The 141,989-nt window shown below is 37.8% G+C and overlaps 15 protein-coding genes across 24 annotated transcripts in view; 13 read left to right on the plus strand and 2 right to left on the minus strand.

Annotated features, from left to right (window-relative positions):
- Positions 1–1,198: 1,198 nt before the first annotated feature.
- Positions 1,199–10,443, plus strand: LOC106152517 (beta,beta-carotene 15,15'-dioxygenase-like). 2 transcript variants are annotated; one of them, XM_086995976.1, is made up of 12 exons: positions 1,199–1,373; positions 1,733–1,784; positions 3,775–4,033; positions 4,290–4,437; positions 5,426–5,567; positions 5,885–6,096; positions 6,247–6,358; positions 6,953–7,098; positions 7,392–7,494; positions 7,786–7,886; positions 8,477–8,588; positions 9,143–10,443. In XM_086995976.1, exons 3-12 carry the CDS (start codon positions 3,957–3,959, stop codon positions 9,310–9,312), a joined length of 1,323 nt encoding a protein of 440 aa, XP_086852102.1. In that variant the 5' UTR covers positions 1,199–1,373; positions 1,733–1,784; positions 3,775–3,956; the 3' UTR covers positions 9,313–10,443. The 2 variants fall into 2 exon arrangements, with proteins under 2 accessions (XP_086852102.1, XP_086852101.1); XM_086995975.1 differs by lacking the exons at positions 1,199–1,373; positions 1,733–1,784 and adding an exon at positions 2,618–2,759.
- A 1,100-nt stretch (positions 10,444–11,543) lies between these two features.
- LOC106152516 (uncharacterized) lies at positions 11,544–18,297 on the plus strand. Its single transcript, XM_086995974.1, has 10 exons — positions 11,544–11,677; positions 12,176–12,656; positions 14,235–14,346; positions 14,635–14,900; positions 15,826–15,937; positions 16,195–16,559; positions 16,817–16,928; positions 17,106–17,362; positions 17,695–17,806; positions 17,998–18,297. The coding sequence occupies exons 1-10, from the start codon at positions 11,627–11,629 to the stop codon at positions 18,113–18,115; spliced, it is 1,986 nt and encodes a 661-aa protein (XP_086852100.1). The 5' UTR covers positions 11,544–11,626; the 3' UTR covers positions 18,116–18,297.
- A 1,514-nt stretch (positions 18,298–19,811) lies between these two features.
- Positions 19,812–27,310, plus strand: LOC106152515 (uncharacterized). Its single transcript, XM_086995587.1, has 13 exons — positions 19,812–19,980; positions 20,438–20,471; positions 20,918–21,035; positions 21,576–21,847; positions 22,271–22,382; positions 22,660–22,919; positions 23,429–23,534; positions 23,861–24,132; positions 24,543–24,654; positions 24,932–25,191; positions 25,592–25,709; positions 25,896–26,493; positions 26,831–27,310. Exons 1-12 carry the CDS (start codon positions 19,936–19,938, stop codon positions 26,002–26,004), a joined length of 1,818 nt encoding a protein of 605 aa, XP_086851713.1. The 5' UTR covers positions 19,812–19,935; the 3' UTR covers positions 26,005–26,493; positions 26,831–27,310.
- Positions 27,311–28,953: 1,643 nt separating this feature from the next.
- Positions 28,954–47,278, plus strand: LOC106152526 (uncharacterized). Of its 4 annotated transcripts, none has more exons than XM_086995588.1 (17): positions 28,954–29,112; positions 29,605–30,085; positions 30,285–30,402; positions 30,873–31,165; positions 33,078–33,183; positions 33,528–33,799; positions 34,309–34,420; positions 42,513–42,784; positions 43,354–43,465; positions 43,762–44,021; positions 44,446–44,563; positions 44,712–44,956; positions 44,993–45,355; positions 45,702–45,813; positions 45,969–46,240; positions 46,609–46,720; positions 46,951–47,278. In XM_086995588.1, the coding sequence occupies exons 1-17, from the start codon at positions 29,068–29,070 to the stop codon at positions 47,057–47,059; spliced, it is 3,402 nt and encodes a 1,133-aa protein (XP_086851714.1). In that variant the 5' UTR covers positions 28,954–29,067; the 3' UTR covers positions 47,060–47,278. The 4 variants fall into 4 exon arrangements, with proteins under 4 accessions (XP_086851714.1, XP_086851715.1, XP_086851716.1 ...); XM_086995589.1 differs by having other exon boundaries at positions 44,712–44,893; positions 45,062–45,355; XM_086995590.1 differs by lacking the exons at positions 43,354–43,465; positions 43,762–44,021.
- LOC106152528 (uncharacterized) lies at positions 36,159–37,380 on the plus strand. Its single transcript, XM_013526140.2, has 2 exons — positions 36,159–36,768; positions 37,085–37,380. The coding sequence occupies exons 1-2, from the start codon at positions 36,402–36,404 to the stop codon at positions 37,147–37,149; spliced, it is 432 nt and encodes a 143-aa protein (XP_013381594.2). The 5' UTR covers positions 36,159–36,401; the 3' UTR covers positions 37,150–37,380.
- Positions 47,279–47,669: 391 nt separating the features above from the next.
- Positions 47,670–55,897, minus strand: LOC106152511 (beta,beta-carotene 15,15'-dioxygenase). Its single transcript, XM_086995592.1, has 11 exons — positions 55,684–55,897; positions 53,018–53,276; positions 52,575–52,725; positions 52,078–52,219; positions 51,427–51,638; positions 51,161–51,272; positions 50,721–50,878; positions 50,293–50,389; positions 49,886–49,986; positions 49,287–49,398; positions 47,670–48,819 (listed from the first exon to the last, which is right to left on the minus strand). Exons 1-11 carry the CDS (start codon positions 55,745–55,747, stop codon positions 48,647–48,649), a joined length of 1,581 nt encoding a protein of 526 aa, XP_086851718.1. The 5' UTR covers positions 55,748–55,897; the 3' UTR covers positions 47,670–48,646.
- Positions 55,898–57,210: 1,313 nt separating this feature from the next.
- On the plus strand, positions 57,211–61,099 carry LOC112041679 (baculoviral IAP repeat-containing protein 7-A-like). The gene is made up of 4 exons (XM_086996165.1): positions 57,211–57,602; positions 58,350–58,404; positions 59,044–59,157; positions 59,387–61,099. Exons 1-4 carry the CDS (start codon positions 57,255–57,257, stop codon positions 59,749–59,751), a joined length of 882 nt encoding a protein of 293 aa, XP_086852291.1. The 5' UTR covers positions 57,211–57,254; the 3' UTR covers positions 59,752–61,099.
- Positions 61,100–67,229: 6,130 nt separating this feature from the next.
- On the minus strand, positions 67,230–72,673 carry LOC147759893 (aerolysin-like protein). The gene is made up of 5 exons (XM_086996085.1): positions 72,506–72,673; positions 72,187–72,267; positions 69,843–70,084; positions 69,172–69,493; positions 67,230–68,452 (listed from the first exon to the last, which is right to left on the minus strand). Exons 3-5 carry the CDS (start codon positions 69,965–69,967, stop codon positions 68,195–68,197), a joined length of 705 nt encoding a protein of 234 aa, XP_086852211.1. The 5' UTR covers positions 69,968–70,084; positions 72,187–72,267; positions 72,506–72,673; the 3' UTR covers positions 67,230–68,194.
- Positions 72,674–81,414: 8,741 nt separating this feature from the next.
- LOC147759894 (uncharacterized) lies at positions 81,415–82,915 on the plus strand. The gene has a single exon (XM_086996009.1). The coding sequence runs from the start codon at positions 81,415–81,417 to the stop codon at positions 82,696–82,698; it is 1,284 nt and encodes a 427-aa protein (XP_086852135.1). The 3' UTR covers positions 82,699–82,915.
- A 1,521-nt stretch (positions 82,916–84,436) lies between these two features.
- LOC106160948 (uncharacterized) lies at positions 84,437–88,532 on the plus strand. The gene is made up of 2 exons (XM_013537762.2): positions 84,437–84,641; positions 86,516–88,532. Exon 2 carries the CDS (start codon positions 86,527–86,529, stop codon positions 87,820–87,822), a length of 1,296 nt encoding a protein of 431 aa, XP_013393216.2. The 5' UTR covers positions 84,437–84,641; positions 86,516–86,526; the 3' UTR covers positions 87,823–88,532.
- A 2,501-nt stretch (positions 88,533–91,033) lies between these two features.
- LOC147759895 (uncharacterized) lies at positions 91,034–93,439 on the plus strand. Its single transcript, XM_086995977.1, has 2 exons — positions 91,034–91,125; positions 91,727–93,439. Exon 2 carries the CDS (start codon positions 91,753–91,755, stop codon positions 92,230–92,232), a length of 480 nt encoding a protein of 159 aa, XP_086852103.1. The 5' UTR covers positions 91,034–91,125; positions 91,727–91,752; the 3' UTR covers positions 92,233–93,439.
- Positions 93,440–98,259: 4,820 nt separating this feature from the next.
- On the plus strand, positions 98,260–104,342 carry LOC106160947 (uncharacterized). 2 transcript variants are annotated; one of them, XM_086995978.1, is made up of 9 exons: positions 98,260–98,974; positions 99,187–100,164; positions 100,556–100,606; positions 101,214–101,261; positions 101,440–101,487; positions 101,782–101,901; positions 102,477–102,764; positions 102,974–103,069; positions 103,790–104,342. In XM_086995978.1, the coding sequence occupies exons 1-9, from the start codon at positions 98,521–98,523 to the stop codon at positions 104,065–104,067; spliced, it is 2,361 nt and encodes a 786-aa protein (XP_086852104.1). In that variant the 5' UTR covers positions 98,260–98,520; the 3' UTR covers positions 104,068–104,342. The 2 variants fall into 2 exon arrangements, with proteins under 2 accessions (XP_086852104.1, XP_086852105.1); XM_086995979.1 differs by having other exon boundaries at positions 98,261–98,974; positions 102,977–103,069.
- Positions 104,343–106,981: 2,639 nt separating this feature from the next.
- On the plus strand, positions 106,982–110,511 carry LOC106160949 (uncharacterized). The gene is made up of 3 exons (XM_013537763.2): positions 106,982–107,693; positions 108,134–108,218; positions 109,698–110,511. The coding sequence occupies exons 1-3, from the start codon at positions 107,151–107,153 to the stop codon at positions 110,180–110,182; spliced, it is 1,113 nt and encodes a 370-aa protein (XP_013393217.2). The 5' UTR covers positions 106,982–107,150; the 3' UTR covers positions 110,183–110,511.
- A 5,876-nt stretch (positions 110,512–116,387) lies between these two features.
- LOC106168180 (uncharacterized) lies at positions 116,388–140,571 on the plus strand. Of its 4 annotated transcripts, none has more exons than XM_086995467.1 (13): positions 116,388–116,410; positions 121,752–121,831; positions 124,366–124,426; positions 125,100–125,257; positions 130,569–130,731; positions 131,815–131,887; positions 132,829–133,028; positions 133,531–133,587; positions 134,124–134,273; positions 134,914–135,003; positions 135,896–135,985; positions 136,722–137,147; positions 137,595–140,571. In XM_086995467.1, exons 2-13 carry the CDS (start codon positions 121,814–121,816, stop codon positions 137,597–137,599), a joined length of 1,491 nt encoding a protein of 496 aa, XP_086851593.1. In that variant the 5' UTR covers positions 116,388–116,410; positions 121,752–121,813; the 3' UTR covers positions 137,600–140,571. The 4 variants fall into 4 exon arrangements, with proteins under 4 accessions (XP_086851593.1, XP_086851594.1, XP_086851595.1 ...); XM_086995468.1 differs by lacking the exon at positions 116,388–116,410 and adding an exon at positions 116,424–116,643 and having other exon boundaries at positions 134,124–134,226; positions 134,912–135,003; XM_086995466.1 differs by lacking the exon at positions 116,388–116,410 and adding an exon at positions 116,426–116,643.
- A 480-nt stretch (positions 140,572–141,051) lies between these two features.
- Positions 141,052–141,989, plus strand: part of LOC106160025 (uncharacterized) — a 9,841-nt gene continuing 8,903 nt past the window's right edge. For both annotated transcript variants that reach the window (XM_086996441.1, XM_086996440.1), the window contains exon 1: positions 141,052–141,175. The gene's annotated coding sequence lies outside the window, so the exon portion shown is untranslated. The remainder of the gene's footprint in view (positions 141,176–141,989) is intronic.

Consider the following 141,989-nt stretch of genomic DNA (forward strand, 5'->3'; position numbering starts at 1 on the left):
TCATAAGAAAGTCACGAGCTCACCTGTACAACTTTGTGCTTGATCGGAGCTCACGGCTTCATCAGAAAAGTGTATCCGATCTCAATGAAAGAACGATCCACATTTTAGTCCAGGAAAGTCACATTTGACTGCTGAGCATTTGGTAATCCTGTCGACTGCGCCATTTTTGTAACCGAGGCACGACAAAAAATGTATTGTCCTTTTAGAAAAATCTTTATTCGTGCTATCTACACAGCCGATCACTGGTGTATCTCACTTTGAATTACGCGCCAACCGCTTTTATAGTCCAGGGTCACATGACCCACGTGACATAAAAAGGGCGCTAACACCAGTATGCATATTCATATCACATATTTATATACAAGAGCTATTTATAATAAGGCACTTATATCAATGTACGCTACAATATACTATTACATATATATATATATTTATACCTGTGAATACATGAAATACATGTACCCTATTACATAAATATTCCATAAAGACCTTAAAAGGTTTCTTGGGATGGGGATTTGTATTCATTTTGACCTGCGCGTAGGGACTATTTATTAACATAAAGCGGGACGTAATAAGTCTGTGGTGCGTCAGTTCGTTTACCGGAGTCGATACCGTGTTAGTTATGTTGATTTTTTTCAAAAAGAGATCGTTTCAAATGACTTTTCATAATGTAAGTACCCAGTACGTTTAAATGAGCATTTTTTAAATCCATACATGGTATTTTAGAGAAATGAATAATTTACTATATTTATGTATTTATTCATTTATTCTGATAATGATAAATTAGCCTCTCTCTTTAGATGAAAAACAGGGGAACAGCAATATTCATCCAAACATAACATTCTAGGCCTACAGTACCCTTTCCACTGATTAACTTTTGCTCCTCGGCCTACAGTACCCTTTCCAATGATAACCTTTGCTCCTCGTAAAAGTTTCTCGCTTTTAAACAACCCGTCCGTCAACTGAGATTATCATAAGTATTTATTTGATTTCGTTTTAAGACCATTTTATCGTTACATTTTCTTTCATCTCTGTGTGTGTGTCAACAATTGATGTCAACAATTGATAATCGCTATTGATTTTCGTATTCATGCTACTAAGGCTTAATGCACCTCTGGCATAGTAACTATGGGGTGTATAAACATAGTATTTACACAGCCAAGTTCATGTGTTGTATTCAGACGCGTTAAATGCTGGCAGTTTACAGAAATGTCCGCTCAAGCCGATAGAGTGTACCGGTATGTTATGAAGGATTTAAAAAGAAACTGTTTACAAATGGACTCATCAACAGGCTTGTACAGCTGCTGCAAACGTCATCTAGATTTACTGTTGCTTCAAACTCTTTAACCAGAGGACAAAACTGCATGATGAAGGTATTCACGTTGAGGAGACATTTCAAAACAAATATGGATCCCCACGTAGCTACCGGTACATGTACTGGCAGGCCCGTAGCCAGGGAGGGGTTCGGGGGGGGGGGGGGGGTTCGAAAGAACCGCCCCTTTTGGTGGGAAGAGGTCCCCTCTGAGTGAACTTTGATCTAGGTACATGAACTTTTTATGGGTAAAGGTCCACTTTTTCAGAAAAAGAACTCCCCTTTTGAAATTACTGGCTACGGGGCTGTACTGGTGTTAAAAAGTTTAAAAGCGTAACAGTTTAACCCTGGTATTATAGTATATATATATATATATAGCGGTTTAAGTATATACTGAATATCGGTGCTATGTACTTGTAGGGAACTACGACTGTGGTAGGGTGGTAGAAAGCAGGGAGATCCAGTGTGAGAGGTTAGTTGAAAATGTTTGCCTTTTGTACGAGAGATAATTGAAAAGATTTCGAACTTAACCCCAGTAATCAGTAAGTGAGGAGAATATGATGGTTTTCTGTCTGGTCCCAAGATCTTCATGCCCAAATGTTCACATCCCTTTTCGTGGCATTTTCACCTTACATTTATTGCGTGACTATCCATTACATATGGCCTTTATTATGTCATTCTATATCTAACTTATTCTTATACCTCAATCAAAAGCTTAATTCTTATCATGAACCTACAACACCATAATCAACTTCATCCAACGTCCCACAAAGAAACAGCTTGTTGATACCAGCGTTAATGATAGAGTGACACATTTAAACAACAACGTACTGTATAATAAATAAATAAATAAATAAATAAATAAATAAGTAAACGCCTCTGAGATCGACACCGGCGTTTGATCCTTTTCAGGAGGGCGTGATTCATATAGGTGGATAGTCTGGCGTGAATGGTGGCAAAAACTGTGTGAGGTGCCCTTTCGTATACCACGGGGTTTTCGTCAAAAGTTGCATGGTAGGTCTCTTTGGAGGTGTGGTGGCTGATGCATTCGTGGTTAATATGGCGGGACTCCCCTATCATGAGGGGATTTGGTGCCATTTTTTTTTTTTTTTTTTTTGCATGTCTATCTAAAGCCTAGATACATTTGCACGGGCGCCGTGCGATTAAATTGTAGGTACGATTATTATTATTTTTTTTGAAAGAGTAAGGAGCTACGGGCTACGTGACCATGGCACTTTCAGAATGTGGCTTGATTATTTTTGTTGTGAGGTCGCAAGCGTACTAGTCGGAATTATCTTAGTGGGTCAAGGCTAATCAGAGCAACAATATAATTTAAATGGAGTTTTAAAGCCAAGTTGTTGTTAATGTAAATTGCGATTCAAGATGCATCCTACGTTTAAATCGTTGGAGAAGGAGCAGCTGAAGGCCATGGAAGGGCGTATAACAGGTACAGAGAGAGAGAGAGAGAGAGAGAGAGAGAGAGAGAGAGAGAGAGAGAGAGAGACTTTATTAAAAGTGGGGTAAACACGCTAAGCACTTTAACGCTTAGTGCCCAGCGAGGAGACGGCAGGTATCATTTCTATAATGGTATGGAGGGATGGAGAAATGGATGGCGAGAGGGAGATTAAGCACTGTCGTGCATGGTTTCAAGTTTTCATAAAGAGAGCAATCCGTTTTATATCAGTCAATTTTCATAAGCATCAAACACTGTGTCATAGATGTTGACCTTATCCCAAATACCAGTGCTTATGCTGTAGTTATCAAAATGTAAACGAGGCTAGACGTGTAATGTATAATTGGGTCAGTGTCCTCATGATAATGATGATGATGGGAGACCTAGGGACCCCTTTTTTCTTTTTTTTATTCGATCAGGTAGAGCACTGGACGAGTAGATCCAAGTTACAGTATTAAAATAGAACAGCTAATACCCGTCACATCAATCATTGAACCATGATAAGTTATTAGTATACTTGATTTATAGCCCTGAGTCAAACAATTTGTGAATTAAACAATAAAAAATAAAAACCAATCTCCCTATCCTGTCTTCATATGCAACAATCATTTTATATTGTTATTTTTTATACATTAATAATATAATAATAATTAAAGAATAAAGGAAGAAAACAGGAGTGTGTAGGAAAAGAACTCATACCCCCTTCTTATAATTAATTAGTACCAACGACGTCATCCACTGTGCCACCAGCTTTACAATTGTCTTTTGTGTTATTGGGAATATATGATACCGTCACACATGCCGAAACTTTACGGAAATTGCCGAAGAAATGCCTTCAAAGATAGAAAAATCCCTTTTAAGAGTTATAATCAAATTCAAACTATGGCCACTATCACCAAACTGTACGCCTAAGGCTTTGCTAACCCCTGTCCGTTGTCAACAGATCGCATACAGCTTGATCAGTTTGTCAAATATAAGTGTTTTTCCTTTGCTGTACATTTACTTCCAGGCACAATCCCATCATGGCTGCAAGGCAGTTTTTACCGAAACGGCCCAGGAAAATACGAAGTCGGTGACACAAAATATAACCACCTGTTCGATGGGCTGGCTCTCCTGCACAAGTACTCCATTCGTGACGGGAATGTCACCTACCAGAATAAGTTTCTGAAGAGCGATACCTACAAAAGGAACATGGAGGCCAATAGAATTGTCGTGGCGGGGTTAGGCACGGTTGCCCATCCAGACCCGTGCAAGACGTTGTTTCAGAGGTAAACCTGTGAGGAGTGAAAAATGTTTCGGTTCACGCTCGTTTTAGCCCTTTTCATAAATTGTTGTGATATAATTCGTTGTTAAATTGTTCGGTAAGTGCCCCAAGTTATATTTTTGTTGATAAACACCCATGTAAGCTATTTACTTGTAACTTTTCCCTAGTCAGGCTTAAGACCCCTCAAACAAAATTACCCTATGAGTCTATGACTATATTTCCTTTTGTATATTGTATCTTCTTTTCATCTTTTTTTAAAGGTTTTTGTCATATTTCACATTCAACGATGACGTGGTAAACGACAATTGCAACGTTAACATTTACCCGGTGGGGGACCAGCTGTTTGCCTGTACGGAAACTCATTGGTTGAGGAGAATCGACCCGGAGACGCTGGAGACTCCTGGGAGGGTAACCAACAAATTCTTAATTAAATAATAAAACAGAGAAAACATGTAAAGTGCATATTTATCTTTCACGTGACCCTCCAATAAATATACTCAGGCGCTCAGTAGAATTAGGAAAAGGGAACCAAATACTGCATTGAACTATTTTTATTTCCTGCGACAACTGTCCAAAGATGCAATTTCAGTGTGAGGTCTTTTAAAAGGCTCTGACACTGGACAGCTGACCATGAGAGTCATACTGATCACGTGCATCTGACTGCAAGGCATTTAAAGCCACATGATCGCCTACGAAGACGCACATGATTCGAGTGAGGTGACACTGTAAATCTGAACGAATCTGTACTTCAACGCCAACCTAGCCCTTTTCATCATTCTAACGCCAGAAGAGATCGTGTTTCACTTCACATTGCTAGAAAATGACTGACCAAATTTGCAAAATCCACACTTTCAGAACTACAGGACCAAGAGTATATACCGCTTTAATAAAATGAAATTCAATCAGATTTGAAATGCATATGATGTACTTGCACAGGTAGCTACATGTTCCAGGGCCGTAGCCTGAGCAAAATGCCAGGGGGGGCAGTAAGCGGATACGAGGGGGTGAAGCCCCTGAGGGGGGGAGGGGATGCCCCCCCTCCCACGGTGTGGAAAAAATTTAAAAACTGTATGTATAATACTGCATTCTGGTGCATTTTAATTGTTATTTATTGCTCAATCAGAAGTCAGAAATTGTGGGTTCATTTTGCATTTGCGATTATTTCTTTTGCACCTCAAATTCCAGGGGGGGCAGCTGGCCCCCCTGCCCCCCCGGAGGCTACGGCCCTGTGTTCCCTACAAATTGATACACAACAAACATTGCTGTTTACAAACTATGTAGATAATTTAAAATGTGAGCTATCGGAAAGTTATGCACCAGATTGTGGGTTATCTGGGGGTAATTCACCTATTACACATTCATTGATAGATATCTGATCATAGAATGCCTTTTGCAGGTCAATATTTCCCAAATCGTGGCCACCAACAACGCCACTGCCCACCCCCACTACGACAGAGATGGCAGTGTTTACAATATCGGAACCTGCTTCAGGGGAAGACCAAAGTTAACGGTGGTACGATGGAAACCAGACCCTCAAGGTTTGAACACTCTAAAAATGTTGCTCTAAATATGGATAATAAGCGAGAGCTTTTATGTCATACTTTGGTCCACAAGCCCGACCAGATTTCACCATAGCACAGATTTCAGAATAATTATGTTATGTTTACCGCCGTTCTGTGGTATTATGAAAATCTTATATTTCTCCGTGCTGTTTACAATGTTTTATTGCAGATCCTTGAATCTCATATTTTGAATTTCTCTATTGCACTCATGTATTGTAGAATATCACATGAAGAGGTGTTATCGCTTTTAGCACCATTTGGAATTTACTGCATAATCTCATGTTTACATGCAGGGAAGACCCATCAGATCCAGAATGCTGAGTTGGTGGCAATCATAGAAAACCCGTACTACGTGTCCTATACTTATTGCCACAGCTTCGGTCTCACGGAGAAGTACATAGTGGTCATAGAGCAACCGTTGTTCATCAACATTCTCTCCATACTGACCTCTAAGATACGGGGAGTTCCCTTCTCTGATTGTTTTTATTGGGACAAGAATTGCAAGGTAAAAAGAAAATATTACATACTATAATATGTACATGTGCCATGCTGTCAAATATGCCATCGGTCTGAATGATAGGTGTAATTTTTCTGCATTATTAAACATTACAACCAAATAAAAATAGCATAAATATATTAATTTTCACACTTTCAGACTGTGTTCCACATCATCAACAAGAAGACAGGAGAGACAATTAACCCTGGTTACCACTATGTTGGGGACCCACTTCTGGTCTTCCATCACATCAACGCTTATGAGGACAACGGTGCGTGAGTGTTGTTCCCCGCGTATGCGTGGATTAAATGTTACCCATGAAGCGAGCATGGATTCCGTATGACGCAGATAAACTACTTTTAGTAGTTTCTTTTATGACTCAAATAAAGTTGACATCCAAGGCATAAACCAAACTTTTACCTCGGTGAACCAAAAAAAGCTTTAAAAACGGTAGCAATTTCAAATTTCTGGTCGTTATTTTACCCTTATTGTCCGCCCCCAAAGTTTCTAAAAGCCAGTCGAACGACGTGGTAGTGTGTGGGACAATACTGCTGCGTGTGCAGTAGCATGAATATTCAAATAAGATGAGGGAAACAACCTAGAGCTATATACAGCACACAAAAATCAGAAAATATCTGTTCAAATGCCGTGTTTCAGGAAGTGCAGTGGCATTTCTCTAAATTTGGGTTGGGTTATGTTCGAGTGTTTTTCTACATATGTAACTTTAGGGGAGCTTTATTTGGTTAATTGTTAAACATAAACACGGGTGAATTTCGATCGTGAATACACATATAAGAAAAGTGGGACGTGATATTGGGTTAAAGCTAGTAGATCATTGCTCAACTGATTGAATTATTATTTCCAGGTCACGTGGTTCTTGACATATGCTCGGGGGAAGATGGTTCCGTTTTTCGAACCATAACACGAGATAATATCGACAAACAGAGATTTGGCGGGACTTCGGCAGTTCGACCAAGGCGCTTTGTGCTGCCTCTAAATATAAGGCAAGATGTAGGTTTCTTTTACCGTTTTTGCCAATTATTTATGAATAAATGTTAGAGAAAAAAGAAAGCGAATGGGCAGCAAAGAGTGACAGAATTACAGAGTTATCTTCGCTTTATACGAGAAAATGACTTTGTCCTTTTCACAATATTTTTGGTAAAACCAACTGCAGATATATTTGTATTACGTTCCTTGCATATGTGTTAATTTTAACTAAAAGGGGAAATATTGAAATTGATACTGATGCCATGTTGATTAAAAAACAGCATGCAGTGTTATTATAACAATTCCCTTTTTAAAAGGTGGTTGGCGGTAACCTAGTTACACTTTCTGGTACAACATCCACAGCCACCTTGTTGTCTAGCAACGAGATATATTGCAAGGAGGAACTTCTTGGAGACTTGTGTAAGTAAAATGCAATCGTGTCTAATGTATGACATGACAAACTAAACATTTTGTCCTGATAGCAGTTTGAGGAAATCCAAATTATGTCCCACTGGCAATGCGATTAACTTGACCTGGCAATATTCTCTGCTGTTGCCGCCCTTTGAAAGCATCATATACTAGCGACCGCTTTGCGAATGAATTTTAAGCTACTATTGCCGTTGATCGAAGCGAATCGCCTTGTTGTTGCAGTCTGATGTCTAAGTGAACTGTATTTTATCCAATCTACATTTATCATGATTTATGTTTCAGGCTCAGAATTCCCCACAGTAAACTATGACCAAATGAATGGTGTGAAATACCGGTACATGTACAGTGTAACTTTCAGCGACACTGGGGAGTTTGGCCATGGGGTAGGTCACTATTGAAACGGTTAAAACCTTAATGTATTATGACACAGACTTATAACTGTCACAGTATGACATGGAGCACACCTAACGCACTGTGAAACAAAACAACACAAAACACATTGGGACACGAATAACATGGCAAACTTTGTGGCACAGCGTCATGTATTAGAGATCATTCCCATAACATTATCATACCATCAGTATCGGTCTATGTCCATAGGGATTCTCGATAAATTCCATTCAGTTTAAGCGTGCTCGACAGTTAATTACCCCTAGCAGCTTTAGTCGGTATGACAGAATTTAAGCAGCTTAAACTGAATGCAATTTATAGCGAGAATCTCCTCGGAGTTAGGTCGATCATACTGGTACAATAGGTTTTATGGGGACCCAGTCTTACAAAGGACACTACTGACTCTCAATTACAGCTCTTCCTTAACATTTGAACGTACTTCAAACTGTGCTATATATTACACCATTCATTTTTTGTAATTTCATTATATATTATCCTCTATATAATTCCATTTAAAATTGTTTTAAAACTTTACATAGCCCAACACATCACCACATTGTATTTTTCTTGATTCACTTTTCAGTTGGTAAAGACAGATGTTCAAGCAAAGACAACCCAGGAGTGGACAGAGGAAGGCTGCTGCTTTACAGAACCCTGGTTTGTGCCTTCACCAAATAGTGACGGAGAAGATGATGGTAAGACAGCACGAACTCACTGGGCAACTGTCACACCAAATACTGAAACAAAATTCAAACTGTCACACCTTATCACAACCACACATTATCACAATTGTGCCAGGACTTACCACCTGTCACACCTACCACAATTGCAAAACCCAACTCGATGGGGTATTGATTCACGGGTCTTTAAATGTGCCATTGAAATATTATGAAACATTTAACTTATGGGTTGATTTGCGAGTTTCTGTGCCATTGAGATATTATTTAACCCAAGGGCATCTGTATTATAAATAGCATGCAACGCACGTTTGCAGTGGCATTACGCATGGTAACAGTATGCGAATGTACTAAGTATGCTAATGTACTAAGAATGGGAAATCAACTAACGTCAGTAACGTACAGGCGGTATGAGTATAACAATAATGATGTGGGCTTCTAAAGAGACCTTTAATATTCTGAGTGATTTTTGGGTATTAGAATAAATCATAGCAGAATAAAATATCTTAAAAAGTCGCTGTTACTATAGTTGGTGTAGCTCGACTTCAATGCATTCTTGCTTGTCTTTGTAGGTGTTATTTTATCGGCCGTCCACAATGCCCAGATGAAAACATACCTGCTTGTCTTGGACGCCAAAACCTTCACTGAGCTGGGACGAGCAGAGTTTGATGTGGCGCCACCTACAGGTTTTCATGGACGTTTTCTTGACAGTGACATGATTCGTGGTTTGGAAAAAGAGTGAAATGAACAATAGTGGCCATCGCGGCAATTTTGTTAAAGTAATTTGGACTTGATGAAAGGCTTCAAAAAGAACAAATTTAGTAAAAAGAAAACTGAGCTGATTATAAAATTCAAATTGAAGTTTTAGGGAAAAGAGCTAGAAGAAAATATTAAAAAAAAAGAAACCCAATTGGAACTTTCCAGGAATGCTTATCTACAAACCCTTTTTTATATTAAATAATGTTAATTACATGTTGGTAGGATCGAATATAATGGGCTTTGCTTAAATGGACCACTGCTCGATTCCTTGTAGTGAAGAGAGGAATTTTTTCAAAATTTCCCTTACTACTTTAAGGCTCTAATAGAAAACTGACCTCTTTATATTTTCGAGACACACTGTATACACAAACAAAGTAAAATCATCTAAATGATAGCAATCAGTTAAAACAGCAAACAGATAGTATGGGACCCTGGTTTTTGAATTTACGTTCAAAAGTATTTTGGCATACTGCCGTCGGCTATGAGGGAGACAAAAACACTTTTATATTGAAACGTCATTGTTCTCTCATATTTTAAAATATTTAATTTTATTTCATGTACTATATGTTTCTTTTAACTTTTTTTATAACATAAAGCATTTAAGTGATTTTTCATAGTACCATTTATTCCAGTTATGGTTATTTTGAAATGTACATTTTGCAACGTTCCATTTTCGCAACGAAGAAAAAAATAACAAATATGTTTCGGAAAAGTAAAAATGACCAAATACTTGCAAATATAATTATAATTACTTGGTTGGAATCTTTTGATCTCATATTAAACTAGAAAAAAATCAATAGTAGGTCAGTTGAAGTTGTCGTAATTGTTTGCTTATTCTTATTCTGTTACAGTTTTTTTCTATTCATAATACTAAGTGTCTGCAAGTTGTACTTTTTGATAAATTAAATGCACTCATAAAAATGTTTTTCTATTATTTGAATATTTATAAAAAAAATCAGAAGCAAACCCAGCGATGTGTTTCTTAGCAACAAAATTGAATAAACTATTTGAAGTGGAAAGTGGAATATCAGTACGTGTTCTAGTCCCTATATAGCGTTTTGTATCGTATTGTAATGTGTGAATAAACCCATAATAAAATTCATTGTGTGTTGTGCATGACGTTTATTGTTTTATTATTTTAATATATATATATATATATATATATATATATCTAGAATATTATTAATCCGTTTAATGGAAAATTGTAATAGTAATTTATCTAATGTGGCTATGTAATTATCTATACGTTTGTTTGAAATATTAGTATATCCAAATTTTGAAATGCTTTATCAAACAGGTAAATACATGATTTGACTATGTTGAAATGTCAACATAACTGTTTAACTTTACGAAAAGTATCACATTCTCTCTCTCTCTCTCTCTCTCTCTCTCTCTCAAACACACATACGGAACACACACATACTCCAGATTAGCCATTTCATATTATTAACTTTTAAGAAATAATCGAAATGAGACCAAAATTCACTAGTGCATAAAGGTAGGTGTGCTGTCTTGGTATACTGACCCCACGAACACGTATAGAAAATGTAATCAGTTGCTGCATGGCCTTATCATCTACAACCAAGGGTGAACCACCTGTCTTATTCCCTCCCGGTGGGGGTTAAAAAGGATAAGAAATATTTTGATTTTAAGGTATCAATAGTAGATGGGCCATTCACCACTGAAGCTATATATATAGTTAGTCTGAAACCAGGAAAGCCGCCGTGTTTGTGTGCCTCTACTTGTGCGGGTAAACTTTTCAACAAGGACGTGGGCAACTGTGCGTATGCATGCTAACAGCTCACAATTTTTTAAAGTAAAGGAATGTTCGATTATTTCAATTCCTGTTTAACTCTTTCTTAAATTTGTTTCAAAATAAGTTTTTTGTATCATCATAAAATCTAAAGAGAAGCGTTTCATTTCTGTTCCGTTTAGTAACCATCTACCCGGTAGCATCATGTATTGAAACCCTTTCTCTATCTGAAGAGGAACTAACAGCAGTACTGAAAAATTAATTACATAATTACTATACAGTAAACATACTCTTCAGATTATTCGACGAATGATTTTTTAAAATTATTTCTTCTAAAGAGTATGAAAGTCGAACCCCCTTCAGGACCCCCCCCCAACTCACACCCCTGACCTCGTGTCACCCGTGTTCAACATGTGTTACATTAAACTTTTATCTCAGCGCCGTGTCACCATTCGTGACTTACACAACTGGAATTCTCTCTATGGCAGACTTGTCTCTAAGGTTATAAGGATCTCAGTTCAACTGCCCCTACTGAGATTTCACGATGAAGACGTTGTTTTTATTGCTGACTGTGGGTATGACCGTATCCGCACTGGTAAGTTGCAGTTGTCTTTTAAGATTTTTATTTATTTTGGTTTTAAATTTATTCTTATTTCCTTATTTTGAATGTTTAGCAACTGAAATACTGTAGTTAACTGACTAAAGGCATCCTGTCCGACATTTTCAAGCAAAATCGAACTTCCATCTGAAAAGAAATTAATTTTTTTCCTGCCCACAAATAATTGTATGGTCAGTCCATGTACTTCGATTCAACATTTTACACCATTTTAATCAAATAATTTTATTGGTTCTCAATGAATGAACCGATGTTTAGATTACTATGTCTTAAAGTACATCTCAGAATGGAATATCGACGTCAGGTACCATAATAAGAGGGGTTTATCGTAATTAAATATGTATTATACACATAGTAAATGCATGTATGGTTTGGGAAGTTTCCAAACGCGTGTATTCTCTACGTGTTGATTTTTGAAACACTACAATATTTGAGATACTCATTTACATAATATGTCATGTTCTCTTCGAAATCCAGCAATTTGGTGACACAAAACAAGGCAAGCGACAGGGTAAAACGGTCGAAAGGTTCAATGACAGAAAGTGGAGCTTTGTTTGCAACTATGATAGCGACGGCGCGCTCCCAAGAGGGTCTAGAATACCGTGCAGATGGATAGATGTCACTAGAGGCAACTACGAGACCGCCATATACAACTCTGATAATATCGTGCAGCACAACCCAAAACATGGTCACAATAGGGGAAAGAAGACGCACAAACGAGAGAATCATATCATCCATTCTTCCTACATTGCCCTCGGAGATCCTGCGCCCAAGCAACGTGAAACTCGCCTCAAATCGCCCAAAGAACCAAAGAACTCAAAACCCGACCCAAACAAAACGGGAACTACTCAAGGGAATCCTTGCGACCCAAATCCGTGTCCTAAAGACGCCAAAGGCAAAGCAGTAAAATGTCAAGTAAATCTTAAAGAGAATACGTACAAATGTAAAATACCAAAAGGTAAGTTATTCTGGGAATTTCTTGTTTTTTTTTTTTTTTCGGGAAGGGGGGTGGGCTGGGAGATGTACATGCATGTACTTTATAATTTTACTTAGAAGCTAATCTGCTTTTATATTATGCACATGTTGCTTTATTAAAACAAGCTAGCTGGCATATCTAACGACAATCTCTTGTGTATTCTCACATCGGATTTTATATGCCAGTGTAAAGCGGTTTTAGGAAATGCATTATTATTATTATTATTATTATTATTATTATTATTATTAGACCGGTGCTATTATATAGATGCACCTACTGTAATAGGCATCTTGTAATGAAAAAGTGGCAGTGCTACCAACATATAAAATATATATTAAAATGACACCTGGCATACTATGAAGAAGCCACATGGGCTACCTACTGTAGACGAGGATAACTCTCAAAGAACCTGCTAACTGTAGGTTTACATATATGTCCAAAATGCCGCGTTATCATATCCCGCCCAGGGTTTATATGAAGTATTTAGTTCCTTGCGTATCCTTACATACGTAAGGCATGACCTTAAGTACGTAAAGCATAACTTTAGAAACATTACGGTCTCTATTTAGAAACGTTTACCCTTGGTCCTGCAAATTGTTAAAGATTGATAATTTTGCAAAATGTTAGATGATTGAAAAATGCTATTTATCGTTTTTTTGTCTTGTCATTTGCCACAGTGCATTTTTCATACCTTAGGAGATTTGGCTCTAACTTTAATTTAAATAATTATGGTTTTAACTGTATCTAATGCGTCATTCTTGTTGTCTAATAGTCTAGGTAGTCTTTCTGGTTGTTTTATATTCTGAAAGGAATTTAAATAAGTTGTGGACAGTGAGAGTGTCCATAATTCTAACACATGAAGTAATTGTATGGAAAAGCTTATTAGTTAATTCATTTAACATTGAAAGAAATATTGGTTTAAATACAAAATGAAGTCCGTCATCAACCCAGTCAGAAGTCACAGTTTCCTTTCGTACCTCTTGGTGCAGCGCGCAAAGGCTTTCTCTTTTCTGCCTTCAAATCAGAGAATGCAAAGACTCTTAGATAAACAGAGAATTATTATATTTCAGTCTTGAATTATCTTCGATCTTGCAACATAAAAGATGCACATGAAGTCATTTTTTTGCCACAAAAGTCAACCATATGCCAGCATTTGGTTTCAAGTAGTATAACTAAGAGAATTACCAAAATGCGTTGTTTAATTTTACCAAAAATGATATTCGAACGGATTTTTCTGCTAACATCCTATGCTGTATAACAATGGGGCAGAAAAGTAAATCACGAAAGTAGGTTAAATTTCTGACCAAAAATTCAAAGAAAGGAGCAGTCAAATTTTTTTTTTATTATTAATGTCTGATCAAGTGATTTATTCAGTTTATCCATTGGCATGTCGAATTTATTTTCGTCGTTGTAGAAACTTGTAAAAGTGGTTTATATATGTTACTGGGAAACCACACTCCACCGATTCTCGGTTCATATGTACCTTTAAATGATATATTATAGATACTAATATAGGTATTGGCATTGTCATTGAACACTGGGGCATTATGTTTCTTACAGACACGTGCGTTGTGGATGGAGAACTCTTGGCAAAAAACAATGAGAGAGTTATTGGGTGCAAGTCTTGTGTTTGCCACCTGCCAAAAATCAAAGAACCAGTCTGTAGTAGCATGTAAGTCAATTGTTATTCTCCCTCTCCCTCTCTCTTCAGAGCGGTCGTCACCCATATAAATTAACCAACACCAACTGGTAATTATTATAATAAAATAAGTACACTTTGTTTTTCCATCAGAAGTTGCTAATAAAAATGGGTGCGCATCCTCTTCCTTCTATAACAAACTCAAATAATTAAGATAAAACATCGACAAGGTAAGTTTTGGTATATGCGATATGCATACTGTAACTCGAGCTTCTGCAAGTAAATTCTAAATTTGAAAAATCATAACAATGCCTATTCCAGCTGTAAATCATGGAACCCTGCTCTGATACCATCTGCGTGTAAACTTATCACACCTCCTGGGAAATGCTGTCAGGAACTCGACTGTAGCGGGTCCGGGGCAGCCAATGCTGTCTCAACAAAGACTACAACGCCATCTATCGTCACGAGTACCGCTGCTCCCAAGAACCCGTGTGACCCAAACCCTTGTCCCAAAGACGCTAAAGGTAACCCGGTAAAATGTGAAGTGAGACCTAAAGAGGGGACATTCAAGTGTAAAATACCTAAGAGTAAGTGAGAACTGATTTACAAAAGTAATTGTTGCTTCTCTTTTAGAACATACAATTGTTTGACTTCATTGTCGGATTTTCTTTAATCATGTTTGTTATTGCCCACGTTACTTGCCGTTCTTTAAATTGTCTTAAAGGTTTTGAAATGTACACACTTTGTCGTTGTCGGTCGTACGGGCATTCAAAGTTGCAACGACCAAACTAAGGGAAATTCGTTGGGACATACGCATTTTATGAGCATGAACACGTGTACTTTCAACCTGACCACGTGTGCACGCCCGCACGAAAATGCAGTAGTATCGAAGTTGCAAAAAAGCATTAACGGAGCATGGTGTGGAGCATATTTGCAGTAGAAATGCAGCATAGCCTACTGCAATTCTACTCCAAAAAGTACATAGGTTTGTACAGAGAGGAGCATTAATGCAATAGATTAGCAGCATGATAGAAGCATGTTTCAAATATGCTAGTTAGCTCCCAATCGAAGCAGATTTGAAGCATGTTTGCTATAAGATTGAAGTAGTCTACTGCGGTTTGCAGTATGATTGCAGTAGTCTACTGCGCTGGAGTATCTACTTCGTTTTCTTGCGGGCCGCGTAGATGCTGTACCAATAACGTTTCAACTTTCAATAATGTCTTGCGAATGTCATGCAACAACCCCTCCCCTCCCCCCCCCCCCCCCCAAAAAAAAAAAAAAGACAGAAAGGCCTCCACGCAATAACTTTTCAACCAGTCTTGTCGGAGAAATGGCACTACTGTACCTAATGTTTTTTTTATAAATGCTAGCAATTCGACACTTACTATGTCATAAAATGGAAGATAATCGTGTGCGTTGCAGATGTAACCAAAATTTTAAGTTGTGGGGTTGTCATGATGCATTGGCACATGGTCGAATTCAAACCGATTAGCCCAGCTATATTTCTTACAGATACGTGCACTGTGGATGGAGAGGTCTTGGCACTGAATGAGAGGAGAGTAATTGGGTGCAAATCTTGTTTCTGTTTTTGGTTTCTTATTGTGACGTACCGTTGTGATGATACGTAAGTTCCTCTCTCTCTTTCTGTCTCTCTCTCACCACAGAGACTGGTATTAACACCCTCTCCCTTTTTTCCCCCCCCCCCCAACACACACACACACACCCACGCACACCCGCTCTCTTATTTTGACTCTCTCTCTCTCTCTCTCTCTCTCCGTTTATAATGATAACCTGTAAAATTTGTCAAGACAACCTGTCACTTTTTAAATGGATTGTTTTATATTTCGTGTTTGCAATTAAATCTAAATCCACTCATTCCAGTTGCTCATCATCCACCACCACAACCACCGAACCAACCACGACCACAGCGGTACCAACCACAACAACCACCGTGCCAACCACAACCACCACGACAACCACAACAACAACAACCGTACGAACAACTACCTTGAAGGAACCCACCACAAAAACCACCGAACCAACAACGACCACGATGAAACCGACCAAAGCAGCCACCGTACCAACCACTACCACAGCAAAACCCACAACCAAAATTATACCCACAACCACCCTGGCGCCCCTGACCCCCTGTGAACCAAACCCGTGTCCCAAAGACGCCCATGGTCAGCCTATTGCCTGTCAAACGAAACCTGCAGATGGCACACACGAGTGTATAAAACCAACAGGTCAGTAACTTTTGCAGCTGTTCCAGGTTTTACACTTCTAATGGACTATTCTGTTAAAATGAAATGATTTTATGGATACAACGGTTCTGATAACGTATTTGAGTCGTAAAGTTAGTCTGATTTTGAAATGATAGCTGCAAACAATTCCTCGAAAACAATGGCTTTTTCAGAGAAACAAGGGCTTCGTACTAAAATGTTGTTATTCATTTAGCACCTGTTTAATGATCAATAAAATGGGATTTAATTAATAATTCCAGATATGTGTATAGTGGATGACGAGCTGCTGGCTCGAGCAGAGAGAAGAATTATTGGCTGCAAGAACTGTATCTGTCTTAACCCTAGCGCAAACTTTGCGTTCTGTGAGTCAACGTAAGTCTCTCTCTCTCTCTCTCTCTCTCTCTCTCTCTCTCATACAGGTAGGTGCCCTAAAACGTTATTATCAACTATCGACTGTTGATACCAGTAAAAGACATTTAATATTAAGATACTTATCCAAGCCTTCACATTGTTCTATTGACTCTAGATTTGACACGTGTAATATTGTAGGTGTAAGCCGTGGACCCCTGATCAGATTCCACCTGGCTGTCAGCTTATAACGCCTCCTGGAAAATGTTGCCAAGAACTTGACTGTAGCGGGGTTGCAGTGAACAATACAGTGCCAACGAAAACCGTACCTGTAACAACGACCTCAATTCTCACGAACCCCTGTGAGCCAAACCCGTGCCCCAAAGATGCTAAAGGTCAGCCTGTTGCCTGTCAAGTGAAACCTGCAGACGGAAAACATGAGTGCGTTAAACCAGATGGTAAGTTCTCTCCGCACATAACTGTTTCTGTCAGACTGATTTTTAGGGATTTCTGTTTTATTTCATTTGTCTATTGGCTCACGTTTGAACGATATCTTAAAATTGCACTGATGCCATGGCTTTGATTTTACTTGAGTACGGTTCTGTATAAACTATATAAAAAGAATACACTAAAGTGACTATCACAAAATTTTAAATTGTCATATCTTTTAAAGCGTACATATGTAGATAAGATGAACAGTGTACAAACCGGAAGATATCACAAAGATAGATGTTCAGTGCATCTAGAAACCGAAACCCGTGAACCAGAGCCTGTGAACTGATTATTCCAGATATGTGTATGGTGGGTGACGAGCTGCTGGCCCGAGCAGAGAGAAGAGTTATTGGCTGCAAGAATTGTATCTGTCTTAACCCTAGCGCTAACTTTGCGTTCTGTGAGTCAACGTAAGTCTTTCTCCTTTCCTATCTCTGCTTCTCTCTCTCTCAAAAGCATACGCTTACAAGCATCCAATACTGTCAAATTAAAGACATCTTTGTTGCCATGAACAAGGGGGTAATATCATGATCTATCGTAATATGTGCATTGTGCGTTGACTCTCTTAACTTTGATTATACACTTTACTCTTTCACACTAGATGTAAACCGTGGACCCCGGATCAGATTCCACCTGGCTGCCAGCTAGTTACACCTCCTGGAAAATGTTGCCAAGAACTCGACTGTAGCGCGGTGGCAGCTGTTTCTTTGGGAAAATAAAATGCAGTGCCGCCATCTGCAGGGTATCAGACGAATAAGCAACAGCATGCAATAGACATTGAACATTTATTTGGGATAACGTTAAATAAGGTGACACAGTTATGTAAGTTATATAAGGCAAATGAATTATACTTTCCTCACCATGTCAAACTTAATAAAAACAGCAATTTGCGTGAGAAAAAGTCTTGAATGTTTATTTGACTGTACACATGTATATTCATATAAAGTCATTGTATTCATTGCTAATATACAGTCCTTGAGGTACAAATTCGAGTTATTAAATGCCAGTCTCTATAAGAATCAGAAAAATAATACTTGGCATTATGATATGACCCTGTAAGACTTGGCTTGTGTAGAACTATGTCTAAAACTTATAAATTAAACACTCAAAGTTGAATAATAATTAATTTATTTAAAAACAGAGTTTCACATTTGAATTCCCCATGCTTTATTGAAAGTTTAAGTAGCAGAATCTGGTGAGACTTCACCTACAAGTTTTCACAGTCGATTTTAGACAGTTATATTGATTATCGGGTTGGAAAAAAGGGAAATAAAAATTATGTAAATTTCGGTGATCTTGTTTAAGAGAACTTAAACTTATTAATAGCTCCAAAAAGAAGAGAATTCGACCAAAGACAAAATTTAGCTAATTATGAACTTCACTTGTGAAAGACAAGGAAGAGCCAAAAGGAAAAAAAAACTTATATTTTAAGCCAAGACATTTTTTATATAAATCATAAGATTTTCATATTTATGCTATGCCAATATGTACATGCTACTTACAAAACGCTTAAATACAGGAAAATAATGATTGACGATTTATTTTGAAATGCCGACTTGATTGTTTAACTTTAAAATCTACCGACAAAAAAAATGGATATCTTTCTCTCATCCTCTTTAAAACACATGTGCAGAACATACTCGGATCAGTAGTTTCATGTAAATAACGCAAAAAAAAAAAAAAATCGATATAAGACCAACGTGCAAAAATGTGCCATGCCAACGATAAATTTAGTTTGACCCCACGAACGAGTATTGTAAACATTACCAGCTGTTGGCCGTTATCAACGACAACGAAGTTTGGACCACCTGTTCGATTCCCAGCCCGGTGAGGGTTAAAAAGGATAGAAAAATAATTAGCTTTTTTAAAAAACAAATATGCCATCGACAATTAAACGCACGTGTTTCTAATCGTTTTAAAACCAGGTATGTCAATGCAATTGTGTCTGTGCTTGTGCAAGCGTACCTTTGATCAAATATGTCAGCGTGTATGCGTAGGCGTGTGCATGCTAACAATATCACAGACTTGCTTGAGGAGGACTTCTTGCTATTGTATTAAAGAACGTGAAGACCCACCTTTCAGCATTTGTGGAATTTATATCCTTACAGTGTTTTGGAAATAGCAGTCTTTAATAGTAATCAGTATAATCTAAAAAGAAATGTTTTATTTATGTTTCATCTAGATCTACTTTAATCTTTTGAAACCCTGGTATGGTCTAATGTCAACACAGAGTAATGAAAAATAAATGACCTTCTTGACTTTTTATCAGACTGATTTGTGTTAAACATCGCAACAGGCAAAACTTATCAAAATCATTTCTTCTAAAGAATAATAAAGTTAAAACCCCTCAGTCCCCTCCGCCTCCACCTATTTAAAACTGTGTCCCCGTTTCGAAGTAGTACGTATCACCTTAAATGTTAATCGGGACACTGTGTCTCCAGACGTTACTTACACAGCTAGAATCCTGTCTAGAGCAGACGTGCCACTGAGACGCTATAGTCTCAGTTCAACTTTCCCCTGCTGGGTGTACGCGGCGAAGATGTGGTTCTTATTGCTGACCGTGGGTATTACGGTATCCGCGCTGGTAAGCCACAATTATACATTTATTTTCTTCTAAGTAATGTGTCGTTTTCCCTTAAACTTTCTATGTACTAAACTCATTATTTTTCGAAAGTATCGTATCTGGGTTTTCGAGAATAATCCATCTTCCCTCTAGAAAAAAATTCCCTTCTCATGAATCATTACATAGACAGTCCTTGCACTTAGATATTTTACACCCATTTTTATGAAATATTGAATCTTTAAATAATTGAACCGACGTTTTGACCGCCATGCCTTCCTGTACGTTTCAGAACGAAATATTGACGTCAGTTACTGTTACTTGAGAGTTTGTTATCGTTTATAAGGTGTGAATGAAACACATAAATGTGCATGATATGACTTCGGCAAAATTTCAGAGGCGTATAGTAAAACGCAAAAGTGATCTGCCTACTAAGTTTTAAAATATTGCAATGTTTAAGAGACTTTTTTATATAATCCAGCAAATTGGTGACGCAAAACAAGGCACACGACAAGGTAAAATGGTCGTAAAAAAACCTGACCCATACAAAACCTAAAGAGCTACTCAGAACCCATGTGACCCAAACCCGTGTCCCAAAGACGCCAAAGGCAAACCGGTATATTGCCGTGCAAAACCTACCTGTAAAGAGGGGTCGTACGAGTGTAGAATACCAAAGGATAAGTGAAAACTGAGAACAACTCAGTTTACATATTTTATATTTTTATGAATATACGTATGTTGAAGTAACATGTCTACTTTTGTTCATTTTACCGTCTGTTGTTAGTTTTATTTACCATTTTTCGTTGTCTTAGAGATTTTGAATTGAACACACTTTATAGAATTCAGGTATTAAAGAGGGGTAATTAACTAAACAACAGGGGAGCATAATAACAGGCATGCTACGAGACACAGAATAAAAAATAAGCATGGATGTGAAAGAGAAAAGCCTTGTTTCTTACAGACACGTGCGCTATAGATGGAGAACTCTTGAAACTGAACGAGAAGAGAGTAATTGGGTGCAAAACTTGTATTTGTTTTGATCCGCGTACCAAAGTGCCGTTCTGTTATGATACGTACTCGTAAGTTCTCTCTCTCTCATCCAATTTCCTTCTACCTCTTTCTTTAAACCCCTACCTTTCTGTCTTGATCCGCATATGAAAGAGCCGTTCTGCATTAATACCCACTCGTAAGCGCTCTCTCTCTCTCTCTCTCTCTCTCTCTCTTACCCAATTTCCTTCTCCTCTTTCTTTTAAACCCTACCTTTTCTCTCTTTTTTTTCTCTCTCTCTCTGCCTCTTTCCCTCGCTGGGGAGATTTTGCTGCCCAGGAGAGAGATATTTTCTCTCTCTGAAGAGAGTAGTCGACATCTCTAAATATCATCAACACAGCTGTTAGGACAACCTCTTTGTGCTACTGTTTTTTGCATTAAAGTCCACGTGAAAACATTTTCAAAAAAGAAATAATAAGAAAATGTGCATGCATTGAGTTTTCAGTTAATTTCGCCACTCATCACTAAGAAAAGTGAATTGAAAATTTGACAAGGTGAGTTTTTATTTATCTTCTTTAGTTATATGCATACTGTGGCCACTCTCTATATGAAAATATAGAATACTATTCCAGCTGTCAGTCATGGACCCCGAATATGATTTCACCTGGCTGCAAACTTATAACACCTCCTGGGAAATGTTGTCAGGAACTAGACTGTAGCGGGTATGGGCCTGCAAGTGCTGTATCAACCACGACAGTCCCTACTACGCCCTCTATCGTCACGAGTACCATGGCTCCAAAGAATCCATGTGACCCAAACCCATGTCCCAGAGACGCCAAAGGAAACCCGGTATATTGTCATTTAAAACCTAAAGAGGGGACGTACGGGTGTAAAATACCAAAGGGTAAGCTAAGACAGAAAACAATATAGTTAACTTGTTTTTAGTCTTATGGATAAATATTTGTTTTGTACAATTTTTTGCTGTCAGTTTTATTAACCGTTTTTCACCGTTGGAAGAGTTTCAGTTGTTGATACTTTATAGATTTAGGTTAGAGAAATTTGCAATTTTGATGAAAACAAAATTAATGAATAAAACCACAAACACACTTAGGCATATGGAGTAAAATTAAGCATTTGTGTAAAAGTAAATACAACTTAATCTGTTTTGAATCCTGCAAGAGCCATATGACATTTAATTAAAATAAAAAATAATCCTTAAGGTATCAAACACGATACTTCTAATTGAGTTTTCTGCAATATAGTCGTAGATAATTCCTGTACGTAAACAAATCACATTGATGAACCCATGGAGTTTTATTTCTTACAGACACGTGTATTGTTGATGGATGGCTCTTGGCACGGGACAAAAAGATGGTGATTGGGTGCAAGTCTTGTGTTTGCCGTCTTCCACACATCAAAGAGCCAGTCTGTAGTAGCATGTAAATTACTTCTCTCTCTCTATCTCTGTCTGTCATTCAACCATAACCGTTCCTTCGTCATAACTGTCCATATTTTCTCTCTCTCTCTTGAAGTACGTAAAAATGAACCAACGCAGCTGTAACCAATATTAATAGAATGAAAACATTTTATTCGAAAGAATTATGAACTGTGACATGCACGCGGATCCACATCTCAGTTACTCAAAGAAGGCATACTGTGACACTTCCACATATGTTAGTAAATGTTATTAATACCAACACCCATGTTTTGTTTAAGATGTCAACCATGGTCTCCAGATATGATTCCACCGGGCTGTCAGCTTATCACACCTCCTGGGAAATGTTGTCAGGAACTCGACTGTAGCGGGTCTGCGGCAGCCAATGCTTTGTCAACCAGTGCAATTACTAAGGCGCCATCTACCGTAGCTCCCATTAATCCATGTGACCCAAACCCGTGTCCCAGAGACGACAAAGGCAAACCGGTACATTGTCATTTAAAACCTAAAGAGGGGACGTTCGAGTGTAGAATACCAAAGGGTAAGTGAACACTGAAAATAATATAGTTAACATAGATTTTATTCTTATATATAGACATTTGCTTGATTTGTCGCCTGCTGTATGTACAAGTGTTTTGTTAGTTTTACCATGTTTCATTGTTAAAAATATTTTGAATTGTAGCACCTTTTTATGGTAAGAAAGGGTAAGAAATAATTTGCAATTTCAATAAAAGCAAAAGAAAGAAAATAAGGGAATAAAATCACAAACACACTAGATAAAATTAAATAAAGACAGCAATTGGTGTAAAAGTAAATGTGACCCGATGTGCTTTCAAATAGCTGCAAGAGGAATATATATATATATATATATATATATATATATATATATATATATATATATATATATATATAGATACAAATTAACAACAATGCAAATGGTATCAAACATGACACTTTTTTCTGCTGTTTCTGCAATATAGTCAATGGATAATGCATGTACGTATACAAATTCCATTGCTGAGTTCATACAGGTTTTTTTTTCTCCTACAGACAAGTGTGTTGTGGATGGGGAACTCTTGGCACGAAACGAGAGCAGAGAAATTGGATGCATATCTTGTATCTGCCGTCTGCCAAAGCCAGTCTGTAGAAGCATTATGTAAATTATTATCTCTCTCTCTCTCTCTCTCTCTCTTCCGAAAAGTTGTCCGAAACGCCGTACAAATAAACCAACTCAGCTGTTAACTATAGTAGAATAAGTACTTTTTTGTTTTTCCATCAGAATTGGCATTTAATTGCATGCAGATCCAGATATCTGTAAATTCGTCTTCTTGCAAAAGGGCACTAAAAGAATTGAAATAAAACATCTACAAGGTAAGTTTCGTTAAGTGTGACATGCACATTATGACCCCTCTGTATGCACATTATGACCCCCCTGTAAGTAAATTCTAAATATAAAAAAACTAAAAAAGGAAATTATTACAGTTGTCAGTTATGGACCCCGGATATGATTCCACCTGGGTGTCAGCTTATAACACTTCCTGGGAAATGCTGTCAGGAACTTGACTGTAGCGGGTCTGTAGCAGCCAATGCTGTGTCAACCAGGACAGCCCTTACGATGCCATCTATAGTAACGACTTCCATGGCTCCTAAGAATCCATGTGACCCAAACCCATGCCCCAAGGACCCTAAAGGCAACCCGGTACAATGTCATTTAAAACCTAAAGAGGGGACGTACGAGTGTAAAATGCCTAATGGTAAGTGAAATCTGAGAACAAATTACAAGTAGTTTTCATAGTTTTCTTATGGATATACGTTTGTTTGAGTTAGTTGTCTACTTTTGTTCAATATTAGAGTCTATTGTCAGTTTTATTTACCATTTTTCGTTTTCTTGGAGATTTGGAATTGTGCACACTTCATAGAATTTAGGTATTAAAGAGTGTTAGTAAACTAGGGAAGATAATCATAGACATGCTGTAAAAGTAAATAGAACTTGATCTGTTTTGAATCCTGCAAGAGGCATATAATATTTAATTAAAATAAAAAAATAATCCCTAAGGTATCAAACACGATACTTTTAATTTAGTTTTTTTGCAATATAGTCGTAGATAATTCCTGTACGTAAACAAATCACATTGATGAACCCATGGAGTTTTATTTCTTACAGACACGTGTATTGTTGATGGATGGCTCTTGACACGGGACAAAAAGATGGTGATTGGGTGCAAGTCTTGTGTTTGCCGTCTTCCACACATTAAAGAGCCAGTCTGTAGTAGCATGTAAGTTGCTTCTCCCTCTCTCTATCTCTGTCTCTCATTCAACCATAACCGTTCCTTCGTCATAACTGTCCATATTTTCTCTCTCTCTTGAAGTACGTAAAAATGAACCAACACAGCTGTAACCAATATTAATAGAATGAAAACATTTTTTGCGAAAAAATTATGAACTGTGACATGCACGCGGATCCACATCTCAGTTACTCAAAGAAGGGATACTGTGACACTTCCACATATGTTAGTAAATGTTATTAATACCAACACCCATGTTCTGTTAAAGATGTCAACCATGGTCTACAGATATGATTCCACCGGGCTGTCAGTTTATCACACCTCCTGGGAAATGTTGTCAGGAACTCGACTGTAGCGGGTCCGGGGCAGTCAATGCTGTGTCAACCATGATCATTCCTACGGCACCATATACCTTGGCTCCCAAAAATCCATGTGACCCAAACCCGTGTCCCAGAGACGTCAAAGGAAACCCGGTACATTGTCATTTAAAACCTAAAGAGGGGACCTACGAGTGTAGAATACCAAAGGGTAAGTGAACACCGAAAACAGTATAGTTAAAATGTTTTTTTTTTTAATTATTCTTTTGGATAGACATTGACTTGATTTGGTGCGCGCTGTTTTCGCAAATATGTTTTTGTTGTCAGTTTTATTAACCTTTTTCACCATCGGAATAGTTTCAATTGATACTTTTTAAATTTAGGTAAGAAAAATTGCAATTTTGTTTAAAACAAAATAAAGAAAATAAGTGGATAAAGTCACAGAGACACAAGACATATGGAATCAAAACAAACATTGATGTAAAAGTAAATAAAAGTAAAAAGTTATCTAACATGACACTTCGTATGCGTTTTCTGCAATATAGTCAGTAGATAATGCATGTATCTATACAAATCACATTCTTGAACCCATAGAGTTTTGCCTTTTACAGACACGTGTGTTGTGGATGGGCAACTTTTGGCACGGAACGAGAGGAGAGTACTTGGGTGCAAGACATGTGTTTGTTTTGATCCGCGTACCAAAGAGCCGTTCTGTTATGAAACGTATTCGTAAGTTCTCTCTCTCTCTCCCTCTCTCTCTCTCTCTCTCTCTATATATATATATATATATATATATATATATGATTCTGTAACCGTCGCCTGTTCAAATATCCGACAGAACTTGAAACTTTAAGAAAGGATTATCTTAACTCTTCTGTCCAAGTTTGTATTTAAAACCGAATCCATTCATTCTAGTTGTCCTCTGTGGACACCTGATAAGATACCATCTGGCTGCCAACCTGTCAGACAACCAGGGAAATGTTGCCAAGAACTTTATTGTAACCAACCAACCACAACCACTTAACCAACCACAACAAAACCCATCACCACACCCACACCAACCATAAGCACAAGTAAACCCACCACCACACCCACAACGTCCACAACCATAACAGAGCCCACCACCACACCCACAACAAGCATTACCACAATGAAACTCACCACCACAACCACACCAACCACAACCACAATTAAAGCCACCACCACACCACACCAACCACAATGACAATCAAACCCACCACCTCACCTTCACCATCCACAACGACAACCAAACCCACCACTACATCTGCACCAACCACCTCCCCAATGAAATTCACCACTACAACATCATCGAAATCTTCCACACTTGCACCAACCACAACTACAATGAAACCCACATCAAAAATTCCCACAACCACCCCAGCCCCCCTGAACACCTGTGAGCCAAACCCGTGTCCTAAAGATGCCAAAGGTCAGCCTGTTGCCTGTCAAGTGGAACATGCAGACGGGAAACATAAGTGTGGCAAACCAGATGGTAAGTTCTTTCTGTGCACATTTTTCTACTTTATTTTGAGTTTCCATTTTTATTTATTAGCGTTTGCCCAATCCTTTTCTATAAACATACTATATAATGATTATGCATTTTGAAATGTGTTGAAGAACTTCATTTTTTTTTTTTTTTTTTTTGTATCTGGGCTTATACAGTGGAATATAGACAAAAACAATCAAAGTAAATCTAAAAGCTATCAAAGTATTATATAGTTTAATGTTTAATTAAGATAAATACATGCAAGAACTAATACATAGATACTGAATGTTATGCCATGTGGAAACAAACTACTGTGGTTTTAAATGTTGATGTATCACACTAGATGGACCCCTGATCAGATTCCACCTGGCTGCCGGCTTATCACCCCTCCTGTTGCCAAGAACTTGACTGTAGCTGGACAGCAGCGGTTCCTTTGGGGAAGTAAAATACAGTGCCGCACCTGCATCGTATCTGAGGGCAACAGCAAATGTTAGACATTGAACATTTATTTGGGAAAAAACGTTAAATGAGGTGACACAGTAACGTAACGTACAAACGTAATAAAAACAGCACTTTGCGTGAGAAAATGTTTTAGATTTTTATTTTAGCTGTGCATGTAGATTCATATAAAGTCACTGTATTCATTGCTAATATACGACGATTTGCGGTCGTCCTTGAGATAAGTCGTACAAATTCGAGCTATTAAATACCAGTCTCTATAAGAATCAGAAAAATTTGCACGTTATTATGACATGACCCTTTGAGATTTTGCTTGTGTAGAATTATACGCGTAAAACTAATAAATTAAACCCTCAAAGTTGAATATTGTCATTAATTAACTTTAAGAGAATTTATAACAGGGCTTGACATTTGAACTCCCCCATGTTTACTTTATTGAAAGTTCAGGTAGCAGAATCTGGTGAGACCTCACCAACAGGTTATCACTGACGATTGTTAGACAGTTATGTGATTTTCGAGTTGGAAAAAAAAGTAAATAAAAAATTATGGAAAATTATGTGATCTTGTTTAAGAGAACTTGGACTTACTGATAGCTTCAAATAGAGGGGAATTTGAAAAAAAAAGAAATTTAGCTAATTTTGAATTTCACTGATCTGAGGACCTATAATCTGGACCTAATATCTAGACTCCCACAAAAATCTAGATAGAATGGGACAATGTCGCACAAAACAGAAATGCTACTTTGTTAAAAGCAAGCAAGAAACAAAAAGGAAAACATAAAAAAACTTTTAAGCCAAACCATTGTATATATAAAACATAACAAATTCATATTGATGCCAGTACCGTATAAATGCTATTTAAGAAACGCTTCAAAGAAAACAGGAAAATGATGACCGGGGACTAAATTTGAAATGCCGACCTGTTTAAATTAAAGAACTCGTGAGAAAAAGGAATCCCTCTTTTTCTCTCTTTAAAACATACATGCAGAACATACATACTCAGGATCAGTCAGTTCATTTACTATCGTTAAAAGCCAATCGAACAATCGAAATAAGACCAAAATCCACTAGTGCATAAAGGCACCATGCCAACAACAGATTTACTTAGTGTGCTGTCCTTGTAGTCTGACACCACGAACGCGTGTAGAAAACGTAATCAGCTGTTGGCCGTTATCATCCACAACGAAGTTTCAACCACCTGTCTGATTCCTGTGCCGGTGAGGGTTAAAAAGGATAGAAAAATAATTGGGAAATTTAAATAACATATCTGCCATCGACAATTAAACGCACGTGTTTCTAATCGTTTTAAAACCAGGTATGTCAATGCGATTGTGTCTGTGCTTGTGCGAGCGTATCTTTGATCACAGATGTGCGTAGTCGTGCGCATGCTCAATATATCATAGACTTGCTTGAAGATGTCTTCTTGCTAATGTATTTAAGGACGTGAAGACTAACCATTCAACATTTATGGAATGTATGTCCTTATCTTGGTTTGGAAAAAGCAGGTTTTATCGTTATCGGTATAATTTCAAAAGAAATTATCTATTTCTGTCAGATTCAGCAACCAATCACTGTTACCTTCCCTTTCAACTTTCGTAGCATGATCAAAAACGAAAATAAATCAATGAGAAAAGTGATAGCCTTTATAATCACATTGATTTGCGTTAATCATATTCATTGCAACATACACGATAGGACAAAATTTGTGAAGAATTAAAAAGTTGAACACCCTCAGCCCCCTCCGCTTCTATCTACTTTAAGATCCCCGTCCCAGACTTTATCATACTAAATGTGAGTCGATTTATCCCCGAGGGGATTTTTCGCTAAATTGCAATCAACTTGAGCGGCTTAGATGCACGTCTGCCACATCTATTGAAGCTGCTAGGGGGTATTAAAGCAATTAAGGGAGAAACCCTTGATAGATCGATCTAGGTATGGGAACCCAGTCCCAATCTAACACTGTGTCCCCGTTTCGAGTTCAGTACGTGTCACCTTAAATGATAATCAGGACATCGTGTCACCTTTCGTGACTTACACAGCTAGAATCCTGTCTAGAGCAGACGTGCCACTGAGACGCTATAGTCTCAGTTCAATTTTCCCCTGCTAGGTGTACGCGGCGAAGATGTGGTTCTTATTGCTGACCGTGGGTATTACGGTATCCGCGCTGGTAAGCCACAATTATACATTTATTTTATTCAAAGTAATATGTAATTTCCCTTAAACTACTGTATTTAGGTCTTTTTATCAACTAAAATAATTATTTTTCACAAGTATCCTATCCGGGTTTTTGAGAATAATCGATCTTCCCTCTGAAAAGAGAAACAATTGTCCCTACTCATGAATCATTGCTCGGACAGTCCTTGCACTTAGATATTACACATATTCAAATGAAATATCTAAGCTCTTAATATATATAACTGAATCGACGTTTTGACCGCCATGTCTTCATGCGCGTTTCAGAGAGAAATATCGACGTCAGTTACTTTTATTTGAGAGTTTTTTTATCGTTTATAAGATTTGAATTATACACATACTTGTAGAAGATATGACTTCGGTAAATTTTCAAATGCGTATAGTAAAACGCAAAAGTGATCTGTCTACTAAGTTTTAAAATATGACAATGCCGAAGAAACTAACTTCTCTTATTTTTGTAATCCAGCAAATTGGTGCCGCAAAACACGGCACCCGACAAGGTAATATGGTCGTAATGTTCAATGACGGAAAGTGGAGTTATGTTTGTATGAATGACGTCGTTGGCGCTGACGCACTCCCAAGAGAGCCTAGGATACCGTGCAGATGGATAGATGTCACTAAAGGCAACTACGAGACCTCCGTATTCAACGCCGATGACATAGATGAGCATAGCTTCCAACATGTCTTTGGACACAAAGAAGGAAAGAATAAGCACAAACGCGACAACAATAACCCACACCTTGCCAGGGGATATCCTGCAACCCAGCAACGTAAAACTCGTCACAAGTCGCCAAAAGAGCCAAAACCAAACCCTGATCCAAACAAAACTCAAACAGTTCCCCAGAACCCCTGTGACCCAAACCCGTGTCCCAGAGACGCCAAAGGTAATCCGGTGTATTGTCGTGTGAAATCTAAAGAGGGGACGTACGAATGTAGATTACCAAAAGGTAAGTGAGTGTTGAAGATGTTTTCGTGTTCTCAGTTTAGGCTTTTTTCTTTTAGGATTGCACATATTTTAACATGTTTCATAGTACAAAAATGATACAGTTTCTTTATTATGTCCACTGTAAATTTGTAGGTCAATAGAAAGCAAAATCTTTGAATTGTTATTAACAATTTTAAAGCGCAACGCTTTGTTTCTTACAGACACGTGCGCTAAAGATGGAGAACTCTTGAAACTGAACGAGAAGAGAGTAATTGGGTGCAAAACTTGTACGTGTCTTAATCCGGATATGAAAGAGCCGTTCTGTATTAATACGCACTCGTAAGCTCTCTCTCTCTCTCTCTCTCTCTCTCTCTCATCCAATTTTCTTCTCCCTCATTCTTTAAACCCATACCTTTACTCTCTCTCTCTTTCCCCCCTCTTTCTCTCTGGTGAGATTTTGCTGCCCAGGAGAAAGATCTTTTTCTCTCTCTGAAGAGAATAATCGACATCCCTAAAAATCATCAACAGAGCTGTTAGGACAACCTCTTACTGTGTTATTGCTACTGGATTTTGCATTAAAGTCCACGTGAAAACATTTTGCAAAAAAAAAAAAAATAAATAATAAAAAAACATGCACACGCATTCAGTTCTCAGTTAATTACGCCACTCACCATTTAGAAATGTGAAATGAAACTTTGACAAATTTGACAAGGCGAGTTTCATTTAACTTCTTTAGTTATATGCATACTGTGGCCGCTCTCTATATGAAAGTATGCATGCATACTGTAAAGAAACGTACACTATTCCAGGTGTCAGATTTGGACCCTGGATATGATTCCACCTGGGTGTCAGCTTATCACACCTCCTGGGAAATGTTGTCAGGAACTCGACTGTAGCGGGTCTGGGGCAGCCACTGCTGTATCAACCACGACAGTCCCTACGACGCCATCTATCGTCACGAGTACAATGGCTACGGCGTTATCTACCCTGGCTCCCATTAATCCATGTGATCCAAACCCGTGTCCCAGAGACGCCAAAGGCAACCCGGTATATTGCCGTGCTAAACCTAAATATGGGACGTACGAGTGTAGAATACCAAAGGGTAAGTGAACACTGAAAACAATATAGTTAACATAGGTTTTATTCTTATGGATAGACATCTGCTTGATTTGTCACCTGCTGTATGTACAAGTGCTTAGTTTTCTTTACCATCTTTCATTGCTAAAAATATTTTGAATCGTAGCACCTTTTTTTATGGTAAGAAAGGGTAAGAAATAATTTGCAATTTCAATAAAAACAAAAGAAAGAAAATAAGGGAATAAAATCACAAACACACAAGATAAAATGAAATAAAGACAGCAATTGGTGTAAAAGTAATTGTGACCCGATGTGCTTTCAAATAGCTGCAAGAGAAATATATATATATATATATATATATATATATATATATATATATATATATATATATATATATATATATATATATACACACACTGGACAAAAGAAGTGTCACCCCCTAACTCAGAGTAATAAAAGTAGGCCGATCTTGGGTACTTATAATGCCTGGTCTACTTATAATGTGCCTAATGAGTATAAAAGCGCTATACCATGGAATTGTATTGTTGGTCTTGTACATGTACAGCAAATGTTATTCCCGTCTTCCTCCAATATGACAAGATACAGGCAATTATATAACGGTTATAGGTGCAAGTTATGAACCTGAAGAGGTGGAATATAAGCAATGTCAGAATATCGATACAATTGAATTGTTCAGTCAGAACCGTGCAGAGGGTCTGATCTCGGTATAGAAACACTGGATCAAGAGACAAATTGCCTCTGATGGGTTGTCCAAGAATAAATACTGGCCGTGAAGACCGACGACTGATTTTGATGTCCAGGTTGTCAAAGTTCGACACTGCTTGTCAGTTGACAACACAGTGGAACAATTTCACACATAAGAATGTGTCTGTGAAAATTGCTAGGCGTCGGTTACATGCTCAGAGAGTGTACAGCAGGGTAGCAAGACTGAAACCTCTTATATCGTTACAAAACAGGCAACGTAGAGTAAACTAGGGTCAACAGGATCTGGAACTGGACAGTTCATGACAATTAGTCCTATATATTTTTTTCTGATGAGTGTCGCTTTGGTCTGACCTCTGATGACAGACGGGTACTATGCTGGCAAAGTGCTGGTAAAGCATTTGAACCACGTGCACTTAATTTTCGAACCCGGAGCAGCATATTCGTCATGGTGTGGGGCTGCATCAGCATCCATGGCTTGGGCGAGTTGATAGTGGTTGATGGAAACATGAATCACTAGAAATATATCGATGTTTTGGAGTCAGGCTTGCTACCATCTACTACTAACATGTTTGGTGACAGGAATTATCCATTTGTTCACCAGGATGACAATGCTCCTTGCCACAGGCCCAGAGCAGTTGATGATTGGTTTGACAAACAGGACATTCGCAGGGTGATGTGGCCTGCCCAGAGTCCGGATGCAAACATAGTAGAAAATATGTGGAATGATATGTCAAAACTTTTTACAAATGCCCGTCTAACCGGCAGAGAAACTCTGTTATATTCAGTGTTTCATGCTTGGGCCAGCATTAGCCCTGAACGCATCAGACAATTATATGAAACCTTGCTTCGTAGACTGGCACCTATTATTAGGTCACGTGGCTATGCCACTAAGTACTAATTTTGGACTTGAAACTGCATATTTTGGTAGACTGTATATTTTGTTCTCATTTTGTGATTTTTTGTGAAATTTGATGTTAATAAAATGATACCAGGAGCATATCATTCCGCAGTCATTTATCTCCCCCATAGTATTGGCTCAGTAGGGATGACACTTCTTTTGTCCAGTGTGTGTATATAAATACAAATAAACAACAATGCTAACGGTATCAAACATGACACTTCTTTCTGCTGTTTCTGCAATATAGCCAATGGATAATGCATGTACGTATACAAATTCCATTGCTGAGTTCATAGAGTTTTTTCCTTCACAGACAAGTGTGTTGTGGATGGGGAACTCTTGGCACAAAACGAGAGCAGAGTAATTGGATGCATATCTTGTATCTGCCGTCTGCCAAAGCCAGTCTGTAGAAGCATTATGTAAATTATTCTCTCTCTCTCTCTCTCTCTCTTCCGAAAAGTTGTGACGCCGTACAAATAAACCAACTCAGCTGTTAACTATAATAGAATGAGTATTTTTTGTTTTTCCATCAGAATTGGCATTTAATTGCATGCAGATCCAGATATCTGTAAATTCGTCTTCTTGCAAAAGGGCACTAAAAGAATTGAAATAAAACATCTACAAGGTAACTTTCGTTAAGTGTGACATGCACATTATGACCCCTCTGTATGCACATTATGACCCCTCTGTATGCACATTATGACCCCCCTGTAAGTAAATTCTAAATATAAAAAAAAAAAACTAAAAAAGGAAATTATTCCAGTTGTCAGTTATGGACCCCGGATATGATTCCACCTGGGTGTCAGCTTATAACACTTCCTGGGAAATGCTGTCAGGAACTTGACTGTAGCGGGTCTGTTGCAGCCAATGCTGTGTCAACCAGGACAGCCCTTACGACGCCATCTATAGTGACGACTTCCATGGCTCCTAAGAATCCATGTGACCCAAACCCATGCCCCAAGGACCCTAAAGGCAACCCGGTACAATGTCATTTAAAACCTAAAGAGGGGACGTACCAGTGTAAAATGCCAAATGGTAAGTGAAATCTGAGAACAAATTACAGGTAGTTTCCATAGTTTTATTCTTATGGATATACGTTTGTTTGAGTTAGTTGTCTACTTTTGTTCAATATTAGAGTCTATTGTCAGTTTTATTTACCATTTTTCGTTTTCTTGGAGATTTTGAATTGTGAACACTTTATAGAATTTAGGTATTAAAGAGTGTTAGTGAACTAGGGAAGATAATCACAGACATGCTACGAGACACAGAATAAAAATAAACATGGTTGTGAAAGAAAAATAGCTGGGTATTCTGCTTCTGAATACAAAACACACACACAAACACACACACACACACACGTATATATATATATATATATATATATATATATATATATATATATATATATATATGATGTCAATATACATACATGCGTCAAGTATGGCAATTCCCATTGCAGTTCATGCAGTGCTAAACGTTACAGAATACATATACAAATCAGATTGTCGAAAATAAAGAAATCATTCCAGCTTCATTTCTTACAGACACATGTATTGTTGATGGGTGGCTCTTGGCACGGGACAAAAGGATGGTGATTGGGTGCAAGTCTTGTGTTTGCCGTCTTCCACACATCAAAGAGCCAGTCTGTAGTAGCATGTAAGTAACTTAACCCTCTCTATCTATGTCTCTCATTCAACCATAACCATTCCTTTCTCATAACTGTCTATTCTCTCTCTCTCTCTTGAAGCCCGTAAAAGTCAACCAACACAGCTGTAACTTAATAGAACGAAAATATTGTTATGCGAGCTTTCTATCAGTGTATTTAAAGGCCATGCGAAAGAATTATGAACATGCACGTGCATCCACATCTCAGTATCTCAAAGAAAGGATACTGAGACACTTCCAGAAATGTTAGTAAATGTTATAAATACCAACACCCATTTTCTGTTTAAGATGTAAGTCATGGACCCCAGACATGATCCCACCTGGGTGTCAGCTTATCACACCTCCTGGGAAATGTTGTCGGGAACTCGACTGTAGCGGGTCTGGGGCAGCCAATGCTGTGTCAACCAAGATAATCCCTATGGCGCCATCTATCGTCACGAGTACAATGGCTACGGCGCCATCTACCCTGGCTCCCATCAATCCATGTGACCCAAACCCGTGTCCCAGAGACGCCAAAGGCAAACCGGTATATTGCCGTGCGAAACCTAAAGATGGGACGTACGAGTGTAGAATAGGCCTACCAAAGGGTAAGTGAACACTGAAAACAATAAAGTTAACATAGGTTTTATTCTTATGGATAGACATCTGCTTGATTTGTCACCTGCTGTATGTACAAGTGCTTAGTTTTCTTTACCATATTTCATTGCTAAAAATATTTTGAATTGTAGCACCTTTTTTATGGTAAGAAAGGGTAAGAAATAATTTGCAATTTCAATAAAAACAAAAGAAAGAAAATAAGGGAATAAAATCAGAAACACACAATATAAAATGAAATAAAGACAGGCTGGGTATTCTGCTTCTGAATACAACACACACACACACACACACACACACACACACACACACGTATATATATATGATGTCGACATACATACATGCATCAAGTACGACAAGTGAATACAGAAAAAATATAGTCAACATGGATTTAATTCTTATGGATATATATTTAATGTGTTGTCTGGTTTTTGTACACGTGTTCATTTTTCTGTTAACCGTTTTGTAGACGCTTCTTAGAGTTCAGAAAAATGCAATTTTAATTAACACGAAATAAAGAAAATACGGGAAAAAACATCAAAGACATGCAAGGTATATGAAATAAATATATAAATTGGTGTAAAAATTAATATGACGTTATCTACTTTTAAATCATTGCAAAATGCAAATAAAGTCTAAATTAAAAGGATACATGACATTTTTCCTGCAATTTTGGCAACATAGTCAACAAATTATGCATGTATGTATACAAATCACATTGATGATCCCATAGAGTTTTGCCTTTTACAGACACGTGTGTTGTGGATGGGCAACCTTTGGCACGGAACGAGATGAGAGTAATTGGGTGCAAGACTTGTATTTGTTTTGATCCGCGTGCCAAAGAGCCGTTCTGTTATGAAACGTATTCGTAAGTTCTCTCTCTCTCTCCCTCTCTCTCTCTATATATATATATAATTCTGTAACCGTCGCCTGTTCAAATATCCGACAGAACTTGATACTATCAGAAAGGATAATATTAACTCTTCTGTCCAAGTTTGCATTTAAAACCAAATCCATTCATTCCAGTTGTCCTCTGTGGACACCTGATAAGATACCATCTGGCTGCCAACCTGTCAGACAACCAGGGAAATGTTGCCAAGAACTTTATTGTAACCAACCAACCACAACCACTTAACCAACCACAACAAAACCCACCACCACAACTACACCAACCACATCCACAACAGAACCCACCACCGCACCCACACTAGCCACATCCACAACAGAACCCACCACCGCACCCACACCATCCACAACCACAACAAAACCAATCACCACACCCACAGCAACCATAAGCACAAGTAAACCCACCACCACACCCACAACCACCACAACCATAACAAAGCCCACCACCACACCAACAACAACTATTACCACAATGAAACTCACCACCACAACCACACCAACCACAACCACAATTAAAGTCACCACCACACCCGAACCAACCACAATGACAATCAAACCCACCACCACACCTTCACCAACCACAACGACAACCAAACCCACCACTACATCTGCACCAACCACCTCCCCAATGAAATTTACTACTACAACATCATCGAAATCTACCACACTTGCACCAACCACAACTACAATGAAACCCACATGGAAAAGTATTCCCACAACCACCCCAGCCCTCCTGAACACCTGTGAGCCAAACCCGTGTCCTAAAGATGCTAAAAGTCAGCCTGTTGCCTGTCAAGTGGAACATGCAGACGGGAAACATGAGTGTGGCAAACCAGATGGTAAGTTCTTTCTGTGCACATGTTTCTACTTTATTTTGAGTTTCCATTTTTATTTATTAGCGTTTGCCCAATCCTTTCCAATAACCATACTGTATAATGATTATGTATTTTGAAATGTGTTGAGGAACTTCATTTTTTTTTGTATCTGGGCTTATACAATGGAATATAGACAGAAACAATCAAAGTAAATCAAAAAGCTTATATCGTTTAATGTTTAATTAAGATAAATACATGCAAGAACTAATACATAGATACTGAATGTTATGCCATGGGGAAACAAACTACTGTGGTTTGAAATGTTGATGTATCACACTAGATGGACCCCTGATCAGATTCCACCTGGCTGCCAGCTTATCACCCCTTCTGTTGCCAAGAACTTGACTGTAGCTGGACAGCAGCGGTTCCTTTGGGGAAGTAAAATGCAGTGCCACCATCTGCATCGTATCTGAGGGCAACAGCAAATGTTAGACATTGAACATTTATTTGGGAAAAACGTTAAATGAGGTGACACAGTAACGTAACTTACACAAGTCAAGTGAATTATACTTTCCTCGCCATGTCAAACGTAATAAAAACAGCACTTAATTTGCATGAGAAAATGTTTTAGATTTTTATTTTAGCTGTGCATGTAGATTCATATAAAATCACTGTATTCATTGCTAATATACAACGATTTGGGGTCGTCCTTGAGATAAATCGTACAAATTTGAGTTATTAAATACCAGTCTCTATAAGAATCAGAAAAATTGCACGTTATTATGAAATGACCCTTTAAGATTTTGCTTGTGTAGAATTATACGCCTAAAACTAATGAATTAAACCCTCAAAGTTGAATATTGTCATTAATTAATTTTAAGAGAATTTATAACAGGGCTTGAATTTTGAACTCCCCCAATGGTTTACTTTATGGAAAGTTCAGGTAGCAGAATCTGGTGAGACCTCACATACAGGTTATCACTGACGATTTTTAGACAGTTACGTGATTTTCGGGTTGGAAAAAAGGAAATAAAAATTATGGACATTTCTGTGATCTTGTTTAAGAGAACTTGGACTTATTGATAGCTTCAAACAGAGAGAAATTTGAACAAAAAGAAATTTAGCTTTTTTTTTAATTTGGCTTATCTGAGGACCTACCTGTATAATCTGGACCTAATATCTAGACTCCCACAAAAATCTGGATGGTATGGGACAATGTCGCACAAAACAGAAATGCTACTTTGTTAAAAGCAAGCAAGAAACAAAAAGGAAAACGTAAAAAAAATTTTAAGCCAAACCATTGTTTATATAAAACATAATAAATTCATACTAATGCCAGTACCGTATAAATGCTATTTACGAAACGTTTCAAAGTAAACAGGAAAATGATGACCGGGGATTAAATTTGAAATGCCGACCTGTTAAAATTAAAGAACTCGTGAGAAAAAGGAATCCCTCTTTTTCTCTCTTTAAAACATACATGCAGAACATACATACTCAGGATCAGTCAGTTCATTTACTATCGTTTAAAGCCAATCGAACAATCGAAATAAGACCAAAATCCACTAGTGCATAAAGGCACCATGCCAACAACAGATTTACTTAGTGTGCTGTCCTTGTAGTCTGACACCACGAACGCGTGTAGAAAACGTAATCAGCTGTTGGCCGTTATCATCCACAACGAAGTTTGAACCACCTGTCTGATTCCCGTCCCGGTGAGGGCTAAAAAGGATAGAAAAATAATTGGGATTTTTAAATAACATATCTGCCATCGACAATTAAACGTACGTGTTTCTAATCGTTTTAAAACCAGGTATGTCAATGCGATTGTGTCTGTGCTTGTGCTAGCCTATCTTTGATCACAGAAGTGCGTAGTTGTGTGCATGCTCAATATATCATAGGCTTGCTTGAAGATGTCTTCTTGCTAATGTATTTAAGGACGTGAAGACTAACCATTCGAAATTTATGGAATGTATATCCTTATCTCGGTATGGAAAAAGCAGGTTTTATTGTTATCGGTATAATTTCAAAAAAAAAATTATCTATTTCTGTAAGATTCAGCAACCAACCACTTTTACCTTCCCTTTCTACTTTCATAACATGATCTAAAACAAAAATAAGTCAATGGTAGAAGTGATAGCCTTTTTTATCACATTGATTTGCGTTAATCATATTCATCGCAACATACACGGTTGGACAAAAATTATTAAAATCATTTTTTCTAAAGAATTGAAAAGTTGAACACCCTCCCGCTTCTGTCTATTTATGGTCCCCATCCCAGACCTTATCGTACTAAATGTGAATCGATCTATCTCCTAGGGGTTTCTCGCTAAACTACAATCAAGTTGAGCGTTTTAGTTATACGTCTGTCACGCCTATTGAAGCTGCTAGAGGGTAATTAATTATCGTTTGGCAGCTTCAGTAGCTGTGCCAGACATCTAAGCCGCTTAAGCTGAAAGTAATTTAGCGATAAACCCCTCGGAGATGGATCGATCTTGATAGATCGATCTAGGTATGGGAACCCAGTCCTAGTCTAACACTGTGTCCCCGTTTCGAGTTCAGTACGTGTCACCTTAAATGATAATCAGGACATCGTGTCACCTTTCGTGACTTACACAGCTGGAATTCGGTCTAGAGCAGACGTGCCTCTGAGACGCTATAGTCTCAGTTCAACTCTTCCCTGCTGGGCGTACGCGGCGAATATGTGGTTTTTATTGCTGACCGTGGGTATTACGGTATCCACGCTGGTAAGTCACAATTATACATATATTTTTTTCAAAGTAATATGGCGTTTCCCCTTAAACCACTGTATTCATGGCTTTTTATCAACTGAAATAATTACTTTTCACAAGTATTCTATCCTTTTTTTTTTTTTTCTTTTTGAGGATCATTGATCTCCCCTCTCAAAAAAAAAAAAAAAAGAAAACCTTACTCGTGAATCATTGTACGGAAAGTTCTTGCACTAAGATATTAAGTACACCAATTCTAATGAAATATTTAAGCTCTAAATAACTGAACCGACTTTTTGGCGGCCTTGTCTTCCTGTACGTTTCAAATTGAAATATCGACATATCGAAATATTGTTTATAAGGTCTGCTTTATACACATATTGTATATAGAAGATATGACCTTGGTAAATTTTCAAACTTGTGAAGTAGAACGCAAAGGTGATCTGTCACTAAATTTTAAAGTATTACAATGTCGAAGAGACTAATTTCTCATATTTTTGTAATCCAGCAAATTGGTGCCGCAAAACAAGGTACGCGACAAGGTAAAATGATCGTAATGTTCAATGACGGAAAGTGGAGTTATGTCTGTATGAATGACGTCGATGGCGATGACGCACTTCCAAGAGAGCCTAGAATACCGTGCAGATGGATAGATGTCACTAGAGGAAACCACGAGACCTCCATATTCAACGCCGATTATGTAGATGAGCATAGCTTTCAACATGTGTTTGACCAAGAAGAAAAGAATAAGCACAAACGCGACAACAATAACCCACACCTTGCCAGGGGATATCCTGCAACCCAGCAACGTAAAACTCGTCACAAGTCGCCAAAAGAGCCAAAACCAAACCCTGATCCAAACAAAACTCAAACAGTTCCCCAGAACCCCTGTGACCCAAACCCGTGCCCAAGAGACGCCAAAGGTAATCCGGTGCATTGTCATGTGAAACCTAAAGAGGGGACTTACGAATGTAGATTACCAAAAGGTAAGTGAGTGTTGAAGATGTTTTCGTGTTCTCAGTTTAGCTTTTTTTCTTTTAGGATTGCAAATATTTTAATATGTTTCATAGTACAAAAATTTTACAGTTTCTTTATTATGTCCACTGTAAATTTGTAGGTCAATAGAAAGCAAAACCTTTGAATTATTATTAACAATTTTAAAGCGCAACGCTTGTTTCTTACAGACACGTGCGCTATAGATGGAGAACTCTTGAAACTGAACGAGAAGAGAGTAATTGGGTGCAAAACTTGTATATGTCTTAATCCGCATATGAAAGAGCCGTTCTGTATTAATACGCACTCGTAAGCTCTCCCTCTCTCTCTCTCTCTCTCTCTCTCTGTCATCCAATTTCCTTCCCCCTCTTTCTTTAAAACCCTACCTTTATTCTCTCTCTCTCCCTCCCCCTTTCTCTCTGGTGAGATTTTGCTGCCCAGGAGAAAGATCTTATTCTCTCTCTGAAGAGAGTAATCGACATCCCTAAAAATCATCAACAGAGCTGTTAGGACATTGCTACTGGATTTTGAATTAAAGTCCACGTGAATACATTTTGCAAAAAAAAAACATGCACACGCATTCAGTTCTCAATTAATAAGGCCACTCATCACTCAGAAATGTGAAATGAAATTTTGACAAATTTAACAAAGCGAGTTTTAATTTTACTTCTTTAGTTATATGCATACTGTGGCCGCTTTCTATATGAAAGTATGCATGCATACTGTAAAAAACGTACACTATTCCAGGTGTCAGTTTTGGACCCTAGATATGATTCCACCTGGGTGTCAGCTTATCACACCTCCTGGGAAATGTTGTCAGGAACTCGACTGTAGCGGGTCTGGGGCTGCCAATGTTGTATCAACCACGACAGTCCCTACGACGCCATCTATCGTCACGAGTACAATGGCTCCCAAGAATCCATGTGACCCAAACCCATGCCCCAAAGACCCTCATGGCAACCCGGTACATTGTCATTTAAAACCTAAAGAGAGGACGTACGAGTGTAGAATACCAAAGGGTAAGTGAGAACTGAGAACAACTTAGTTTCCATAGTTTTTATTCTAATGGATATACGTAGTTTGAGTTAGTTGTCTACTTTGGTTCATTTATATTGTCAGTTTTGTTTACAATTTGTGTTGCCTTGAAGATTTTGCATTGTGCACACTTTGTAGAATTCAGGTAATCAGGAGATGTAATTAACTAAATAAACATAACATAACACAATCACAGGCATGTAACGAGACACGGAATAAAAAGTAAACATGAATGTGAAAGAGAAAAGCTGCTTATTCTGCTTCTGAATCCAAAATCATATAGATTTCAATGCAAATAAAAAAAGTGATGTTGACATACATACATGCAACAAGCATGGCAATCCGAACTCCGGTTTTTGCAATACTAAAATATAGACAATACATTTACAAATCACATTGCCGAAAGCAAAGAGATCATTCCGGCTTTGTTTCTTACAGACACGTGTATTGTTGATGGGTGGCTCTTGGCACGGGACAAAAGGATGGTGATTGGGTGCAAGTCTTGTGTTTGCCGTCTTCCACACATCAAAGAACCAGTCTGTAGTAGCATGTAAGTAACTTCTCTTTATCTCTCTATTTTTTTTTTTTTTTTTTGAGCCCGTAAAAATCAACCAACACAGCTGTAACCAATATTAATAGAAAGAATTTTTTATGCGAGCTTTGCTATCAGTATGTGTATTTATAATAGATGCGAAAGAATTATGAACATGCACGCGTTACTCGAAGAAGGGATACTGTGACACTTCCAGACATGTTAGTAATACCCCCTTTACACTGGACGGCTTCCTTTCTGCGACCATGAAATTTGGCATCGCTGTGGTCTTAATAAGGAGGCACGAGCATTGATTTGGTATCAGAATGAATGCTCAATGATCGGCCAGTTGTCGGCACGTAAAGTATTATAATTTTTTAACTCTCAAATGGGGCCGAACTGCTGGACGCAGAAGGGACGCCGTCCAGTGTAAAGGGGGCTCAAATGCTATAAATACCAACACCCATGTTCTGTTTAAGATGTCCACCATGGTATCCACATATGATTCCACCTGGGTGTCAGCTTATCACACCTCCTGGGAAATGTTGTCAGGAACTCGACTGTAGCGGGTCTGGGGCTGCCAATGCTGTATCAACCACGACAGGCCCTACGACGCCATCTATCGTCACGAGTACAATGGCTCCCAAGAATCCATGTGACCCAAACCCATGCCCCAAGGACCCTCATGGCAACCCGGTACATTGTCATTTAAAACCTAGAGAGGGGACGTACGAGTGTAGAATACCAAAGGGTAAGTGAGAACTGAGAACAACTTAGTTTCCATAGTTTTTATTCTAATGGATATACGTATGTTTGAGTTAGTTGTCTACTTTGGTTCATTTATATTGTCAGTTTTGTTTACAATTTGTGTTGCCTTGAAGATTTTGCATTGTGCACACTTTATAGAATTCAGGTAATCAGGAAATGTAATTAACTAAAAAAACATAACATAACATAATCACAGCCATTCATGTTGATTCACCGTATAGATCTTGGTAATAATAGAAGTATAAAAATTTTGATGCATCTAGAAAGATCTACATAATAGTTGTTGAATACAGTCCGAGCTTTCGGCCCCTGGGCCTTCTTCGGGGATTATCAATAATAATCAAATGATTATCAAATGATAATCAAAAGTTATTCTGCTCCTGAATCCAAAATCATATAGATTTAAATGCAAAAAAAGGTGATTTTGACAAACATACATGCATCAAGCATGGCAATCCGAACTCCGGTTCCTGCAATACTAAAATATAGACAATACATTTACAAATCACATTGCCTAAAGCAAAGAGATCATTCCGGCTTTGTTTCTTACAGACACGTGTGTTGTTAATGGGTGGCTCTTGGCACGGGACAAAAAGATGGTGATTGGGTGCAAGTCTTGTGTTTGCCGTCTTCCACACATCAAAGAACCAGTCTGTAGTAGCATGTAAGTAACTTCTCTCTCTCTCTCTCTCTGTCTCTCATTAAACCGTAACCTCACTTTCCTCATAACTGTCCATTCTCTCTCTTTCTCTCTCTCTTTTTTTTTTTTTTTGAGCCCGTAAAAATCAACCAACACAGCTGTAACCAATATTAATAGAAAGAAAATGTTTTTATGCGAGCTTTGCTATCAGTATGTGTATTTATAATCCATGCGAAAGAATTATGAACATGCACGCGTTACTCGAAGAAGGGATACTGTTAGTAAATGCTATAAATACCAACACCCATGTTCTGTTTAAGATGTCCACCATGGTATCCACATATGATTCCACCTGGCTGTCAGCTTATCACACCTCCTGGGAAATGTTGTCAGGAACTCGACTGTAGCGGGTCTGGGGCAGCCAATGCTGTGTCAACCAAGATAATACCCACGGCGCCACCTACCTTGGCTCCCAAGAATCCATGTGACCCAAACCCGTGTCCCAGAGACGCCAACGGAAACCCGGTACATTGCCATTTAAAACCTAAAGAGGGGACGTTCGAGTGTAGAATACCAAAGGGTACGTGAACACAGAAAACAATAGTTAACTTGTTTTTTACTCTTATGGATAAATATTTGTTTTGTACAATTTTTCCTGTCAGTTTTATTAACCGTTTTTCACCGTTGGCAGCGTTTCAATTGTTGATACTTTTTAAATTTACAGGTAGGTTAGGAAAATTTGCAATTTTGATTAAAACAAAATTAGTGAATAAAACCACAAACACACAGGCATATGGAATCAAATTAAGCATTTGTGTAAAAGTAAATACAGCGTGATCTGTTTTGAATCCAGCAAGAGGCATATAATATTTAATACAAATAAAAATAATCCTTAAGGTATCAAACACGATACTTTTAATTGAGTTTTCTGAAATATATCCGTAGATAATTCCTGTATGTATACAAATTACATTAATAAACCCATTGAGTTGTGCTTCTTACAGACAAGTGTGTTGTGGATGGGCAACTTTTGGCACGGAACGAGAGGAGAGTAATTGGGTGCAAGACTTGTATTTGTTTTGATCCACGTACCAAAGCACCCTTCTGTTATGATACGTACTCGTAAGTTCTCTTTCTCTCACACTCTCTGTAAGTTTATAGTCATCGCCTGTTCAAATGTCCGACACAACTTGTTAATGGTACTTATAGAAAGGATCATCTTAACTCTTCTGTCCGAGTTTGCATTTAAAACCAAATCCATTCATTCCAGTTGTCCTCTGTGGACACCTGATAAGATACCTTCTGGCTGCCAACTTGTCACACAACCAGGAAAATGTTGCCAAGAACTCTACTGTAGCCAACTAACCACAACCACTGAACCATCCACAACCACAACGAAACCCATCACCACACCCACACCAACCACAACCACAACAGAGCCCACCACCACACCTACACCAACCACAACGAAATTAACCACTACGCCCACACCAACCACAACCACAATAAAACCCACTACCACACCCACACCAACCACAACCACGACAAAACCCACAACCACAACGAAACCTACCACAACACCCGAACCAACCACAACGACAATCAAACCCACCACCACACCCACACCAACCACAACGACAATCAAACCCACCACCACACCCACACCAACCACAATCACAATCAAACCCACCACAACGACAATCAAACCCACAACCACACCTGCACCAACCACATCCAAAATGAAACCGACCACCACAACTATAACGGAATCCACAACCAAAAGGATTCCCACAACCACCCCAGCCCTTACGAACCCCTGTGAGCCAAACCCGTGCCCCAAAGATGCTAAAGGTCAGCCTGTTGCCTGTCGAGTGAAAGCTGCAGACGGGAAACATGAGTGTGTCAAACCAGATGGTAAGTTCATTCTGTGCAAATGTTTCTATTTTATTTGAAGTTTTCATTTTAAATTAGTTTATAATAAGTCTACGTTTGCCCAGACTTTTCCAATAACCATACTGTATAGTGATTATGTATTTTGAAATGTGTTGAAGAACTTGATTTTTTACAGCTTGGTTTATACAATGGAATAGAATCAAAATAGATCAAAAAGCTATCGAAGCCTCATATCGTTCAACGTCTAATTAAGTTAAATGCATACAGGAACTAGTGTATACCTGTAGATGCTGAATGTTATGCCACACGGAAACAAACGACTGTAAGTGTTAACTTCCATTCAGTAAGACAGACCTCATCATTACAGATATGTGTATGGTGGATGACGAGCTGCTGGCCCGGGCAGAGAGAAGAATTATTGACTGCAAAAATTGTATCTGTCTTAACCCTAGTGCTAACTTTGCGTTCTGTGAGTCAACGTAAGTCATTCTCTCTCTCTCTCTCTCTCTCTCTCTCTCTCTCGTAGATTGGCTTATCATCAACTTTGAGCATCGACACAAGTCCATAGTTGTAATAACAAGAACACGCATTTTCTAGTTACTCTTTTAAACACAAATGCCGTGTTAAATTTTAGATGTAAGCCATGGGCCCCAGACATGGTTCCACCTGGCTGCCATCTTATCACACCTCCAGGGAAATGTTGTCAGGAACTCGACTGTAGCGGATCTGGGGCAGCCATTGCTGTGTCAACCAGTACAATTCCTACGACGCCATCTATCGACGCGAGCACCATTGCTCCCCTGAACCCCTGTGAGCCAAACCCGTGTCCCAAAGACGCAAAAGGACAGCCTGTTGCCTGTCAAGTGAAACCTGCAGATGGGAAACATGAGTGCCTTAAACCGGACGGTTAGCTTGTCTGTATAATTTGGATTCTGTCGCACTGTTTTTGTTGGGATTTACATTATAATTCATTATTTCTTGCATACGTTTGCGCAATCTTATATCAGTGTTTGTTGTTCTGATGTTAAAATAACCTATGTTGACATGTATTGATGTTTTTTTTTAATTTATTTATTCATCATACCAATCGGTTAAAACAATTACTAGTAGATATGGGCAATGATGATAAAAAATATTTAAATCACAAAGAATCAAAGTTAAGTTTATTTCGGCAACGTTCGACCAGGAAAGTTGTACACTCGTACAAATGCAAACGCCCAGTGCCGTTTCATCTAGATAACACTGAGACAGAGACTGTGACCTGATTATTCCAGATATGTGTATGGTGGATGACGAGCTGCTGGCCCGAGCAGAGAGAAGAGTTATTGGCTGCAAAAATTGTATCTGTCTTAACCCTAGCGCTAACTTTGCGTTCTGTGAGTCAACGTAAGTCTCTCTCTCTCTCTCTCTCTCTCACACACACACACACACACACACACACACACACACATGTGTGTGCTGATAAGCATTTGAATATGTCGGTAATACGTTCAAAATGAATCAAACTTTGTTACCAAGGACTAGGAAAATACAGTAGAGTCTATTGTAAAGGGTATATTGTGGTGGCATTTATGACCCTTATAGCCGTGCATTTAACCTTCAACGTATCTCACTAGATGTAAACCGTGGACCCCTGATCAGATTCCACCTGGCTGCCATCTAGTCACACCTCCTGGAAAATGTTGCCAAGAACTCGACTGTAGCGGGACAGCAGCGGCACCTTGACGAGATTGAGAAGCACTGACACCATTTGCATCTGACGAAAAAGCAACGGCTAATGTAAGACTGAACATTACATTTGAAAAGAACTTGAAATATTCAGCTATAATAGAGGAGACACTGCCATGTTATTCAAACGGATAAATGTTTTCTCACTGTTGCTGAAATCGTGGGATTAATTAGGATATGGAACGTGTGAAAAGCAATAAAAACTCAATGAATGAAAAAATGGCATTGAGTGTTTATTTGAGTTGTAGATTCATATAAAGTAATCGTCTCCATTGAAAACGATTGCCGAATTACTCTGGAGGATTTCAACCACTTTATTTGATGTGGTTCAATGACCGAGACCACACCTACACATGTGTACAGTTTATATAGTTATGTCTTCTTTCTGTTGGTGCTCTCTCTATTGTCTCTCTTGCTTGATCCAATATTATTGCAAAGAACGTATCTAACATTCCTTTGTTCATTGCCATGTGCACATGGTGCCAATTTGATGTCAAATTAATAGAATTACGTCGTTTAAACTCGACTTATATAGTTTTAATTTTATATAGTTATAATTTTCAATCTGCCGTAAATTGAGAAGAACAATTGAAAGACGTACGCCATGGAGGTTCGGTAAATTAACGTTTTATTATACAATAATGATGAGATGTTTTTAACATTGAATGGAAAATGCATCATGAACAAAAACAAATTGTTCGATATTTAAGGACAAAAATGTATTAAAATCAAGGCAAGGATAAATAGGAAAATGTATTGTCATCCGCCAATTATGTCCCATCTCCAACCCCAGTGCTCTACTTTAATAGGCGTTGGCGGTTGGGTTGTTATTTGTGAAAACGGCATAATGAAAGGAGTTTAAGTTAAAGCGGACCTTAATTCAACCTTAATCTATATTTAGTCGTACAATTAGGACAATGCCTATGAAACTGGCTTGAAAAGTATCGGGATATATATTTCAGTGATATCTCTTTTAAACCAATAGTCCAAAGTCACTTTACATTTTTCTGTATTTTGAATTAATTTAGCATTAATTCATTTCATTCGACATTATTTATAATAATAATTGATATAAACTTCATTTTTACCGAGTTGTAAAGCGACATGTCTCTACTTCAATTGCGTGCAATTTTGTATCCAATAAATGTTCTTAGACGTTTACAAAATCATTAACTCTCATCACGCAATACGTTTTATAGTTTCAAATAATAAACCCATTATATATACTTTAATAAAACGAAGGTGTTCCATCCCCACTTGCAGTGAAACCACCGGTTCTCAATATTAACAAATAAAATTGCATCACGTTCTCCATCATTTGTAGATAAATTCAAATGTGTGATATTTTAAAGAGGCACAAAGCGCTACATGTAACTTTTCCGTTATATTAAGAGCTTGAAAATCGGGAAAAGAATGTTTATACGCTATGAAAGCATTCTCAAACCCAACATGAGTGACTGGCATGTGTGTGTACATCGACAGGTTATACATTGCTGAAGCTTTTAGCCGTTAAACCGATATACAGATGAAAATAGTATGGTTTTGGTACTCGAGTTGTTTCAATAAGAATAGTCTCAAAAATGTTCACTCCTTCTTCAGCCCTCTTATCGTTTCATTGTCGATGAATCTGACGTGAAATCCCATAGGAGGCGCTACATCAAATTCAGCTCTCCCCAACTCCGTGAATGATTTGGCATCCAAGACAAGCAAGAAGGTTTTCATGGTCACATCATTCAGCACAGACGATAACACGATTCCTAGATGTAAAAAGAAACCAAATGAGTACATGTACCCCTCTGAACTAAAAAAACTAAAATCGTTTATTGGTTAGAAAAGTTGTGTCTAACTGCCATTGTTAACCACTGAATGGCATTTACAATAGAACAATTCTTATAAGACGCTATTGCTAGGTCGCAGCATTTGAAACGCCACAGCCAATGTATGCTAATTTGTCCTAGCATGACAGCGATGCATAAATGGCTTGGGCGATACAAATGGTTGTAAAAGTTAAAGCTGTAAATTAAAATAATAAGGAGCACAACAGTGCGTTACAGACATCGATACGTACGCTCTCTGTAATGGTAGCAGCATTACATGAGATCTACCTTCCGATGCAACAGCACGCTAGGTGTGAATATTTCATGTTGCAGTGTACATGTACAGTATGTGATACAATGTAAGATGTGACATTGCTAGGTGTGGCATTGTGTTAATTGGTCCTCACCATCATCCTCTTCCTTGCTGTCTGGAGAGGGCACAAACCAGGGTTCTGATGGGTAGCAATCGGTCTCATCCCACCTCACGGTTGTTTTATTTTGAACATCAGTCTTCACCAACTAGTATGAAATAAAATGCACAGAGCATTACTCGAAGGAAAACATGACTTGTCGTTCAGTATCTGATTCGACCTATGATTTGATTACCAATAATCCGCGAAATTAATGCGAATTTAATCGCGCCAACTGGTATTAAACACCAACTTTTATTATGTCCTCAGTCAACTCAAATGGGGAAACGAGCCCCGTGTGTTGCTAAACCATTTATCTTGTATAAATAAGTGTATGCAATATCTATATGTGTGTGTACTTGGAACAATGAATGACCATATTTGATAGTGTAATGAAAGAGCGCATTCAGAATAATGGACTAACAGATCTTCGGATCAAATATGGCCGACCCACTTGAATGCTTCTTGCGTAATAATCCCCGCGGGGAATCTATCCAGTGTCTTAGCGAGAATATAACGGCGATCGTTTTAGTGGATCGCCATTTTTGATCCGCGGATCTGTTACTCCGCTGTTTTTAATGCGCTCTAAGTCTTACCCCAGTGGAGTAGTCCCCCACAACGTTTGTCGATATGCCGTACATGTAACGGTACTTCCGGCCGTTAACTAGTTCATAATTCACCATAGGGAACTCCGTCACTGCAGCAGAATTATAGTGTATTCATTGCTTTATTTATAAATGCAATTTTAAATTCATAACACATATTTGCTTTTTCAGTTGTTTTTTTTTTTATCACAGAAAAAACAATACAATATTTACAATACTGCAATAAATAATCATTTTGATAATAACTAATATTTTTTCCAACTGAAAGATTCCAAAAGATACTTCCATTCAGCAATTTTAATATAACAGTCAATTACATGAAGATCATGAGTCTATTACATGTGTACAATTTAAAAATATATATATTTAAATATATTGGAATAAGCCGGAAAACTTACAGATATCACTCAAACGTTCGTCCTTGCAGAATATTTCGTTTTTTCCTGACATGGTTGCCGTTGCTCTTGTGTCTCTAAGAGTCACTAAATTACTTGCCTAAAATATAAAAATTAATATAGCAACACTACTGGGATATTATATTGGGGGAACCAAAGCTTCCCAGTAAAGACTGAAACAATGTCTATCGTGCTAATCTCACATGTGAATAGTAAGATAATCTTTTTGAACGAATTACAAAGCAATAAATGAAAATGCATTGCTTTCGGAAGTTCAGAGCAATTTGGAAAAATGGTGCACTTTTGAAATCATTTTAAATCAGGCACATTTGGGCATATAGATTTAGAAATCAAATGCCCGTAAGGTCCCGTCAACCTGCCTCCTCTTCCAAATACGTTTAACCTGGGTTGAAAGAGGTCGAAATAAATACCTTTTCATCAATATTGAGTGGAAGCACGAACCGCCTTGGGAATGTATTACCATTCTTCTTCATCAACTTCTTAAAATCCTCTGACTGCAGTTTGTCCAGAAATATCATGTCAAATGTGGAACCGTCTTCAGCAGAGCAGACGTCAACAACCACGTGACCTGTAAAGTAAATGGCTATTGGTTGAACAAAATGATAACTGTAAAAGCTCCCAGAGCGCGCAAACCTCCGTGCTTGCAGCTCAATTCATATTGCCAATTCATTTATTAATGGATCACGATCAAAGCCTAGTCTATGCAACGTCTAATAACCCTTTTCTGAATTATCATGAACATTTTTAAAAAAAATTCAAAAAAATTTGTGATTTAGTCTGTTATTTTACAAACCACCAAAGGGCAAAACATGACCTCCTTGGCAGAAATAATAATAACAGAATAATTTACCATCTTCTTCATAAGCATTGATGTGATGGAAGAGAAGTAGTGGGTCCCCAACATAGTTGAAACCAGGGTTAATTGTCTCTCCTGTCTTCTTGTTGATGATGTGGAACACAGTCTGAAAATGTGAAAAAATATATTATTATTATTATTATTATTATTATTATTATTATTATTATTATTATTATTTTCTCCTAGAATCTTTAACAAAACGTTTTGAACAACCCTTGTACTGTAATTATTTAGCGACTTTTTAAATTGCAAAGCATCACCTTGCAATTTTTATCCCAATACATCCCGTTGGCAAAGGGCGTTCCTCTTATCTTGGCCGTCAGGATTGAGAGCACGTTAATGATCAGAGGCTGTTGTATCACTACTATGTAGTTCTCTGTCAGAGCAAAGCTGTGGGAGTAGCTGTACTTCACATAGTACGGGCTGGGCAGCGAGGCTACCAACTCTGCGTTCTGGATTTGATCCGGAGCCTCTGAAATATTTACAGTTGATCTAGTTTTTTTAGAAGGACAGCTTTCTCTACTGATGAGATATCATGAATCGATACTCTTAATACCTGGAGTCCAGTGCAGAGCTAATTTAATTTGCCAATAAACGTTTTTCATTTTTTGTTCATTTTTAACGTTTAAACCTTTCTATTTCTTGAGCTACACTTACTTGAGCTTAAACAATGTTTTCGACACTACCGTGGCCCTCCTCACTATGTGGGTAGCTCTGAGACTGAGCATTGAGGAACACACAATGAGGTGTAGAAATTCAGAAATTTAAATGCTTAAAATAAGACTTCACAGATGTATTCCCATTAAAAAAACAAATTATCTGTGTGTGTGTGTGTGTGCGCGCGCGAGCGCGCGAACGCGCGCGTACACGTGTGTGTGTGTGAGAGAGAGAGAGAGAGAGAAAACTCCTACCTTTCGATGGGGGGTTCCATCTGATAACGGCAAGCCTCGGTCTTCCCTTGAAGCAGTTTCCTATGTTGTAGACACACCCGTCTCTGTCATGATGAGGGTGTGCAGTAGCAGAATTAGTGGCAACAAACTGGGTGATATCTACCTGTTTAATAATACAATGAATTGTTCGCAATACTTTCTTAGTTCTACAATTCTTTCAATAAATATAAGATGTGGAAGAGTTTTGTCTTTGAAAGAAATATTTAAAATATATTAATTGATATTTTGAGTGCGCCTTGTTTTTACATTTTTTTCAAAGAGCATCGTTTTCATCTTTAAAACGCAGAGTTTGGCAGAGTTTTGTCTTTGAAAGACCGATTTAAAATATTCTTTTTCATATATAGCGTATGCTCTGTCCCTTTTTTTTTTTTTTTTTTTTTTTTTTTTTGAAAAGTGTCGCTGGCATTTTTTGCACGCAAAAGTTGACTTTTAATTTCTTTTTTCAATACATCACTTACCCTGCCTGGCGTCTCCAAAGTTTCAGGGTCAATCTTTCGCAGCCATTTTGTCTCAGTAGATGCATACAACTGGTCCCCCATTGGGAAAATATTTACGGAGCAGTTATCCGTCATCATTTCATCTTCATCCAGATAAAAGTAGGAGAAAAACCTACAAAATGCAATACAGCTGTATAGTTAGAGATTACAGAGTTGGAGATTATTTAGTCGAGTGAAGAGGAGGCTCCGCCTCGAGTTACTTTAACGAATTAGTTTCGGATACGGAAATAAAGGGAAGTGTCGATTCTTGTTAAGTATGTTTAAGTAGTCTTATCTTCAATAGTACTTATTTTTAGGGTCCTACGCGCTTTTAACACAGATTCTATGTCACATTTTCTTAAAAATCTACCATAACGTAATACAAACTTAGTACATCAGATTTAAATTGACCGTTCTACTGGTACCTTTGAAACAGAGTTTTACAAGGATCCGGATGTGCAAGAGTCCCAAACTCTGACACAACAATTCTATTGGCTTTCATGTTTTTCAGAAAAGTTTCACTTTTCAGAAATTTATTTTGATATGATATTCGTCCATCCTTTATGCTGAATTTCTGGAGAAGTGCCAACCCGTCGAAGAGATGATTGTATTTTGTGTCACCAACTTCGTATTTCCCAGGTCCGTTTCTATAGAAACTGCCACTAAGCCAGGAGGGAATTGTACCTGGAAATAGAAAAAAAAACTAGAAAAATAATCCCAAAAGATTGGAACTCAGCCAAGGAAAATGTTTTTTTTTTCTTTAAATTTAAGAAGATCCTATTTAGTTGAAATTCGAATCAATTTTTTTTCTTTGAAGAAAAAATTATTCAAATTAACAATAAAAAGGCATTTTAATTACCTGTCCTTAAAAGTTATTCATATCTGAGGGATACATTTTTACGAAGTGGATTTTAAAGGACTTTTTGTTAGCATTTCATTAGTAGTCCCTCCTTTTTTATTTTATTTAATTTGATTTTAATTTATTTATTATTATTCATTTAATTTAATTTTATTTTTTTTATGTTTTATTTTGATAGGGAGTATATATTTCATACTACTACCAGGAACTACTTTCTAGAACTAATGGATCACTACACAGTCACACCAAGCACGACACAATTGCTTGTTGTCACATCTAACGCATCTACTGTTTCTTTTTAACCGCATCAGCCGGCGCTGTCATGACGTTCCTGCATGTCGAGCACAACCTGCCGGTTGCAAGTGTGTAGTGGTATTAATGTCAGCATTCCATATGCATAACTTTATGTGTATTTGAAACGCCCATGCCACGTCATTTCTAATTACAGTTGCAGTTTTACGTGCATATATATCTCAAAAAAAAAAAAAAAAAAAAAAAACCGCACACCACCTCTCAACCACGTTAATAACTGTTATAGTGTGTACTTACTAAGATGTGATAAAAATCAATTGTGTGGAAAGAATACAATTAAACAACAGGTCAAACAACTGACAACAAAAATCTAAAACCGACGCCTACGTTTGCATCTTTGGCGTTTTTACTTTCATGATCCCAGTAAAAGTAGGCTAATTGTTAATGCGCCGTGTTTACTTCTATTACCAGTGAATGCCTCGATGGCAATGAACAATGAAGTCTATTCAGACTTACACTGGTACCGGCATAAAATTACATGACCTTATTATCGGCTCCCTTTCTGTTTTTCTCCCCCGTCTTTACACCAAAAATAGGCCATTGAAATTAACCTCTAAAGCCCCTGGCCACAGGCTCACTATTTGAAAAGCTTAACACTCAAAAGCGGTCCAAACAGTCCCCCGGTTTTATTTCTTTTAAAAACTCTGCACACGGAAAAGAACGAAAGGACTCCTCATATCTTTAAATTATTTTAACACACTGCATTTAAGCACTAGGAAGCAACAAATTACAATCAATCAAGATCAATCCTCAGCTCCAAAGAAGAACCTTTACCCTTGAATCTGAGTGGATGACATATAACAGAGTACTGGTAGTCTTTAACAAAATTACTGCATAGGAATCGTTATTTTTGCATTTTACATGACTTGATTTAGGTACGATTTGGGTAAAATGTTGATATATTTAAGAGTCAGATCAGTCCATCTTAAAAACTGGCTAACCCTTTGACCAGGTTTATACAAAGACCTAGCTACTTGCATTTTTGCATATCAGAGGGCACTGTGTATACCTGAGGGTAGATGAAATGTACTGGTAATATACAGGCCACATACAATGCAATCATCCTTACATATTCCGATCTCATCCCATCACATAAGCGGCATTTTCATTCTGTATATATTAAATGGGACACAGTTCTGGCATGTGCATGTCATATTGGCGTGTATATGTGTACAGTTTAGAATAACACAAAAGCGCACAATCAAAATGCCAACATAATATCACTGTACTCGTGTTATCTGGCTCAGACGACGGCAGAATTACATAACGTTGTTTACCAATCCAAGGTCCGATAACTTGCCACTGTACGTGTCTCATATGTGAACGTTTGCAGGTTTGCATAATGGGGAAATGGCCATGTAGATGTATCCTTCATAGCGGGGCATTTTTTAAAACACCTCTCGCGCGACTTCTTTACGTAAGACACGGGCCAAGGCTTGGTGCTTGAGTGCTTGTGTGAGTGTACTGTGTATGTTTTAAAGAGTGCGCGGTCAGTATAAAACAAACTTCATTTTATGTATCCAGTTCACATTTTGACTTTTTAATCAGCTTGGTTGAGTCACAACACTACCGTGGTAAGGTCGTCGACGGAACCCTAGATCTTCGGTATTCTCGATGATCTTACTGACTTGAGTCATTTGGTAAAAAATGCCATCAATCTCTTTTATTTTCTCTCTATATCTTCAACACAGACCATAATTCCTTCTTTTCTCCCTCCCTCTTTCCCTCTGTCTGTCTGTCTGTCGACTGTCTGTCTGTCTGTCTCCTTCTGTCTCTCTCTCTCTCTCTCTCTCTCATCTTAACTACATCTCAACTGCCTTATGATGTGAATTCCACACATAAATTTCCTGTGAATATCTAGTATGAGAATATCTAGTGAAAAAATATACGGCCCTGGGAGAGGATCCTACTGGTACATACCCGTAACTCGGCCCTCCACTGGTTCCAGCGTTTCTTTTTCCAGAGACTTGAATAAAGCCTGCATCGTGTACTCCCAACAGTTTAACACGCCGAGTAGATCTTGCTATGCTAAGACTGCTAAGACCACTGGTCATTTATGGTTCAAGGTACACTACTGACCGACAGCTGCGGCAATAGCTAGCATTTATATATATAGGTCAGCGGAAGGCGTAATTGTCAATACTCAAGCGTAGGCAGTATGAAAATGAAAACTAGGTTACGGAGGTCACAGCTTGGTGCAGTTATTGGAGTGTGGCGGTCTCCTAGCCATTCAGCGACCTCTCCGTGTAAATCATGAATTCGTTATAATGATTCTTATTAACGTAATTGCTAATCAAATGCTAATTGCTTATTAATTGATACATTTGTATTTAAATGTTTAAGTATTTTGATTTCTTTTAGAGCTTCGGGGAGCACATTTCGGATGTTAAAAAAGACACTTTATAAAACTATTGAGAGGAGTATGGAGCAGGATTCCGTTAACGTTAATAGAATCATACGCTTTTACATTATTGTTATTACTAGCGTTATTTTAAGATAATTCATATCAATTTGTCCTGATTGTATTGTTGTTTTTATTTAACCCATCATTTTTTCTTTTGCTATGAACAAAAATTGATTGATATAAGTATTTGTTTTTTCGTGTGTGTGTGTGTGTGTGTGTGTGTGTGCGTATGTATGTAATTAATAATTAGAACCCTAACTGTTATGCATGTAACTAAATGGAGGGTGGACTTTCTGTTACATGGACCCTCAGTTCCATTACACCGGTACAGACGGATCGCTAAGAAATAATGATCAATGCGATACGAGCGGGGCACCCGCTAAAATTTTGCAATTCCCGCCGTATAAGATGTCAACTGTACCTGTTTAGGTCCTCTTGGCAATGTGGTGGGCGATACATTCGATGCAGAATTGGCTGCTAATGACTTTTGAGGAATCCCCTTTGATATTAACATCATTACTAATGCCTTTCGGCATTTTGCTTTCCCAATAAAAAAAAAGAACTACCACAGCAAGAACGAAAAATGTCATGCATTTTAGGAGACATTAAGTAAATTTAGCTGTTGCTTTATATTGAAATGGTCACTGTCACGCAGACGAAATTTAATGGGAATTTATGATGCCAGTTATACACGCCCCTCCCTTCTCATGAAGTTTGATTAAACATGACTTGTTTTAAGTATGTTTTTGGTAATATATATATTGATAAAGGAGTCAGATCAGCCCACCTTAAATACTGGATAACCTCATGACCGGTGTCATGTACCAGCCCCCCATGACAGAGAGTCCGCTTCCCTTTCATTTGTTCAGGTGAACCTCGCCCTAGATTTTGACCCACTTAGGTCAGGCTAACCCTAACCATTATAACTATGTGGAGGGCGGACTTTCTCTCACACGGACCCTCAGTTTCGTGACACCGGTCCTGAATAACCTTATGACCGATAGTGAGCAAATACGTACCTCCATAAACGAAAGCTACCGATAGGGGATTTTTCATAGTCATAAGCAGCCATTTTGTTTTTTCACGAATGCATCAGCCACCTCGTCGTCCAGGAGACCTACCTAATCTCGACGAAAACCCCGTGGTATACGAAAGAGCACGTCACCCGGCTTTTGCCACCATTCACGCCAGACTATCGACCTATGAATCGTGGCCTCCCGAAAAAGACCAAACGCCGGCATCGCTCGCAGAGGCAGGATTTTTCTACGCCGGCTTTAATGATAATGTGAAATGTTTTTTCTGCAACGGTGGGCTGAAGAATTGGGAAGTTGGAGATGAACCTTGGAGAGAACACGCCAGATGGTTTCCTAAGTGTGGATTTTTAAAACAATGTAAAGGACTAGAGTTTATACGGAGCGTTGTGAGGTATGGACGGGTAAGTGTATTACATGTGCCAGAGGAGTAACTTACACTGCTGTATAGGAACGCAGAATTTACTGCATATTTGTACAGGTAGATCTACTCTGCTGCATAGCAACGCAGAAGTTACTGCATGCAGGTTATAATGTTAATCGTGTGCTAAATTATGAAGTGGTCAGGTGGAAGTTTTCAAGTATTTTTAAACGCAGTTTTGCGTTTTGCATCGAAGACGTATTATCTTGATACACGCATATAATATATGAAACTGCGCAGTGCCCCCTTTAAGGGGAAGTTTCCAACAGCTATATATACTGTATTTAAAACAGTGAGTGACGTACCGGGTACATGTAAAATAAGCCATAGGGGGCCTACACTGTAACAGTCAGCAGTCTTGGGGAACACCGCTATAAGAGATAAGATACTGATGTTTAACGCAACCAACGTCCTTGGCAAGGATTCTCAGTGTTCTTTTGGTTATTACCCATGTATTTCAGTGATAAAGAGCAATCCCAGCTGAGCAGCACTGCAGCTTACTTTTGAATACTTTTGATTCACTTGAGTTGTCAGATGCCACTCTCTTATGTAAGGGATTTCTATTTTTTCCCCTTAATCACCACGCCCAGTTTTCTACATTTTATTAAGAGCGTATTCAAACTGGTGCGGATTAGATAAATTTTGTATTATTATTATTATTATTATTATTATTATTATTATTATTATTATTATCAGATTAGAATATACGTATATTTCTATTTCATTTCAGGGGTCACCGCCTGGTATCCCGGGAGGCGGACAAGGGGGTGCACCATCTTCTCAAAGTACGTGTACAATGGCATTTCTGTGGATAACACTGGGTGAAATCTACGATAGAAACTTAATATGGCGTTTCCATAATGCATATGCATACGCATAAGTGGCTAAGCAGATGGTGTAGCGTTTATGTCTTTGTTTAATTTGATCTTGTGTGTGGAAGAAGAGCAGTATTGTAGTAGCGTATCGACCAGGTCTTTGTTAGGAAAATGAACGGCAGGTGGACTTGCATTCGCTTTGCCAAAAAAAAAAAAAAAAAAGAAAAAAAAAAAAAAAAAAAATAGGAAAAAAAGAAAATGAAATGAAAACGTCTGAACAAATGCTATTCTTCCAAAGCTCTTAATGCAGTAACGAAAACATCTGGAGGCGGTCGTTAAAATGGGTCATCTTACCTAGGTGACAAAGGACCCAGTTTTCTCTTATAAGGGCCACTTCAACACAGTCATTTACCTCAAGAATTTTTATTTCCATTTTTTAACTGCCAGTGATGCTAAATACTGTATGAAAGCCTTATACCTTTTATTCGCCTATAATATTCACATTTCCAAACAGAAAAAAAAGGCAAATAGATCGAATATTTTCCTTGAAAACCGTAATCAGGCATGTTCATTGAGCGTTGACACATATTTTTATTCATTTTCATTCTGGCCCACGAACACTGAGTGCTGAATTAAGAAAACCCTATGCTCGTGCTGCCTTAGATGTGGGTTTTGAGGAATCCCTGGTGAAGCAGGCCATTCAACGAAGATGGGATACACTTGGTACTTGTTTTTTTCTTCCTTTTTATCATAAGAAAAAAGAAAGCAGCTGTTTGTATGTGTACTCCAAATATATAGGCCCCTATAATGTGTTCAATAAGGCCTATGTAAAACTTACTGGCCAGTTAATTTTTCTAGTAGACTTTCTATTCGACTATCTTTATTTTCATTTTTACAAGTAGAAATTGATGCAATTATTCACAACATATAAATCTCAAAACACTCATTTCAGGTGATGACTTCCCAAATGCACCAGCTCTTTTAGACGCTGTATTTGAACTACAGTCATCTGATAGCAAACCACGTGACACTGAATCCCCTGTCGAAGGCGCGTCTGCGCTCACAACACCCGAAAAGAAAGAAAAATTGAAAGACGAAGGGAAGACGAAGACAGAGGACCCTTATGAAGATATTAGAAAGGAAAACCAACGTCTCAAAGAACTAAAACTGTGTAAAATTTGTAAAGCGGCCGATGCTGATGTCTTAATTTTACCTTGTGCGCACATTGTGTCTTGTGACAATTGTAAGCGACACCTATCTTTTTGTCCCGTCTGTGGCGGAAGAATAACAGCACTCGTGAAAACGTACCCTGCTTAAGGTGCATTTCCTTTCGGTAGACATTTACGGGAACCTTTGTTATTCAGATCCTCGTATTATTGGAAGCATCAATGCATGGTATATATGTTGTGCTTATAGTCGCGTTACACATTATATATACAGGGTATACCCAGTACATGTATCAACAGGATCTATCTCCGTATCTGTTCATGGTTAAATATAAGTTACTTATATTGTACCCGGAAAATAAAAATATTCCCACCGTGCATATACCACGTGTTTGACAGACAGTTCTTTAAACCAAATGTGTAAAAGGATCCAGTGTAGGCCTACAGTGTACTGTAGATGAGGAGGTGGACAAAATGAGCCCCTACTGTCTCCTCCAAGGGTGAAAAAGAAACAGGCACACAAAAGTCCGCTAAAGAAAAGTTCAGGGGTTGACATTTTCTGACAGTCTTCCTAATTATCTTTGTTGATCCATCCTCCATTTTTGACCATTTTCGAACAGAAAGTAAACTTGAAAAATTCTGATCGTCTCCCAGAAGACCAAGAAGACGGCCTCCATCCTGACCTGCATTTTGTTCTCAATACTACAAAACGTCCCAAAATTGCATTTTTTTTTAAACATAAATATTGGTAGGGAAAGGGAGGAGAAAAAGGTGACGATTTAAAACAGGGTTCGACAATTCTTGATACCCTCTATCCCACACCGGATAGGTAAGGGGATTAGCCTTTCAGAAAAATAATGTGCATCAGGCTGGGGTCCCCTTATCTCACTGCTTCCTGAGCTTATGCCTGACATTATTGATAAAAAAGCGGTGAGTGAGTCACCTTCTTGCTTCCAGTCGGACTCTTTCGATAGTTCGACAGTGAAGTCCAGTACGTGAGAGCAGTGTAAACTAAGCTTTAATAGTGCACCCTGTATATGAGCTATGTGAAGGCCCCGTGGGAGTTGTTCTAGATTTTGTATACCTGTACAAAACGTATTCCCAGTATCTACATGTATAATTTATTTAGCAACAGCTTTCTGTAATAAGCTCTGGTACATTTGTGCGTTTTTTACTTTTTGTTGTTTATATTGGCACACCTACACGGAAATAAACTGCCACTACTACTGCTACTACTAGATATGTAAATATGGAATGACGTAGCTGAGTAATGTGTTCACAACAACGACATCGCCTATGCACGACACAACTATAACACTGTCACACTTTGTACTGTCTCGTATACTGGGTATCTAAACACAGACGAAAACAACATTAAAATAAATAATTATTTATTTATTTTCGTCTATTTTAAAGCATTCACAAAACATCTGTTGGCAAAATGACATTTACGTAGCACTAGTCCAAATGAGTTTTTTTTCAATAAAGTTCTGAGATCTGAAGTACGTATGTGTGTTATGATTATGTTATTATATAAGAAAATGTCTCAACTTACAGTGACTCACCACGCGTTTGAAAAAAAAAAACACATTATCTTTCAGCCTTGTGAAGTAGCCATGACAGCTCGCAACGTCTGGCCCCGGTTTCACAAAATAAAAATAAATAAATAAATAAATAAATAAATATTATCCTGGATAAGAACTTAATTATCAAGGTTACATGGTCAATATGGCACATCTAACCCTATCAGGATTAGTGTAACATCACTCTCATGCAAAATAACTGACTTAATTATTTATTTATTCATTTAATTGTTTATCTATTTATTTTGAAACTGGGTAGTATTATACACGACGCGGGATCGCGCCTATATTTTGTGTTATGAAGTGAAAACAATGTTTTGCCCCGGTGAAGGTCAGGGAAGATAAATGACCTTCTAAACAACTGGCCAGACGTCATTTAGATCTAAATAATTAAACTCAAATGAAATAAGACATGAATAAGGCTTCATTCACATGCAATGTCTATTTTCTAAATTCTATTTTCTAAATTCTATTTACTATAAGTAACTGGCTCGCGCTGCCAGTAATTACGCGGCGGGATATTCAGGGCACAGACCGTGATCATAAGATAGCGCGAATAGAAAATAGATTTTTAGAAAATAGACATTCCATGTGAACGAAGCCTTAAAGTACAAGGGCAGGTTAAAAAAATGTCCGTGAGTAGGTGAGAAATGACTTTTAACCCAGAAAAATCCATTTTGGTGGTTTAATTCCGTGGATAGTCACTCTAAATAACTGGGCATACTGATTAATAGAATGCAGAATATACGAGGCCATTCCCCGCTAGGTACGCTTGTAGAAGGGCAAAATCATTATAAATAAACAAGATTCATTAGCTTTGTAGAATTACTTTACAGGCTTTCGATATTCCTGTCAAATGTCCTCAGATCAGTTATTCAATAACCGATCCATACGGTTCCCAAGTTGACCAATCGACTGATTGATCAATAACCGAATAAACCGTTGTTTGTATCTGATTTCACGTCAACCGATTTTATGGGTACGGTCAATAACCGATTTGTTTTTAGAGTGCAATATAATAAATAAAAAAAGGAGAGTTCGCTTCTTATATTATGCACTACTGATGCGTTTCAGCGCAATTTAGGGACACCTGGTCTTTTTTTGGCCCTGATACATTCTGTGTGTTGACGCTTTTGCCTCCATGGGGAGGTTATAGCCCAGAATGCCGTGTGAAGTGCTGAAAGCTAGCAAACGAAAAAATCTTTCTCTGACAGACCAGGAAGTTTATCCGTGCTCCTGCCCTTATGTGCTGGGTGCAAGCACAGCAGGTATCGCTTATGATAATAAAAATGATAATCTTATAAGCCGTAGCACATTTTTTCAAAACTTTATGGTCAAAAAACATACGTAATGAAATAGGTAAAATTTAGTGGATATACTTAAACATAAATTATAATATACAGGCAGTAAAACAAGTGTTGATTTTACAAACATGAAAGCTGAGCTATTACATATATCCCTCATACTGCGTTTTTATGGTTTACCTGTCCACAGGCGAATCAAACCCTTGTTTGCGAGCTTCAGAGGCGGGCACTCTAACCAGTGGTCCATCAGATATAGGTTAATGTCGATGATAACATCTTCTCGAACTTATCCATATTTAGGAAGTGGGGGCCTCTTTTAGGTTGTTACTCTAATTCCCGGAGGTTGGACCCCCCCCCCCCCCCCCCCCCTCAGGCCTAGGCTTGTATGGAGGGTTTAGCCACTGCTTCCCTTAATTACAGGACTTGCATGATGATCAGCGCACGAAAGAAATTAACGCTAAATCAAATTTATACACCTTTTACCAACATTCGTATTCCCTGCAGTCACACGATGGCTAAATTATTGTTAAAATGATAATAAATGTAAAATAAAAAACCTATACATATTCAATCAGGGTCCGGGGCCACTTTCTAAAAAAAAATAATAATAAAAAAAGACGTGCGAAACAGTGCATTTCGCACGCGTATTTGTGTATGTGTGAGAAATAAAATAGAAATAATTTTAATATCATACGTCATCATTTCAAATAACTTCGACACAAACAAGCTGAATGTAATTGTCACTGTCCCACAGACTCAACTGACAAGATATATCACGCCCTTCAGGCACTGTCTACATTTGTAGACGGTGAATGACATTCAATGGAGCTCATACCATCTTTTTGTCTGTGAGCGCACATTTTTTAGTCTTTATGAACTTGAACAGAATTGGGGGAAGGATTAAAGAAGATCCGTGTTGTGATCAACCTCGGCTCATCGCGACTGCTATCCGATATCGGATTTTGTTTTGCGACGAGTAAGTAAGCTGAAAAGTGTTCGTTCTCCGTTCCCAAATTTTTTGTCACACTTCACGTTTAGCACTGACGTATGAAAAAAAGTCCAATACGCAGACAAAAGGGACTCGTTAGTCTTCGTCTAGAGTAACCAGACAAACGTTGTTGTACGTTCACAAACTCGAAAGGGGAACATGTTGAAAAAAATCATACAAATGTACGCTGCTGAGATGTTAAAACATGACAAGTTAAAACCTGTACCCCAAAACAAGGCCAGGAATGACAAAGTACAATACAAAATAGAGATTGGCAGATATATTTTACTCATGGTTAAAGGAGGATTCTTTTCAAGGTGTTATTGAATAATACACAGTAAAAACTTAACTTGTAAAACTCTTTCAGATATTTCCGACAGTAATCTAGAATTTCATAAAGATGCAGTCATTGCAGAAGGTCTTTATGGTTTCCATGGTGATTTGTTTAATGATCACAGCATCTACTTTCATCTCCATCTACGAGATACACGTTACAAAAAATGTTCGGCTCAGAAAATATGAATTTGTGCCTGCCATATTCAGGTATAACGGAACAAATTTCACTCTGGGTATGAACGACAAAAACACTAAACAGATATCAATCGGTATTGGTTGTGCTATCAGCACTAAAAGTCTTAAACCATGGGCGGTTTTGTCCACACTTCCAGTTTTTACAACGCTAATGCCAAGTTTCTGTGAAACAGCTTCTCCGGGTTACTCCTATCATTTCTATTTTAGCTACGATTACACGGATATTTTCTTCAAAGACCAAAATTCGAGAGTCAATTTCACTTGCAAATTTTTGGACATGGTCAAACAGCATTGCTCTTCGTCTATACTAGTATATTTGCGTTTTGTTCGCTGCCCATTCGAGGGTTCACCAGCGCGAGCTCAGAATTACGCAATGATGGCGGCGTACAATGACTCAATGGACTACCTTTACAGAATTAATGACGACACATTAATGGTGACAAAGTCATGGACTGAAACATTTATCAATGAGCTATCGAAGTTCAATCCACCAAATGTTGGCGTTGTAGGACCAAATAACCGAGGAGGAAACACACAAATTTTGACGTACGAATTCGTTCACAGGACCCATATCGATATATTTGGGTTTCATTACCCTGCTGTTTTCCAGGGTTGGTTTGCGGACAAGTGGATAACACAGGTTTATAAACCAAATAGATCTAAGAAAATTGCTAACATAAGGCTAAAACATACCATGGCAGCGGGCATCAGATATAATGTGAGAGCAGATCTGGAAAAAAAACTCGAAGGCCAGGTGTACCATGACAGAAATACATTGAAGTTATGGTTAAGGAAAAACAAAAAATGCGACTACATTTATTACGAGACTGATTCATGAAAAACATACCAGGAGCACTGACTCAGCGTATACCAGTAGCATATGAAGTAGCTATGCAGTACTACATTTATATATCCATTTATTATGCAATTGATTATTTACATGTATGGGACGGTGATGCTTGATGCTCATTTATAAAACGATTCTTTTAGATGTTTATGTTGATGACTGTACCCTATTCGGGGAAGTATATATAAAAAAATCTTAATCAGATGGCAGAACAAAACGATAGGATTAATACTTCATTTATTCCTATAGTTTAACAAATGAGAACTACACAAGCGTATTTCTGAAATATTAAACTGCCTAATTCTTCAATATTCTTTTCTACTTTGATCATTTTATGAACAGTCAAAATTTCGTTTTGCTCCCCACCTCTGTTTTTCATGTCATGATTTATTTTATACTGTCCATAATATGCTATTAATAAATTTACACGGGTTATGCAGACCTCATGAATTTTTTCATAAATTGTATCAGCATTTTATGACAAATTCCAATCTATCCATCTATGTTTTGAAATGAATGGTTGAACATACCGTAAGTTAAATCCCCTTATACCCCCTTTACACTGGACGGCGTTCTTTCTGCGTCCTTTCTGCGACCATGAAATTTGGCATCGCTGTGGTCGTAATAAAGCCCCCTTTACACTGGACGGCGTCCCTTCTGCGTCCAGCAGTTCGGCCCCATTTGAGAGTTAAAGAATTATAATACTTTACGTGCCGACAACTGGCCGATCATTGAGCATTCATTCTGATACCAAATCAATGCTCGTGCCTCCTTATTAAGACCACAGCGATGCCAAATTTCATGGTCGCAGAAAGGACGCCGTCCATTGTAAAGGGGGTATAAGGAGGCACGAGCATTGATTTAAACAGATTGTCTTCTATCTAAAAGAAAGTCTGAAATCCAGTCACAAATAAAAACAGGTATTCTCTAAGTGCCCAATCGTACTATATATATATTGACGCAATGCCAAAGACTGAGAGGTTTCTCAATATATTTTGAATTACCCACTCAAAAATCATAACACAGGTATAATGATGTTTTTTTTTCTATAAATGTAAAAATGCCAGTGACTTGTAGACCCATGAGACCGGATGAATCACTTGTATATCCTTTTTTTTTCAGGAACATTGTGTATCTTCACATGACACGTTAATAGATAAATCACGATATACTGAATACAGCTGTATTTTATGTACTGATACATGCCGTGCCATGGGGTATGAGTTGGTGATGAATGGGTTGACAAACATCTACAGTTGAACTCAGAAAAAACGCCCCAGATTGTTATCTGTTTGTTACCTTTTGTAACCAAAAAGGAACTATCTAGCTAACAGCGATACTTATAGGCATGGGCGTCCGCAGAAACTTTTCTTGGGGGTGGGGGGTCAAAGTCAATGAAGGGGAGATAATGATTGGCTGGGTACCCGCAATAAAAATACTGTTCCAAAATTACAGGTGGGGTCAAGTGACCCCATTGACCCCGCCCGTACATGCAGGGTATTGGAGCTGACACGTGTGTGGTCACAGTCTGTTTGACAGGGAATAACACCCCATGCTGCAATGCATCACCAAACTATTGCCTGTTGATAACGCAGTGAGCAAACATGCATTGTGTTTATGAACACAATCCATTTATAAAACTGGGCAGGTTCTAAAAAGTAACCAGTTGTTTAAAATGTTCCTTTTGGTTATGTCTCATTCTTTCTGAGCTCAACTGTGATACAGACGAGGAGCCATGATAAAACTTCCGTATTAGTATGGTTTTATTTAATTTTAATTGTTTACTGTTTGTTTTAATCGGTGAAATGATAGCAGCAGGTTGTCCTTAGGGTACGTATACATGGACAATTTGACTCAAAAGTCAAATGTCTCGCCAATGTGCTTCTTGGAATCAAAATATTGAATAGTCACTTACGATCTTTCTACTTTCGTAATACTAACTACGTGTAGGCTACTTGTCGCCGTAGGCATTTTTTTATTTGTCAGAAAACACGCTTTGCTATATAAAGTTCCGGTGACAACCTAAGTTGTGATAGAGACGACTTCAAAACATCTCTTCTTGCTGGTATAAGCATTATTCCAAATAGTAACAAATTGTAAACAGAAACACATGAATACGTTTCTAACACACAATAAGCTTAAAATAATGCTGTGGTCAATATAAAGGGTCTTATATTTGAAGATTAATGCTTCTCAAAGGGCATTGGCGGCATTTAGGAAGGAAACATCATGATTGTCTATAATGTAGTATTTCTTTAAGTCAGGTTTCCAGTCCATATTCGAAATCCCCACAGTTCCAGGGAATATGAAACCATTCATGTAAAGTTCAGAAGCGCTGCGCATCAAACAAAAAACAAGAACAATTCCAAAACAAAATGCAGCTAAACTTTTATTAAAGCATGGTCGGTCTCTCTTTCGTATAACAGCCTCTTTCTGAGCACCATATAAACGAATGTAAAAACATTTACACTGCAATGTGTCTCATCTACTGCAATGCACTACCTAACAGTATATATCTCTTATTTAACACTAACTAAACAGCAGGTGCTTTAGTATTACGGTAATCTCTTCCACTTTAACCGTAATATGGACCAAGATCGTCGACGATCTCTGCGCGCGTTCAGGCCTTGGTAGATCCCTTTCACGGCGTACTTGTACTGGTATCCATTGACAAGTATGATCAGGACGTTGGCTTCATACTCGGTATCTATATTGTCCGCATACATGGTGCCTTTGGCTTGGACTTGAAGTCAAATAAAGCAAAGGGCATAATAAAATAATTATTGAGCAAAATATTAGTAGAAACTCAACAAACACTGTAAACAGAACGAGCACTACCAGCAGTCTTGTACAGCAGTTTCTTCTCTTTTGACATATGTCAGTTTCAGCTCAGCAGAAGGCTATCTGGTCTAAGTTAGCACAATTTTGTCCATAGAGGCGAGTTATTGGCAGAAATACAACTCTTCAAAATATGTCGCATGACTATATGATCTGTACGAGTAGCAGACCCCCTCATGTCAAAGAAATCTGTTCCCGTGCAACGCATTCGAGAAAATAATCCTCTAGCAAATTTGAACATCTTGTTATCCCCAGTAGTCATAAGAAAAATACCATGCACTGGGCGGGGCACATAATTGGCCACTCTCACATACGCTCCTCCGTAAAACCCCACTTTCACTGGACGGCGTTCTTTCTGCGTCCTTTGTGCGCCCATGAAACTGGCATGACTGTGGTCGTAGAGAGTAGGTACAAGCACCGCTTCGGTTGCAGAATAAAATGATCAATGATCAGTCAGTTGTCGGCACGTGGAGTATTATTTGTTTACTCTAAAACGGACCGTACTACGGGACGCAGAGAAGACGCCGCCCAGTGTAAAATGGACTTAAGCAAATTACCATGCGTTGGGCGGGGCACACAATTGGCCACTCCCACGAACGCTCCTCCGTAACCTCGGTAGATCTGCTGTAAGTGCTGCTTTGACTCACGGTCCACGAGGTGGTGGTTTCGGTGGTGGCAACCGTCGGAACCCCAGCGTGGACTGTGCACCCGAAGGCCATCTCAAACCCAGTGGTCTCACTCCACTCCTTTCTTGTGGTGATCTTCAAATGGTGAAAGGAAATGGTGATAAAATGTAAAACTGATTTAGAGTGTTTAACGAGTATTCTCAATGAAAGAAGCAGCAGTAGAATAATTATAATATAGAGCTACGAACTATATCTACCCAATTGTTTTTTAGTTCAGTTTCATTCATCTTTTATCAATACACAACCTCATTCAGTTTCCTCCTTGGCTTCAGCCATAATATTTTTTGAAAATATGAAAATTTTAATTGCTAAAACAACCCCTTAGAATAAACCGAGTTTTAAAGAAGCCTTGCATAATAATATAATATTAAATATGTATTCAGTGCAATGAATTTTGTTTCATGTGCATGTAGTACATACATTTGATGGTGTGGTGCTAAAATCATCATGTATGTATTTTAATCATACGTCCATGTTTGGTTGTTTGATCTGTAAAATGTACATACCCGCACCACTACCACCAGCAACACAAACGCAAACAAAAACACCATCATCACAACCAACAACAACAACAATACTAACACAAACACAAATGACAACACCAATACCAAGAAGACCTCACAACACCAATAACAACAACACCACCAAGAATAGCAACACAAACAACACAAACACCACTAACACCAACACTAACAACACCAACACCAACACCACCAACAGCAACAATAGCAACACCAACACCATCACCAGCAACACAAACAACACCAACACGCATGCATACGCATAATCCTTACCGTGCGAGACCCAGCCAATGTGAATTTCTGCTCCACGGTCGTCGAGTTCTTGAAAACCTCTTGGGCCACCGTGTCTGGGGTGGAGGCAACGATTTCCATGTCCAGGCGCGGGTAGGTGACGTCAACCAGGCGGGATTCTTTGATCGGGTTTAGGATGGCGAAACCGAGGCTATCTACGTCACTGGCAGAATAACCAAACATTCCGCAGACGACACCGGAACCGACATTGGGAAAGTAACGGCCTTCATCTTTGAGCTTTTTTGCGAAAATCCCCCATTCCCGTCCTTTGTTAGTACTGAACCATATTGCTCCGAGTCGATACCTGTGATAAAATATAGTGAAATAGCACATTTTTATAATAATATGTGACATTGTGTGTATTCGTATTTTAGAACAGCCCGCATATCTTAACACATATATACTTATGGTATAAAGTTGAGCCACAACGTTAGGTTGAATGGAATGTATGGTCAAAATAAGTACTCGATCTTACACACCCATTACTTTAAGTCACACTAAGCTAGAACGTCGCGGACAGAGATTGCAATTAAGCGATCTTCAACTTCAAGTTCATGATTACTCCTAATCCTCGTGATTTTTTTATGTTTATCGGTCTCCTCTTTAAAATGTTTGTCCTACGGACATGATGTGACTTTAAAACATATACTTACTCCCCGTGGCACTCAGTACCGCTTGCCTGGAGGTTGAGCCGTGTAAGGTATTCTCCGGGCTGCAGGGTAAACTCGCTGGAATCGCCGCTGCGACAGCCCGCCAAGTAACTGCTGCCGTCACTCATTCACATCTCGACTCCGCGAATACGGTTTTCGTACTTCCATGCCCTGATCTTGGTCATTATTGCACCTTGGTCGATTTTCAACCATTCGAATCGATTGCCTCCATTCCCGCCGTTTGACTGAAGAGGAAAATTGTAGTATGTACAAAAATTAATACACTCGTTTTAATGAAGATTCCAACCTAAATGTGTCAGCAATTCGTTGTAAGATTTAAAGTGCACTTAGGGAATGGAATTTGCTGCCAGTTTTACTATGTAGGAAAAGCTTTCGAGAACTATTATCTATTCAAGAAATTTTATGAATAGAATTTGTATGAAAGAATTCTCAATGTGAGTGATGATGGAACATACTTTGTTTCTACATCATTTTTTTATTTTACTAACCTTTTATAATTTTTATAAGTTGTATTCTAAAGTCTACTGAACAAATTTGGATTTAAGATTCAAAAGAAATATCATAATAATTATAGTTACAGTATTACTATTCTTTGATAGATATACATGGTCTTATTGATTGTTGGATTATAAGTCCTGTTGCACTAAAGGATTGCACACTTATGTTGGGGAAATTAAAACCGATTTTTTTTTAAATCGAAGCAAAATAAAATGAAAACGACAATATCTTTTATAAGTGCACATGGCAACAAGAAAACAAGAAAACACCTTAAAGAAAAGAATAAAAAATTCAGACAATTGCAAGTCAGAGAAAAGAAAGAAAGTGAAGAAGGAAAGAAAAATGTAGAAGAGGGAAGAAAATTACACTAAGTCGGAGATATCACAAAGTGCAACAAACGGAAATGGCCCATCGACTTTCTGCTTTCAACTTGATGTTGAGGGTCACTTCGCCTTCGCAGCTGCAGATTTCCCGTTTCACGCGGTGCATTTCTGTATAACCCGTTCTTCAAAGTTCTTTATGGGCGTCTGAGGTTTTTTAGCCATCGGCTCGTTGTGAGTAGCCGTTAGCAAAACAACATTATGGCGTTTATTACATCTGCGGATGGAGATCGATTAAGCAGGTGCTGGGGTCAAGGAGGGGCAGAGCCACATACGTGAAAATTATTTTTTGATTTTGTTTCATGTTTGTTATCGATTAGTACCAGTCCTTTTTTTATGATCATATCTTATCAGTTTTAACATAGTACTTTAAAAGCCTACCAGTGCAAAATAAAATAAAATAAACATTGGTCTAAACGCTTGGCCTGGATTTTTTCTTGTTACAAAGCGGGCGCAATAATTCATTGAAATGGACTTTCTCTGATTTATCCGGGGTCAAAGCGCAGCAAGAAACAACAAGAGTCGTGGATTTCTAACTAGCTGTATTCTCATTGTCTAAAGTTCCCCCTTAGTCTATCCGGTCTACCATAATCCCTTTTTTAAATGAAAAATCGTTACTATTAAATTATTACTAACCGAATTTAATTACAATCTTAAAATGATCTAGTCTATCGTCATTGGATAGGAAAACAGGTGCGCGACAGTTTAGAGGAGCGCGACATCTTAAGGAGCCCGTCCGCGACCCTTACAGTGCATTGATATTTTGAATTTATCGTTTAATGCTAATTTTTCGGACTAAACTTATTTTGAGAAACAGTCATTTGTTCTAGAACGGTAAGGGCAACGCCCTATATTTAATGTGCCAGCATCTGCCTGCGCGTAGTTTCCCGCGTTACTCATTTATTCCCTCATATTAGCTAAACTGAGAAAAAGCTAAAATTGAGACTTTATTCAACCAGCAGTTTTCAAATAAATGAGATAATTACACTCTTATGGTGATTGACATGTGTTATTAAAAATAATATTCGTTTAAAAAACAGAGCTTATATGTTGAATTTTTATCTGCGGCAGCAGTAAGGTCGAAAATCGACTATTTAAACTAAATAGATTTTTCAAATGCAAATTTATGGTTGAAAATTGACGTGTTATTTGAAAACCAATAAGATGTAGAAGAAGAAACAAACAAACAAAAATAAATTAATCTTAATACTTATATATTCGTAACAGCGTTAATTTTGTAACCTTAATGTGCTTCCCAGCAGTCCTACATTAAGTTCGTCAGTTCATTTTCAAATCCGTTGTTCTTTCGAAACCCTTTTTAAAATTTAGCTTGCCATCCGAAATATTTTTGCAGATGGTAGCAATTATTCGGTTACACACATGGAAGGTGTAGCATTGAGATAATCATTATATTTCTAATACGTCAAATATGTACATAACAAACTTACCTTGTTATCCGCGAAAAGTTGAGTATCAATGTCAAATGTTCTCAAAGTGGGCATCTTGGCGTCTTTGTGATTTTCCTGTCCCTTTGAAAATATTTATGGAAACGTTATGCATAAATAAATAGTTGGACAAAGTATTAGATGAAAAGAAATTATTCATCTGCCTTCTCCAGAAAATATTGCCCAACGACAGGTACATCTTTCAGTGACAAAGCTATAGGCTTAGTAGTATATAGTTTTTTCATACACACACATATATTATACATATTTTTTCAAAATTCTGAATGTTAAGTACTCATGTAAAATAACTGGCAAAAATCACCTGTTTTTGCACGGCTCCGTCTACGTCTATTTCCAAGTGGACAAGGCAGTGAGGTCCAATGGGAAAACTGCTCTATTTATATGCGTGCCTGAGGTCACGTGTAACTGGCGGTTTCTGGATCTAACAAAGCTATACCTCCTTTCGTTTCAAGTTACGCAAATACATGTAAGGACATTCAGAAGTACTTTTTACAAGCTAGGTCACTATTCGGCCATTCCACTGAGAGCTATGTGTACCAGTACCGGTCAGAACTTTTTTCACGCGTGATAAGAATAGCTATGTTATTAATGTAAGATGCACTAATTAAAGCTTCCAACAATTTGTGGTCAGGAACAATAAAACAATACATTTTATCGCCCACTCAGTATGCCAACCGTTATCAAATAACCATAAACTGAAACACGTACAGAAATTCAATTATTTGAAAAATATCAATGTTGTTTTAACATGTCATTACATGCAATATTATTCTCTGCTATGGATATCTTATTAGCCATCATTGTACATAATATTATCCATCGGACACTAGTTTAAAGTACATGGATGCATGATGGCATCTTAAGTTTGAAAACATAGATCAGCAGATATCTGCATACCAGACGCAACTCTCATAACTTAAATAGTGGCAGTACATATATCTTGTTGTCGCATGGCTACATTGTACAACCATGCAGTTCTTGTACTTTTATCGGAATGCACATCAACTCAATACCCCTAGTAGTAAATCAGGTTATGACAGCTCCGGGTTTAAAATTAGGGTCTACGGCATGTGTTTCTGCACATGGAAGACATTAAAGGACTTTTGTGGGAAATTATGCACAAGAAAGAGAAACAGGTTAGCGGAACAATCAGGTTAGCCGCTTAAATCGTGCTTTGGACCATGATTGTGGGTATTGGCTGTTCCGCATCCCTTCTAGATCCCTTTCACGGCGTACAAGTACTTGTACTGATACATGTATCCGTGGACAAGTATGATCAAGATGTTGGCCTCCTATATGGTATCTATATTGTCCACACACATGGTGACTTTGGCTTGAACCTGCAATTAAAGCAAAATAATTGCCGAGCATAATATTAGTAGAAACTCAACGAAATCACCCTTTAATCAGCCTAGTATTACAAAAAAAGTGTATGATTTGTAAAATATAAATCCGATGTTCTGCCTGCCGCTTGCCTGAAGATTGAGCTTTGCATTTAGTTATAATATAATAGCTTGGGTTAGCCTGACCTAGGTAGGTCAAAATCTAGGGAGAGGCTTACCTGTACAAATAACGCAGACTCTCTGTCATGAGGGACTCTCTGTCAAGTTACACAGGCACTCATCCTAATCTCAGCTCCTCGGATAAGACTATTTTGCTTCCATGCCCTGGTTCTGGCTTGGACATAATAACGAATATTATGTCCAAGCTTCTGGTCATTATAGCCCCTTGATCAGCTTTCAATCATCAGAATTTATTTTCCTTTGTCCTGCCATTCGCCTGAAAATAAATATCTTTACCAGAATTCAGAGACTTATGTTTACCGACGTGGTTTTCAAAGAGCAATCGATTCATTGGTCGCTAAAATAGATTTTCGATATGATATCTGCTAAGCTATAGATTTGCAAAAACCGGGTTGACAAAATATAAATTTGGAGAAAATACGAAGCAAAAATAAAATGAAAACGGACATGTTTTCAAGAGTAAACATGACAAACCCCAATTACAGAAAAACAATAACATAAGAAACAAGTTTTTTTAAAAGAAAGAAAGTATCTTTGTGTGAATATGATAACGTCTTACCCCGACTACAACGGTATACCATACCACGTCGCAGAATGTGGTACTGGGTAAGGTACACCGTTTCTCTCAGGCCATTCCCCCTTCCCCCCCCCTCTCTCTCTCTCTCTCTCTCTCTCTCTCTCGCTCTTTGCAGCAACTTACCCTATAGAATCTTATAACCCCAGATTGCTACAGACGAAAACGCTCAAGAGACCATAGTACACCATTGAATTGTTCTAGTACATTGTGCCACTATATATCGAGAAAAGTGCTAGTGTTGTAAAAGTTTGCAGTTTATTTATTATTTCTTCTTTTAAAAGGTGAGTTAATAAAAAGAGAACGCCAGGGAACATACTAATTAAACTATTATAGCTTATAGGCGTTGTGATTCCCGACAGTGTTCTTTTGACGTCATCAGAACAAGTGGACTAGCGTTGGTCTGACACCTGTTACGAAAAGCATGACCGATGTTTTGTGGTCTGAAATTCAAAGGCATCTGTTACATGCGTATTCTGAGTACAGGCCCGTAGCCAGGGGGTGGGGTGGGTTCGGGGGGTTCGAAAGAACCCCCCTTTTTGCTGGAAAAAGGTCCACTCTGGGTAAAATTTGACCTAGGTACATGGGGATTATATGGTAAAAGGTCCACTTTTTCAGAAAAAGAGCCCCCCATTTGAAATTGCTGGCTACGGGCCTGGAGTATGTGCATCATGTGTATAAACCCCTTGTATTTTCCCAAAATCCGAAAAAGTACCAAATATTGACGTATCTCAACTCCACTGTAATGGGCCTATATCTACCTGCTTTTACCTTCAAAACTATTTAAGGCATTATTTTCCATTAAAAAGGAGAAATTACTGTTGTCGTTGTATTGTTAAATGGTGTCAAAATTTTGTGTCTTCTAATGTCGTCAAATATAATATTGCCTCAAAAGTTTCTTCGTTGATGTCTTTGCTTGCTTTTACCTCATTTCCTAGCCAACGTGTTATTTTTTATTTATTTATTTATTTATTTTGTCTATATTCAGCAGTCATTCTACACTAGTATTTCCACACGCTACAAGTCTGGCATGTGAATAGTTTTATCTATCGACGACCTCTTCTCGACGTGGTCAATTTGGGTTAACTTACACATATATGATAGCATGGTTGGATTGCATGAATTATTAATCTAAACTAAACACTGGCACAAGAAGTTTTAATGCAAGACCGGTAACAGCACCGATATTTGCTAAAAGATAATAAGACACCAACCCGTAAACGGAGGGGAAGAAGGTCATTCGCCCGTGTGGCATAAAATAAAACCTGCTTCAAATGAAATTTGGTTTAGGTCAACTGCGGGGGTCAAAAAGACCAACCTTTTCAGTAAAAGGAAAACCCCGACCATTTAAAGTTGTGGGCTACAGGCAGGAGGTACATGAAATGGAGGTTTATCCTGGTGCTGGACCTATTTCAAAATAAAGGAAGGAATGAATTAATAAATGAACAAAAATGAAATGATATGTCTCACAGAGCAAGCACTTGCAAACTACAACACAATATATCTAAAAAGCGGTATTGAGCTGAAATTTATGAATTACTTGCTTAAAGTCATAAAAACTTGAAATTAGTACAATCCTGTTGGGTGGTAGCAAAAAATAAATAAATAAAATAAAATAAAATAAAATAAAATAAATAAACTAAAAAGCAAGCTACCTATAAGTTCTATTCTATACAGAAAAAGCACCACAAATGCTACACAGGAATATATTTATAATGGTTCTAAAATTATGTATCTGAAATATTGTATATTTCAAACGCAAAGTGAACACCATTAACTAAATAGTTTACACATTAGAAGTAAAATGTTATATTCTAAGAATAAGAATTTACAAGTTCAAAAATTAAAATAAACGATAAGATTTAAATTAATTTTTATTTGCTTTCAGTAGTTTCAGAGATGACACATGGGGGTGGATCTTGCGGCGGCGGATACAGCGGCGGTGGCGGCGGGTTCTACGGCAACGAATACTGGGGAGGAAACTACACACATCGTTCACATAATCATAAAGAAGAATGCCGTAAGTGCGGTATATGCATTTTCATGCTACTGGGCTCCCTGTTCTGTCTTACCAAACTAACCCGCAAACAGCGAATCGCCGTGTTATGGTGCCATATTGTCATTATTACTGTAGTGACGAGTGTAGTGCTGCACTCCAAATACAACGCTACCAAGAAAGTCAACGTCGCTCCTACGGACATGCGCGCTTTGACCAAAGACACGACCACGTTTATAGGTGAAGGCATGACGCTGAGATCACAAAGCAACTTCAATGCGTATTTGTTCAAGAAAGTGCCCAGGGTCGTCTATAATGCCACGGCAGTGCCGTATACGTACGACACAACGATAAGCTTACAACCTGACAAATACGAGTATTACGGTTATTATCTGCTTCCAGGGTCGACCATCGAGCAACGAGTGTGTAGCGATTTTACAGGCAGCAAAATTACCATGTTCGTGATACGAGGCAGAGACAATCTCGACAAATGGATTAATAGTGAGAGCAAGATTGATTGCGGAAATTGTTACATCTACTCTCGCGTTGTCGAAGCAAGCTGTGGTCGTTGCTCCTGGGACGAGCATTTTTCAACTTACACTCTACATATAGAAGAAGCCGATGATTACTATTTTCTTTTCGCCAACTTTTTCCTGTACAACTCAAACGTCGTCCTTGCTCACTTCCGGTTGAACCGCACCATCTATGATGTCACGGACGGCCTTATGGAGTCATCATGTAATCATGTGACTCACTATTACCCACTGGAGATAAATTCAGCGGAAGTTGTCGTCATCGAAGCGCCTGCGTCCTACTCACACGATGACGATATGGACGTCACAAACAACGCTCGTTCTTGGCTGTACGTAGTTTTCTTCCTAGTCATCCCATTAGCACTTGGCGTCATCTTTTCGTTTCTTTTGTACCTCTTTTGCAAGGAATCTGAGAAGGTGGGATGGACAACAAATACATTTAAGCACCTAGAGGTCAATTAATAAATGGCAGTTACGGGCGTGCAACCGGTGGTGCAGCAAACGTGTTTGGCATTCAAGTCTCGGAATGCATTTCATTGGCATCAAAAGATCGAGATCCCTCCCGTGAGTAAAGAGACCGGATGCAGTCGTCGTATGGACAGGCTGTGTAAAAGGCGGCTTGGACAACGTTGTTGCATTTCCATAAATTATGAAAATACTAGTGAATTTGTCTTTTGGGATTTAAAATGTAATATTCTTGATGTATTGTGAAACCTACATGTTATGTACGTGCATATAGAAATGTGTGTCCGGTTATTTTTCTTAACTGAACGATCAACATATCATTTCAATCTACATCAAAGCAAAGAATACACGATCAGTGCAATGGTTTCGACACTGTGTTACCTGTAGTGAATCAGAATTATTCGTATTTGTGCAAAAAACCAATAGGCCTGCTGTAATTATATTTTTACCATTTTTAATGATGTAATATACGATACTAAAATAAACATATAACTGCACTCCACATTATTGTGTTTGTATTGACATGTATCATTTGCATTTTATCTCCTGACCAAGATATGCCAAGATATGCCATATGGTCCTGTCTCAAACCTCACTCTTTCTCTCTCTCTCAAACATCAGCCTAGAGAAATGAAGCCGAAAGAGATGTACCTTTCTCAATATCTGAATGCGACCAAAACTTCGTCGTTTACAATAAGCACGTTAGTGTAATGCTGAAAAACTTAATCCAAAGTGATAAATAACCCAGGAACTTTGGAAAGTGACTCCACAGTTTGATAATTAAGATTTATTTGTCTGCACCTTAGGGAGAATTACCGATGAAACAGATCGTCTCTCCAAGTACGATAAGGTTACAGGAAGGCAGGCAAAAGCAATGCTGTAATGTTCACAAATCGTGTTGGTCGCCCAGTTGTCCGCTCAATACTTCATAATGCGGTGCATAGCACTTACGCCCTCCGGATTTTTTTATATAGACATTTTGTTTCAGCGGGTATAATATACATAAAATTATGTGTAATTTCATACTGAAACAAAAATGTTTGCAACATATGTGCAAAAACGCCACCCTTCTTCACTTATCCTTAGAACGACACGCGCCATTAAACAGATTAAATCCCGGTTCCGACGTTCAAATGCTAGGATCCTGCAGCGACGGCGCGTATGGAGGCGGGATGACCATCAGGGAATTAGTCGGCGCTGCTTTAAAGGGAGTCGGCCATATTTAGTTCGCGGGTCCGTCAGTCCGCGAATCAACATGTTCTGAATGCCCTTCCCTGAACGTAGTGTGGCAATAAGCTGATAGCCTGTAATACCATTGTGATTGTATTATCCACATCATATGTATCATCACAGATAATAACAGTTATGCTGTTAATATAAACTGATATAAATACGTGATTCAAATAAAAAGGACATATAACACACAGGACCAAACAAAATTCGACTCGTACCGATAATATCGCATCTGCTTGACTTTCGCTGTCCGCCTCTTTGAACAAAGACACCGTTTGTATTTCCAACATGTCTGAAGTCTGCAGGTGTGTGCTGGACCATTTCCCTTAACAAACAGGGGTTGAGGTTTCAACCGTTCAGGGCATTGGGGCTGGCCAATCATTTTCTTTACATATAACGTAACAAGACTGAGAATAGTTCATCTTTTACTGGACCTGCTGCAGTCACCGAGAGGGAGACGCAACGCAAAATCCAGTTATAAATTTTAATAACTTATCTTTATATAAAATGTAATACTTATCTTTGATAATAATAATAATAATTGACCCTTTTAGTCCTTTTTTTACTAGTATGAAAAATTTGGAACCCATATTCAGAGTGGAGGAATCCTGCAGGTCCTCCATTTCTCTCCCCCGCTCCCCTCCTAACTCACTCCGACCCCACCCTCTCTCTCTTTCTCTCTCTCTCTCTCTCTCTCTATTTGTCTCTCTCTCTATCTATCGCTTTTGACATCATCTTATCTTATAGAAACCTCTACAGATTGATTATACATATTTTACTGTCTGTTGCTGTTATATGTGACGCACGACCTCGTGATACAGTAGATACTTCGCAATATACAAAAATGACAGTGTGAACTAAAGTTAGCTCAGTAGCCAATATAAGTCCCGTTGATTACGATAAAGATAAAACCTATAGGTACAGACAAAATCACACTAGAGACCCTAGTACACCATTATATCCATTTTATTGGTTTCTTCGTTCTTTAAAAGGTGAGTAACCTAACATAACTGTATGCACAGAGAATACAACGCCAGATCACTTGAACTATAATATCTAAAATGAGTTGTAATTTATTACATGTGTCTTGTACTTCTGACGCCATCAGTACGAACAGTCAGGTGGTCTAGCGTTGGGCTGACTCCTGTATCGTTCTGTTGACAAATTTTGAGGAATCTCTTCCACTCTGCAATTTGTATAAACATCGTGTCTTTACCCAAAATCTGAACAAGGTCTTAATATTGACTTATCTCAACTCGATTGTTATTGGCTTTAGCGAAACATGGTTCGGTCAAAAAAGTATCCATATGTCGGCAATTACTATTTAGGATTTGAAAATTTGCATACAAGCGGTCGGTTGTGCAGTGCGTAAAATAGGTTAAGCATTGTTTTAAAAAATTGTCAGTCTGTGCAAGAATGGTGCGATAAAGACAAACATTGCTAGACAGATCACTGTGTCACACCGAACGGTCCGCACAGTTATATAAAGTTATACCCAGACTGATGTACCTACACAGAGTCCACACCCAATGTATCGAAATCTAACCATCAGGATACAGGACTCATTGTCCTTCTGGATATGCTGCTGCAACTAAACAAACCACCCATTCCGTTCAGAATGAGGGGCAAATTGCCACAGGGTTTATAGTCATCCTGAAGAGGCCTGTATCGTGTGCAGCGTCTCAGGTGACTATGGTCGTTGGCAGCGTCAGTATTTGGAGTGGAGATCACATTGGTGCCAAAACATAAATGGTAGTCATCCATGAAAACCTGAACCACATCAAATAAAGGAATAATCTGGGAGCTATTTGATACCATTTGGTAGGGGACACTTTGGGAACAATTTTAGGTTACACGATGAGATAACCAGTTCTCAAAGAGCACTTTTGATAGCAGATAACTTACAGAACCATGGGAATGAGCAGCTACCTTGGTCATCAAACTCGCCGTATTTGAACCACATAGACGACATGTGAGTGGGTCAAAACTGAATCAATTTAAACCAAACTGAACAAGTTTTGACCGATGTCTGGAATGTTATTCCAGATCAAACTCTACAAACCTATCCCAAGGAATGCCTTGCCACATGAGAGCCCTGGTAGCAGCCAGATGAGGTCTGGGATGACAGCGACCGTCGCTATGACTATAGACACTGACATGGGGGTCCTTTGTGGGGAGTGTGACTATTTTACAGATGACAATTTGGAAAATATGGAGATCCAAAATATCGCTTTTAATGGTTGTCGCATGACTTAGAATAGGCAATGTATTTCAGAGTGCTTTATTGACGAATTTAATTGATGAAATGTCATCAAAGTAATAATTAAAAGTTGTTAAAACACGATTTTTATCCAAATTTCCAAATTTCAGCAAAAAAAAAAAAAACTGATGGAAAATTATTTGTAAAAAATATTCCATATTAAATGTCAATTCTGTATATTGACACGCGCGTGTAGAATATTTCGTTTACTCTTGATTTTTTTTTTAATTTAAAGGGATAAAAACTCTTCGTTTTGGGAAAAAAAAAAAAAAGAATTTTCCTGGAGTAAACAACCATTTTCCCCTACTTACCAATGGTTAATGAGTGCATTTTTACATTCAAAGTTTGTCCCTGTTTTTTCCTAAAATTTTTTTTATTTTTTTTGTTATAATTTCTTAAGAGATTATTACAGAGAATAGCCATCAATGGAGGTCACGTGGTCTAAAGACAAGCTCAGATATCAGAATAATACCTATAACTGCCGTTTTAGTGGTAAATGTTTTTATTGTGAAATATAGATCTCAAACGAAGAGTTATTATTCCATTAAGAATAGACATTAACAATTTTAAGAGTTAAGATAAAATGGATTTGAATGAATTATTATTTGCTTTTAGTGGTTTCAGAGATGACACATGGGGGCGGATCGGGCGGCGGAGGCGGCGGCGGTGGCGGCGGTGGCGGCGGGTACTACGGCGACGGATATTGGGGAGCGAACGACGGAAGATATGATGAAGGTTGCCAATTGTGTTGCTCTTTCATCTTCATGCTACTGGCTCCCCTTCTCTGTCTGACCAAACTAACCGGCAAACAGCGAATCGCCGTGTTATGGGTCCAAATCATCATTATTACAGTAGTGACGGGCACCGTATTGTACTACAAATACAACGCTACAAAGAAAGTCAACGTCGCTCCTACGGACATGCGCGCTTTGACCAAAGACACGACCACGTTACTTGGCGATGGAATGACGCTGAAGTCGCAAAGCATTTTCAGTGCATACTTGTTCAAGCAAGTACCCAGGGTAGTCTTTAATGCCACGGCATCGCTGATTGCGTACGATGCAACGATAAACTTAAAAACCGACAAATATGAGTATTATGGTTATTATCTGCTTCCAGGGTCAACCATCAAGCAACTGGTGTGTTCCTATGTTACCACAAGCATACTAAAATTGTTCGTGATACGAGGTAGAAGCAATCTCGACAAATGGATCAATGATGATTGCGGAAATTGCTATATTTACTCTCGCCTTGTCGATACAAGCTATGGTAGCTGCGCCTGGGGCACACATTCTAACACCTACACTCTGCACGTAGAAAAAGCTGACGATTACTATTTCCTTTACGCCAACTTTCACATGTTCGACACAAACAACGTTCAAGCTCGCTTCCGGTTGAACCGCACCATCTATGACGTCACGGACGGACTTCTGAAATCATCGTGCAATCACGTGACTCACTGCCATTATCCACTGGCGATAAATTCAGCGGAAGTTGTCGTAATCGAAGCGCCTGCGTCTTACTCACACGATGACGATATGGACGTCACAAACAGCCCTCGCTCTTGGCTGTATGTAGTTTTCTTCCTACTCATTCCATTGATACTCGGTTTCAGTGTTTCTTTTCTCTTGTTCTTCTTCTGCAAAGACCCTGAACAGCTGGAGAGGTCAACAAATCCTCAAACACCTAGACGTCCAAGTTTTTCTGCCAGGTCTCAACGTGCCACCGGCGGAGCAGCGAACGTGGCTGTTATTCAGGTGTCAGATCGCACTCCTTTGGCGCCAAATGCACCGCTGGCATACGATGGTATATCCCAGATCCCTCCCGTGAGTAAAGAGACCGGGATGCAGCCGTCGTATGAACAGACTATTCAAGGAGGCTTGGGCAATGTTGCTGCATATCAATATTAAGACTAATAATAGACTGGATATTTAGGTTTTGAAATTTAGCAAGTTATTCTTTATGGTCTTTACATTATAAATCTGCATGCAAATCTGTTTTTCTCTGTTTTAACTGTGTCTTCTATTTTGAATGTTAATAATTTTCATTATCTGAACAATGTACATAGATACATAGATACAGGTCGTTTCTGAGTGCAATTTTGATTAATAAGAAATTAAATACGTTCCACATGTTTATCTTTATTTTGCAGATATTTATAATTTTCCTAATTCCACATTACGATAAGCACCACCGATACCCTCAATTCAAGTATATTAGTACTGAGGTTCTCTAACAATCTCCGCACGGTGCGATGATTCATGAACAACATGCAAACACGCAAAACAAATGGAGAGCAGCGTTTTACCGCTGTCAGTTCGGTGATTACTAATATACTCATGGCCAGAAACTGAATATTTCATAGGCACTCAAATGAATCTTTAAAACTTGTTGCACGACTGTACATCTTTGGTCCTCTCTACTGATCGATAAGATGTAGATTTATTATCTGAGTTAAACTTAATGAGGCCAGATATGTTGCTATTATACCATAAAAATGACAACTATATCAAATCAATATACGGGCTATCGGAGGACCATTGATCATTGGAGTATAATAGATTTAGCATAATGGTGGTGAGGAGTGTGAGTAAAAGATAAAACGGTTTTGGAACACTTTGCATGGAAATATTAAAGAAGTGATTTTTAAATCACTTCTTTAACATTTACATTTAAAAAGCAATTTTACTGAGAAGAAATTATTATCAGTAGTAGTCAGTATTGGTATTATTTGAAGGGAGTGGGGGAGAGAAGGCAACCCAGCAATTAAGGGGGAGTGGCAGGTAACCCCCGTACGTATCTTTTAAGCCACTAAAATTATAAGCGCAGGAAGCCACTAATAATAAGAATAAGTATCAAAAAATTAATTGATCAATTAATTAATGAATTATAGGGGAAAAAACATACGAAAAGTGATGGGCCGACGTTGGACCACCATGTTTGACATCGCTCAAGTTACAGGTCGCTGGTGGACCAACGTTGGACCGGCGGTCAGGCCATAGGCAATAAACTGATAGTCTGGAATTTTATCATAATTGTGTTATCCTTATTATATTTTTCATCACAAACAATAACAATCTCGCCTTTAACACCCTGTATAAACCAATTTAAATACGCAGTGACATAAAAAGGAAAAAATAAAACAAGACCAAACATATTCGACTAAGTTTGTACCTACTTGACTTGACGACCACGACCTCAACAAAAACGCCATTAGAATCCCCAACATGGCTGAACTCAGACATACATTACTAAAAATCTGCAAGTCCGTGATGCAACTTGTGTCTTTACAAAAAAGAAAGGACTGAGGTTTTACCTGTTCAGGATTCGGGACAGGAAAATCAGTTACTTTTTGTTCTTATAACGTAACAAGTGAAGGGATCCTGCGGGGAATTCATTTCTCACCCACCCCCCACCCCTCTCCCCGCACCTCCTCTCTCTCTCTCTCTCTCTCTCTCTCTCTCTCTCTCCACACACACACACACACACACACACACACACACACATCCATCCGTCTGCCCAAGGTAATACACATCCTCTCTCTCACTTTCTCTCTTTCTCTCTTTCTCTCTCTCTCTCTCTCTCTCTCTCTCTTTTCACAACATTTCTATCTTAGAGGTATCCCCTTCAAATTGTTTACATTTTACCGTGTCTGTTGCTGTCATGAGACTCACGACCTCGTGACATAGTACATATTTCGCAATGTACACAAATGACAGTGTGAACTAAAGTTAGCTCAACAGCCAATATAAGGTGCGTTGACCACGATAAAGATAAAACCTATAGGTACAGACGAAATCGCTCTAGAGACCCTAGTACACCATTGTGTTGTATTGTTTTGTTCTTTAAGAAGGTGAGTAAACTAACATATGCACAGAGACTAGAAGGTCAGACATTTTGAACTATAATCTCTAAAAAGATGTGTGATTTATAGCATGTTTCTTGTACTTCTGACATCATCAGTGCTAACACTCAGGTGGTCTAGCGCTGGTCTGGCTCCTGTCTTATCCCGATAATTACAACCGTTGGATTATAGGATAAAAGTCTAAGGGATCTATTTCACGTGCACCCTGCGATGTGTTTAAACCTAATTTATTTACCCAAATTCTGAACAAGGCCTTAATATTGACTTACCTTAACTCTGTTGTTATCCACCTATATACAGTGGAAAACTGCTTTTACCTTCAACACTATGCAAGACAATTTTCTCTCAAACTGACGAAGAACACATTCTTACTGTTGTCGTTTTGGCATTAAGTAGTTGTCACAGCAACTTCTGTGCCTTCTTGTGTCGTTAAACAGGTATTTAATTGATTAATTTGTATCTGCTTTTTTCGTTGGTATCAATGCCTACTTCATTAATTCCTTTAGATTAAATAGCGCAATTATGTATGAGCGCCCATCTTCAATTCAGATTTCATTCTTCTGTCATGTGAAATACGTAATTGAACATACTTCAAATAGACTGGTTAATTAAGGTGCATTATATGTCATATTTTATCATTTAAGTCTAGATTATTCACTTGTACACTGCTGTTCAACATAGTCCCTTCACTTGTACACTGGTGTTCACCAAACGTCGTCTAAAATCAATTAAGTCTAATGTGGTTACGAGTTTGATTTTTCTTGCGTAAAGGAGGACCTTCAAAACAACGGCTAAACCAGTTATTTACACTACACCATTTTCCTGTCTCTAGGATCACCATTTCTTGAGTACAAATATATATGATACATGTATGAAGTAACCGCTTTGGATACAGTGAAGTGTAAAGATATGAATTTATACTGCTGGACTGTTTTTATTTTAAATTAAAAAGCGTATTATTGCGCCGCGATACATACAGTACATGTGAACACATTTATTTATCGCCGAACTCTGTTCGACTTGCTCAATTTGGGTTAAGTTACATATGATAACAAGTGGGTACTTTGTATTAATTATTTACATAAAATAAACACTAGCAGCAGGACGATGTAACACAAGACTGGTTACTACGTTTCTATGCACCTTATACATATATGTCACCTGCAGCTTCGGAAAGATAAAAAGACACAGGCCCGTATGCGGAGGGGCTGGGGGAAAGGTCGGTCGCCTTGTGGCATAAAATGACCTAATTAGAAAAATTATATAGGTCAACCAGTGAAAAGATCCACCTTTTTTTCAGTGAAAGAACCCCACTTTGTTTCAGAATTAAGGAATTAATAATTAAATGAGTGAATGAAATAAACATATTTTGATGATATACATAAATAAAACCTTTGTGCAACTTATGCATAACAGCTTGTATGGATGAATATATATTCACTCAGATTATATAAAATACGTTACCACTGCACTGGCATGAGACCGTACAAGAATGAGAGGTAAAAATTGTGTACTTTATGTACAGATTGGTGTATTAAAAATATAATGGCATGGTGGATAACAGAGAGATTTTAATCCAAATATTGGTCTAAACTTTCACGAAAAACAAATCTGTTCAAATCAATGATAAAACAGTTCAGTATTGTTCAGAAACATTAGCTAGCTGTCTATCTTTGTTGTTTTTAGCTTAATTAGAAGATATGTGGAAATGTAGAATATTTCGTTTTTGGGACATTTTCAAACGCGGATTGTATAAAGTTTAATTTAAATAGATTAATTTTCAAAATTTAAAAATAGACATCCACAATTTCAGTAATAAAGATTTAAAAAAAAGATTTGAAGGAATTGTTTTTTGCTTTCAGTGGTTTCAGAGATGACACATGGGGGTGGATCTTGCGGTGGCGGATACAGCGGCGGTGGCGGCGGGTTCTACGGCGGTGGATATTGGGGAGCAAACTCAAGTCGTCGAAGAAAAAATGACGAGGATTGCGAAAAATGCTGCTCTTGCATCTTCATACTACTAGGCTCTCTACTTTGTCTGACCAAACTAACCCGCAAACAGCGAATCGCCGTATTCTGGGTCCAAATCATCATTATTACAGTAGTGACGAGTGTAGTGCTGCACTCCAAATACAACACTACCAAGAAAGTCAACGTCGCTCCTACTGACATGCGCGCTTTGAACAAAGACACGACCACGTTACTTGGGGATGGAATGACGCTGAAATCGCACAGCAACTTCAATGCATATTTGTTCAAAAAAGTGCCCAGGGTCGTCTCTAATGCCACGGCTTTACCGTATACGTACGACACAACATTAAGCTTACAACCCGACAGATATGAGTATTACGGTTATTATCTGCTTCCAGGGTCGACCATCGAGCAACGAGCGTGTACCTATTTTACCAACAGTATTGTAACCATGTTCGTGATACGAGGCAGAAGCAATCTTGACAAATGGATAAAAAGTAAAAACAAGAATGACTGCGGAAATTGTTACATTTACTCTCACTTTGTCGAAACAAGCTATGGTCGCTGCTCCTGGGATGAGCAGTTTAACACCTACACTTTACTGGTAGAAGAAGCCGACGATTACTATTTTCTTTTCGCAAACCTTTACATGTTTGATTCAAACTTCATCCATGCTCACTTTCGGTTGAACCGCACCATCTATGACGTCACAGACGGGCTTCTGAGGTCATCGTGCAATCACGTGACTCGCTGCCATTACCCATTGGAGATAAATTCAGCGGAAGTTGTCGTCATCGAAGCGCCTGCGTTCTACTCACACGATGACGATATGGACGTCACAAACAACCCTCGCTCTTGGCTATATGTAGTTTTCTTCCTAGTTATTCCATTGGTACTCGGCGTGAGCGTTTCTTCTCTCTTGTTCTTCTTCTGCAAGGACCCCAGCAAGCCGGAAAGGTCAACAAATCCTCAAACACCTAGACGTCAGGGGACTCCTGGCAGGCCCACACGTGTCACCGGTGGAGAGGCGAACGTGGCTGTCATTCAGGTATCAGACCGCACTCCATTGGCGCCAAACCTACCGCCGGCGTATGATTGCATCCCTGAGATCCCTCCCGTGAGTAAAGAGGCCGGGATGCCGCCGACGTATGAACAGGCTGTGGAGGGAGGTTTAGACAATGTTGCTGCATATCAATAAAAAGACGAAGAATAAACTAGATATGTATCATTTGAAATTGAAAAAAATTACGTCTGATGTTTACAAAATTCATAGGTCATATACATATAAATCTACATGTGCATGTGTGTCTGTCGGTTTTAACTATATTGAACTATATTATTCCCTATACTGAAGATTAATTATTTAAACAACTTAATTAGGTAAACATACAGACCGTCTCTGAGTGCAGTTGTGATTTATAAGAAGTTACATACGTTTCACATATACATGTTTGTCTTTATTTAGCATGCAGATATATTTTTTTCTGAATTCTGCATTACTAAAAACACCACCAAAACTACTCGTACGGTTCTAAGCACGTATTAAATACATACATGTATGAAACAGGGAAGATTCCCTGGTATGTCAACTTGCTCACATGCATTTTAACACTTGGCTCACTACTGTACACGTATACTTGTATGTATATATATACTGGTTATCTTTCTCTTTCCCAATAAAAGATATAATCCACATATAGTAGGCCTATCTGAGATAGTCTTAGTGAGGCATATATTTCACAAAAATGAACATTATATCAGATCGGTATACCTGCTATAGAAGAACAACTGATCACCGTGGATCCGGAATTATGCTTAGGGTGTGGTGGAGTGTGAGCAAAGTAGAAGTTCTGGCACAGTTTGCATGAAAATAATAAAGAAGTGGATAAGAGCCACTTTACTGTAATATGAAAAGTTTTGTCTCATTTTAATTTCTTCTTTTTATTTATTTATTTATTTATTTATTTATTTATTCGGGAGAAGGGAAGGGAGGGAGTACTATAAAGCTAGCTGACTAACTATAGCCTACCTTTCCATGAGTTAGCTTTTCAATGAGGTATTACTGATATGGGTTATAAATGAAATCAAGATCGAGCTGGCAATACCGAAATCTAGAACCAGCACGGTGGGTTACCTGTCTCTCTCCTCTATTTCTGAGGTATGAGGGATGACCTATTATACACCTTCCCGTCCCATCCCAAACACAAACCCTTTGTCTTGCTTTTTGTTGTTTTCGGAATGGTTTGCCCTCACTGCTTTAGAATAATTGACTTTCTACGAGCTTGTCTTAATCGAGACCATTCGTACAGCTATAAGTTGGCAGCAGGCCAATATACACTGGAAAAGAAAAGAAAAGAAAACATTCTATCAATGGTTATACGTCATGCACATTTAGGGGATTTCCCTAGTTGAAAAATTCCCAGGCGTTGTTAAGGACTTCTCTCCAAAACAAACAGTACACACTACTTAACAGTATGTATAGGTGGTCGTCAGGTATACAAGAAACGTGCAGGTATAGGGGTTGTCGTCAGTTAAACAGGTAAGAAGAATATCTCCTGCTTTTATAACTTAAAAAAAGAACCACAGCATGTTCATCATGAAATAGGTTAATTTTTATTCTCTTGTTTTCAGATGGTCATTTTGTTGAGAAAAAATAGATGATAAAAAGACTAAACCTGTATTAACCGCAATGAATGACGCTTCGATCCTTCATTTAAAAGGACTCCAATGTTATGAAGGCACTTTAATGAATTTCATTAAGGACTGTAACCTCATCCCCTACAGTAATGGTATACAAAACATATGAGTCTATTTTTGCCACTCTTATATTGCCTCGCCCTGTATATATTAATCTTTTTAGAAATGATTTACTATATTTGACCAATTTCATTTTCTGTTCACAATAGATTAACAAAGAGACATGGCTGCAGCAAATGAAGTTCTAGAGCTCCGCCAGGAAGTTGAGAAACTTAACCAGGAATTGCTCCAAGAAAAGGAACGATGTAGAAATTATGCCACCACGAACAACGCCCATGTGCGTTATAGTCGGCAGCTCGAAAGTAAAGTCAGTGCATTGGAAATAGAAAAGGATCAAGTTATTCAGGCCAATAATACAATGTCCGACGAAATCAAGAGACTCGCTGAGCAAAACAAGCGTATTCAATCAAATTACAGCTGTCTTATCGCAAAGAGTGATATCGCAAATTTTGCGAAAATTTGCAGGTTCTGCCTTGTGATCGTAATCTTTATCGAATTTATATTTTGGGCATACTGGGACCTTTCTAATATTTATGCGCATGCGGGTATGGGGGATATTATAGGATATCTGATGCTGCGAGATGAAATTAAGATGATCCCTATTCGAAAGGGTGAGGTACTATTCTTGTGCTTGTATTTCAGTTTGCCATTGCTGTTCATATACGATAAATTAGTGAAATTTAACAACACGTTGATGTTAAAAGCACTTCGTCGTCTGGTATGGCACTTTATTTAAAGGTACATACAAACCGAGCAATCGTGGAGCATGGATTCCCAGTAACACATGTAAACCACTTGTAATAGATTCTTATATGACTAAAATAAATTGGACATGCCAAGGGATAAAATGAATAGATCACTCGATCAGCCATAAAAGGCCTTTAGACTGCTCCTTTCTTTAAATTTTTGGTTGCAAATTTAACCTACTTCCGTGACCTACTTTCCTGCCCCATTGACATACAGCTTAGAATACCAGCAGAAAAATCTGTTCAAACATCATTTTTGGGTAAAATTAAACAATGCCTTTTGGTAATTCTCTTAGTTATACTACTTGAAACTTTATGCTGGCATTTGGTTGGTTTTTGTGACAAAAAATTGACTTTGTATGCATCTTTAAGGTGAAAGACAAGACATTTACATACTCATATGCATTGTAATATACAGATGCAATGAATAAATTCAAATGCTATACCCTTGATTCCATTCAGAGGGGGCGTGAGATATTTTGTATCATACCTACATAGATTTTCCTGTATCTAAAAGTGCGTCAATTGTTTTATGTAAAACTCCATATTTACCTATAGCAGTGTGCTTCGTGTGTAATGAAAATAAAATATTTGAACCACAATTGATTGTTTTTTTTTTCTTTTAATAACCCAAAAAATAAGTACATTCAATGTGAGATTTGTAAAAAAAAAGTGCTGTAAGTTTGAATGAGCTTCAATCGATTAAGCAAATCATCGAGATTTATATACACACTTAGAGATGTTGCGTGGCAATGTGTGCTTTACTCAGTTTAAGGGGTGTTTTTGTTGCAACAATGAACTGGTAGCAGAGCAATACAAACTACAAAAAAAAAGAAAAGAAAAGAAAACACCTATTAAATGAATGTACGTCATACACATACGGGGAATTCCCCGTTGTGGAAAATTCCACTGGTGGTTTCAAGTGCAATTTTCTGCCTTTATTTAGACAACAGTTGTGGCAACTAATTCAGTCTATTAGAAGAGTCGTCGAGTTACAGGTAAGAGACATTTCTCTTGATTTTTGTATCTTGAAACGTTAAAAGGGACACTGACTTGCTTGCAGTAAAATTGGTATTTAGAGACCAAACGTGTACTTTGTAGGTTGGTCTTCCAGACGTATTCAGCCTAACTAGCAAAGCTAGTGCATTGCATCTCCATCTCGACTGGAGTAACTGAGAGGGAGAGAGACTGGTCGTTATCAACTAGATTAAACTGTTAGTTCAGTTATAGATTTAAACATTTTATTACAGACTAAGCATGATATTATCAGTGAGGCCGTGTATGATGTTTCGATCCTTCTTTCAAAGGTGCTCACATCGACCACCTGTCACGTGATCAAGATCCCTAAAGAGCCATTCTTCTCTGGCAAATACAAGTTCTACTAAGAAACTATTCTAACATTTACGCTAATACTCCACATTATCGTTCATTGCCTCAGGACTATGCGATATATTGTAGGCCGACCGGCTAGGTAACTCACAATCGAAAGAACAGAACTATCGGTAGAAAGAAATTGTTTAAGCAAAGCTAAAATGGCGCTTCTCCAGTTTCTTTGTACATGTAGAATAAATATTTAACCATCATGCTTATTATTCACAGCAGGTTAAGTTAAAAAAGGAATCATAATGGCAGCAGATGAAGTGTTAGAACTCCGCCAGGAACTCGAGAGAATTCACAACGAATTGCGCGACAAGAAGGAACAGAATAAAAATTACAGTACCGTGAACAGAGCTCTGGTGTGTTACAGTCAGCAATTAGAACATGAAAACAATAGACAAAAGATGGAAAAAGATCACGCCATCCAGGCCAACAACACCCTGCGTGTCGAGATGAGGCAGCTTGTCAAGCAAAAAGAAGATATTCAAGAAAAGTCAAACCAGTTTCTAGCAGAGCAAAAAGAGCAAAAATACACGAAGTCTGATATCCTTTGGGGCATACCCGTGATAGCAACGGTAGGCATTACCCTGGCCTTAGGTTGCTTAGCCCCCCAAAGTTCTGGCTCCGTGGCGTGTTCATATACACCTTGGAGTAGAAAAATTCAAGAGATTGTTTCATCCATCGGCAATGATGAAGAGAAGGACACAAGTAAGGAAGAACGTCGTTGAATATTTGTGGACATTGCGCAAGAAGCAGGATTGTTTTTTCAGAAGATGGCATAAGGAAAGGAGAGAGAAAAGGAACAATGACAAGATAGGGGAGAACAAAGGGTGCAGCGGGCACCCCCCCCCTCCTCTCACTTTGGGAGAGAACCCCATTTTTGTTACGAAAAAGAAATAAAAAAGCGTAAAACAAGCTAGGTAAGACAAAACATATGTCTTGTATTTTATGGAAGAATTGTCCACTTTTACTGCATTGGTCTTGCGAAACGAAGCAAAATGCGTATCATCCACCGCCAGAGAAACATTGTGTGATACCTATGATATCAAGTTATTTGATGTCATGAGAGTTTGCTGAGTTTGTTTCCGTCTAACATGTTTGAATTGGGGCTCTGTCAATCTCTAGCATGCGAGCGTGGTTCCCCCCTACAAACAGTTAACCACATAGCAGAGACTTGTCAGCTGCATCAGGGCCCAGGGTTGGACTCACGCAAGTCGTTAGTCGAAAGAGCTAAAGACTGGCTTGAGAATGCCAATATAAGCCTTTGACTTTTGATTCTTGAGTGTACATTACCTGGATGGACATTCGGACATTCGCATATATATATATATATATATATATATATATATATATATATATATATATATAAAGAGAGAGAGAGTTTGCTGAAATGACTATGTATTTAATGAGTTTTTGTTTAGTTAAATGGAATACATTTACTCACAATGAAAAGTGTGTTGCCGTTCGTAGATCAACAACATAGCATTTTTTCATCGCCGGCTATTGCAACTTTGTAGTATTATTTCCGTGGCAGTTTTTGCTTGTTTTACGTGTTTGTCACTGAGTGCATTACAAACTGACATTTTGATGCAAATGCGATCTACTGTTATTAATTCAAATCCCATGCTCTAAGTTCCGTTTAATATATTTTGAATCATCATACTCAAAAGGAATTGTGTTTAACTTGGTGTGTAGAAATTAAATTGTACAAATTTACTTGTTTGTCTGTAGGACTGCGACTGGCGTGTGCTGATATAAAATATTTCTCTACACGTGGGATTGATTTTCTTTTCTTTTAAAGACAAATAAGAATCGTCCACCAATCAAACAAAGAAGCGCGTTATAACAATAGTTAGTCGATCAATAAACGCATTGACCTGCCTTGTGCAGCTAAAGCCTAGATTACATTTGAAATGCGATGCACGTACATAATTCCCTTTTCGTCCGGCGTCTGGGCGGAAGTAGATGTGGCCGTTGCAAAATCGCACGGAATCGTACAGAAGCTGTACCATTTTGTCAAGCTGTAACTTAGAAAGGAAAAGGAGTTGCCGTTGCACACCTGTACAATTTTTCAAAATGTAGATCTCAGCTACCACAATATGGTGAATTATCTACGAGTTAAATTTTAGTCAAATAGTGCATCAGTTTAGCAATCAGGGTCTTTGGCTGGATAAGTGCTTGAGACAGCTAAGGTGTTCAATACAGGTTATTTGCATTCCCCGTGGTACTCATCTAAACGCTGAAATGAAAAAAAAAAAAAAGAAAGAGACGTGGTGGATTGGGAAAAAAGAAAGCGTCTAACACATCATACTGTAACAATCAGGGAAGTAGGCAAAGGAAATGTTTAAAATGCTTAAGACAGCAGTGAAGGGCTAAAGTACATGCAGACAGATCGTTTGTTATGTCTGCGGTACTCAATTAGAAAATGAACTTGGAAAAGTAAAAGACACCTGATGAACTTGGATAAATAAAAAGGCTTTTCGAAACATTCCATGCATAATGTTGATTTTTGTTGTTTATAAAGGGAGTTATTGGTAAAAACAAATACGAATTAAAGTATTAACTTTAAATTTTACGAAAAAAAAAATAGCAAAAGCGTGTGTCTGTTAAGAATTAATATTAATGCTATGGTTTTATAAATGTGACCCAACCAGTGAGCACACCTTACAGTGACGAGTTCATTTCACAGGGAATAATACATTATATTTACACAGGACTTACTGCTTTGTTCGGGGTATGCAGTAAAAAACCGCGCGACATATGTGGCATCACGATTCAGATGATTGTATCCCTTTTACAAATATTAGATTCATTACACATTTATTGGGTATTGATTTTAGATCGCATTAAAATGTTTAGATTACATGGGTTTTGTTGTATTTTGGGACGTAACTGAAGGGTTGAGAGAGAGAGAGAGAGAGAGAGAGAGAGAGAATTGGAGAATGGGACGGAAGAGACGACGGGATGGGAGGGGAGGGGATAGAAAGAGAGGCAAAAGAAAGAGAAAGAAACGGACAGGTAAAACAAGATAGAGAGAAGCGAGCTGAGGACGCTGAGGACTTTCATGACCTTGGGAGTTTAATTCCCTACATTTTATTTTGGGTTGCATACCGATCTCTTACTACACGCACTAATTCAAGATCTCAATTTGAGAAATCTCACCAGTGAGAGCCCTCAACACACAAAGGGTCTAGTTTCTCATTATTCCTATATATACACACACTGGACAAAAGAAGTGTCACCCCTACTGAGCCAATACTATGGGGGAGATAAATGACTGCGGAATGATATGCTCCTGGTATCATTTTATTAACATCAAATTTCACAAAAAATCACAAAATGAGAACAAAATATACATTCTACCAAAATATGCAGTTTCAAGTCCAAAATTAGCACTTAGTAGCATAGCCACGTGACCTAATAATAGGTGCCAGTCTACGAAGCAAGGTTTCATATAATTGTCTGATGCGTTCAGGGCTAATGCTGTCCCAAGCATTAAACACTGAATATAACAGAGTTTCTCTGCTGGTTAGACGGGCATTTGTAAAAAGTTTTGACATATCATTCCACACATTTTCTATTATGTTTGCATCCGGACTCTGGGCAGGCCACATCACCCTGCGAATGTCCTGTTGGTCAAACCAATCATCAACTGCTCTGGGCCTGTGACAAGGAGCATTGTCATCCTGGTGAACAAATGGATAATTCCTGTCACCAAACATGTTAGTAATAGATGGTAGCAAGCCTGACTCCAAAACATCGATATATTTCTAGTGATTCATGTTTCCATCAACCACTATCAATTCGCCCAAGCCATGGATGCTGATGCAGCCCCACACCATGACGAATATGCTGCTCCGGGTTCGAAAATTAAGTGCATGTGGTTCAAATGCTTTACCAGCAGTTTGCCAGCATAGTACCCGTCTGTCATCAGAGGTCAGAACAAAGCGACACTCATCAGAAAAAAATATATAGGACCAATTGTCATGAACTGTCCAGTTCCAGATCCTGTTGACCCTAGTTTACTCTACGTTGCCTGTTTTGTAACGATATAAGAGGTTTCAGTCTTGCTACCCTGCTGTACACTCTCTGAACATGTAACCGACGCCTAGCAATTTTCACAGACACATTCTTATGTGTGAAATTGTTCCACTGTGTTGTCAACTGACAAGCAGTGTCGAACTTTGACAACCTGGACATCAAAATCAGTCGTCGGTCTTCACGGCCATTATTTTTTCTTGGACGACCCATCAGAGGCAATTTGTCTCTTGATCCAGCGTTTCTATACCGAGATCAGACCCTCTGCACGGTTCTGACTGAACAATTCAATTGTATCGATATTCTGACATTGCTTATATTCCGCCTCTTCAGGTTAATAACTTGCACCTATAACCGTTAGATAATTGACTGTATCTTGCCATATTGGAGGAAGACAGGAATAACATTTGCTGTACATGTACAAGACCAACAATACAATTCCATGGTATAGCGGTTTTATACTCATTAGTCACATTATAAGTAGACCAGGCATTATAAGTACCCAAGATCTGCCTACTTTTATTACTCTGAGTTAGGGGGTGACACTTCTTTTGTCCAGTGTGTGTACCTACTGACAGCTTTATCCCCCACTGAACTTTTGTGCTAAGAAAACCTACCTTCACCATCTCGCGTTACCGGTACTCTATATTAGTACGAGAAGCTAGCTGCCTGGCGCCTTTTTATTTTTATTTTATCATTTCATTTTATTTATTTATTTATTTATTTATTTATTTATTTATTTATTTATTTATTTGTAAAAATTCTCTCACGGTACAAAAATACAGATGAATAGCCCTAAAACATCTGAGAATATCTAGTGAACATATCTATCCCTGACCCTGCTACAAGATACGATACCAAATCTACACTTAATACTAAAAAAAAAGTTGAACAACTTCATAAGTTACGAAACCAATCGGTTGCCAGTCCAGCAGCAGTCCACGTGTTAACAACACACTCGATTATGCTTTTCTGCTGGGTGGGAGACTGAGAAGTGCAAATTACATTTTCAAAGGCGTTTTAAAGTTTGGAAATGTTATCTACCAGTACACACTTGCACTGTTAAGGGTATGATCTATAAATATTCATGCATGTACTAGAAGTTTACGTTTGTTGTGAACTGAAGACCCATCCATTGACAAAAATAAGAGAAATCCAATTTGTTTTGCACTTCTAAAGATATTCCACAAACAAAATATAAGAAATCGACATCAGACGTAGATAACACCTTATAGACACTTATTGCTCGGTCTTTTTCAAAGGAAAAGTGAATAAAAAAGGCCTTCCTAGTATAAAAGTAGACAAAAATGTTGGACTTCAGGATCAAGGGCTTTCCTTGTCAAATGTACAGAATGTTATTTTAGAAAATGATGGTGAGTTCCCTCTCTATCTCTCTTTCCCTCCTCCCTCTCCCCCCCTCCCCCCTCTCCCGCCTCTCTCTCTCTCTCTCTCTCTCTCTCTCTCTGAGAATTCGTACGAGAAAAAAAAGCCCCCCATCTCCCACACAAGAAAATGCCTTCATAATCCTCCAACGAAGCTCAGTACAAGCGCAAACAAAATGACAGCTTTGGGTCAGTTAATACAACTAAGGGCCAGAGGATCCCTTAATGTCGCGATATCGACAAATAATCAAACCCCAGTTGACTGTCAATATTGCGTTCTATTACCCGTCTGCTGTCTTCGGGTCAAATTGTATTGACACTTCTTTTTGCGTCTTTTTCCTTTCACTCTTCTCTTTTTTCACATTTCAGTGGAGCTTGTATTGAGTGCAGTGTGCTTTCTATATCATATATTATTGCCTATTGACGAGATTAGATGGAGATCTCTGTTTTCATGTATTAAATCGTGCTGACGGGGTGTTAGGGGCCATTCTCCCCTGTAAAATCATTCTCCCTTATTTACTTTGCTTTCACTGGCAAGTCACGATGTACGCGACAATGGGATTCAAAAGACGTCGCAGATCCATTGTCAACACATATCTTCTTCAAATTAAATTGGTTTGTTCATCCATGTTATGATCTCTATAAGAATTCTTATAAGTAAGCAATCTGGATAGTAGATATTATTGTAAAATCCATTCAGAGTAAGACACTGGAAAATATACTCCCCGCACCCCGGCCTCGGTTTGATTCACGTTTTTACATCTGTAAGTATAGTTGGAATTGAAAGTATGACTAGTTCGAGGTAACAACATAAAGATGTTGCACAGCCCCTACATAGGAATTTTTGAAACAAAAAAGGGCAAAGAGACCGAATCTGATAAATCAGTCACGAATTTGATTTTAAAGACGAGTATTCTGTTATTGTTATCTTGAAGTGAAAGGACGAAATTGCGACACTGGTCTGAGGCGTTATAAGAGATATTACACAAGGACACTCGATTTTTTTTTACTTGATAGATAAATGCAAAATTAAGGCGGTTATCTATATACGGTGGTTAGTAAATAACTTAAAGGGGCATACCTAAAAGTATTTTAAAGTGAAATTCAGTCAAAGAAACATCTGCTGTATATCGTTAAATCCAAGCAAAGTTCAAACCATTCAGCACAAAATATGTTTGACTTGCAGCACAAAAGGGGGGATGCTTTGATGAAAAAGTGATGAAATTCCAGATAACAACTTGCTTGATGAATAACCAGGCCGGAAAGCGCCTACAAACCCATCCCTTTGACGCCCTCCTCTGTAATCCCATTGAAAGCAGCGTCTCAAGCCCAAATGACGTGTGTGCCGTTCACAAACACTGAAAACACAAAACCGGGGGTCACGGACCGTGTAATTCGTATCACAAATCACTTCTCTAGGGTGGAGACGCTCCTAGCCGAGCTTAAAGCGGGCGAAGAAATCAAATGCGACGCTAGAGTCGTATTAGACATCGTATTGCGAGGCACAGATCGTCGATCATTTTTAAGACCGACGGAGTCCATGTAACGAGGAGGAGTTCACAACTGCGAGAGCGACTAGTTTAAGGCGACAACAAGATGCGCTGCGTGGTGTTAGCCCCTCTCTTCTTCGTTTCTTTGTGGTGCGCCACGGAAGGTATTATTTTCTCAATGCTAACCAAAGGAAAGCGCATTAAGAGAGCTGGTGCTGATCGCGCCGAGCAAGTCCCTGCACAGAGACTCCTTTCAGACTTGACCAAGCATCACCCAGATAGGAACATCGACAAACGAGACGAAAATTTGGACGACACTTATCACCAGCCGCTCTATACCGATCGGTCTCAGGTAGATGACGTTAAGTCGAAGGACGCCGCCGAGATAGCTGAAGAAATGCGAAGCCGACTGAAAAGTTTCGAGGCAAGACGGCAAGGGGAGGCAGTGAAGAGCGTTCTTAAAGAAGATGACGACTTATCGTTGCTGGACCAGATCGATAGCGTTCTGGGGGCGCCGCTTAAGAAAGCACTCTTGGAAGTGTTGGATAATGAAATTAAAGGTGACTCTTATTTTGCTTAAAATGCCTGCTTCTCTCCCCTCCTTTCCATCTCTCTCTCTCTCTCTCTCTCTCTCTCTCTCTCAAATCCCAATACGCTTTAATAGTGATTTATAAGAAAAAAGTGTTTACTTTTCCCCTGATGGCATTTTATTTCCTAATTTCTTAACAATACTATCAATTTTAGTGCGCCTGTTTTTGTCTTTTTTTTTAAGACACGGATAAACCTAGCATCACAGAGAAAAAATCTAACAGTGAGAAAATCGATGACAAAAACAACAAAGACTATCCGTTTTATCCCGAGAACTCCATTCCAAATCAGAACAGCGATGACAAGGTTAAAACCTCCAAAGTGGACACAGCAACTCGCAACCTGGCGAGTTTCAAAACCGGAGTAGGAAAAAGCCGTCCTCGCACTCGTGTTTTGGTGGCAGCCAGCGCCCCATTGGCAGATCACAATGCCGTGCATAAGAAGGGCGAGATGTCAGCTTCGCCGTCGCAGCGACAGGCATCAACAGCGGTAAAGAATCCTGGTTCTGATAGCTTCATCGCAGAGAAGGAGACTCAGAAACCTCAAACACGGTTCTTAGTTGCGCCTGATCGCGCTACGGAAGAGAACAGAAATGAAAATGATGCCGCTGTTTCTTCGCAACACCAACAGCAGGCTAAGGTGGTTGACAAAAAGGAAAGTATTTCATCAAGTCTCGCAACTAGAGGGCAGATGTCGCACTTCCAGATGAGATATTTAGTCGCTCCCGATGCTCCAATCACCGAAGAGAAGGCAAGAAAGCAAGAAGCAATGGCAGATCACAACGCCTTACAAAAGAAGGATGAATTGTCAGCAGCTGATAGCTTTGTCGCAGACAGAGAAAACCAGAAACCTCATACACGGTTCTTCGTTGCGCCTGTTCACGCAAAAGACGAGAACAGAAATGAAAACGCTGCTGCTGATGTGTCTTCTCGTCAACAGACCCAAACAGCTGTCAAAAAGGAAAATACTGCGTCAAGTCTAACAACTCGAGGGCAGAACTTGCACTTTAAGACAAGATTTTTCGTCGCTCCTGACGCGCCAATGACCGAGGAGAAGGCGAGAGAACAAGATGCATCCACTTCAGATGTGGCCGATGATCGTAACGTTGATGAAAGTTATCCGGAACTAGAAGAAGACGTTGGCAATGAGGAACTAGATGAAGGTAAGAATACTCAGTATTATTTATGAATTTAGATAAATATCTTTTACATGTATATTGATATCTTGTTATTCAGTTCAAGTAATTTCTACAACAATGACATAATAACAAATTGATATTAAGACATCCTTTTGATTAATTCTCAGTGGATCATATTGAAGCTACATTTCACGTCACATGCATTACCCCCACTAAATAAAGTTTATTATTATTATTATTATTATTATTATTATTATTATTCATTTTGTTATCCCCCCTTTGTTGTATAATTGTTTTATCAATATCAAATGATTAAAACAAGCAATATAGCAATTGGTTAATACAGTAACTATTTTGTTTGTCCCTCTACATGTACTAGTATCTAACTAATTAAACTTTGGTATTTATCTTCAAGATTTGGAAGGAGAGGAGGGCATGGACGACGACATGGGCGAGCTAGATGGAGGTATGGAACAACATGTCACTTTTATCTATGTGCTAATCCAGGCCCGATGCCAGCAATTTTAAAAGGGGGGTCCTTTTTCTGAAAAAAGTGGACCTTTTTCCATAAAAAACTTCATGAACCTAGATCAAATGTTACACAGAGTGGACCTTTTCCCCAAAAAAGGGGCGGTTCTTTCGAACCCCCCCCCCCCCCCCCCCCCCGGGCTACGGGCCTGTTATCTTTGTCGTTTGTGAAGAAAACATAGCAAAGTATTACATGTACACACACTGGACAATAGAAGTGTCACCCCCTGAATCAGAGTAATGCCTGGTCTACTTATAATGTGACTAATTAGTATAAAACCGCTGTATCATGGAATTGTTTTGTTGGTCTTTTTGTGAAATTTGATGTTATTAAAATGATACCAGGAGTATATCATCCCACAGTCATTTGTCTCCCCCAAAGTAATGGTTCAGTAGGGTTGACACTTCTATTGTCCGGTGTGTGTATATAGTAGTTAATATTATGCTGTAGTGTGGCTCGGTATGGTTTACGTAGAGTACCACCAAATAAATTAAAATAGATTGTCTTTATACCCCTTTCTGTTTGTTTTTACATTTTGTTGTAGATTTGGAAATGGAAGAAAGCAGAGACGAAAACGCTGAGTTAGATGAAGGTAGGGAGCAATATTTTGTTTAATTTCAAAATATAATTTTAATTATAAAATGATTAAAATCATATAAGAAGAGAAGATTGATACAAAAAATATTATCTGGTACAACGTGCAACACTTTCAAGCATTGTGGTGTGATATAGGTTATTTTTAATTAATGTGGATTCATTATTTATCGTAGATTTGGAAGGCGACGAGAGCATTGACGATGATATGGAATTAGATGAAGGTAATAGGTTTAGACGCTTCTCTATATCTGATCAATAACTTCAAAATAGAGACTTTCTTTTTTATAAAATGCTGAAATAGTCGTATTTACACAATTCAAATATATCTAATTAATATATTTACAAAGTTAGTTAGATAGTTATAATTAGTTAGTAAGTAAGTTTGTTGATTGGTTATTTGGTTAGTTACTGTCAGTCAGATGGTTAGCCAGTTAGTCGCAACATGGAACACCAGTGTATGATGTTCGTTTATTATAAGGATTGCGAATTGACCAAGTGCTGTATTTTTGTTTTAGATTTGAAGGAAAATGATGTGGATCAGGACCTGGATCAAGGTCAGGATGTAGACCTGGATCAGGATATGGACCAGGGTGTGGATCTGGATCAGGATGGGGACGCGGAAGCCCAAGTTAAAGGTGAGTTTATTGATGATCCTTTTGACAGTTTAAATGTCTAGTTGTCAACATGGCCTTTTTATTATTTAGTGAGCATAACTAGTATTTGCTTTGTGAAAAACAAAACCTGTTTTCCTCTTGGGAATATATTTTTGGATTGCTTTAATATGAAGGCTACGGATACTGTAGCTATCTTAAGATTTCTAAATTTAGCTTGTATTACAGGCAAGTATTATTGAAGTTTGCTGTTTAAAACGCATTAACGGTCATTCGTGCACTGGAACTTATTAGTTTTTCTTCCAATTATTATTCCTTATTCAGACATACATCCATATGTTTATTTGTTTATACATGAGTAAATTTATGTTATCACTTACCAGTTGAACAACGCTGAACTCCCGTCCAAACACACATACACACACGTACACACACACACACGCACACACAAACACACACAAGCATACAAACACACACACACTCACACACACCCTCACAAAAACACGCACAAAAACACAAAAACACACACAGCACAAGGTATAATTTTGGGACTGGTGACCACTTTATTATTCTACATGTATTTATCAATTTATTTACAGAACATCCCAACCGCGTTGAGCAAGTTCCCGTAAAAGCATCAGACCACCGCCCCTCAGCTTTCTACCCTGAACAAGTACGAGGATATCATCCAACAGCAGTGGACAAGGCCGCAGGGGCAAAAGTAGATCAGGCGTCTCGTGCGGCTGCCAAGGCCTACATTGCTGCTCGGGAGAAGGAGGGCACTTTTGTTCGCAGGTATTTCGTAGCTCCTGATGCGCCGATCTCTGATACGAGGACCTCGAAGATAAGCGGTGCCATGGTGAAAAAGAGCAAAGTGGACAGTGATGGTACGGTTCTCTCTTTCTCTCTCTAGAGAATATATATATTTTTCTTTTGATTTTCAATTGTCTTTTAAAAGAGAGACAAGGAAAATCAAATGACCAGAAATCTCCCAATAATTTCAATCGAATCTTGTTATTTGTAAACTGACTCTATACAACATAATTCTGAGAAACTTTGATGACTTGGTCTATATTCATTTTCTGATTTGTTTAAGAAGCGATGGAGAAAATTCCAGATGACTTAGACCCCGTACCAGAAGATGGTTTTGATGACGACGACGAAAGTGGGAAGATAGAAAAACGAGCTTGGAGTAAGTTTCGCCCTCTATAGGGGTTTTTCCCTATATTATATATCTCTAAAATTCAATTTGATTGTAATTTGAGATATAGCGACTTTCATTTTCAATTTCAATAAAATGTATTTCAATCTTGAAAACAAGTTATGCCGATATCACAACTGAACTTGAATGATTCGCTTAGCTTTTGATGTTTATGAAATACCGATAGAAAAAATTAATATTTTATGATTAATTTTATACGTTCAAATCCAAAGTTCAAATTCATGTCGATCTATGGTCTTCATAAATATATTTTAACTTCTGCGCCTTACAAACAGACCATCCCAGGATTACAGTTTTCGGAAAATCAGAACCCTCTTAAAATAAAAATGCAATCAATATACAGTGAATCTTTTTCATATCTTAAAAATGCTTTGGATATTTTGTAAATCGGTTTTGACCGTCAGTTACGTGATAATCTTACTGAGGCTTAACGCTAGATTACAGAACATTTCAAGAAAATGGTGACATCCTCCTTATCTAAAAATCAGATTTGTCCCATTTGATGAGATGGAAATCATTGTTAAAAAACGCGGCGCCGGACAATTTATTCATGATTAATATTCAAATTTTAAAAAAATGTGTGTGTGTGTGTGTGTTATCATTTATAGGGCTCCTCAAAAAATATTATTATTTTTATTGTTGTTGTTATAAAACTGGGAATCTAAACAGATATTTTTCTCTTTCTTACAGGCAGGAAAAAATGCGATCTTAACTGCGTCAAGGACACCGTGATGTGCTCCAACAAGTCCCAAGCGGACCAAAACATCCACGTGAAATGCGGATATAATCCAAACCTTAAATACACCTCCGTCAAGCGCTCCAGTTTTACCATATGCACTGCCCCCTATCGACTGAAACTCTCCTGCTCCCGCAATAAGAAATGTTTCTACACTAGGGGGTGTTACGGTCTGTTTGATGTTGAATACTGCTACCATACGTGTGACTTCGCCTATTACAGTAAAAAGTGACAAGGACTTTTTTCCAAAATGAAAGTTTTATTGCAAGGGAATAGTAATCTTTGACTTTGTTTGGACAATGGATTGTGAAATAATGTTGACCGAGTAGAAAGGTCATCTGTATTACAAATATACAGACACACTTTCACACGCAGAGTCAAGCACAGGGTACAGTTTTGATAGTGTACGTCAAAAACTTTGTCCTTATAATGATTTTGGATTAGTTATTTCTTTAAAAAAGATGGTATGCCTGTACTTAATAAATACGTTTTCTACAAATGCTATAGCAATAAATATTTATCACTTGAATTATTTGGGATTATTTTGTTCTGGAATTCATTCAAGCAACCAATGCCACAGTCTGAGCCTTTGTCAGAAGGCTTTATGCAAGCGGGACGATGATTATTCGTCCAAGATACAAGTCTTCCTTCTAAGCGCGTGTCTCTAAAACAACCTAGAAACTTAAAACAAAATTTTAAGCACCTTTGCTTCAAACCGTTGCCTGAACAATATTTGTGAAAAGTGAACACAAAGTCGTGACTCGTGCCCCCTCAGCTACATTGTGTCATACTGGATTTACCAACTCAATTTTTTATGTATCCATATCAATTTATTCAGTTGAGTTTTATTTTTCTTTATTTTTTATGATTTGTTAAACTTTGTCCCACACTACCGTGCCAACACATACGAGTTATCCCCCTTAACTTATACTCAGTGCTTAAATTTAAATTTGTCATGACTCTCGTGTATTCGTTCGGGTGAAAAAGTTCGGAGAACATCGGGTAGCTCCGTCGGGAAAACCGAGTATGATAAGTGTCTGGTGTCCTCTAAAGCTTACCGGTTTCATTTATGTGCCCGAAGGGAAAAATTATCCCTATACATTGGCCGACCCCTGAAAAGGGGGGGGGGGGGGGGGGGGGGGGTAGGGGTTACCTGGGGGGGGGGAGCAAGAGGGTCGTAATGGGAGTTTCATTTAAATTGTATATGCTTATAGAATTGATTTTTGTGTTGTTTCACTTTTCTTTTAATAGGAAAAGGGGGATATTAAGTAAATTCTACGAGTTCAAAAATTACACATTTTAAAAATTATCAAGACAATTCTTCGTAGGAACGACTCTGCATGACGAAGGAGTAACAGTATAAAACTTTTTGAAAATTCATAATATAATATCTATAGTAGCAGGCACTTGTTAGAAGGTACTTTCCCATATCCTTGTTGAAATCACCCTTTCCGTGCTTCCTATTATAGAAAAAAAAGAAATTGGCAGACTTTTTTCCGAAATGAAAGTGATATTGCAGTGGGAATAGAAATTCTTGGTCCTTTTTGTACATGGAATTGTAAAATTTTGACCGTGTGGAAAAAAATGACATCTGTCAAACGGTGCAAACTTACACCATGCCACTTTGCCTTGTGTTGCGAAGTTGATTTACCAAAACAAATATTGTTGGAGGGGGGGGGGGGGGGCTTGGGGGGGGGGGGGGGGGGCGTGCCCTCTACCAGGGCCACAGATTTATTTTTCACTTGATATTCACATATATGTCTCTGCATGGTTAAATAGATGGCTATCTATGTACTGTGGTAGTTAAGAGCACACATATTACCGCGCGTCTGGTAGAGGGTATAAGGGGGGCAGGGATTTCTTCTGGCATCAGAGCCTTCAATAACATCAAACTGAAAAGAAAATTGTGAAATGTTCATCGGACAGTGATTTATTGCGCCCTCAGGTGGGAAGTCTTACCCCCCCCCCCCCCCCCCCCACCACCACCACTACCACCGCCAAACCGCTTTTTATTTTGTCACTTGCCATCCCCTGCATTACACTACGCCTTTAATGGACCTCCTGTTGGAAGTTTATGGACTGTCCTAGGCCAATGTTCACTATGGAGTAGGCTATTTTAATTTTAATTTGATTTCAAAAACTAAATTCTTAATTTATTTATTTATTGTATTATTTTATTATTTTACTATGTATATTGCTCCAATGGAAAATGATTTCCGATTTTTATAATTGGCTAAATAAACTCTTATCTTATCTTATCTTATCTTACACGTAGCCTATATATTAGGTAGACGTAGTTTTTACTCTATCAGACTCACAGACAGCAAACTTTAATCCGTATTGTGGTGGGATAGCTTAAAAGATCATAAAATAGTGGTGAGGGTGGGGGAGAGAGATTCTTCTTACAGTTTCCACGCCTTCTACGCTCATGATTGACGTGTTTGAAAATAAGGGGGAGAGGGGGAGTAACCTCTACCAGAGGTCTTTTGTAGCTGTCATGAATACATTGTGTCTAATATACTTTATTGAAACAGGTAGCCTAGAGATATTCTCTGGTATAAAGTAGAGGGCGGTAATTAACTCCCCCCCCCCCCCCCCCATACATACACACACACCTCCCCCTACCTGGCCCTGCGTCTTTTTGCCATGTTAAAGAATTTAAAAACTAACCAGTGTTGAATAATTTTAACAATCCAGAGATTTTAATAGTTCATGACATAAGGAATTAAGCCTATGCCTATAAAAATTACGCAATGAAAAAAATAAATTGTCGTTAAATGCACGTATTATTATTATTACATTGAATGAAGATGGGGTAGGTTCTTGTGTAAGCCCACCGGTCACAGAATAGGCCGGTATAGGGACCGGCCCCCACTTGACGACGATCAAAATTCCGACTTTTTGTTTCTTTAACAAATGTTATGATGGTGACTAAGCAAATTCTAAAAAGGATGCTCACATGCACGTGGCAGACGTGATACCAGTCGTTACTCCAGATTAGATGCACAGGCAAGGTGATTTGGGAATAAACAGTAAGTGGGTCGTGGGAGGAATTTAATGGGTCACGAGCGCATTTAAATAAGAAAAGGTCCGGTTGGAGACTCCACTGCGCAAGCGCGTTGGTATTTCCACAGAAGTCTAAAAATAGACAGACTAAACGGGGAGAAGGGAATTCCATGATCTCACGCTCGTGGGAATCAACGCGGAAAACGAAACGTATGGCAGAAATTTGTGACTATTTCACCGATCAAGACGTATAACTACACAGTCCTCTAGTTAGAAACGTTCTATTCATGTTTGATATCCTTTCACAACATGGTCGATCGAGAGAGAGCTCTGGGGAGAAGGGCACGCGAGCCCTCTGGCGACGGTGACAGCGCTGTTCGAGCACAAGGCAGGCCGCTGCTGGAATGTTCGTTAATGCCACCAAGACCGACAGCAGGCCTGCCGATTCCCAACGCCGCTGCTCACTTTTTAGCTCGAGAACTAGGACATTGTTCACAGTGTGGATCTAATAGTTCAACAGCTGTGTCTTCGGTGGCTTCGGACTTAGACAGTTACGGATCAGGAAGGGATTTGCTTCCACCGCCTTTATCCTGCTCGAGATCGAGACAGATTTATAACGGTACGCCGGTGTATGATGACATTGAGGGAAATAGCCCTGTACAGTGTAAGAAAACGTCGAGGACGAGACGATGTTTATGTAGCCTATCCGTTAAATGTTTGCTCACTTTTTTAGTCATATTAACTGGTATTGCTGGAGCAGGGACAGTATTTTACTTCCTTATATATAAGCCCGATATGGAAAGACTCCAGCAAAAGATAAACAAAACAGAAGACTTGGCGAGGTTAAAACAGGTACGGAATTCTTCATTTTATATCTGTACATTGCTACTGAAATATATTGGGGGGGGGGGGGAGCGCAGTTCAAATTTTGATAATAAATTGCGTTTTCATTTTACGTTTTAGTGACGGACGGATGTATAGTATTAATTTAAAGGCGAAAGATCCCTAGAAGGTGAATACGTTTAAAAGGGTTTGCATGTTTAGGCACGGCTAGGGTGTGGTTGGTGATGTAACAGTTTATCGTTCTCACTTCACTAACCAACTTTTATTTATTATCCGTAGATATATTTGCCTCTTTTTTCTAATGTGAATCCCCGCCCCCTTCAAAACTGTCTGAACGCGTTTTTGCAATGATTTAATTCCACGACTTTTTCCTCTGTTTTGTGCGCCTTTTGTTTAATTTGGTTTCAATTTCGATAAAACTTGCCTCATTGTTTCATTTTCGTTTTCAGTATAATGGTGAAAATTTGAAGAACGCACGCCAGTTAGAAGGGGAAGGCCCTTCTGCATTCCTTTATGGGAAGAAGCCAGAAAGAGGTAAATTTCACTGTACTTTTGAAATATATGTAAAAAAGAAAATAGACAAATAAGTCTTCAATATAGCCTACATTGAAGATAAAACAGGCAGTTGGGATTAATCAAATCTTTCATTTAATTCTTTCAAACAAAAAAGTTTCCTTTCCAGTGTTGGAAAAACCTCATCTAAAATAGAAAATTATTCTCCATAAATAAAAGAATTGAATGCCTCAGGCGCCTGTCGTCTGCACACTGCAGTCGTTCACACACCTGAGCATCGTTATCTTAGCGTAACGAGGTCAACATCGGTCACTTTCGCGGAAGTCCGGAAATTCCGAAGTTGTGAGACCAGCGTATTGCACGTTACAGGTGTATTGGTATTCCATTGAATAGTTTGTTTTATAAACATACCTTATAACCGCAGTGAGTCATCGGATGAGATAACAATTGCAGAAGAATTTCGAAAGGGTTTTAGGGATTTACATACAGAATAGGCCCGAGGTTTTGATAACTTTTGGCCTTTACTCATAACTCGGGGAATATAATTTCGATTTTGAGAAACCATATCATAATATTTTGCATGTGCAACTGAGACAATTTAGTTTTATTATCTCGCATTGGGTATTATTCCCCATTCGCGTGTAATTGATAGGGATAGGCCTTTCCTATATATATTGCCTAGTCTAATATGACAGATCCAGGGGTAGGCCTATTTCGAAAACCAAAAGTAAAGTCAACTAGAGCTCGTCGTATGACGATATAGAAATCACGCAGTTACCTACTCAGCTGCTGAGGGCGGATCCAGAGATATTTTCTGACAGTCTTCCAAATTATCTTTGTTGATCCATCCACCATTTTTGACCGTCTTCCGACAGAAAAAATTAGATACCCCTCAATGTAAACTTTAAAATCTTACCGTCTTCTGGAAGACCCAGAAGACCGCCTAAATCCGCCCCAGCAGCATTACACCACCTAAGTCAACAAAAAAGCAAATGTGCGGAGTTGAACTCATATGAACTGAAGACATCTTTTTTTTTATATTTGTCAGTTTATGAGCTGGGGTATTCTAATTGTTTTCTAAAATAGCTGGAAATCTTTTTAAAAAATTATGTAACGTTTTTGGAATGCAGATGCATTAATTAGGTTATCTGCATTTAAGTAAATAAATAAATATGTAAAAGACATAGTAGGTTGCTACATTTATTGTTTTAACAATAAAATTTAAAATAACTATGTCAGAAATAACACACAAAAAAAGCTGAATCGAAAATGTTTGGAAAATTTTTTTCTAAATAAATCGGGACAGCAGAACGAATTAAGGAGAGAGGGAAGTGGAAAAATGACAGGAAACAAAAGGAACAGATAAATAAACAAACAAAAAAGGGGGAACAAAGAAAAAAATAAGCAAAAGAAATGAAAATCAAGCCAAGAAACAATTTTTAAAAAATCTTGAGATTCAACCGTAATTTAAAAATCATATCCTTTTTTATCTTATCGCAGGTGATCCAACACCAATTGTATGGGACACTGAAAAACGACGAAAACCCCGCAATACCATTCTCAAGAATATCACCGAGCACAAGATTCGAAATGACCATCATCTTAGGGTACACCAACGTGGAATATATCGGGTTCAAAGCCACCTTTGCTTCAAAGTTCAAGTGGACGGAGCAGATGACATCTCGAGCACCTCACTGACTGCGAGCGACGGGGACGAACGAATCGGCAGAGGGCGCTCCAAGACGTTCTTACATTTTGTGATAAGAAATTGCCAGGGAAACGAAGATGAAGTGTTGAAAACTTTGAAGCTGGTTTATCTGCTGCCAGGAGAGGAGTACAAATACTGCAGCGATCTGTCCGGCCTTGTTGGCATGGACAGCGGCTGCTCTTTGTATACTAAAATTAAATGTGAAGACGACTCAAGTGACCTTACACAATATATGGAGCATTATAATTGGAACTTTTTTGGATTAAACAGAGTGTGACAGTTAGTAATCTTTCAAATTAGGTGGATTCTTTTCTTTGAAATGATACTAAGTGACAAATAACATCCGTCCTTTTTATTTTTTTTTCTTTATTTCAATACATTTTTCATGACACTGCTTGAAGATTTTCAGAAAAATTAATATATGTTATAATTGTGCTTTTGTTATTTTAACTTTTAAATAACTCCCAACTGCATGAATATCATATATGTCATCTTATTGCTTTTTTTTATTTTATCGGAAATTGATATTATGTACGTATTTGTATTATATGTATATAAACAAATGTATTTTGTACATTATGCTGACAATATAAGAAAAAAATAATCTGGTGTAATACTAATTTATTGATTTTATTTTTAAAATCTAATGAATTGATTAATTCATTTCATTATTAATTTGAATTATGAACGATAGTGTAAATATTGTAAATATGTACATAGATCCGAAGCGGAGTTAGTTGTAGAAGGAAAAAACAGTGTGCTGGCCATGAAATTTGACCTTACGCCACATTATAATAGACCGAATAGCCTTTTAAAAACATGGGTGGGAAACAGGTCAGAGGGGGGCTCAGGGGGGTCCTGACCCCCCCCCCTTTCAGTCTCAGAAAAAATCTCACTAATGGCCCCCCTTGAAATTAGAATTTTGACTAGATAAATCATAGTTCTAAACCGTACCAAATGGCACCGTTCGACCTCTAAAATACCAAATTGAGGGGGGGCATTAAGCGGGCCACGAACTCCCCCCCCCCCCGCCAAGGGAGGGGGTGTCGGGTCGGCTTCGCATCTGCGGACCCCCCCCCCCCCCTTCAAATATTCCTGGATCTGCCCCTGGGTCGTGATCGTAGAGGTGGACCTGCTGAAATTTCTGAAAAAAAAAAAAAAAAACGGTTTCAACCTACTGATACGGCCCCTATTCTGTTGACTTCGGTCTTTTTCTTCCATCTCATCTTTCCGACTTAAAAGCAAAACATCCACCCCGCCCATGCATGTATTTTATTAAATAACAAGTTGACATAACTGTTCGGTGGTTTGTGTCTTTTCTCACTCAAATGCTTGATAAAAATAAAAGATACGATGGATAGTAGGCTTCTAAATCTGAATATATCAATTTAAAGAAAATCTTTCAACAAAACGTACCAATTTTTAAGCATTAAGAAAAAAATCATTAAGACCAAAATGCCAAATTGACTTCCTGGTTCTACGAATCCCCACGTTCAACAATGCCCCATTGGATTTTTCCCAATCGATTTGTGACTGAGTCATGTTTCTTTTCTTAGGCATGTGAAAACTTTACTTCTTACTCCCACGCAAAGGCATTTCTTTCATTGCATAAGACACAAGGGACGAACAATTGATACAAAACACTTGAGGGACCCGTTGGGCATTTTTGTTACCCGTTCATGCTATTGAGCGTGAGCTCTCCATTCCAGTGACTCGTGAATTCTGATTCTTATTCTCCGCCCGTGAATTGGTTATTTGTGGTTTCCGGATTATTGAAACGCATTAATGTTATCAGTGAGATGTGAATAGAGAAGGCCTATTATTTACTGTGATTTGTGATTTTATTTTTCCCACGAACGTGACCATTACCACCACCCCCTACGCGACCCTCATACATTGTACTACACGTGACTTTAACTTTTTATTTATTCATCTATTAATTCATTCATTTATCTATTTATTTATTTATTTATTTATTTATACACTGAATATCAAAATTTTATAATTATATTATTATTATTACATTAACTGGTGTAATGAGAAATTGTACAGTGTTTATATACCCTAGTATACGCCAGGGTATTAAAATTGGTAGATTGCAGATGGGACTGGGTGCAAGTGGCAGATTTAGGGGGTGTCAGGGGGTCCTGATCCCCCTTCGGTTTCTAAAAAAATTAAACCAAATGTCCCCTCTTGAAATTAGAATTTTGACTAGCTATATCATAGCAAAACACCAAAAATGTCCTTCATCGGGTACCCGCACCCCACCCCAAAAGGGGGGGGGGGGGCGAGGGTCCTCTTCACAGCCAAGGCCTGTGATTCCTAACATAAAACTGCCCCCACCCCTTCAATCCGTCCTGTTCATTAATGCTATTTCAATATAAATAATCAGTCTGTGTCAACAATTTCCAGCCGACTGAGTCTTAATACAATCAGTGTCTAAGAATCTACTGGGTCATAGCTCAACTAGTGGCCTGGTACTAAAAAAACGCAATACTATTTTGCTCTCCCAGTTTAATTTTACCGACTTGGGTCGCACATCAATTTCTGAAAAAATAATAACGTACGGTATTTGATAACTCATGGAATAATATTTTTCTTGGGAAGTGGTTATTTTACTGTAGATAAACATAAAATGTTAGTCGTTGTTGTATTAGTCTGCCTACATTATTGTACAACTGGCATACTCATAGGCAGATCCAGCTGGATTATTTGAAGAGGGAGTCAAGTATTTTAGGAATGAAAGGCCACCGATGCCAAACCGATCCCCTTGCACACCATTGGTGTGATTTTTTTTTTCAGAAATCGAAGGGGGGTCCCCCTTGACACCCCCCTAAAGGAAGGAGGTGTCAGGACCATGATTAAATGCTTGTTAAAGAATTGACTAGACGGGAAATGGTTTTACACAGCTTCACGAAGATTTAGACCCCTCGGGTAAGAGATTTGAATGATTATAAACTTTTATCAGAAGCCAGAGAAGTCATCTTACAGGTAGACAATGCAGCTCAGTTTAACAGCTAAGCACGCTCTATTCTCCAGTGGCTCGATTGTCGTCATCAGACCACGTGACAACGTAGCTCATTAACTCTCAGGCCGAGCAAATAGGACGTTTTTTAAAGCCAAAAATTTACAAAATGAGCTTTTAATTTGTGTATTTGGATAAAGATATCGTTAGTTGGGCATGTTTTCTGAAAAATATGTTCCGTTCAGGCCATTCTGACGGCATGAAGCAAACCCTTTAATCTGCCAATGATACTATAGTTAAGGCCACTAATAGTAAAAGGACCAAAGTCATAGAAACAAAGCCCTGGGCTTATAAGTTTTTATAAAAAATTAAAACAAACTTTCCAAAAGGCCAATTAAAGACGGGGATTAAGTACAGTGTCCAACGGATGACGCTCTGGCGCCAATTTGAGGGGAAAAATGCCGTTTTCGGTATTGGGATTTTCTCTATAACCAAGACAGCTATTCAAGTGATTCAAAAGGCCTCATAAAGCTGGGTGAAAGCACTACAGCGGGGTACCAGGGAATTGTCTTAAACTATTTACTTTTGATTTTATCATCTTTTACGTTAAATCAGCCCATATTTCAATGGGTTATTCACTTCAAAAGGCGATAACTTTCAAACAAACAATTTCTTCTTAAACCCCTGATATCATGCTGTAGTCCACATTCCCAACAACAATAGGTGCAACTTTTGTAACGATCAGTTGCTCAGATAGTGAGATATACTTGGCAGCGATTCCCTTATCTCGTCAATATAGAAAGCTGTTAAAACAGCCAAAAACGTTCACAGGTTGGTTAACAGGGCTTATTAGTCAAATGCTTAGCTGGCAAATTTACCTGTTATCGGTTATATGATCAGATGGAACCATTGCCTATTGTCATCTAAAAATATTTTGTTTGGGTGCTTTGAAGGGGCAGAAAATCGTGCTTTTGTTACATTTTCCGACCACTCGTTAGGCATGTAAGCGTGCCGCCATTTTGATTGACAGCTCTGGAGAGGGTCCTAGCCTAGTGATGCCCCGTAGGGTGTCAAGGATATGTAGAAGGAAGCGCTAACAAAGGCGATTACGTTTAACCGCAATTAAGAGGTGTATAGTTGCATTTGAACGTTTCAATGGCTCTTCCTCGGCAATCGAGTAATTTTACCTGAGAGATTCCTTCTTTGTTATCGTCAAAGTGATCAGATAAAACTGTGTCGAGAGCAAGTGTCCGTCACTTGTGTTAATAAGAGTTTTTTGACGGGTAACGCTGCAGGATTATTTTGCACGACACTTGGTAATCGTCAGATCAACGGAAAAATCCAGTGATTACTTCAGAGCGGTCTCTCTCAAAATGCCAGCTAAGATAAAGGGGAGACGCTCAGCTGCACAAGATTCAGCGGTAAAAGTGGCTGAGAGAAGGCTTTTGAATAAATATTTTATTTTTACACACATGACACTTAGACTCTATTTGCTTTTTACCTGCTAGTCTTGACTATTTTCGGGGTCTTTTTGTGATTTTCATTTTTGGATACATTTTGAACTCTTTCTTCCCGCTTGATCAGTGATTTTGAAATTGTTTTTCTCCAAACATCGCAAAATGCAAAGCGGCTAACATGCGTTTTTATTTTTATTGTTTTAATCATGCTGTCAACCCTTGCTTGGATTTCTCTCGTTTGGCCATTCACATCACAATTTTTCGCGTGTCTCACAAGCTCCATGATATATCTTGGAGAATAAAATTTAATTTTGTCAACATTAGATTTACCTTTTGCAAACGGCGACCAACAATCATTTCCGGTTTCGTAACGTGTCGCAGATACGCTCGCCGATGTATATCGCAAAAATTGAGAGCTAGGCTAAAAGTATCCTTTTTAGCGTTTTTTAAAATTTATTTATCGATTTTTCTTTCATTTGTCAATTAATTTAGGCGATTAACTCTTTCTCCCATTTATTAGGTATACAGAAATCAGTTATCCGACTGAACAAATAGGGTCGGTTTTCCCCAACCGCCACGCATAGGCCCTACTCTCTTTCAAAATTTTCTTTCTTTCCTCTGGAAATGGACTTTTAACACGAACTTTTCTCTTCCCCATAGTGTACTAGCTAGACTTCTTCGCTGCTAAGCTGATGTAAGACTTATGACCTATTACCGCACACGTAATCGGCTTATAACTCATTAACTGTGCTCCGACCCCCTCATGGCAACGGCCCTTAGTAACAGAGGCGTGGCTTAGTTGTCAGCCTGACTGGGGCGCGTGCCGGTTGAAAAACTCATCAAAAGACACATTTTGCGATGCAAATTCATAAAAATTATTACATCCAACGTTAGATACTTTTTTTATTAATATAAACACAAAAAAAAACTCAAAAACACGATTTTAAGCGTATTTAACCCTATCACCGGCCTTAAGTAGGCTACATAGATTATGAGTTCGAGCAGCGAGATTTTTCAAGGGAATTCCCCAAGAAATCTCGTTGTGAAACGGAGGATGAAATCGGTAAGCATAAGATCTGTATATCTATCTGTCAATATATGTCTAAAGGACCACTTCTGGTAGGCCTATAGGCCTATAATAGACGGGAAGAGAGAGCGCCTGGGAGCTTAATCACGCTGAACATAGGCCTGATAAATTTTGGGTGATTAAGCTTCCCATGTGCCCCCTCTTAAATTCCCGTCTATTATATAGGCCTACCAGTAGGCCTAATGGTCCTTGAGACGTACTGCATATGACAGATAAAGATATAGGGGCCTATACAGATCTGCTTACCTACTTCGACCTCGGTTTCACAACGAGATTTGTTTGGGGAATTCCCTTGGAAAATTTGGCTGCTCGAATTCATATTCTATATGTAGGCCTACTAGTTGTTGAGTAATTCCCTTGGGAACCTGTTATACATGCTGTAGCCCTGGTCGATCTGGAAGCCTTCCACAGTTTCTGCAGGAACTTAATTGTACGTTACTTACTCAGTTCGTTCCACTCGGAGACTTCTCAGCTTCTGATAAAGAAATATTTTTCTAACTGGCGTGTTGCAAACGGTAACAGCGACTGTTTGGTTGGCAAGTTGTTTTTAGTGTCAAAGTCAGTGAATGATCTTGCCCTTGTAAAGACTAAACACGCACGACGTTCGTTAGAATTAACCCAGCAGACAAACGGCATTGATTAACCGTTGAATCAACATTAATTTTGGTGGGTCAACGTTGAATCAACGGATAATCAGTGTCGTTTGCCTGCTAGGCTGCTGGGAATTCAGCTGGTACATGTATATACTGTATCAAGCAAGTGTCAGGAGGTATCGCTGGTACCAACCCCTCAACCACCTTGGAAAGGAAAGTTAGCCGCAGTTCCTACCTCCGGTACTGCAGCAGAGGGAGACCCAGTGATTTAAACGCGGAGGTAACACTATTAGCTGGAGACCCGACTTGATGGGGATTTGTCGATAGAGGGCTTGTTCACTCGTGTGCCTCCGTTTCACAACGAGGTTTTTTAGGGAATCCCCGTCTACATCCGCCATCTTAGGTGAGCATATCATAAGGAATTAATATCTGACCAGGTTTGGATATTCAGGATAAAGTATTGGTTCGTTTTGTGCTTGAAAAGCGCCATATCATTAAACAGAATCCGTCTGTTTAAAAATAAGTAAATGTTATTGGGTATTTGCTCGCATGCACAGCTGTACCCATCTACTTTATCTGTACTTTCTTAGAACACTTGGAATATTCTTGTAACAGGACAAGTGATGAACATTAAGGGTAGGTACCTGAAATTGCTTTCTTCCTATCTCAACACTGGGCATAATAATATTAAGGCTTATAATTTCTCTTCAAATGATTTATGAGTTTTATTTTTAAGAAGTGGTACCAGTATTTTATTTAAATGCTGTCCGAATACAAGGTCAGCCCTTACCAAAAAAAAAAAAAAGACAGCAAGCCACCATTATGATTGAACCACTCATACATGGTACTCACACTAGCAAGTAAACTGTGGCAGAGTGAACTCTGATTGAATCGTGGTCGAATAAACCCAGTTTCATTGTGTTCTTACTGATACTGTACAGTTGATAGGAATGGTACAGTAGACTACTATGTAATTTTTTCCATTCCCCATTACTTTGTACAGGTGACATTTGTCCTATTTACTAACCCCAATACTCTGACTAATCCTAACCTGTAGTAATCATAATGGAAGTCCCAGGACCACGATTTGGGTCAGACTATAATGTGTAATACAGTGTAACACAAGCAAGTAAACACAGGAAACAGTCATTCCCAACAATTTACATAATAGGATAATATGAAAGCGAAATATATTACTAGGTAATTAAAGGGACAACAACCATTCGTAAGATACCCACATTTCACAATAAATACATTGTAGGCAACTCAAGGAAATGTAGTAAATTCTATTTTACCACCAAAATGGCAGTTTACGCAATTGTTTTGGAATTTGTGCTTGCTATCACATCACTTGACCTCTATAGTTGGCTATACACTCTGTAATAATCTGTTAAGAGGGTCATGGCTATCATTTCTTTTACACTTGCAGTTAAGCTGATGCACTATTGTTCTAGTTAGAAAGTGATACATATGATAAACATAGCTATTATGCTGTATGAAATATTAAACTTACTCTTGAACACTATAAACTTATTTACTTATTTTGTAAAATAAACACCTGGCATAACACTAGCACGTGCTGATATTATAAAATGAAAAAATAAGCAAGCCACTTCAAAATAAACTTTCTTTGAAGTTGTACGCCTTGTTATGTACAGACACAGATATGTCTGTACATATAGCCATCATCTGCGTCTGTCGTCGCCGTCGTCGCCGTGCACTTTTACCGATAACACGATAAGTGGAAAACCATTTTACCTTTTGACTTGAAACTTGCGGAACTGATGAATATTCATAATACGCAGGTCAAGTTCGAAAATCAGCATGATCGGGTCACTTTTAGGGAATTTATGCTGTTTTTTCACTTTTTTCAGCATATATGCAGCACCGATAACACGATAAGTGGAAAACCATTTCACCTTTTGACTTGTAACTTACAGAACTGATGAATATTCATAATATGCAGGTCAAGTTCCAAAATCAGCATGATCGGGTCACTTTTAGGGAATTTATGCTGTTTTTTCACTTTTTTCAGCATATATACAGCACCGATAACACAATAAGTGGAAAACCATTTTACCTTTTGACTTTAAACTTACAGAACTGATGAATATTCATAATACGCAGGTCAAGTTTGAAAATCAGCATGATTGAGCCATTTTTAGGGAATTTATGCTGTTTTTTCACTATTTTCAATATAAATGCAACACTGATAACACAATATAAGAAGTTAAGATGTGACTTTGAACTACCATGAGCCTGCAGCCCTTTGCTAGTCACATTTTCTGAATGTCCATGTTACTAATATTCTATTATTAAAAATTGATGGTCATTATGCTGTTTAACATTATGTAATGTTGCATCAAAATTTGAAGAAACCCCTATTTTGGGCACTGCTCCCATGATGACCATTTAAGGAAAATCATGTCACTTACTGTGCTCAAACTTACAGGAAAGAAACTTGGGTCTAAATTACATGTGTTCAGCTTCTGTAGGCAATGCAGTTTGTTTGGTAATTTTTTTCTGGCAATTAAACAGTTTTTTGTGAAAATTTTATTTTTCACTTATTGGCATTTTCAAGGTGTGACTTTGAAGTTCCACGATCCTGAAGACCTTTGCTTGTCACTTTTTCTGAATGTCCATGTTACTAATATTCTATTCTTAAAAAATTGATGGTCATTATGCTGTTAAGCATTATGTAATGTTGCATCAAAATAGAAGAAAACACAATTTTTGGTGCCGCTGCCATGATGACCATTATGAGAAAACTGTGTTACTTATGACTATCAAACCTTTAAAAAAGAAACACTGGACTAAAATGCAGCCTGAGTTGGAAAAGCAGTCTAATTGGCTTCTTTTTCTGGAAGTTATACATTTGAGTGAAATATTCATTATCTTTTTGGCTCCCATGGACATGAAGGCGAATGGTAATCAAATTTTCTACATGTCCATGCTATTTATAGTCAATAATCAAAAATTGGTGATAATTATTCTACAATTTATTATGTAATGTTACATCAAAATTGACAACAATCTTTTTGCACTGCTACTGCAAACATTATGAAAAGAAAACTGTGTTACTTATTATCATTTTTAACTTCCAAGTATGATTTTAAGGATTGGCATGCAGTTCAAATTAGAAAGCCAGGTCAACTGGGTTATCATTTATTATTGACTTTATGCAATTTTGTGTGAAATTTTCATTTTTCTCATTCTGGCAATTTCTAAGTATAAACTTGAACTCTGATGGGCCTGAAGCCTTATGCTCTTACTTTAGTCGGTGTTACCTGTTGTGCATAATTAAAATTTGATAATGACTGTGCAGTTAAACATAATGTATTATTGCATCAGAATTGGTAGTCTCCTATTTTGTGCATTATTGTTTTGTGCTTTCCTTAAAGTGATAATAACTCTTCGTTTCGGCCAAAAAATGAATTTTACTGGAGTAAACAACAATTTTCTCATACTTACCAATGGTTAATAAATCCATTTTTACATTCAAAGCTAGTCCCTGGTTTTTTTCTAAAAAGTTTGGTTTTTTGTTAAAATCTCTTAAGTGATTTTAACAGAGTATAGCCATCAATGGAGGTCACGTGGTCAAAGACAAGCTCAGATATCAGAATAATAGCTATAACTGCCGTTTTTGTGGTAAAACAGAATATATTATATTTCTATGAGTTATTCACAATGTCTTTACTATGAAATATAGATCTCTAATGAAGAGTTATTATCCCTTTAAGATGTGACTTATGGGCCTGAGAGGCCTTTGAGAGGGTCAGTCTGTAAATTTCCCTTGGGTATCACTTAGCTTAGTTTTGAGTTATAAATTCATTTGCCTAATTGATTATTAATAGGCCATTAAATCAGATTACATAAAGCACACTTGTTGATATCTCCCTGTAAACTCCCAAAGGTTAAGCTCTGCTAGATTAATAATAAGGAAGCAGTGATAATTATGGAGGTAAATTATGCAGGTAATTACATATATATATATATATATCAAACACGAAGATGAAAAGTTTGAATAGCAGCATCATTGGAATTATATTTACCTCAGGCTCTGCCAAGGAGGTTATATTTTCACCGTTTGTCTGTCATCAACATAACTCAAAAAGTTATAGACCGATTTCGCTGAAATTTTCAGGAACTGTCAGAAGTGGGCCAATGATTAGTTTTTGGTGGTGGTCTGGCTCAATTATCAATCAATAATCAATAATAAACAACAATTGCTGCCTTGGCAGAGGTCTGCACTCTCAGAGTGCTTTTCTAGTTTTGTTATGTTTTCCTTTATAATTTTTTCTCAAACACTTGCATTTGTGACTTTTAACTCAAATCCGTTCGAGGCTCTGCACATTTTCTGTATTTCCACAGAAGCAGTTGTATTGTTTTTATGTCTTTAAACATTATGTAATATTATTTTATACACTGTCATCATTTTTCAAATATTGAGACTTTCATTGTGTGACTTTGGTCTCTCATGGTCCTGAAACTGCAATCTTATTGAAGGGGTGGATTGAGACCATCTTCTGGGTCTTCCGGAAGACAGTCAGGTTATTAAGTTTATATTGACTGGTATCTATTTTTTTTCTGTTGGAAGACCATCAAAGTGGAGGATGGATCAACATAGATACTTTGGAATACTATCAGAAAATATCTCAGGGTCCGCTCCTGTTATTGACCATGTTACCTGTTGTCCATGATTAAAATTCAGTGTTGACTGACAGTGCTATTATAAGCATTATTTATTATTGCATCAAAATTCACAAAATGACCTTTTTTTGCATCTTTATTTTCTGTTTTTTGTCTGTACATTTGCCAGCTTTGCTGCCTTGTTATTGTCTCTCCCTTGATCAGAGACCACATGTTAGACCTGATTAAGAAGCATGTCAGTACAAACTCAGGGGTGGATTTAGGGCATCTTCTGGGTCTTCCGGAAGACAGTCAGATTTTCAAGTTTACATTGATGGGTATCTAATTTTTTCTGTCGGAAGACGGTCAGAAAATGGAGGATGGATCAACAAAGATAATTTGGAAGACTGTCTAAAAATAACTCTGGATCCGCCCCTGAAACTTGTGGCAAGAAATAATTTCATGAAGGGGGGAGGGGTGCAAGGAGTGATAGGGTATTGCAGTTCTTACATACCATGTCTGATACAGTCATTGAACTGTACTGTCAGAAAATTTTATGAAATCTTATTAATTCTCCACTTACGTACTAGTAAAATTTGGGCAGAAGTTCCAAATGTAAACATTCCATCGTGACTGCTATGCAGAGTTAACTCTGATTAAACCCTTTAGGCTGTATTCCCAGAGCTTTTAGATCGATCTATCCCCGCGGGGAGTCTCACTAGATAATTGTCAGATAATTCGGCTTAAATGTCCGTCCGGCCTACTACAAGCTGTAAGGGGGTAATTAACTTTCGTGGCCGCTTGGCTGACCGCTATGTAGCGTGAACCCCCAGGGAGTTAGGTCGATCTAAAGTAGATTGATCTAATCTCTGGAAATGGGGTCTTAGTAGATTTCTGTTTATTTGGACCGTGGTCAGGGGTATGTACAGGGTAGTCTGTTTAGATTGGAATACTTATAACTTGTTAACCCAGATATAGGTCCTAAGGACCTTGGTAAGGTCTTAACCGCGGTCGAAAATGCAAGTGTGAATGGGGTATATGTCGTCTACAGAGGAGTTGAGTGTTTATGGTACTAGTTCTGTCGCTTTACCATTAACATTTTTCTCTTGTTTTAGTCCCTTGTTGAAGGGGTTACCATAGTGACAGTAACCTTCCATACCCGCCTGGTTATTCGGCTATGTTGGATATATACAAGGTAAGTGCTGGTTAGAAAAACACAAGTTAGAAATCTTATGATGTTTTGTAATATTTACCTGGGTTGAATAAAAAATTATTTAGTACCACCAGCGTGTACGCTGGCGGTACTCATGGTTTTAGTCCCGATCCGTCTCATCCGGCTCCGTAAGCTCCGCCGGCTCCGCGTACTGGCGCCGGATACAAGTCACCGTTACCGCTTCTCCTCCTAGACCGCAAGGACCCCTGTCCCCATCTCTTGGATTTAGGTCACATATAACCTCAACTTGAACCCCCAGGTTTTTTTGTCTCAGTCAGTGCATTAACCTGGGCGTGACGCTCGTTGAAATGCACCCTTGTCAAATTTTTGAAAATTCAATGCCAATTATCTACCCTACGGAAGGAATTATGGGAAAAATTTATACAGACGGCTTTCCAAAAGTCATGTGTAGATTTCAAATATGCCCTTGGATTTGACCTTTGACCTTTATTTCAAGGTCAAACGGGCCAAAATTTTCAAAAAAATGAAATTTTTTACAAAAAAAATATTATTTGCGCTGTTATTCAGACACTACACAATAATATTATTGGAAAGTTTTACCCTTTGGGTCATCTTTCATCTTCGTGAATTTGGGGTCAATCGGTGCATTTTCATGGGAGAAGCGGCCATAAGATACCGAAACTGAAAACTGTCTCTAATTCGGGAACCGTTAATGCTAGCATCCCATTCTTTTTTGCATTTTGTAGAGCATGTAAAGCCCAACATTGAAGGTGGTCTCTGTTTTTTTGTATTTCATACGGTTTTCGTGTTATGCTGTATTAAAAAGTTCATTGTGGTGGCACATTATTGTAACTCAGAATTGTAACATTTAGTCCCTTATATCTCCAAAACTGGCAGAGATAGGTCAATAGTTATTATTTAAGTTGAATAGGAAGTCACTTACTGGCATTCTAAATGTGACCTTGAAATTGACCTTTGACCTATTTTCACCATGAACTGAACTTTGCAAATTTTTGTTCCCTTTTATCTCCAAAACTGGCAGAGATAGGTCAATAGTTACTATTAAAGTTGAATAGGAAGTCACATACTGGCAATTTAACAGTGACCTTAAAATTGACCTTTGACCTGCTTTTCACCATGAATTGAACTTTGCAAATTTTCGTTCCCTTTTATCTCCAAAACTGACAGAGATAGGTTCAAAGTTACTATTGAACTTGAATAGGAAGTCATAAACTGGCAATTTACTGTTACCTTAAATTTGACCTTTGACCTACTTTTTACCATGAACTGAACTTTGCAAATTTTCTTTCTCTTTTATCTCCAAAACTGGCAAAGATACGCCCATAGTTACTATTGAATTTGAATAGAAAGTCATTAGAGGCAATTTGCTGTGACCTGAAAATTGACCTTTGACCTACTTTTCACCATGAACTGAACTTTGCACATTTCCATTCCCTTTTATCTCCAAAACTGGCAGAGATAGGTCCATAGTTACTATTGAACTTAAGTAGTAAGTCATATACTGGCAATTTACTGTGACCTTAAAATTGACCTTTGACCGTCTTTTTACTATGAACTGAACTTTGCAAATTTTCTTTCTCCTTTATCTCCATAACTGACAGAGATAGGTCCATAGTTACTATTGAACTTGAATAGGAAGTAATACACTAGCAATCTGTGACCTTGAAATTGACCTTTGACCTACTTTTTATGATGAACTGCTTTTTGCATGTTTTCGGGCCTTTAAATCTGCAAAATTGGCAAAGAAATGCCCATGGTTGCTATTGAACTTGAATAGAAATTCATATACTATGATATTGAAATTGACCTTTGACCTACTTTTTCACCATAAACTGAGCTTTGCATATTTTCTTGCCTCTCATATCTTGTGCCCCTGATGTGCCCCTTGTTACCCCTAGGTTTTCTCTTTTGTCAGCATAAATGCACCATTGACAACACTTTTCAAGGAAAACCAATAGGCCTTTTGTCTAGAGAATACAGGAGTGATCAAAGGTAGGAAAATGCAAGTCAATTCAAAAATGTGCTTGATTGTACCATTTTTAGTTATATTTTTTTGCATATTTTGAGAACTCTTATTGATTGCATCTTAAAGAGCTTGTCAAGCATAAGACTGGTGATGGTGTCCCTTTTTGGAGGGGGGGGGGGGTCCATACGAATGCGCTTACTCCAGCTGGTGGTACAATATCCGGAGGCGGTATCGCCTCTCTGATCCTCTAGTTTTACTTGTAGTAGATGCATAATTTTACTAGTAGCTGTATAAAAATTTTGAAGAATATAAAATATGTGAGTTTACAGCGGATTTGTTTAAAAGAATCTGCTAATGTGGCTTAAATATGTGGCACGTCTACTGAAGCTGCTAAACAAAAGTTTATTACCCCTTACAGCTTCAGTAGGCATGCTAGACATTAGAACGGCTTAGGCTGAACTTCATGCAATTTAGTGAGAAACCCCTTGATGATGGATAGATTTTGCTTTATCCATCTAGGTAAGGGAACGGGGTGTAATTCTATTGTTTTTTATGGGTTTCTCTCCAGAAAATTGCCATCATTCTTTCCTGCCTAGCTTACCTACAAGGCATCAAGACCTGTGATCCAGGTACGTATGCACGAACATGTGCATGCATGCATGTTTGATTCTACTGATAATCATAAATATCAGGGGAGGATTTAGGGCGTCTTCTGGGTCTTCCAGAAGACGGTCAGATTTTCAAGTTTACATTGACGGGTATCTAATTTTTTCTGTCGGAAGACGGTCGAAAATGGAGGATGGATCAACAAAGATAGTTTGGAAGACTGTCAGAAAATAACTCTGGATCCGCCCCTGAATATGTATGTGTAAATGAACATATTTGAAGTAGCAGACTATATATATTACTTGTAAGTGAGCATTGTTATAGGCGGTAGACATGTGAAAATCACCATTTCTTGTATTAATATTTCTGTGAAGAATTTCTATGTGACTGAACATGTTTTAAATTAGGAAAAATAAGGAGCAACAGTTTTATTGAAACTGAATGTGTGATTGTGAAGAATGCTTCCTAGGTTGTATGTCAAAGTGATTTATCATTCTTATAATCCTCTTAGTTATATTTGCATTTATTTATTTATCATTTCATTATGTACATATATTTTTATTATTTTTAACGTTTATTTCTTTATTATTATGTACATTATTTAAATATATTTTTATTTTTTATCTTTATTTTTTTTAATCATTTCATTATGTATATATTTATTTTAATTATTTTTTATCTTTATTTATCTATTAGGCCAAGAACCTGATGGCAATGGCGGTTGTAAAGAATGTCCGCCTGACTATTTTAATGCTAATAACAGTCCTGTGGACTCCATACTTTCCTACTGTATAGCATGGACCAAATGTAATGGAGATGGCCAGTATATATTAAAAGAAGGGACTTCTCAAGAGGTGAGTAAGTTACCATCAAGTGTCCGGCCTGGTGCAGGCATAGACCCCATTTCCATAGATTTTTAGATCGATCTATCCCTGTGGGGAGTCTTACTAGATTACTGTCAGCTTGGCCGGCTTAAGCGTCTGTCCCGCCTACTAAAAGCTGTAAGGGGGTAATTAACTATGGTGCCCGCTCGGCTGACTGCAATTTAGCGTGAACCCCCAGGGAGTTAGGTCGATCTAAAACTTAATCTTTAGATCAATCTAAATCTCTAGGTAAGCACCCATAGAGGATCAGGGTCCAGTTTAGTCTATTGTCAGTCAGTTGGATGTGCTCGTTATTGTACAGTTGTTGATTTGTTGCGAAGGCATTAAGGCTATCAATAAATGATGTTCTTTGTCTTCATCTGCTTGTTCTTCCTTCAGTTTTCTCACAGAGTACCAGTGTTTCTATTCCATCTGTTCTGATGATATGGCCTAAAGATTTCGTTTGTCCTTTTCTGATTGTTTTCATCAGTGAGCGTTGTAGGTGATTGATTATAAATATATCATGTGAGTTTACTATGGATTGTCTAAAAACTGTAGAATTTTATACCTTTTGCCTATAAAAGAGAGCATTATGATCAGTATGCTAAGTACTAGAGTACTTATTATTATGCTAAGGACTGAAAAGTGACACAAATTACAACTTTTTGGTACAAAGAGAGGGATTTTTTTTCTCTTTTACATGATTTTCATGTCAAGTAGAGTAATTGTAATAGCAGATCAGCCAAAGGCTTCTTTTCACTACCCTAGGTTCTAGATTCCGGTATTGCCAGCTCGATCTTGATTTCATATACAACCCATAGTAGCAATACCAGGCTCTAGCGAACAGTGGCAACTCGGGGGCGTTCTTCTTCAAAATTCTGCCTGAGGCGCTTCCATATTTGGAAGTCACACGTCACAGCTGTGTCCGCCTGGATCCATATTTGGAAGTCATAAGTCTCGTACGTCACAGGTTTGGCCGCCTGGAGCTGCCTTTCCCGCCTTGCGCTGAAGTCTCGTGCAGGCGAGACAAGAAGCAATTTAAGTGCCTGACGCGGAGTTAAAAGTTTGAATTGAAAATATCTTGCAGTCGAAGGTCAGTGCCACAATACAAGCAACATTCTGCTGTAAAAACTTATTTTCGTATAGCCATTGCGCAGCCCTTATAGTGGTATCGGGCATACGGTGTAGCTGTCAAATTTGGCACACGGCAAGCACATGTATTGTGCACGTGTATATCTCAAGACTAAATGTTCTTTGATAAGTAAAAAATACAAAAACATTGGATATATCTTTTCTTTCCGAAGAACATTATTTATTTTTTCACTTTACATGTTAAATACAGCAAATAAAATTAAATAAAGCAGAATTAAATTTGTTTTACGTTTTATTTTGGTCTGATGACATTCAACTGCATTTTCACTGCGGAACAGTTCTATTTGATTGATGGAAAACTTTCGTGGCCGCTGGTCTTCAGAGTTAGTAAAAGCGACTGCACATAGATGTGTCTGTACATATTGCCATCACCTGCGTCTGTCGTCGCCGATCATGTCGCCGTCGCCGTCGCCGTGCACTTTCAGCGTTAACACCATAAGTGGAAGACAGTTTTACTTTTTGGCTTTATATTTACAGAGCTGACTAATATTCATAAAACGCAGGTCAAGTTCGAAAATCAGCATGATCGGGCATTATTGTAGAATTTATGCTGTTTTTTCACTTTTTAGCATATATGCAACACTGTTAACACATTTCAAGGAAAACCGATAGGCCTGTTGTCATGAAACTCACAGGAGTAATCATTCTTACTAAAACACAGGTCAAGTTCGAAAATCGGCATGATCGGGCCACTATTTTAGTAGTTATGCTGTTTTTTTCACTTTTTAGCATATATGCAACACTGTTAACACATTTCAAGGAAAACCGATGGGCCTGTTGTCATGAAACTCACAGGAGTAATCATTCTTACTAAAACACAGGTCAAGTTCGAAAATCAGCATAATCGGGCCATTATTTTATAAGTTATGCTGTTTTTTCACATTTCCTCAGATTCAATTCTTAGGCATGTTAACAGTCTCATTATTTAACTAATAAGATTCGCAAAAGTGTTTGTTTGACATTTCCTGCATCTTTACAACATTGTTAGTTGATTATGTAAAAATGATGGTAAACTTGGTATCATGTATTGTATAATAGAGTTTCAAAAATGGAAATAAACTCATATCATTGCAGTTTGTCAGATTTAATCATTCACTATGTTCAGAAACTCCTAATGGAGGAAATTGGACATTAAACACTGTTCTATTGATATTTTTCCCATCTCATCAATTTTCTTAGTTGATCATATAAAAATGGCAGTAAATTGTTAATTTTGTTATATGTAAAAAAATTGTTAAAAATGGAAAAAAACACATTTCAGGACAGTGCTGTCTTGTCTACATTTTGGCATTTTCAAGGTGTGACTTTGAAGTTCCATGGGCCTGAAGACCTTTGCTAGGCACATTTTCTGAATATCCATGATATTAATATTTTATTATTAAAAATTGATGGTTATTATCCTGTTAAACATTATGTAATATTGCATCAAAATTTGAAGAAACCCCTATTTTGGACACTGCCCTCATGATGACCATTTAAGGAAAACCATGTCACATACTGTTCTCAAACTTACAGGAAGAAACATGGGACTTAAATAAAGCTTCAGTGGGCAATGTAGTCTATTTGGTAAATTTTTCTGGCAGTTAATCAGTCTTTTGTGAAAATTTAATTTTTCACATATTGGCATTTTCAAGGTGTGACTTAGAACCTCCACGGGCTCTAAGACCCATGCTAGTCACATTTTCTGAAAATCCATGATACGGATCTTTTATTATTAAAAACTGATGGTCATTATGCTGTCAAGCATTATGTAATATTGCATTAAAATAGAAGAAAACACAATTTTGGGTGCTGCTGCCATGATGACCATTATGGGAAAACCACGTTACTTATGATTGTCAAACTTTCAAAAAAAGAAACAAAGGACTAAAATGCAGCCTGAGTTGGAAAAGCAGTCTAATTGGCTTCTTTTTAGTGAAATATTTATTTTTATCATGTTGGCATATTCATTGTGGGACTCGAAGCTCCCATGGACATGAAGCCAAATGGTAATCAAATTTTCTACATGTCCATGCTATTTATAGTCAATAATCAAAAATTGGTGATAATTATTCTGTAATTTATTATGTAATGTTACATCAAAATTGACAAAAATCTTTTTGCACTGCTACTACAAACATTATGAAAAGAAAACTGTGATACTTATTATTATTTTCAACTTACAAGTATGATTTGTAGGATTGGCATGCAGTTCAAATAAGAAAGCCAGCTCAAATGGGTTATCATTTATTATTGAATTTAAGCAGTTTTATGTGAAATTTTCATTTTTCTCATTCTGGCATTTTCAAAGTGTGAACTAGTACTCCCATGGGCCTGAAGCCTTACGCTTGTTACACATTTCACTTACATTGGTATTACCTGTTGAGCATAATTAAAATTTGATGTTGAATTTGCAGTTAGGCATAATGTACTTTTGCATCAGAATTGACAGTGGCCTATTTTGTGCATTGTTATTGTCTGCTTTTTGTCTGTACATTTGACAGCTTTGCTGCCTTGTTACATTCAAAGTTAGTCCCTGGTTTTTTTCTAAAAAGTTTGTTTTTTTGTTAAAAGCTCTTAAGAGATTTTAACAGAGTATAGACATCATTGGAGGTCACGTGGTCTAAAGACAAGTTCAAATATCAGTATAAAAGCTATAACTGCTGTTTTTGTGGTTAAACAGAATATATTATATTTCTATGAGTTATTATTGTTATTATTGTGAAAGGTTTTTATTGTGAAATATAGGTCTCATACAAAGAGTTATTATGCCTTTAAATTTCAGCATGTCTGACAGGTGTCATATATTAAATGTCAATAACACTACATCAGATAGCAGGATTTACTGGCCCAGTAGTAATGTCCTTGGCTGCCAAACACTGTTCTGTTTTGTTCTTTTATTTATTTATTTATTTATTTATTTATTTATTTATTAAATAGTGTATACTAATCTGTTATCATGGTTAAGTAATTGATGTGATGGGTATCAGCTAGTAGATTATTTATTATGGTTTCCACTTATTGTTATGACCCTTTACATATACATATGAGATGAATGTCCTAAACTTATATAATTTTGAGCGCTTAATTCAAGCATGGGCTCGAAATAGGACATTATATTTTCATCTAACTTAGTGGATAACGTGATCCAAACATTCCACGGTTCGTGTCAGATTTACGTTAGGTCGTGCAAAGAAAAGCCAAGTCCACATAATGACCAGTTTAATGGTTTTTGGTTAAATCTCTTGGGCTACATGTTCTACGTGAAGCCTCCAACTTCCAAGCTGTCTCCCATGGCTCTGTCGAGCGGTCACCTTTGCGTCATCTTCAGTCTGAACCCCCAATATTAATTCTGAATGTCTTTTATACAATATTTATTATCAGTGGTGGATTCTGTGCTGCATTATTTGGCGGTACATACTAATTTTTAATTATTCAAATTGCACACGTCCACTTACGTTATATAACTACAGGTAAGGCCATAAAACGAGTCGAGTGCACAAGCAATCAACTCCAATCAAATTAATTTACATGTCTGGAGATAATAATTGTGAACTGAACATTATGGGACATAATATAAAATTCATAATAGGCTTATCTAAAACCAGTCTCTTTTTATGTCAGTTAGTAGGCCAGTCCCTGTTTTTATCATTTCTCTTTTTCTTAAGTGAGTCAGTTATAAGCTAGATATCACTATGCACTGTCATGTTGCTATTTATCAAAGGTAAGCTTATATCCAACATTCAGATTGAATCGTCTGTTAAGGTAATTATAATGCCCTTTTGATATTTCTGTGTGATGACCTGAGGATTATTTTCACTTTGTATCAAGAAAATGAAATTGTATTGTTGTCTCTATCGTGTACAATGTAAATAATCTTATGTATAATGTTCATTTAAAGCCATTGCTGTTTTATCTCAAGGCTAAATTCACAACAAACTAAATTCAAACAAGTCATGGCTCAGTACATTTATTTCACTTTAGAACTTGGTCATTACTCCAGGACACTTTCAAAACCATGTTCATTTGAGATAAAATATTCTAGGGTAATATATTGCTGTATTATAATTAATTTTTTCTCAGTTTCCTTGTTCAAATTGATATAAAATTAAAAGGTTTCCTGTACTTATGTCAGCTTGAGCTGACTTGGTTTAACTTCATTTTACTTTAGGACCGCCGATGCTGGTGCAATGAAACGGCAGGCTACGGACCGAAAAAACCGAAGCGATGTTACAAAGGCGGCATTGTGCAAACTGGAGAGCTGGAGGAGGCGTGTCAGTGTCGCAAGTGTAAACTGGCCGGAGACTGTCCTCTGCTCAGGGATAAGAATGGAAGTCAGTGCCTTTTTATTTATTTATTTATTTATTTATTTATTTATTTATTTATTTGATTTTTATGTGTTTATTTAATTTTCATTTCTTGATTTATTTATTAAATTTTTATTTATTTATCAATCAATTTATTTATTTGATTTTTATGTGTTTATTCATTTTTTTATTTGTTTGTTTGTTTATATTTTATTTAATTTTCATTTCTTGATTCATTGATTTAATTATCATTATTATTTTATTTTACATTTTATTCTTTACTAAAACAACATGCGATTAAACAGGAAAAAAAAACAAATGGCCATATCACTTAAAGGCAAGAATGCAGATATCCCTAAGCTGTATTATTGACAAAACAGATGTTGAATTTGTAGAATCATTCAAATTGCTTGGAGTGTATATCTCTAATGACCTCACAATGGAGTGTATATCTCTAATGACCTTCAAATGAAAGACTTCCATTATAGATTTATTAAGATATCAAATAGAAGTTTGTTTTCAAATTCAACAACAACCAAGAAATATAAGGAGCATTCACATCGAGAAGAGCGGAGGTCTAGTAAGGCCGCGGCCTAAATATGGCAGACCTACATGAAAGGAAGACCGCACATCCTGTTAATCCTCACCACGCGTGGTCCCAGCAGGACCACAGTAATTAAATCTCAGCTCAATTCAACTGGTCGAGGGACAACTCGTAGAGGGAGGAGAGACTATTAAAAGAATAGCAGTCTTCCTTTCATGTAGGTCTGCCATATTAAGGTTGCAGCCTTACTAGACCACAGCTCTTCTCATCTTAAATGCTCCCATAGTATTGGTGTTCAAGCATTTTTTAATTAAGTTGATGTATTTATTTTCATTTATTGTATTTATTGGGCTGGCAGTGATTTCATCCTTAACACTTTGACTTAATATTTTCATCAATGTGCTTACTTAGCAAACATAAGAGTAAAAATACAATATCAAGATTTCAGCAGGGCCTTGGATGTGCAATATCTTCATTGGTTTTTGTCATGTCTTTTATATATATATATATATATATATATATATATATATATATATATATTTGATCTTATACATGAAACATTTCAGTCCTACTTGAAGTACTTACACTAGATGTGGGCCATGAAAGTATAGGTTTGAACTCTTGTCGGCCTTGCAGTGGGTATGTAAATACAGTTGAAATGGCATTATATAAATTCTAATAGATTTGCTCACTGGAAAGATTAGATAAAGGTTAGAACAAGGCATAAAATGTCCAGTATGTAGAAGAAGTCTCACTTTTTGCAATGTATGTTACTACTGTTGTTTTGCCTATAATCAGATAACTTTGTGGAGTATTCAGGCTTTTAAGTTCCTATTTTGCTGCCTTAAGATATAACTCTTAACATAATTTTTCATTGACCCTGTTTATTTCCAATATACCTATTAACTTACTAACAGAGTTCGTACTGTACCTGGAAACCTGGAATAATCATGGATATTTATTTTGAAATTTCCAGGCCCTGGAAAACCTGGAGAAATAGGTGTTTTTTAAAAAATGTAAAATTACATCTGGAAAACACCTTAAATTTGATAATTTTTCACAACCCCTATCGTTATACTAGTTCATGCACGGTTTATTTATAATTTTGGTTTTCACCAATGACCGCTAGATGTCTCATGTATGATCGGCATGTTTCGGAAATAGTCAAACTACAAATTTATTTGAATAATTAAAATGTTTTAGAGAAAATTTTGTGTTTTCTTTTAGGCTTTATAAAATATGACTGTATTATGATCTCAAACTAATATTCCCTTTCATGAAATATAATTTACAGCCTCAAATATTAGAAAGTTTTTACACCTGGAAATTTAAAAATAATCCTGGAAAAGTCCTGGAAAAATCCTGAAATTTTGTTGAACGTTTTGAGTACAAACCCTGTACTAAAATACATCAAAGAAACCCACTTTATTTGCCTTACCTGTAAAATATTGGTATGAAAAGCCAAAATTAATAATTTCTAAAATTAATTAGGATATATCTCCATGAGTGGAAGATCCACATGCAAGCATAAACAGTTTTTGCTATTAATATTTAACATGAGGCTTGTCTTGTTCTTTCAGGGTGCCAGTGACACAAGTGGTGCCCCCTACAACTAAGCCAGTGACAAGTTCAGTACCTTTGCCAACCAACTCCAGTGATGTCACAGACCACACAGGAATTGCAGCTGCTTCCACACCTAAAGAAAAGACGAACTATTCAGTAGTCATTGGTGTTCTTGTCGCAGTAGTAGGCGCAGTGGTGATAATAGCTGTGATAATAGGTAGTTGTTGTTTGTGAGTTTTAAAAGGCCAGTTTTAAATCAAAATGGACCAACATATTCATTGTTAGTCCAGGCTATCTCACCTAGTCATTTGAAGCTGGTCCCTGGGCTAAACCAGAAAATTTTTAAGATTCAAATTTGAGTCATCTTAGGGGCCATTCAGAAAAGAAGATGTGAGTATCAGCTGGTCCAAGGATCAAATATGGCTGATCGTATATGAAAGGAAGACTGCTTTATCCTGTAATGGTCTCTTGGCCTCTCACTCCCCTCCCCACACATTGTCCCTGCAGGGGCACAGTAATTCAATCTCTGCTCCATTCAACCAGACTAAAAAGAATTATTGATTGATAAGTTATTATTTGTTGTCAAAAATCAGTATTTTTTAGATTGTTGGAGACCCAAGGAACATATTTTTAGATGCATTTTACTGTCCTATGAGCTGTAATGTGTAGAGATATGAAATTGTATATGAGATACTTATTAAAATATATTTTATTTTCAGTTATATGGAAAAGATCAGGAAACTCATGCCATGTCACAATGTGTAATTGTGTTAAAGGTAAAAACCACAGTGGACAACTTTTATTTATATAGTTTAAAAGAATGCTTTACATTGAAAACCACTGTTGTATATACAGTGCTTTATTTAGTTTTTAATCTTGAAATTGCATAACATATTATTTACTTAAGATTTACAGACATGCTGAAATTGTCGGTCTGAACAGTCATGTCAGGGAAAATTTGTCTGGACCAGTGAAAAATTGGACTTGGTCGGTCCAAAGGACCAACAAGAGTTTTAAGAATTGCAATTTCGAATATACAGTCATCATTCAACATACTTCACTAATCAAATTATTTAAAACACAAAGTGTTTCTTCCCTTCCATTTCAAACCTATCACATTCACAAACAAAGTAAGCTACCTATTCATACTGGTATTATCTGTCTCAAACAGATAGGGTGATTTTCGCTCCAACAAAAATCTATTTGGTCCGGCCATTCTGAAAAGTTTTTAGCATGTCTGGATTTAAATGAATTGTAAAGATCAAAATACTGCTTTTATGGTACAATAAAGAATCATTTGTTTCTCTTTCAGGAAACATTCAAAATAGCCATCAGTATGATCCTGTTAGTCGGTCCTCATCCGGGAATTACCAAAATGGCCACACCAGTGGCTTGGATAGGGAAATGTCTTTAATGGCTAACAGTGACCCAGAGAATGAAAGCAGTCTTACTGTAGTGAACGGTAAATAATCTTGCTAGATTTGGATTCATTAGCATTAAGTTTTCAAAATTGAGTAGACTGAATAACTGACTGACTGGATCCTTTTGATGTTTGTATTGTATGTGTCATCAATTAAAAATTCCAACAGTTGTAAGTGTTAGTCTTAAAGGTAACAAAAGCTCAATTTTATAGAAATTTCGGGTCTTTTTTTTAATGCCACCTCCATTGTTCCTTAAATTATGATCCTTATAGATGCATACAAAGTCAATTTTTTGTCACAAAAACCAACCAAATGCCAGCATATAGTTTCAAGTAGTATAACTAAGAGAATTGCCAAAAGGCATTGTTTAATTTTACCCGAAAATGATGTTTGAACGGATTTTTCTGCTGGCATTCTAAGCTGTATGTCAATGGGGCAGGAAAGTAGGTCACGAAAGTAGGTTAAATTTACAACCAAAAATTTAAAGAATGGAGCAGTCTAAAGGTCTTTTATGGCTGATCGAGTGATCTATTCAGTTTACCCCTTGGCATGTCGAATTTATTTGAGTCATATAAGAATCTAGTAGAAGTGGTTTACATGTGTTACTGGGAATCCACGCTCGGTTCGTATGTACCTTTAAACCAGTTTTTGACTTCCTTATTTCTTGTTTCTGGTCTTCAGAGAATGGCCAAAATGACCATGTCAATAGTTTGCCAAGGGAAGAGCAGTTACAGAATGGTGCTGTGGAAAGAGAGGGTGGTCAAATGCAAGGTATTGATTGATCGGGCCAATATTTTAGAAGTTATTCTCACTTTTCATCTTATATGCAACACTGTAAACACATTTCAAGGAAAACCAATAGGCTTATTGACATGAAACTCACAGGAGTGCTTAATTTTACTAAAATACAGGTAGAGTTAAAAAATAAGCTTAATTGGTTCAGTTTTGATGCAGTTATTCCTTGTTTTGTTTATAAGTGCTTTTACCTCAGATTCAATTCTTAGGCATGTTTACAGTCTCATTATTCAACTAATTAGATAGGTATAACTGTTCTTTTGACAAATTTTTCATCTTTACAGTATTGTTAGTTGATTACATAACAATGGTGTTAAACCTCTATTAATCTATTGTATAATTAAGTGTCAAAAGTGGATAAAAAACAAATCATTGCAGTCTGCCAGATTTAATCATTTACTATATGTTCAGAATCTCAGAATGGAGCAAATTGAACATTTAACATGGTTCTATTGATATTTTCTACATCTCAACAATTTTCTTAGTTGATCATAAAAAATTACAGTAAATTAATTGTTTTATGTAAAAAAAAGTGTTAAAATGGAAATAAACCCATTTCAGTACAGTTCTGTCTTGTTTACATTTTGGCAATTTATGGTTACACATTTTACTTACATCTGTAATACCTGTTGAGCTTAATTAAAATTTGATGTTGAATTTGCAGTTAAGCATAATTGTGTTAAGCATAATGTTAAGCATAATGTACTCTTGCATCAGCATTGACAGTAGCATATTTTGTGCATTATTATTTTCTGCTTTTTGTCTGTACATTTGACAGCTTTTTTTAATGCCACCTCAAAAATTGTTCCTAAAATTATAATCCTTAAGCCAGTTTTTGACTTCCTTATTTCTTGTTTCTGGTCTTCAGAGAATGGCCAAAATGGCCATGTCAGTGGTTTGCCAAGGGGAGAGCAGTTACAGAATCGCGCTGTGGCAAGAGAGGGTGGTCAAATGCAAGGTATTGATTCTTGGCCTAAGTTTGAAAATCGGCCAATACTGTAATGGCCGAATCATTTCAAATGGGAAAATTATCAATATTTCAGATACATAAATTTAGAATCATCAAAAAATACTTTCTTGTGTATCATTTTGGTGCTTTCACTTTTAAGAAAAGAAGTATTAGGTAGTCTGCTTTTTACTTAAAATATATAGTGTTATAGGGGGTACTAGATAAATTCACAATTTTCCTGGTTGAAATGATGTAGCCTTTACCATATTCATTGGATAAAACTGAGCAGACTTTTTAGGTTGAGGTATTTTGTCTTTTGTGACACCCAAAAAAAATAAATTTAGTAGTTTTATTTTATGGCAATCCTGGACTTGTTATAATTATGATGTCTGCCGTGTACATATAGTAACTTTTAACAAGGTGGGCTGAAAGACAAAATATTTCACTTATACCAGTCTAGTAAAGCTACTTAAGTTATTTAATAAGCTCTCAAAAAGTATGTCAAAGACCAATACATGTGTTTTATGTATTAACAATAAAAATTTCACTTATGCTATGATCATAACCAATTTTGGAGTCAACATATTTTATTTTTCTAACAAGTCGTTATTTACAATTTCTGTAATTGAAAAAGCAAAAAAAAAAAAAGAAAAAAAGATAAACAGCCATGTTTCCCAACCTTTTTCACATACATGTAGAAGATTATTTTGCTTCAATAGTTTATAATAAACTTTTTTTCTGTCAGGTGATGATAATCCAGTCCCCCCAGTTCGTTACAAATACGACCTCTTTCTGGTGCATAGTAGTGAAGATGAGGAGGAGGTTCTCGAGTTAGCAGAACGCCTGGAAGAAGAACATGGCATAAAATGCTGCTATGCTGACAGAGATTTTCAACTTGGGAAGCGTGTCATGAACAATGTGGAAGATCTTTTCAAGGAGTGTAGACACATAGCACTTTGTTTGACTAGAAATTATTTGGCTAGTAGTTGGTGCCAGCATGAGCAGAGCATGGCACTGGGTAAAGCCACAGAGAATGGCGGTCAGGGGATGATCCCGCTGCTCTTCAGTGGCTTTCCCGAGTCTGATGTTCCACCAACCCTGAGAGCTTACTCGTACTTCAAACTGACTTCTGATCCACAGTCTTTAGCACAGCTTGCCAGACATATTAAAGGTAATAACAAAGAAAAAAGTGTCTGCTTCGGAGGGAATTTATAGATGATAACCACTTAAGAGAAAATATTCACCAGTTATTATCCCCAGGGCTGCTGAGGGTCTATAACTGGAGGGTTAATATATGCATAAGGGCATAGTGTTTTTCACCCTGTCTCTTAGGAGTTTATCCCACCTCACTCAAACTTTGCTACATTTTCTAGAAATTCTTAAATTATACGGTGGCTGGGATGTGCTGTATTTTAAAATTTTTAAAATGTTTATTCGCCAAAAAAAAAAAAAAAAGAATTAGTGCCCAGTCTCACACTAACCGAATTTTTCTGGTAATGAAGAAAAAATTGTAAATCTAATTCTGCAAATAACATATTGCATTAATGGATGTCAATTCTGCAAGTAGGTAAATCTTGCAGTATTTGAATTTTTTATTCAGAGTGCTTTTATTTTTCAGGCTGAGGGGAACAGAGGTCAAGGACTTTGGAAGCTCAAGGTCATCCTGTCATCGGTCACTCTCACTAGATGATTGCTAGTATCAGTCTTCTGGAGGGAGGATGACCATCTGATAAAACAGAGATTTGTGGTTATTTATTTAGTTAAGCTGTTGTCCCACAGTTCACAGTGCAGCTGTTTTTCGGCAGTTTTAGATGCAGCTGTTGTCCAAGTGATGCTCTTGGGGCGCAGTTCACAGGGCAATTGTTCAACAATAAAAATTGCCCTTTTTTTTTGGCATGATAAAGATTGCAATTCTCAACAGACCTTAGTGCAATTTGAACTGTTATAAAACACATCTGAAATGACGTAAAATTGCCAGGCAGTTGAGGTTTGCATGGTCCTGGAATGCAGTCCCTTTCATACAGTATGTTGGGGGGAAATGGTGGACCTTTATATTATATTTTAGGGTGCATTCCCATTTACACCATTGCTCTACATAGGTCAACCCGCTTTTGCAGGGAGTCTCACTGAGTGCAATTAGCTTAACAGATTTCCACTTCGCCTCCTTGCTTTAGTAAATCACAGAGAAGCTGGTGATTGTACAAGTATGTTGGAAACAGAAAGAGGTGTGTCATTCAATTAAGCTGATTGCACTCAGCGAGAGTCCCTGCAGATTTAGTTCAATCCATGTAGACCGTTGGTGTCTATTGGAATGGGGTCCTACACCTTCAATATGACAAATCTGTCATGGAAATATGTTTATGTCAGTGAGATGTTTTGCAATTAAGGTTTTGATAATTATCCATGTTATAGTGGATTATGTGTAGAAGTATTTTAATACTTATATTTAATACTAATATTTAAAAATGTGTACAAACAAGGAAGATGCAACTTCAGTTCTAAGAGTCAGGTAGCAGAGTTACAAAAAAAAATTTTTTTTATTTCACAACTCAATTCATTTTGGGATTTATGTAAGTTTAATATTCTCATCTGTAATGAATTCTTATAAGCTGTTGACAGAGCTTGAATTTATTGATTTAACGCAATGTGCATCAAAGAATTGCATTTATTTAATCATTAATGTTGAGTCAGAGTATTCTTTTTAAAAGTACCTGCTTTTTCTGTGATCAGTGCATTTTTTCAACTGCATGACCATTGTTAAGATTCTGAAGTATTCCACACCAAGGTCCGCTGTATATAATGAAGATTTATCTTTGTTTGTGTGCTATCAAGCTTTTTTTTTCTTCAACTGGTGATATTTATTGAAAATGCAAAATGTGGTTGCCCTTTTCTTTTCATATTGGACTAAGCTATAAATCCTATGTTATGTCTGTTCCTGGTCCTGTCACTATTTAATAACAACACTTGATCATATATATATATATATATATATATATATATATTTTTTTTTTTTTTTTCTTTTTTTTTTTTTTTTTTTTTTTTGGGGGGGGGGGTAGAAAGCTATTAATAAAACTTTATAAAATGTTACCTGCACTACTTTTGGGTAAAATGATGTTTCTGAAATATACTTCCTAAGTTTGAATAATTCTGCTAAAAGCTGCAGTGTATCCTTTCTTCCATTGTGTAGTGTTCAGAATAGTGTAATTTGACCTTCATCTGTTTATGTTGTTTCTTTAGCTATATTTGAAGTGTGCAGCATAACCGTTGCATACAAAGAAATACATATAGTTTAGAGTGAGAAAGACGGAGGAAGAGAATCCATGTTGCTCATTTTGAAAAGTGATAATGGGGGAAAGACGGGGGGGTGCAGGCCACTCATCCATTTTTAGATCTGTCCATTCTTACACAGCTACCACTAGTGGGCTAGATTTGGTCTTAAAGTGCAATTTAAGTTCTCTAGTGATCTTACACCATTTTAAACATTACAGCAGTAGTCTTAAAATGAACTGAATCTGCTCTTAAGATCAAAAATGATCTAACATCTACTTAAGTGGTTAAGAAGTTTCCTCCCCTCACAATAGGGGATACCTCCTATCACAATGGAGGACATCTCTGCTCACAAAAGGAGAATGTGTAAAGGAAGACGACTCAATTGGCTGTTAGTCCAAAAATGGTCTTACTCGTGGTTTAAGATCATGTAAGACTATTTCAGATCTTAAATTGCACTTTAAGACCAAATCAAGCCTACTAGTGTTCTCACTTAAACTTGCAGATGCTTTTGGCAAGCTTTGTTTTAAGTGGTCCTTAACATTATTCTCCACATTTCGCCTTAAGCTAAAACAGTAGGCGTTTCTTTTCCATGGTCTCTTTATTCTGATGGAAATTCATCTGTGTAGTCGTAGAATATGATTCAGGTATAACTCTATTTTTAGTGTAGAAATTGAAAAGTTTAATACTTGAATCATGTATTTTAACATTATATGTTATAAGTCTTATTATAATATGGCCAGCTTATAATGGTTGGGTAAGAATGGACACATAGGTGCATGCAGTAATTATAGGATGAATTATACACCAGTAATGTGATATTTTTTGTCAGCCTTTTAAAGGCCGTGTGTGCGATTTTAAGTTTTGATTTTTAAAGCTCTGTAAACAGGCTGATAAAATGTTTCATGTTTGTCAATTGCAGAAGGCTTCATTATAAGGACTCATACACATATTTTTGTCATTTGCTATAGTCTGGAAGGTGATACATGTCTCAGAAGTTTTCCAAGTTAGAGATATAATTAAGGAATTGGGTGTATCCTGATTCTTTGATTCTATTTTTAGAATGTACAGGACGTCAAATAATAAAGGGCATCATCACGATGTCAAATGAAGAAAGATGGATATTATGTTTTTCAACCAAGTTATCTAATACAATGTTTATGTCACAATGGCTTTTAACTCTTTATCCCTACATTGTCGCAAACAAGTCGTGTTAGAAAACTGAATATTTGTGACCACAAAATCAATGGCCTTTTACCGAAATTGTTAACTATTTTACAGGAAAATGAATGCCCATACAAAGGTTGAAAATAAAATTGAGATGATAAGAGACCTGCTCTAAAAAGAATTTTTGATTTCATTTACATTTTTTACTTTTATTAATTTTTTTATTTTTAATGCAATACTTAAAAGTTAATTTGTATGCCCTTTAACTCGATCTCTTGAAACGGAATCAAATTTAATATTAGGCTGAAAATAAATGCTCCGATCATTATTATGAGGTTAGGCCATTCTATGCTGGCGTTTTGTGATACCTGACATGTTTCTAAGTATATTCGCTATATATAGTACCTGTCATCCCTATTGTTAACACAACTGGAAAGAAATGCGTCGTTTACCAAAGCAGCAAAAGATATTGAAAGAGCTAACAAAGCGGTTGAGTCGCGTATGCCCAATCACTGCTGGGGCCATGACCCGACAACTGTTTGTAAAAAACCTCTGTGGAGTCAGGTTGAAGAAGGTTGAATATGATTTGAATACTGATTTGAATGAAAATGATTGGAATTGAATTGTGGGATAGATGACGCGTCAATTATAGCAGGAATTTCCCAGCTGAAAGATTGCGACACTTACCCTCTTGATAGACATCGCCGTGAACGACCGACAAGCCAGACAAGGCAGTAATTACCTCCTGGACAGTGCTCTGACAAGGTGAGTGTTTTGGTGTAAATTTCTCAGTTTCTCTTTGAATTGCGACATGATTTCTCCCAGGGGCGAAACCAGGCATATTCACGGATACAGTGAGCGTACAATTTTTTGTACCAACCATGATATTATTCTCCATAAATTAAGTGTATTTTTTACGGTATTTAATTGAAAATCCTCTTCGTTTGAAGGTTTAAGAAACCTGTATGTATAAACCCGCTGTATTTATTTTACATGCGAAGTTGAAACGACACACTTTTTTGCTTAGTTTAATAATTATGAATTTTCTATGGCGTTAGGGAGTCATCTGTACAACCTCGGACAGGCTGTGCTCGGACGGAATTGTTTTGACACCCTGTCTCATTTGCTTTAACAATAATAGTTACTTTTTAAAGTCCTATCTTATTAAGGTCGCGCGACAAGGTTATTTTCAGTTGCACCCTGGATTACGCACGCTTGCTCCGCAAGGTGTCGCCTGTGGTGGGGGGGCAGCACAGCCCATATGGTTACTGTGGCGAAGGTGACAGGTACTTCCAAACATTTTTTCATAACTGTCATTTTTCCTCATTCTATTCATGAATTTGATATTTACGGCAATTGAAAATGTGTCAACGGCAAAAGTGAATCTTGGTGCGTTGACAGGCCGCACAGGTGTCCCTAATTAACCGCCACCAAAGAAGAGACCCCAAGCATTAAACAACACAACCTGTAGATATTGGAAATTTGGCGAAAGTTAAGCAACTGAGGCTTTATTAGATTTGGGCAGAAATCGAGAGGAATGTCCAGTGACATGCCAAACCCCAAAGTTCAAGTCTTGGCC

The sequence above is a fragment of the Lingula anatina genome, chromosome 9 (genome assembly GCF_051362555.1).
Source record: "Lingula anatina isolate TDL-2025a chromosome 9, LinAna3.0, whole genome shotgun sequence".
In the NCBI taxonomy this organism is placed as follows: Eukaryota; Metazoa; Brachiopoda; class Lingulata; order Lingulida; family Lingulidae; genus Lingula; species Lingula anatina.

Excerpts from the sequence above, each read along its gene's own strand:
- LOC106152526 (XM_086995588.1), top strand. The coding sequence starts at position 29,068 with ATGTGGTTCTTATTGCTGACCGTGGGTATTACGGTATCCGCGCTG. Across the intron at positions 43,466-43,761 it reads GAACCAGTCTGTAGTAGCAT|ATGTCCACCATGGTATCCAC; the intron begins GTAAGTAACTTC and ends GTTCTGTTTAAG. Across the intron at positions 44,957-44,992 it reads CACAACCACAATAAAACCCA|CCACAACCACAACGAAACCT; the intron begins CTACCACACCCA and ends CCACGACAAAAC.
- LOC106152516 (XM_086995974.1), top strand. The coding sequence starts at position 11,627 with ATGAAGACGTTGTTTTTATTGCTGACTGTGGGTATGACCGTATCCGCA. Across the intron at positions 11,678-12,175 it reads GTATGACCGTATCCGCACTG|CAATTTGGTGACACAAAACA; the intron begins GTAAGTTGCAGT and ends TTCGAAATCCAG. Across the intron at positions 12,657-14,234 it reads CAAATGTAAAATACCAAAAG|ACACGTGCGTTGTGGATGGA; the intron begins GTAAGTTATTCT and ends TGTTTCTTACAG.
- LOC147759894 (XM_086996009.1), top strand. The coding sequence starts at position 81,415 with ATGACACATGGGGGCGGATCGGGCGGCGGAGGCGGCGGCGGTGGCGGC.
- LOC106152515 (XM_086995587.1), top strand. The coding sequence starts at position 19,936 with ATGTGGTTCTTATTGCTGACCGTGGGTATTACGGTATCCGCGCTG. Across the intron at positions 21,848-22,270 it reads CGGGTGTAAAATACCAAAGG|ACACGTGTATTGTTGATGGA; the intron begins GTAAGCTAAGAC and ends TATTTCTTACAG. Across the intron at positions 25,192-25,591 it reads CGAGTGTAGAATACCAAAGG|ACACGTGTGTTGTGGATGGG; the intron begins GTAAGTGAACAC and ends TGCCTTTTACAG.
- LOC147759895 (XM_086995977.1), top strand. The coding sequence starts at position 91,753 with ATGGCAGCAGATGAAGTGTTAGAACTCCGCCAGGAACTCGAGAGAATT.
- LOC106160949 (XM_013537763.2), top strand. The coding sequence starts at position 107,151 with ATGGTCGATCGAGAGAGAGCTCTGGGGAGAAGGGCACGCGAGCCCTCT. Across the intron at positions 107,694-108,133 it reads ACTTGGCGAGGTTAAAACAG|TATAATGGTGAAAATTTGAA; the intron begins GTACGGAATTCT and ends TTTCGTTTTCAG. Across the intron at positions 108,219-109,697 it reads TGGGAAGAAGCCAGAAAGAG|GTGATCCAACACCAATTGTA; the intron begins GTAAATTTCACT and ends ATCTTATCGCAG.
- LOC106160948 (XM_013537762.2), top strand. The coding sequence starts at position 86,527 with ATGACACATGGGGGTGGATCTTGCGGTGGCGGATACAGCGGCGGTGGC.
- LOC112041679 (XM_086996165.1), top strand. The coding sequence starts at position 57,255 with ATGCATCAGCCACCTCGTCGTCCAGGAGACCTACCTAATCTCGACGAA. Across the intron at positions 58,405-59,043 it reads GGGTGCACCATCTTCTCAAA|GCCCACGAACACTGAGTGCT; the intron begins GTACGTGTACAA and ends ATTTTCATTCTG. Across the intron at positions 59,158-59,386 it reads ACGAAGATGGGATACACTTG|GTGATGACTTCCCAAATGCA; the intron begins GTACTTGTTTTT and ends CACTCATTTCAG.
- LOC106152511 (XM_086995592.1), bottom strand. The coding sequence starts at position 55,747 with ATGCAGGCTTTATTCAAGTCTCTGGAAAAAGAAACGCTGGAACCAGTG. Across the intron at positions 49,987-50,292 it reads CGAACGTTTGAGTGATATCT|TGACGGAGTTCCCTATGGTG; the intron begins GTAAGTTTTCCG and ends ATTCTGCTGCAG. Across the intron at positions 49,399-49,885 it reads TGGGGGACTACTCCACTGGG|TTGGTGAAGACTGATGTTCA; the intron begins GTAAGACTTAGA and ends ATTTCATACTAG.
- LOC147759893 (XM_086996085.1), bottom strand. The coding sequence starts at position 69,967 with ATGAGTGACGGCAGCAGTTACTTGGCGGGCTGTCGCAGCGGCGATTCC. Across the intron at positions 69,494-69,842 it reads GGTACTGAGTGCCACGGGGA|GTATCGACTCGGAGCAATAT; the intron begins GTAAGTATATGT and ends ATTTTATCACAG. Across the intron at positions 68,453-69,171 it reads CATTGGCTGGGTCTCGCACG|ATCACCACAAGAAAGGAGTG; the intron begins GTAAGGATTATG and ends CACCATTTGAAG.
- LOC106152528 (XM_013526140.2), top strand. The coding sequence starts at position 36,402 with ATGAAACTCACCACCACAACCACACCAACCACAACCACAATTAAAGTC. Across the intron at positions 36,769-37,084 it reads TGAGTGTGGCAAACCAGATG|ATGGACCCCTGATCAGATTC; the intron begins GTAAGTTCTTTC and ends GTATCACACTAG.
- LOC106160947 (XM_086995978.1), top strand. The coding sequence starts at position 98,521 with ATGCGCTGCGTGGTGTTAGCCCCTCTCTTCTTCGTTTCTTTGTGGTGC. Across the intron at positions 101,262-101,439 it reads AAACGCTGAGTTAGATGAAG|ATTTGGAAGGCGACGAGAGC; the intron begins GTAGGGAGCAAT and ends TATTTATCGTAG. Across the intron at positions 102,765-102,973 it reads GAGCAAAGTGGACAGTGATG|AAGCGATGGAGAAAATTCCA; the intron begins GTACGGTTCTCT and ends GATTTGTTTAAG.
- LOC106152517 (XM_086995975.1), top strand. The coding sequence starts at position 2,696 with ATGCATCCTACGTTTAAATCGTTGGAGAAGGAGCAGCTGAAGGCCATG. Across the intron at positions 6,359-6,952 it reads CAACGCTTATGAGGACAACG|GTCACGTGGTTCTTGACATA; the intron begins GTGCGTGAGTGT and ends TATTATTTCCAG. Across the intron at positions 7,099-7,391 it reads CTCTAAATATAAGGCAAGAT|GTGGTTGGCGGTAACCTAGT; the intron begins GTAGGTTTCTTT and ends CCTTTTTAAAAG.
- LOC106168180 (XM_086995467.1), top strand. Across the intron at positions 131,888-132,828 it reads TCTTGTCGGCCTTGCAGTGG|GGTGCCAGTGACACAAGTGG; the intron begins GTATGTAAATAC and ends TTGTTCTTTCAG. Across the intron at positions 134,274-134,913 it reads CAGTCTTACTGTAGTGAACG|AGAATGGCCAAAATGACCAT; the intron begins GTAAATAATCTT and ends TCTGGTCTTCAG.